Source organism: Odontesthes bonariensis, chromosome 21, assembly GCF_027942865.1.
Source record: "Odontesthes bonariensis isolate fOdoBon6 chromosome 21, fOdoBon6.hap1, whole genome shotgun sequence".
NCBI classification, from domain to species: Eukaryota; Metazoa; Chordata; class Actinopteri; order Atheriniformes; family Atherinopsidae; genus Odontesthes; species Odontesthes bonariensis.
In genome coordinates this window covers 9,736,345-9,853,755 of record NC_134526.1, presented here as the reverse complement: position 1 = coordinate 9,853,755, position 117,411 = coordinate 9,736,345, and the positions used below count along the sequence as shown (strand labels likewise).

General features: G+C 41.2%; 4 protein-coding genes across 7 annotated transcripts; 1 reads left to right on the top strand and 3 right to left on the bottom strand.

Moving 5' to 3' along the window:
• Positions 1-14,040: 14,040 nt before the first annotated feature.
• LOC142371318 (SH3 and cysteine-rich domain-containing protein 2-like) lies at positions 14,041-39,837 on the bottom strand. The gene is made up of 11 exons (XM_075453968.1): positions 39,321-39,837; positions 29,490-29,835; positions 28,208-28,302; positions 26,168-26,252; positions 24,125-24,240; positions 22,220-22,289; positions 21,922-22,010; positions 21,723-21,811; positions 18,478-18,529; positions 17,417-17,554; positions 14,041-15,912 (listed from the first exon to the last, which is right to left on the bottom strand). The coding sequence occupies exons 1-11, from the start codon at positions 39,405-39,407 to the stop codon at positions 15,814-15,816; spliced, it is 1,266 nt and encodes a 421-aa protein (XP_075310083.1). The 5' UTR covers positions 39,408-39,837; the 3' UTR covers positions 14,041-15,813.
• Positions 39,838-43,900: 4,063 nt separating this feature from the next.
• fbxl20 (F-box and leucine-rich repeat protein 20) lies at positions 43,901-61,163 on the bottom strand. Of its 2 annotated transcripts, none has more exons than XM_075453481.1 (16): positions 61,145-61,163; positions 60,282-60,447; positions 55,115-55,176; positions 54,266-54,320; positions 54,088-54,162; positions 53,880-53,974; positions 53,708-53,776; positions 53,532-53,627; positions 53,114-53,240; positions 52,565-52,639; positions 50,926-51,056; positions 50,655-50,715; positions 50,473-50,517; positions 50,333-50,389; positions 49,975-50,187; positions 43,901-47,065 (listed from the first exon to the last, which is right to left on the bottom strand). In XM_075453481.1, the coding sequence occupies exons 2-16, from the start codon at positions 60,321-60,323 to the stop codon at positions 46,958-46,960; spliced, it is 1,311 nt and encodes a 436-aa protein (XP_075309596.1). In that variant the 5' UTR covers positions 60,324-60,447; positions 61,145-61,163; the 3' UTR covers positions 43,901-46,957. The 2 variants fall into 2 exon arrangements, with proteins under 2 accessions (XP_075309596.1, XP_075309595.1); XM_075453480.1 differs by lacking the exon at positions 61,145-61,163 and adding an exon at positions 60,729-60,815.
• Positions 61,164-63,444: 2,281 nt separating this feature from the next.
• cdk12 (cyclin dependent kinase 12) lies at positions 63,445-87,126 on the top strand. 2 transcript variants are annotated; one of them, XM_075454850.1, is made up of 16 exons: positions 63,445-65,385; positions 65,986-66,669; positions 67,232-67,411; positions 67,505-67,644; positions 67,772-67,942; positions 70,109-70,298; positions 74,225-74,281; positions 74,566-74,667; positions 75,419-75,496; positions 76,726-76,842; positions 76,932-77,063; positions 77,294-77,517; positions 77,720-78,142; positions 79,657-80,202; positions 83,074-83,161; positions 86,787-87,126. In XM_075454850.1, exons 1-14 carry the CDS (start codon positions 64,220-64,222, stop codon positions 80,073-80,075), a joined length of 4,083 nt encoding a protein of 1,360 aa, XP_075310965.1. In that variant the 5' UTR covers positions 63,445-64,219; the 3' UTR covers positions 80,076-80,202; positions 83,074-83,161; positions 86,787-87,126. The 2 variants fall into 2 exon arrangements, with proteins under 2 accessions (XP_075310965.1, XP_075310964.1); XM_075454849.1 differs by having other exon boundaries at positions 86,590-87,126.
• Positions 87,127-105,137: 18,011 nt separating this feature from the next.
• Positions 105,138-109,678, bottom strand: LOC142371118 (neurogenic differentiation factor 2-like). 2 transcript variants are annotated; one of them, XM_075453724.1, is made up of 2 exons: positions 109,237-109,678; positions 105,138-106,946 (listed from the first exon to the last, which is right to left on the bottom strand). In XM_075453724.1, the coding sequence occupies exon 2, from the start codon at positions 106,937-106,939 to the stop codon at positions 105,869-105,871; it is 1,071 nt and encodes a 356-aa protein (XP_075309839.1). In that variant the 5' UTR covers positions 106,940-106,946; positions 109,237-109,678; the 3' UTR covers positions 105,138-105,868. The 2 variants fall into 2 exon arrangements, with proteins under 2 accessions (XP_075309839.1, XP_075309840.1); XM_075453725.1 differs by lacking the exon at positions 109,237-109,678 and adding an exon at positions 107,799-108,976.
• Positions 109,679-117,411: the final 7,733 nt, after the last annotated feature.

Here is a 117,411-nt window from a genome sequence, read left to right as displayed (position 1 = left end):
CTATTAATGTGGTTTTCATGGGTTTCAAATAGATTGATTTCAGTGATTAGATTCCAGCATTTAATCTCTGAAGCTTTTCTGAAGCGCAAATGAGACACCTGTGGTCCTGTTTTATTTGAACAGTGAAATAAATCAATACCAGCCTGCCAAAAGACCCACATGACCTTATACTTCTTACAATTAGGCTTTAACCCTCTGCTAAGTGCTTATCAGTGACCTTTCAGGACAAACTTAAAACCGCTGAGAGTACTTGAGCATCAATTTTTTTTGTAGTTTCTTACCTCGCTTAGCTTTTACTCTCCAGCAAGCGTTAACAGACTGTTTTGCCCCCCACTTTGTTTGTCTTTGGTAAAAGTTATTGATGCTGCAAATCCAGGATCCACAATAAAAAAAAAATACTCTGAAGCAAAAGCAGCGTGGAGACTTATAACAGGTTGTGTTGTATCATACATGGAAAAAACGTTTGCCTGGATAAATTTATTTGGTTCTGAAACAGGCTTTCCATGCAGGAGGTCTCCGTTCCTAGGGAACTGGATCAGACACAGCAGTGACCAGCATGCTGACAGTCATCCAAAAAAGCTTAGGATTGATAGTGTTTGTTCCAAGACTCCGTGACGTTGTGTTGGGAGCTTTACTCTCAACGGGACCACTGCATAATTGACTATTTTGTGCTGCACTTGAGGTCAGTTGGCATGACGAGACAGATTTTACATTTCCTCTCATCCTGTTGTTGTAAACCGCCCTTTAGTGACTTACCATCAGCGGTTGGCTATTAATCATAATTTCTCGAACATTAAGTCATGTCACTTCATGTATCAAAGCCCTCATTCGCTGCTCTGCTCGTTCTCCCCACCGCATGTCTTTTGTTGAGGTGATTTTCATAGCAGAATATTCCCCTGCCAATTCTCCACTGTGTCTTTTGTTTGTTCTTGTATTTTTTTTAGTTCTTGTTGTTTCACTTCCTGTCCTAATGACAAATAGTCAATGAACAAGAAATTTATAAGAGGGTACAATAAGGTGATATCTGTCTGTCTCATACAGAAGTAATGACATAAGTTATCTTTTTAACTAATTGTTGTGTCTTAGTACTGAATAGTGTGCTGCTGGTTGCAGATATTGAGTGTCTGCATGGATGCTGGCCATGGATTTAAAGATAAGTTAAGAGAACCTCTGCTGTTCCTTCACTGCGACAAAGATCTGTATAAAACAGCCACAAATGCAAAAGGAGTATCTCAAAAAGAAAAACACTGACATGAGGTATCTCTGCAGACTATCACAGTCGATGATCCGATTAGCTGTGATTTCCTCAGCCAATGATCTGTGTTGCCTGAGATGAGACCTGATTACCAGAGATTTAGGTTTGATTACACTTCCTTTGATTACACAAGCTGAGGTAGCTTGTGGCTGTGGGATGAAAAAATAAATAAGATGGTGGTTGTGGTGTGAGGAGCAGTGATGGCTGGCATTAGGGGGGTGACTCTGGGACGCCAGTGGTCATTGTCTAGCCTCCTGGAGGTGTCGTGGGCCCAACTAGACGAAACACTGATGAAAGGAGGTTCCCACCTGATGACTCCAATGATTTGTTGGTCAGCACTGCTCACTGGTCTATATAGGGAGTATAGGGAATTACTCACTGAGTTTGGTCCTTTTTTCTTTTTTTCTTTTTTTCTTTAGCACAAGTTTCTTGTGTTTACCTTGAATCCTTTTGTTGACATGTACGTTACAACATCCAGTGATGTCCTCATTTCCTCATATTCACTGTGTTTGCTGCTTCATCAGTCAAAGCCTGACGTTCAATAAGTACCTCGTACTCTTGTCAAGCTTGATCAGTAATTAAAAGTGCTGCAAGATATCAAATCAGGAAATGTGACAGAAATGATATCTTGTTTTACAACATGCTCAGATGAAGAAGGCATTTATACAAGCTGCTGGATGGTGAGAACCTGATTTATTTGACCATGACATGGTTCAGATCGCATCTTGTTTTACTCGCTTTAGTTTGGATGTCTGTGTTTTGCATGTGTCTTGGATTGGTGTGAGACACACAAAGAGTTTCTGATTGATTCTAACCTGCTGTTTAATCACCATAAAGAAAAATTCACTTAGAGCAACAGGTGGGCCAGTTTTCAATTAACAGCCATGTCATTCTGAGTGATTAGTTTTCATGAACTCAGTGGTATCAGAGAAAGAAAAGGTCACACAAACCAGCAGTCTGAGAGAAACCTGTTTTATATGCAGTTTGCAGCTTTATTGATCCCTTTGGGGAAATTGTGTCATCGTGGTAGAAAATATATTCAACTGAAATCATTTGAAATGGAAGTTAAGCACCGCGCATGAATACAAAAATGGCAGTAAAACACAAGACTGGAGCTGACAGCAAACAGGAATATTATGCAGAAATGGCTTTAATCTTTCAAAGCAAATATATATTTGACCAAACAACAAAAAAAGTCAGGAATAATTTGCTCTGCTTAGAGAAGTAGTACAATATTTTCAAACCGTGAAATCGCCTATCTTGCTTCTATATCCGGTGTTATGAGATAAATATCACATAAAATCAAGAGCAAAGAGATGATTATCATAGCACAGACAGACTGGAAACAGAGAGCAGCTAACCGGGCACTGTCGAACGGTTTAATTGAAAAGTCTCCTCAACACTACTCTACTCAATAGGCTCACTAATATAATGCTATCCCAGTTGATGGAACTGTAACATCATGTGTTTTTGCAGGATGGCTTTTATATGTGTGATTTTGTTACTGGTGGACACAGTCCATTATTGTTTGGTTGACTGAATCAGGCCACTTGTTTCTCTGTTTCTCAGACTGTATGGTCCCTGAAATCCAAGTACCCTACATCCTGACAAAGAAATGCAAAATATATTCTTTTGATTAAACTAAATAATAACTAGATTTCATAAAAATTAGATGAAAAAAAATCAGCATACACAGTGGACCCAAGGCATAGTTATTGGCACAAATTGGTTGCAGAATTTTTAACAACAACGTCAACCTTCTTGCTCCTTTTGCATCTGTCTGCTTATAGTTTCTTCCAGTCTTGCTGTGCAATGTTATCAAGATCTATTAAGATGATGTGATCATTTTAGCTTTTACAGATTTTAGTTTCCTTTTGTCAGACAGAAAAACACTCGTCAGAAATTATCACCGAAAATCATCCCAGCAAGACAAACTATAAACTCGTAGCCACAGAAAGCATTTCCAGACTTTGCTTTGATAAAGTCCTGATTTAATAGGCGCTGCATCGTTAGACCAAATCCCAGTTTAAGTAACTTAAAGATAACATCTGTGAGTGAATTTAGCTGTACTTACACATACGATGATATCCCACAGAGAATACTAAAAAAGGCAGGATGTCTTGAACCTTTTCTCACACAGCCCACAATGTTGGGATATTGAACTTACCCGTCTGTAACTTAATTCCCCTCCCAAGAATATACACTGGGACAAATGAGAGCAGTCCAGTTAACTAGTCCATCAAGCTTATAGCCGGTTTAAAATGTTAATGTGAAAATTACAATGCAATGATAAACCTTTCATTTTATCAGTCCTTGGAGCATTCAATGCCTCATCTACAAGAGTTAAGAAATGGCCAGTTGTATGATAGTACCTCCACCATGGATAGACAATGTTATGTTTTATATGGCTTCATTGTTATAGCCTGCAATTTAAGTGATGCACTACACTCCCAGCTACAGCTTTATCCAGAAAGATGTTGTACCTTTGTGTTGATAGTGATACCTGTGGATGAAGGCAGTAAATGGAAGAAGGTGAAATCACCCTCTTCAGATGTCTTGTGTGTTATCTCTCCCACAATCCCCATCAACCTTTGCAGGCTTCTCTCATTGACTTTCCTCTGAACACCGCATCCCGGAAGCCTCTTCAAAGTTTTATGATTTGTTTTAAAAAATAAATTCAATCCGTAGGTTCAAGGATCTTGGCCTTGTAATTGTTGGAACTATCGTGTTTTTTTTATCAACAGTCAATTTTCTTGTCGTCAGCATGGTGAAAAGAACACATGAAACAATTCATTTGCTTATCAAGGTCATGCAAAAAAATGTGCTTCTGCATTTGTTTATGAAGAAAACTCTAAATCGTGTAGTTACTATTCGGCAGTCGTATAAGTTTGACCAGAACTGAATCTCAAGGCTCATTCTTCATTATAAATGTGGAAGGTATGGAGATAATTGGCATACAAATGTGGTGGAGTAAAAAGATGTTGCTGCCGGGCCTTTTAACTGTAGAGTAAATGGAACACAGGCTGTGAAAATGTTTTTGGGAATGAGAGTGACCACAGAAAATGCCAAGGAGGAGTGCTTCCGTCTTTCCTTTTAAGCACTCGCAGTTTCATTTCTTCTATCTGTTGACTTAAAGTAAAGGTCATCTGTGTAGAGAGAAGGATGACGTGAGTTCGGCTGTGTGTGTGTGTGTGTGTGTGTGTGTGTGTGTGTGTGTGTGTGTGTGTGTGTGTGTTGCGTTTGAGCTCATAGAGCAGCGCTCCACCACAAGCACTGCCTCTGGCTGCAAACTCTTGGAGAGGAAGAGAAAAACAACAAAAAATAGGGCTCAGCAGGGCAGCTGAAGCTCATGTTTTTTTTAACGAAGCATTTCATGCAACATGTGTGTGTGGTGGCGATACAAGGACACAGTTGGTTTTAATTAGTGAAAGAAAGTGTTGAACAAATGTAGGGCAATCACGACTCACAGGAGTGTCCGTCGTGGTCTACCTCTAATCAAGGCTGATCAGGAGCAGAGCAGAAGACGGAGGAGTCAGTGGCCTCCCTGAGGCATCAGTCATCATTACTGACTGAATGCTGAATCACAGTCAGAGCAACGTCCCCTGGTATTACTTTCCACAGTGGGACGGTGGAGCTAAACGTGCTCCTGTCTGTCTTCTTTTTCCAGTCATCATATCTGTAATAAACTCTGACTTCTGTCTGATCATGGAGAGACCAACTCCAGTTAATATATTATTGAAGGTGCTCCATGTAAACATTAAGAGCAAGCGTGTTTAAATTGAATGTTAGTTTTCCAAAAAAAGAAGGACTTTTAGTTACACTTCCATTGACACGTAATTTTGAGTCGTTAAATGAAAATGTTCATGCTGTATCACTTACATTTTCTGAATATCTCAGTGTCCTGTCATGCAGAAATACTCAGATGACTCTGCAGGTGTGGGATGTGTCAGAGGCTGAGTGCAGGGAATCAGCTGAATGCTTTCAAGGTGAACGTAAACTAGACAAAGGGGATGATTGTATTTTAAGAGGAGTATGAATAATCTGAACAGTAGTTCCATCCTGAGACTGGGAGAAGATAGGGAGGCATTAGAGGACTACCGAGCAACAGACTGAACTGAAAAGGCCACACAAAGGCTGTCTACAAGAATGGACACAGCAGACTCCGCTTCTTGAAGAAGAAGTTTGCAGCAAAATGTGGCATATCTAAAAGCCTGAGGTGGATATTGCTATTCTTTTTCAGCCATCTGCAGCATCAGAGCCAGTGACTCACAGAAGCTGAACAAAGTGATAAAGAAGGCTTGCTCTATGCAGGGGACCGCTCTGAAGCCCTTGAAGCTCATTTTGGAAAGAAGAAGGCTGCACAAGCTTCATAACATAGTGGATGACACTGCACATCATTTGCATAACAAAGTGATTAAACAACAGCGACGTCTTCAGCTCTGCTGCAATGAGGACCAGTACAGAAAGTAATTCCTGCACACAACAATAACGACTCTGTGTGGTACACGAGACTCCTGCAGGATGAAATGCATGATGCATCTGCCACTTTATTTGTTCATATTCTTTATTTTTGACTTTTGTCTTGAATTTTTTAATTTACTTTTAAATATTTTTATTTTCCCTTTAGGATTAATAAACTACAATTCAATTCAGTTCAATTTGATTCAGTGTTTCATTAATGCTGGACCTTCTGGTCTATTTATGGTGTAATCTACTACACAGTCCTCATTTAGAAACTGATAGGGAAAAATTGATTACCGGTTTGATTCAATCACTGTTCAAGAATCTATTACTAATCAAATGATTTGTTTCTCTCCTGTTAATGAACAAATTATGACTGATCACTACCTTTTTGATTGAGGATTTACTTATTAACTAAATAACTTGTTTCTCACGTGTCCTGGTAACTACTCAAAACTCTGTCCCATGTCATAAAGCTTTCAACGCAGTGGTCAGGACAGTAGAGCGCCACATTACTGTTTAAGGAAACCATCATTTTGTACATTATAAAGACTTTTAGATTATACATAGACTAAACTTTTTCAAGAATCCAGGGTCTCTCTGGTAAGTCCTGTTGCAGGAGTTTTAGTCTCTTTTATCTTTGTGTCTTTTCTATTGTCACACATACCACCATAATCATTTGGTTTGGGTTAGAAAACTGAGTACCTGGCTAAGGTTACATTTTCTTTGCCTGCACAGAGGATGCGTAATTTGAGTTTCCAGAAATGTTAAAATGACAACATAATTCTCATGAGACTGAACTAAAAGTATATATATCTCTTTGTCCATCTCTATGATGAATAATGATTTTTTGTTAATTTCCCTTCATCAATCTTTTGTAAGACTATATGCCTTTATTTGAAATGACCACACTTTGTTAATTCCTTTAACACTTACTAATCAATCATTCCTGGGTCCCCAGGAAACAAATGAAAGATCCAAGACACTGTTTCAGTGTGTAAGCATCTTGCCAAATCTTTGTGCAGAGTAAGATGACAGAACAGGAATGATATTTCAGATTTCAAATGGGATTTTTTTCAGTTCTGAGACAGTTGCCACCTCTTTAAGATATACTGTATACTCACTTGTAAGCACAATCAGCACCAAAGCATGTTAACGTTCTTCCATCTTTGACGCCAAAATGACCAGTGTACCAGTCTCCAATGCTTAGTTTTAAAGGACTCCCTGACCCCAGATTTATTCTTCCATATAGCTGAAAAATAAAAGGTATCATGTCTTTAGTGAGCTTTATTTTGATGCTTTGCATCAGATGAGAAGATGGTCACTTTGGCACTTAAGCATCTTTTGATTTCTCTCCTCTAACTTTCCTGTCCTTGGACTGCACATTCCATGTGCCTCATCCTCAAGCTTGTCATCTTGTATGACTTGAATGTTACTGAATGTTTTATTAAACAAGACTGTTCAGAGTTGGCCTTTTTCTTCCCTTAATGACATTCTTCTCTTTCTCACTGTATAGAATCGGGGTAGCAAATGGAAATGGAAATATAATGAAGGGGTTGTGAAACAACATTGGGATGATAAAATCGAACTCTGCCCCCCCCGTGCCATTTTTAAACTACATGCAGGCAGCAATATTATGCAGTCAATTGCTTTTGTCTCTGTATCTCTCTGCAAACTCATTTACATATCTGAGGCAGCTTGAAGTCAAAGACAGATTATTGCAGAGCATGTGTTCCAGTGTGGGTGAAGTAGAGAGGGTAATGGTATGTTGTATACACCGCTGAGGAAATAACTCTTTATGTTTCTGTTAGCCACTGATTACCTGCTATTCTTAGAATAAGCACTCATTGAATCGGCTCTATTTTTGCTGTTGGATTCTCCTGACAGTTGCTTTTTAAATGTTTTCTTTTCTTTGGTTGCTTCTGCTCTTGCAAATCACAAAGTGTGAAAGCTATGTTCTAATAAAAGAAAGCACAAGGCAGAGAGAGCTTGGGTATTTCTGTATAAACAGAATCTGTGTTTGAAAATTGTTGTGGTTGGAAGGTGGAGGATGAAAGGAGTGTACTAAAATATTCATTACTCATAATCTGCTGGAAGATATCTATTTTTTTTTTACTTCATTGGAGTTTGTAATTGTCTGTTCTGATTAATCAAAACAGATCTGGTCAAGTTGTGTTTTGGATTTTTAGCAATTTTGTGTATATTAGAAGAAACAAGATACTGTAAATTGCAGGCAAAAATAATAGATTTCAGTACATTAAGCCATTTGTCAAAGATCAGAAGGCATTTCTTGATTCTCAACATCAGGTAAGATAAATACCAACATAGTTTGAATTCAGGTTATTACTCCTAGAAGTGTGAGATATAGAAAAAACATGTTATATTAAGTATAAGATATTGTTTTTATGTGGCAATAACGTTGCCTGTACTGTTTCTGGCTGCTCATAGAGTGCCTCAGAGACAACAGCAAACCCGACATGTTCATCTTTGATGATCTGTCCAAGCAGTCTGTTGCCTCCAGTCAGATGTCCCTTCAACTGGCTCGTCCTTCTGGTCTTGATGCCTGGCCAGGTAGTGCCTCCTATCTGCTCTGAGATGAAGACCTGTGCACTTTACCTTTTGTGGTTCAGTGAGTTTAGTTATATCCAGTCCACATGTAGAAATGCCTTGAGACTGCAGACTGAACCTTTTTTCCACCCAATGTATTTCCCTTTGTTAATGTCAATGTCATAGATAGAAAAAAAACCACTGTGTATAGGACTTAATAATCAAACGACATTCAGTGAATATGACTCATGGTTCACAGCGCTTTGAGTGGGTGGTAAGACTTGAAAGAGGTTATTTATAATCTTACTTTTGAACACTATGACTTGTCTGAAAGTATGCTGAAGAATGTCTAACTCAAGTGGTGAAGGAGGTCACTTAAGGAGGTCATATTATTCTTTCTGTAGGCTTTTATTCAAAGAGTGTATCTCATGTGCAATCACATTTGATGCGATAGTTCTCAATAATTCTTTGACATAGATATTAACTGGCCTTTGGTAAATAAGAAAAAGTCATTTTCTCTGTATTTGGCAAACAATGATACATTTACAAGGGGTATTTATTCGAAGATTATTAGTTTGATATAAAAGTCTGGCACTGATGTTGCTGGGATACATTCTTGTTGGTATCTTGTATGAAAGCTGTAATGTATGAGAAGTATTGTGTCACCAAAGTAGGTCACGCTCAACCAAACTTTAACTTTGTACCTTTTTAACAATGAATCAGACGGTAGATGCTGTCATTTCAATGACCTTGCTGAGCAAAATCCATATTTATCCTGTGTCTTTGTTGATGTTGCTTGTGCTCGCTATTTTAGCATCCACTTATTCGCCATGATGTCTCACCAGATGAGTGCTCAGACTTGTAGTGCCACCCCTGTACATAATCAATCCTCTGCAGACTTTTGGCCGATGTTCTGTCCTTCTTATAAAATCAAAATGATTTGCAGGTATTAGATATTGTGGTGCATTGTAAACTACAACAGCGTTGCTTGTGTGTATATTTACAGTCCAATCAGGTGTATTCATATGAATTTCACTACTATATCTTAATGGGGCATCTGGTTGGAGAACTGGCTGATATGCTGTTTAAATGGTTTGAAGACGTCAATTACTAGGCGCATGATCGCATACTAATGCTGCAGACACATGTTTCACTCTGATATGGACGAAGAAGTGTTGTTTTGACTCTTTATGAGATGTGCAGAAAAACCTTATTCAGTCAGACTTTAATGGTCAAATACAGCCATCAACTGGTTTATGACATGTAATATTAGATCATGTTGTCCGAAAGCAGATAAAACTGGATTCACATTTGTATCGCTGATCTTTGTAGCCCTTTATTTTATGCCTTTTTTTGCAAGTTAAAAGTCCACAAACAAAATCTTCATAAAAAACTGTTTTTCTCCCCCACAGAAGACGCTTCTCCGAAACTGCCCACACAAAGTCCAGGCTTTTCTTTACTTTACTTAATGGGATTAAAGTGATTTGCATTGGAATATTGCCTGCCTTGTAGCTAGGTTAGCACACTTCAAAGAAAGAAGGAGCACTTGTGTTGCTCTCAAACTATTTTTGAGCCAACAAATCAGAGGCATGGCCAAACAGAGAAAACTGGACCTTGTGGATGGGGTTCTTAAAAAGACTAAAACAGGATGTTTCGTACAGAAGACGAGAAGATGGGTTTGACTTTCAGTAGACTTCCAAAGTGAAATTATGAATTGTGAAAGAGCATAATGTGGAGTCTTTAACTTGCACAAGGGAGGACTTTACATTTGCACACTTGCACACTCAGCATTCTAAAGTTAAAGGAATAGATTACGTCTTGGCCTATAACAGGTTAACAAAGCCTTTTTTTAAAGGTTTGTTGGCTCTAGTGGCCCTTATATGAAAGTAGCTCAAGAGGAAACTTGACAGAGAGTGAGAGGTCAGGCTGACATGCAGCAAAGGGCCACAGGCCACAACTGAACTGGGGATGGCTGTGACGGGGCAAAGAGCCTCCATACCTGAACCACCCGCTCATCCCAGGGAGCTAAACGACGTCCCTTTTAACTAAAGAAACCTCAATATTATGCAAATCACTCGTCCACAGTAGCTTCTTATTAACATATGAGATTAGGATAAATATTTGCATCCAAATCTTAATAAAAAGTTGTTTGTTATTCAAAAATGCTGAACTTTACCACATCTGACATATCTGTGACACAGTTCTTTTGTGCCACAAAGTCCCCCTTTATGCCTGTAAAAGCTTGATATTTCCATGATTGTTTTTAACATTTTTAGGAGTTTAGCTGTAATCCTTTGTACATTATCACATAGATGAGAAAGAGAATATGAGGAACCCAATGTTCAGTGCAGCAGCTGTTGCTCTCTGTCCTGTCTGTCGTCCTCTTTCAGCACTTTTTCTCTCTCTCTCTCTCTCTCTCTCTCTCTCTCTCTCTCTCTCTCTCTCTCTGTCTGTTGATGTTACAGCTTTATATTCAACTGAGCCACGACACAAAGCACAGAAGCTGTTAGTGCTGACACTTGCTGGGAGGCACCCTCGAAAGGTCATGGGACGTAATAATAACAGTGGGGGGCATTAGGGATAATGGTAGTGGACATTTATTATACAGGAGCACAAGCAAGCCCCTGCAGGGTCCTGGCAGGGTCAGCCAGACATGATGCTGGCCAAATTTCATAAATAACCACAGTTACACTGTGCCTTAATTATCCCCCCCCTCCATCGATTTATTACCTTCGAAAGTAGATTTCATGACCAAATTAGGACTGAGCTACCAGGCTAAATAAGTCATTGTGATTAATAGGATTTTTCACTGTAAGAAATATCCTTACATCCTTGGATTTGATTTACAGTTAAACTGTCAATTGTGTGCAGACAGGGCTTCCAACAATAACTTGAATCTTGAAAAAGTAATATCAGAACAGGGGCTTGTCTCAGCTGTGACTGAAAGCCAAATTTAAGCAAGATAGAGACCGCCATGAATGCAGTGACATAAACTGTTAAAAGAGGAGCAGGAAGGGAGTCGAAAGCCTAGAGATTAGGTGAAAGACACTGAAGAGGGTAAGGGTCTGAGGCTGTGAAGTGAGAATGTGGAAGGAGGCACAGAGTGATTGAGAGGCAGATCAAGCCAGAATAAGATTAGATGAGACTCTTGGAAGAAGGAGAGAAAGACGGGACTGTTCAACACTCTCCCACACTGGCAAAATTTCATCAGCTCGAGAGGACTCGCTGTGCTCTGTGTCACAGCAGATGGGTGATGCCGTCAAGTGCAAATAGAGGTGTGTAGCAGCCACTCTTGGTGGTAAAATCAACCAAAGATCCCCTTCCTCAGTACACCATCTTTTGTTTTAGTATCTGGCTTAGAACAAAGAGCCACAAGAAAATGTATGCAAAAGTTGTTGTGATTATCTTTGCTATATCATGTGCAGTTCCAGCGTGAGGGCTGATTCTTCAGAGCTTCAGAACCATTTGATTATATAAGTTTTTAATTACAAAAGACAGTTAAAGACTTTACAATTGGGACATGCTATGCAAATTATTTAACATACATTAATATGGAGTGTAATATAGAACTAGCATAGTGTTAAAAATGAGGTAAAATCTCAACTGAGATGTTCATTTGAGCTTTCAGTGGCATGCACATCCTTTCATTTCTGATGTTAAGAAATTCTTTTCAACCAATAAATCTTTTCCTCAGGATACTTGGCTTACATCACATTTTTGTCACACAGGAGGAAACTATAGGAAGGATTTCCATCTTAATGTTTTGACATGTCAGTGATGAATGCCATCTGACAGTTCAGATTGGCAGCTGCCAGTACTGTGCTGCCGCGTCTCACTCATCATCAGGGACTGCAGCTGCTTTAATCAATAAACACTTGAGGAAACCCAACCAGAACAAAGACACCAGTGTCATTTTATAGTTTGACATGAAAGGATATGCTATACATTTTACACGTCTTAATTCATACCTCAATGATTAGAGCAAATTAAACTAACAGCAGATCCGCATTGAGGCTCTTCTTCAGACGGTATCACTGGCTCCTTTCATCATAAGGTTTGACAATGACCTGAGGTCAACAGACTCTGGAAAAAACCTCCTTAGAATTGTGTCTAATAAAACTGACAGATCCATCCTTCACTCACGGCATTTGCTATTATTTAATGACACTTCCATTCTGGGGCTAACCATAAATGATAGCTTTCTGTTGTCAGCTTGTCTTTCAGCAGCTGAAACAGATGATAGCTTGTTGTAGAAACCTCTTAATACACTGTCAGCCCCTTATCTTTCACAGATTGCATGACTGGAGTTAAACTTAAAGCTAGCATCTACTAAAAATGTAGTTTTAAACCATATTAATGTGTGATTCAGGTGTTTTTTTTTTAATGTGTTATAAGACAAATTATGAGCAAAATCTATTCATGTAACAAAACTGAGTAGATGAGTCTGTTATGTAATGTATAATCAAACGTTGTCAGTCATGGTCATACGTTTCCTAAGCGGATGGACTGGGTCAGTAAAACTGGATTTAAAGTACAACAGTGTTTCTTTTTCTTCCATTTTTAAAATTTTTCTTCTTTTTTTACTATACATTAAACGGTTCCACCATGTCGGAGATTAAAGGATGGAAGCATAGTTTAAAGAAAAAAAGAAAATGATGTACTAAGAATTAGAGTTATATCTAAGTTTTATATTCTTAGTACAAATGAAAAAGTAGCTGATAACAAAGAGAGAAAAACAAACAAAAAAAGTGTCAGGGGCAGAAAATGTTCAACTGAACTCAGTAATTTTGAGATTAAGTATTAACTGCCTAAGGCCAATGACTTGGAGGGTTAGGAAAAAACTAATTTTCCATCATTATTACAAGAAAGATACTGACACATTTAACATTTAATTGTGATAATCACACTTTTTGCTTTGTAATACACTCATGCAAAGCGACCTAATGCACACAAAATTTGCAATTTTCAGGTAATTAAATAAGACCAAATTGGTAAAACCTATCAGCATTGGTGTCCCTTTAACCGTCTGTTCACTGAATGTAAAACTTTAATTACTCTTCCTCTGATTTTGTGCCTGTGTGTGATAACGTAAACAGGTCTTAATTACATCCCCTCCAGCGGTGCCATTATGTGCTATTTATATTGCAACTGTCTTGAGCATCAGTTTCAAATTCCTCTGAGCACAGCGGTGCGTGTTTATGGCTGGAGGATGGTGCACTATGCATGGACGCTACTGGAATGTGCAATACAGGTGGCCTCATTTAGGAGCTCCCTGTTTTCTCGATTGTGTACGCGTACAGAAACAGAAAAACACCAGAAGCTGCACCTTCTGTTCTGACCATAATGATCAACATGCAGGAGTATGTGTTCTGTGCCAGGGTGCATTCATGAAATAGACTGAAGAAGTTTAGTAAAGATGTTTATTGAGGTAAATTGCCTATCAATGACTGGACACTGGATACACTGAAACATATACTGTACATTTTGAAATCTTAAAGGTGTGATGCACAAGAACAAGGTGTTTACATGGGTCCAGTTTAGCTCTGACAACACATTTCTCCAGGATGACATGTTTTATTGTTTATGCTGCTATCTGACAAACAGAAGTGAAGTTGCACCTAAAGTATTGTTTTATACGACAGCTGTTGCCATGGAGATACTTCAACACAAACCAACAACTTGCTCAAAAGACACAAAATAAAGTGCTACTCTGGTTTTTCCAAGAAGAGATGCTTATTTCTTACACCTTCTAAAGGCTTTCACTAAAAGCGCTGTTCTCTGAAAAACAGTAAACAATTATTTCACAACTTCTCATTCTAATGCTGCCTGCTCTGCTTCAAGTCATTTACTCGGTCTTCCACATGCAGAAGGCTTGCATCTCCTCTCCTGCACAAAGCGCTCTCTAAAAGAAATGCATCAAATTTATTAAATGCATCATAAATTAGTAGATGTCTAAGCTATTCAAAGTGTACTGGCATTCAAGAAAGAAAAAATGTGTTCACTTGATGTCAGAACCGATCAGTCACATCAATAACAAGAGGACAACAGAGGCCAAATGGGGAGTGGAAGATAGCAGGCTGACATTTGATCAATCGTGACTTGTGCACCCATGGGTGCAACACTACCTGAATGCATGCCGATTCCTAACGGTTCAACACTTGTGTCATTCCTCCCCCTGCTTTCTTCCGTCTTCCAAGCTGTCAGTGAAACTTAAGACTCCTTGTCAAGACTAAAAAGATCCCCAATGTATTGTTGTTTTTTAAGGCAGACTGGCTGCAGTTTATTTCCTACCATTTGAGCTCTAGTGAACATGTTAAAATGCCGAGCAGTGCTTGCAACACCGGCTCCTAAGCAGGTATCTGCAGACAGCAACCTTTCAGTGCACAGCGAGCTCCTTCATGTGCAAACAGGAGAAACAGCCTCTGCCACTTGCCCATTTGTTGACACTTTTTCCATGCTCGGTGCTCACAACAACTTCCAAAACAACAAGCTTTCCGTGAGAGGCTCCATCGTTTCACCATCCTCCTTCACTTTTACTTCTTCCACACCAGTTGTGCCTGAAACCGTAACATGATAAGATGCCAGATGCTGGACAATCACTTCTGTTGCTGAGTGGTCATAGAGAGGCATATCACACAGAAAATTGTTTAGTGCTATTATCTAAAAAGAACGGGAATTCAAGAAGTTCTTGTTTTGTAGATAGCTGAAAAAGCACAATTGCTTTTGAAAGAGTCTTTGTGTGAAGCCTGGCATCAACCAGGGCTTATTTAGGCTTTGATCCCAAAAATGACATGTTTCAAATGCATTTTGTAGAATATTTAAATTCCTATTTAACATTGAAAAAGTTAAGTTTAAGTTTGAAAGTCCTCTGGCAAAATCTTCAGAGCCCCAAATCTTTCTTTGCACCCTTAAATTGGTGAGTGCAGTTTGTAAGTTTGTGTGTGCTCCTTTAATCTGATTCTGCTGCCTCTCTGAGGGACAGTATAGCTTTCCAAGGATGGCAGTGGTTGTTCTTGGCAAGTCTTTTGTAGCGTGGCAGCACATGAAGCTTATATCTGTCCCCACGGTAAAAACCCTCAAAGGAGCAGAAAGGGCTGAGACAGGCCGAGTGGGTAGAAACAAGAAAAGGACACAAGCATGATGTTTCCATGACAGGATTTCACTCTCTCCCACGCTTGAAGAAGTGTTTTTGAGGAAGAAAAGCTAAATCTGATCCAAACATTTGAAAGCAGTTTTACTTGTGCATCCTTTGTTTAACTAAACATTGACTTACTGAGTTTGAAAAGATTAACCTCGAGCGACATTTGACTGCTGAGAAACAGTTCCTTTCTGAGCAGAAAGACTGCACAAGTCACAGGCTTACAGTCAACCAGTTCAACTGGACACCAAATGTTTATCCTTAATGGTGCTTCCGCATCTTTGCAGGAGTGCATGTTTTCTGTTTAGCTGTAGAGGCCGTGGGTGTTATTTTTCCAGAAGGGCGATGGGGTGTTGACAGTTTGAGGATGGGCAAGTCCCTACAGGGAGTAGAAGTGAAAGTGGAAGATGGTTCAAATCTCCTCGATGGAGTCAGCTGGGACCAGCCCCCTCTTCTTCCCACTGCTTAGTTTCAGAAACACCTCGTCATCCTCTCGCTTTCCGACACAAATCTAAAAGCAGGAGACAGAGTATGAGTCAGAATACAGGTTAAGAGATCACTGTATGTTAGACCAGTTTTACCTGTTAGAAATTATTCTAAGAAAATCTTTGCGATCATAGGCAACCTGGTGCTCTGATTTGTTATGAAGACCCATCTGTGTTCCTGGAAAGTGTTCAGAAAAGGGCGAACACTTTCAAAAAATATTTGGCAGCTGACTGGAAGAACCATCTGTCTTCACCATCTATTCATCAGATCAATCAAGTGGAGGGAGTTGGCAAAATCAAACTTGCTTTAGCATTTGCACAAAAAAGTATTCACTGTGATTCTGTGGCAGAATCAGCATTAACTCCTGCTGAAGCTGAATATCATCACAATTAAAACCCGCCCATGACTGCCAGTGTAAGACACTGATTGGTCCCAAAAATGTCGGGACTTAACCACAAAAACCAAGCTTGGAGCCTGGAGATTTTCTCATGATGATAATCTTGTGAGAATCTGGCTACCTTACAAGGTAAGAGGGTTTGTTAAAGAGTTTGTGTATCTATGTATTACACATAATGCCAAAAACGTATAAATATTTAGCTTGGTTTACACAAGGGTTAATTATTTGCATTAGCTACAGTTTATTTTCCATGCAAAAATTCTAAATTAATTGCTCAACGCTTACTTGTTATGCCGCTCTTTATCCCTACTGGAGTGGCAGTGCAAGAGTCTTTGGATCGTGCACGGGCTCAGTTATCAGCATGTTGAAGCAGTAATTCGTTGGTCTGTGCTGTGTGTTTGAATTGTCAGTTGTTGATACAGACGGGTCTTTGGTTTAAATCTTATTTGCTTTAGCATTTTTTTTTTTATCTTCTATTTTGTTTAATCTACAATAAATGTCCCTAATCTTTTATATTTTCTTCTACTTTTACACTTTTCTGTTTACTCTTTTCTCTTCAGCTTGTTGCTCTGTGAAGTAGTTTGAGTTGCACTAAAGCTTGAAAAGTGCTATATAAACAAAACTGAGTTAAGTGGGGGTAAGCTATTGTGTAGCATGAGCTTGGAGCTCTTTAGAGGCAACAAGTCAGGGCGCGTAATTCTTTGAGCTACGGTGTAGGTACATATTGTCTTCTTGCAGCTGGAAACACAAGCTTTTGAGTGGTGGCATACATTTTGGGCAGCTAACTGTTCTTTAAGAACATTATTGAGTTTCTAGTTCAAAGTCTGTCAAATCTTGATGTGATACACTGTATTTACCGCACTGATCTACAGACACAGATATACTTGTGGTGCCAGTCCTTTGATCTTTCCCTGAAAAGAATCTATCCCACTTCTTATGCACTTTGTTCTTGGTTTGTCTCCTGCTCTCTGCATCTCTACACATGACCAAAACCTTATTATCGCCAATCAAAAATAGTGATATGGCCTTTAAATGGTATAACCATAAATACACTGAAGCAAATCCAACAAAATTTAATACAAAATGAAGCTAATAAGTCTTAAAGCAATGTGCTAAAATCGGTGCCCTGTACCTGGGATTCCCTCACCGCCATGTGTCCTCTCTCCCGGTTGCCGGAAACACCCTGGACGACACGCCACACCCTCTCTCCTGGCCGGACCCTTTGCACAAAGTTGGCAGGGAAAAAGCCAACTTTGTCACCACTTTTACCCTAAAGAAAAAACACGAGAACAGCGCAGTCCGTCAGTATTAGAAGTTATCACTACAATCAAAACTGACCGACCTCACCGGTGTGGACACCGGTGTGCTGTCTCTTCATTTATATAGTTCAGAGAGGCTGAACATTTTATAACCGTCATCGTTTGTTCAGTTATTTAGTAGGAGAATCAAGAAGTGACTTTTCAATCAAAATTCTGTCTGATGCAGTGATGAATCATTAAAGCTGCAGAGACGCGTAGATTTGTTCTCCACGTATTCAAACATAAAATGTTTGAGCGTCCCATTTTAAGCAGCAATATTTTCATGTAGCTACCCATCTGCCTCAGGTGTTGGCATGGTTATTCACAAACTATACATCAGTAATCTCAAATCATGAATAATTTAAAGGTTCCTTAGCAAGAAAGTGTTGGTTGAGTTTGTTTAATAACTGCAGCTACACATGTTGTAGGAAATAGAAGGTCTGTGGATATGAGATACACACACATTATTAAGTCTGGATGGATCTTGCTTATTGTCTGTAACTGAAACACACACACAGGCACAATCAGGCATGGACATTTATTTCCATTGGGGGAAAGTGAAGCTCATTAAAGACTCAATAAACACCTTTTCTGAGGTTGAAACACTAGTCACGTTCGTTATGTTAAACTCTTTATAATTTTCTGAGTAAATTATGTTCTGTCTGTGGCTTGCCTGCATGTTTATGAAAAATGGAGCAGGTGTTATACACTAAAGGTTTGATTTAAAGACTTGAATTAGCACATTTGCACAATAAATGCACACACACACCTTTCTGGGCACTTGAAGGCACAAACAAACCCAGCAAAACACACACACACACACACACACACACACACACACACACACACACACACACACACACACAGAGATGTTTGCAAATGATCCATCACCCACCTTCCACCACTCTTCATTAGAGTCATCTGTGACCTGCACCCGATCGCCAGGACTGAAGGAGATAAGACAACAGTGGAGATTAAAAAAAAAGGATGCACCAATGGGAAGGTGATTTAAGCGGTGATGAAAAGCAGACAAGGAGAAAATGGAGGTATACATAATGGGCAGATGAGGCAGTGTGAGAACAGGAGAGAAAGCAAAAACAGAGAGCTGAGTGCAAGCTCAAAAGATATCATTATCTAACTGCCACAAAAAGCTGTAGTACCCATGGTTACAACGCTGTAGTGGTAAAAAATGAGTCTTTGTGCCCCTCTCCAGAGGTGACAGAGCAGCTGACACTGGGGTCATGAGGTCTACATGAACTCACCCTACCAGAGTGGTGAAGGCTGAATTTGAGCAAACCCAAACTGGTCTGCATTCTAACGTTGCTACTAGTTTTTGATTAAACTTCTCTTCACACACACATGCACACAGTCCCAACTGTCCTAGATACGCAGGAAGAAACGCTGTCCTAATTGCACGTCTTTACGTCAAGTCTCCTGGGTGTCAGCACTCACTTTTGCCCTAAATGAGCTCACAGCTCAAAAACACAAACAGTTTCAACAGTGGAGTGAAACCACCATTGCTCAGGTAACTGTGGTTAAAACTTTAATGTAGAGCTTGGTTATGCAATCCATTTTCCAGGTCTTACTTTAAGAAAGTCTTTCTCTTTTATAGGCATCTACATGCAACTTTTCAATATGTGTTGAACAGTGGGATTAACCTACTTTAAGTGATGTCTGTGGGAGCAGCTGCTTGGCTTGATGACAAAAAAATACATTTTTCTAATCCTCCAAAGTCGGATGGAGGATTTAACTTGTGCTTTACATATTTCTCTGTCACTGTTTGGGAAATTTGACGCATTGTCTTCTATTATACACGGTATTTCTTGTCTATAGTGTACAGTGTAATATTGTGTGTGATTTTTCTCTGTAGAAGGAATCCAGAAGTCCACAGTATCCCTAATTTTGAGAAGATACTTGAGCCAAAAGAACTCTAATACAACAACACTAAGCTGATCTTATTCCACCATCAAACTGCAAACTGAAAGAAAAGCACGGCCCCACATTCGTGTGAAAGGAGCAGTGTGCAGGATTTAGTGACATCTATTGGCAAAATTGCAGAGTGCGAAGAACTGAATTGTCCTGGCCACTATCTCCCCTTCCAAGCTTTTAGAATAAACTATGTATCATGAATAAAGTATTTTTCTATTCTGTTCTATTCTATTCTATTCTATTCTATTCTATTCTATGTTGGCTTTCGAGATGGAACATTTAGTTTGTCTGTTTTGTGGCTACATGGCAACATGACGAAGCCAATAAGGAAGAACCCACAACATCTGTAACAAAAACACAGTTCTCATCTGAGTGTGATTCTACACAAATTAAATCATATTTACAAATATATAATTGCATTTCTGCAAATAGAATACCATCAATGCTTAATCAATAGTTCTGTATGTATGAAAAGATATACAGTTCCACCAAACACCAACAGATTTTACAGCACATCCATTGTATCTATGCAAGCCTTGCAACCAGAATCTATATATACTATAATTGAAGGTATGGACACAGGCAGGAATATGCTTAAACCTTATTTCAAACTTATTTTACAAAGCCCAATGTGTGTCCTTTCCTTTTATCAAAATCTCAATATCGAAGTCCGCAGGCATGATTTCAATACAACTGTTAAATGAATCTTAAATTGAGACACTCACAAAAGTGACAGTTGCTATCATTTATGTTCAGAGAAAAAAGGACCCTGGTAAAATGAAAGAAAACATGTTGGTTTATGTTTATGTATTTGTCAGAGGCTTTTATCCTAGGCGACTTACAGATGAGGATATAGAGGTGTTGGTAAGGTGCTCCAACAACACCAGAGCAGTTATGCATGACCATTAAACTCAGCTGTTGCTAATTATAGCATCCACATTAAAAAAAAAAAAACTAATAGCAGGCCCAGCACAGTGAATTGCACCTGGCCATTTTCAGTGCTATTGTGAATTTTATTTTATGCCTATTAATATAAGAAAGCTCAGAGAATTTTCCTTTTGTGTCTCATCCTTATTCCACCTCCTCAAATCAGGCTTGTTCAGAAAATCTATTCCTGCTTCATGAATACACGTTTATATGCGTGTGGGGGAGGCCGTATACACACGGTCTATACATATAGATTATTTTCTGGCCCCAGGTGGTTCCACTTATTTGGTATGATAACACTGCAGGACTGTGGTGCTTGAGTGACATCTTTCTCATTCTGCTGCAGGATGAGTTGCTCCTGTTTAGGTTAGCATGCACCTTTATCTGCTGTGTTCATACACTGTGACTGACAGTGTATGAATTCATCGCTACACAAGACTATACAAGTCTATACAACTCACTCTTTAGAGAGGAATAAAATACATTTCTGGTCACTTGGGTCGTCATCTTTATAGTTTTTTCTAAAGAAACCCAATCTGATCTCAATTTGTGAATTTCATGTTTCTAAAGTTGTTCTTACAGGTGTTTTTGAACTATGTTTTAAATTGACATCTAGTCTATAGTCCTTTAATGTTGTATATTCTTCTTTTCCTTTCTCCCTTGGTTCAAACCTGAAAGAGGCACATTGTCCTCTCATCAGTTCATGTACAGTACATATTGTGCAGTCACACACAGAGTCACAGCACAGATGGCTGTTAACAATCCCACTGCTCTGCCTTTGTGAAAGCTGTCCTCTAACCATCCATACAATGAAAAAAAAACACCCACCGACACATGTCCTGCCCTCAATCTTCTTTTGGGGTCCTTCATCTTATGAGCTTCTACTGTGATATTTCTACACTTCACTTTCATATATGCTTCGATTCTATTTCATTTCCCTTTATGTTGGTCCCCCCTTTCATCTCTCAGTTGTCTTTTTCCTCTTCCCTACTGGGAACTACTCAGTCACTAGCACTAACGTGGGGACAGTGATGGGATACGTGTTTATAATTAGTCATCCTTAAGGGCTCCCTGTAACTGTCCTCTGCGGATGGCAGGGACATTTTCATCCTGCAGGAACAACTGCACAGGCAAATCACAGGAAGGGGCTAAACACAGACAAAAGCAAAATGCGCTTACACACACAGTGGTAAAAGCACATTATCACACAAACACTCCTGGACTTGCACACTTGTTTTCATAAAAAATGCCTCTATTTGGTCAACTGGTTTGGCTTTTACTCACTGAAGTTCCAGGTCATTCTGTTCCTGAGGCAGAAACCTGTAGAGTGCTACATAGGTGTGGATGGAGTGGACCTCGATGCGCTTGGGCACCTGGACAGAGGCAGATGCAGGGAGGGCGGCCAGTGAGACAGAAATGCACGGTCGAGGAGTGAAACAACAAAGGGTGACTTTCTGTACAGGTGGATTGAACAGAACGGTACCTTGACGCCACTGTCTTCTGCAGGAATCTGAGCTTGCTCAGTGCTTTCGTCTTCCTCCTTCTCCATCTCTATCTCAGGGACAGGAGCGTCTGGAAGCAGTTAAGACAATTTATTTAAGAGAGTGGCTGGAAGGTGAGCCCTGATGCACATGCAGTCAACCTTTTACAAGTGGACATATTAAATCTCTCACACAGACAGTCACACAACAGGTAAACACAGCACAGGTATAGACACACACAAAGGCGTGGGCATACAGCACATATCCACATACATGGAGGCACAGAAACACAGTGTTTACCCCCTGTCTCCTGAGTTATCTCCTCCTCCATGCTGCTCTGTCTCTGCTGCCTCTCCTCAGATCCCTCTCCCTCAAAGATGGAAAAAGAGAGGAAACAATACAATGTTAGCACCAGACTGTGGAAAAGTATGAAGTTTGTTTATTCATGTCTCTGTACTGTCGGGTCTTATGAGTTTGTTGTTATGGACTGAGGACACGTTTTTGTTAATATTTGATTTGTTTCACTCTTTTGTCACTGTTGTACAAAGCTGGCAGATTACATATGGGAGTTGGATGAAACCTGTTGCTTATGCTTACTTATTTTTGTGAAAGAACATTGATTTCGCCCTCATGCATGAATGAACTGACAATATATAATATCTGGTTATTTGTAATTTGCAACTTGTGTCCCTGCAGATTTACAGTGTCTGTAGCACAGAGTTTATGTTTCCTAATAATGGAGCATAAACTAAATGTATGGAAAATTCACTGCATGATGGGAGAAAGATTTATTCTTACATCCGTATCAGCTAATATTCAGCTTTTTGACTGCAATCAAACTAACAGTAAATAGGATATTAACCGATGTCAAGAGCCGATATTTTTCTGATGTGTCACATAGAAGTTTGACCTGAAACTTAACTTAATTTTGGTGTCCACAAAATTAAAAATGTTGAGCCATAAGAACAAGTACATAAGAATAAATACTTTTAGGCTTCTCAGTCATTTATCAATAATGCTTTTTTCACTGCTTCCTTGGAAAAATAAATGACAAAAGCAATCAGGATCAGTCAATTGCTATCACCAAATAAACATTTTAAAAATCGATTTTCACCCAGAATTTCAACTTCTGTGCATCCCTACTAATCTTATTTGCTTTATCCATACAGTTTTCTAGAAGTTATACGTGAGCATTCCTAAAACAAAACAAGGCCAGTATTGCAAGGTGAGAAATAAGTCATCCTGCCAGGCCTAAAGTCCTTCTTGGAAAATATTTTGTTAAAAAATATGAATCAACATGCATGCATTTGTTACACAGCTACCTATGTGCTACCTTCAAAAAAGTGCTAATGTAAGATAAATGTGCCTATAAACCTTACATGTACTCAAGGGCAATTCCAGAAAGAGCAAGAGGAAGACTTTCATTCAAATATCACTGAGATTCCCATAGGAATGAACAAACTGCCATTTGACTCCCATATGTACACAGAGCAAGTGCATGTGCACATGGAGGATTTTACAATTGTAATACAGAACCAGACAGGATGTTTTCTCCTATAGTTATAGCCAACTCTTTATCGTAATGTTTGCTGTGAACATATGAGTAAAGGCGCCCCTGAGGTCCTTGTTGATGACATTTCACGACTTGTGCACAGATCATTATTCTAACTATCTAACCGCACCAGAAAGATAGTTGCGTATTTACCAAAATGTCAAAGTATTGCTTTGAATCTTAATTCTTGTGATTTTTCATGTTTGACAAGTATTTGGATAACAGTGTTTTAGTTTGCACTGTCAACATTTATGCAGGGTTAACATGCAGTTTGTGTATTTTGGCCAGAATGTCCTGGAGCTGCTTTCCAAAGCAGCCAGGCAGTCCATTGGAGAAGTCTCTCTGACTACAAATACAAGAATAATGTAATGTTGAGCTAAGATTTTTCAACAACCAGGCAACTCAAAAGTTGTTCTCATTGATGGCTCATCAGTATTAGTAAGTTATCAACTATTAGTAAATCAATGAATATCATGCATCCTAAAGTGTAAAACTGCCCTTTAAGGTTTCTCTACAAATCTCCTCATTTGCTCATGGTTTCAGTACAGAGTAAGTAGGTTGGCCAGTGGATTTGTGTTTTCAGAACTTACTGCATGCCTGAAACACACATTCAACTGTCCTCTGCCTACATCCACAGGGTAATGATGTCATACCAAGCTCCGTGTTGGTGATTCTGACAAACTGCCAAAACTGGAGCGGCTCATCTGTGCCAAGGACGTCCCGTAGCGCAAGGCAGCATACACAGGGTCTACACGCATCCTCACCGCCTCTGAAACCACACACACACACACATCTGTTTGAGGAAAATCAAACACGTAAATTATTCACTGAAAGCCTCAGATCCAGACACATTACAGTTAGGACTAAATGCGTAGAATACGTGTTCATCATCATCAGCTACTGTGGAGGAACCAGTCTAAATATAACCGTAGTAAAGCAGCCAGTCCTGGACCAAAGTGACCCACTTAAGATCTGAGAGGGTACAGCAGCCACAAGTTAGGAAGACATCAAGACATTCAAATTAATCTTCACACTTGAGATGTCTCTCAGTTTAATGGCTGTGATATATCTGCAGCTACAATTGACTAAAAAGAGAATAAGTGATGAAATTTAAAAGTCTTCATTGCAACATTTCATGTAGATGGCAGTCGCTACATTTCTTAAAGTCAGGGATGAGATTTTCTACTCCCTTTTCCATCCACTTTAACACAAGCTAAACAGAAGGAAGAGGGATTTATCTGCTGTGTTCAGATGTGTGTCTGTGCAGGATGCAGGTGCAATGATTTGCAGCTTCATTTTGAAGGCAGAGCCTCTGTGCACTTATCAGAAAACTCAACAAGGAACCTTATGAACTGAAATTCTGCAGCGAGACTGCCTTCAGGGGGATTTAAGTAAAGTATTTAAAGGGCGATGATGCTGAACTTCACAGAAGGAGGTGCCTCTGCAAAGGGAAATTAATCACAGAAGAGTAAACAATAGGAAGTCAGGCTTAGGGACTACACTCCTCTTGTGAATGCACATAATTATCTTTAAGCAGGTGAAAGATCTTCAAATTTTTTTGGAGAGTTAAACAAATCTTCTTCATGTGATATAGCTTCAGCTTGATCGTTATCTATACATGTGTCACTACTCAGACCTCTTTTCTTTCAGTAACCTCAACCTAAACTGGTTTACTTTCTCCTGTAGCTATTAGACTTTTATCCTCATAAACGAGGTTTAACCGCTAAATTGCAGCCAAAAGGGAGTTGAAGGGATATTACAGGGTCTGCACGTAAATGAGTTATGAAATTACTATTTAATTGTAATGTGTGTTAATGTGAGCCCTGTTTTTTTTTCTGTAGTCTGTAATTATGAGTAATTATGAGGACACTCTGCAATGTGTGATTGTGCGTTTGGCAGGTTGCAGTCTCTGTCAGCCCTGGCAGAGTCCCAGGCGTCATGGTGCTAAGCTTGAGGTGATGATGGAGCTGTAGGTTAATTGTACACTGATGTATGAATAGAACAAGGAAGTAACAGCATGAGACGCTAACCCTCAGTCAATGAGGTGTATTTAACGTGAGATGAAGCACTGTATCCCCCATGCAGGTGTTCTTCCACAAGTAAAACAGGCCCCCATCCAGAGATGATGGTGGAGGGAAGAACAAATTCAGGTACTATTAGGCCAGATGGTGTAAGAAATGTTCTTTGTATTAAAAAATAATTTGGAGGATTTTCTATGCAAAAAACAGCAGGATGTTTGCATAGCTGGTTAGAGCTTATACGCATCAAAAAATAGGCAGTACTTGAGTGTTTATTAAGCTTTTAAACATGCAAACTGGAATGTCTGACGATAAGTTAATACCCTTCACCAGTCTGGGGGTGTGCAGGGCAAATTATAAACAAAGATAGAAAAACATAAACATTACAGCTTATAAATATTTATTCACATACTTTCAGGGTGCAGACCGTCCACCAGCCTCCAAGAGAAGCTGAATTTGCTCTTCCTCTTTATCTTTTCCCACTTCATGCTCCTCGGTTGTCAGGTGAGAGGGAGGCAGTTCTGGTTTTGTTACAGTACACACCAGTACACAAAAATCTAAAAATAAACCAAAACGCTTGACAAGAGCGACGTCACAAAACAAAAGCACGGGGACACAGACAAAGCGGTGCACTCAGTTGCACACACACACGCGCAGACGCTCTCAGAAAATGCTCACCTTGGCTTGGCTGAACCTCCTTGACGACGGCCAATTGGTCATTGACGAGCATCGGCGAGCTGAAGTTTCGCTTGAACGCTCCAGACTAATGGAGGAGAGCAGAAAGCAGAATGACTTTTTCAGCTTCTATTACTTCCTGTTTATAGACTCAGACCATAGGAAAATGGATCAGATTGTGTTGTGATTTTAGGACCTCATGTGAAATTACTGGATCAGAAACAAATCGACACAAACTGACATGATTGTGAGTCATTTCAGAGGTTTGCATATGCAGCTGGAAAAAAAATTGTTTATGCCATCAGACACAAGCTGAAGGAAATTATCTGCTATTGTCGCTGCTGTACAATGAATTCACTCAACCACTTACATGTGTGCACATGTGATTCTGTGTGTGTCTTCTCGATTGCAATTTCACACTGAATTAAGCAATGTGAGTGTTTCAGCTGAAATTGGTTTCTTTGCTTTGATTTGCAAATCAGCCAGTATCTTTTTTTTGGGTCGAAGGTAATTAATGACACCTTTAGTTCCTAAAACGAGTTTGGCCCGATTATATACTACCTTTCTCTGTCCCTCTTTATTCCCCTACTTCTCCCTCTTTGTGTCTGTGCACTGCTTTGAAACTGCACTGAGCTGTCTTCAACACTGTGCTCTTAAAAAGCTACTCTCAGCTCTAGCTGCATGCTAATGTTCTCTGCCCTACATCAGTAGAAAAAACGAAAAATCTCTCTCTGAATATTCAATTTGGTGTAAAAATGATAAAATAATATTTTTGCAAAGAAAATTCTCTGTCTCGCAAGCACCGCTAGTATTAAAGTGATTATAATTTGTTGGTTTTTCACTTCACATTGCTCTAAAAGAGTCCATATAAAGCACATTTCCAGGTTCAAATGATCATTTTGGGGGTTTATCACAAAAATAAGTTTATATACTTTTAAATGTACAAACTCCATTACTTTCTTCATACAACAGATTCTCTATTTAGTTTCCTTCTCCAAAAAGGCTTTGTCAGCTCCAATTGGTCAGCTGACTGTTAAAAAAATAACTGTATAGAAGACAGCTGTTTGTTCAATGCTTGAGATGTGGCAGGGTTTGGCCACTCGGCAGTCATTATGAATATCTATTTCATAATAATATTGTTAAGAAAAGAAAGAAAAGTCTGAACTCCAAACCAGACATTTTAGGCAGTTTAAAGGGAATTTTCTTTTGTGGGGAGAGAATAATTTTGTCACAGTGACACGCACAGAAAGCGTCCTTTGATGTCAGTGCGGTGACGCTACGCCACTGCTATGTTTGATGTCAGTAGCAAACGTCACCTTGTAAAAGGATATTCATACTTTAAAGTTAACCTCACATCTTAAAAAAAACCTCTTAAAGGCGGATTGCATGGGCCAGGAGCATTTTAGCTTTAGTTTAGCTTAGCACAAAGTGCTAGCCTAGTTACCATATTATTCTGAGAGGTCTTGTTATATTCATGTTGCATACTGTGTCTAACCCCTTCCCATTTATAACAGATTTATTACCTGCTCTTTCTCAAGCCGGCCCAATAGCAACGTTCTTCTTATATTACTAGGGTTCGATCAGATAAAGGCTCTACAGAGGATCACTACTGAAACATGTTGCTATGGACTATGTCAAACGTGTCATTGGTTCAATCATTGGTTGTAATGTAACAAATGAACCAAGAGCTTAAGAGACTAATTCATATTTGTGCATTTGTCTGGCAATGCCCAGCTTAAAGTTAACAAAAAACTCTCCTTAAGTTCTCTAACCAACACATGTTTTGTTTGTGGAATTAGTCGATACACAATTTTAAAGGAAATTAGGTGCAAGATTGACAATGGCAATTTAGACAGGACATCTTGTTTTTCTTTAATTATTTTTAAATTCTAAGTCTGGTCGATTCAGATCTGATGTGTGAAATGTCGCAATTAGTCTATAATATAATTGAGGAAACCAAGATATTCAATCAGTGAGTATGATTAGAGACATCGCCAGTGGCATAAATGAGAGCAACATCCGGTTCTTTGCATTTACTCGCACCTTCCCGTGACACAGCTGCTGTGACAGTTCTGAGGTGCACCACAGGTGAGCTGCCATCTTGCAAGTTTTACACCGCAGAGCTTGTTTGGAGTTTCCTGCAGAGAGAAACAGAGATGAGACAATAAGGACAGAGGACACAGACATGGAAGCAGCCATAAAAAGAGAGAAAAACACAGCAGGTTGCAGGGGGGGAAGTGCAAAGAAAACAAAGTGGCCTTCAGATCACAGAAGCAGGTTTCTGTCTGCTCGGTAATCAAACGCCGTCCTAGTTTTATCAAGCTGGCAGTGCTGACGTTAACAGCTTCATAATCAACAGCTCCTCTCCCACAAAAACCTGGAGAGATAGAAAACCAGCTGGAGATATTTCAATCATAATCGATTTGGCAGTGAGTCATCAGGCTTTCGTGTTTCTGATTTCAAGTATCGGAGAGATAAAAGTCTCTTGAGAAATCAAGATGTTTTCTCCTAATTTGTTTTGTAACAAGATAATCTCCATTTATTATGTTTCTAACAAAGTAGTGCCTGAGACACTTTTTACCCTCTACAACCAAAGATGACTGATTTCTGAAATTTGTTTTGGATGGAGATAACATCAACAGGCACAAATGCAGCCTGAAAAAAAAGGAAGAAACAAATTGGATGGCTTGATGAAAACACAATTTTTACTTTAAAGAAGAAAATGGTTTCTACTTAATCAGCCTAACAAGTAGAAAGAGCTAGACTTTGTTTAAGGACTGCTGATGAGTACAGCTCGAGCAAAGTGATGCGTTACATAAATAAATGCACACTGCATGCAAAAAACAGCACAAATGCAAACACAAGGGAGCACATTGGAGACTGTAATCAATCACAGTGACAGGAAGTAGATTTAGCAGAAATACTACATAGAGGCTGCAAATTAGAGATAAAGCAGTCACACGTCTGCACTGAAGCTACAATAAAGACAATCATTCTTATTTGAACCAAATGTGTCTTAAATAGAGTTTGGAACAAACCAGGCTGTGAGGTGAGATCAACACTTTATGTTTATGTTCCAAGTCATCTAGCTTTAAACAAATAGCTTAACATTTTGAATAGACCTTCAATTCATTTCCAGTGGAGAGTTCAATGAGAAGATGGATACCACTCTCTCTCATCCATATGATAAATATAAGGCCAAAGCCAGTGGCCAAAGATTTAAGGAGTTATGATCTCTCTACAAAACACTCCACAGACTCTTAAGAAAACCTTGAGACCAAACAATGCCCAGATTAATTCCTGAGGAAAAAAATCAGCACCTTACCCACTATCATGTGCTTGCAGTGTTGGCAGTTGGTGGGTTTCCGAAAAATATGGTCCTGGAAACAGTGGGTAATCTGAGGTCGGGCAGGCTTGGTGGGCAGTGATGGGGAGAGGCTAAGAGAAGGGGAATGGGAGCAGATGGAGGGATTGGGGCTTAGAGATGGTGAAATGGACGGCGAGCGCTCGCCAACGAGAGGAGAGCCAGGCGGCAGAGGGGGAGACGGTGGCGGCTCGGTGATGAAGTCGGGGGGCAGGCGTGCATCACTGTAGGACCGCTGGAAGAAGTTCTCCACGCTCTTACTGCGCATCATGGTCTTGAAGGATAGCGAGCGTTTTAGTCTCTGAAGCTGCACACACATATGCACACAAAAGGTACACAAACACAGTATAAACACAAGATAAGCAAGAGGCAATAACAAATGTTCAATACACCCTCAGGACAGCACAGGCAATTTCCCGGCATCCATAAACACAACATTCTGCTCAGACCTGTACAGCAAGGCGAAAGAGGGTGACCCATGTAATGCAATATCACCTCATAAGGAAACAACATATTAACAGCAAGGCTGCTATCATGCTCCCTACAGTGAAACAGCATATCCTTCTAATATTTAACATGGCTGCATGTGCTTTTGGCCTATGGTTAAACAAGATAAGCCTTTTCTCTATGAGACCATTTGCAGTTAAACACTGAGCCCCGCTGTGTGTAAATGGGGTTTCTTTAGTAGTAGTACCGGGGGGGTAAGGGTGGCTGAGATAAAATAAAACCAGACTATCATGTTCCAACAGCTAAGTATTATTCGGGCCTTTACACAGAAGACAGTTGGTTTCTTATATTGTCGCACTTTAAAAAATAAATCTGATGCCAATCATATTTACATACTCTCACCTGTTATTAAATTTTTTTGGTACAAATTTAGAGACTAACTGACACCCAATTAAATTGGTCTAGTTTGGAGGAGAGCAAGGCTTGAATTACTTGTTCTCTTTGCTTTCGACACCAGATCGGATGGACCCACTGTTTACTTTTTCTCTTTCTGCTGTAAAGAAATTAGAGGATGACAACGTCCTCCCCACTGCTTCACAGCTCTATTTTGCCTTGGTATTGCAAATGTTTGCAACGGATGGAGTAACTAACGCGTAAGCCTCAGTGTGCAAGTGTTCAATGAATAACAATTTATATTTTCAGATAACAGCGGTGGTCCTGAAGTGCAAACACAACCATTTAGAAAACACAACTGTACTATTTCACAAAACATCACAACATTTCACATAATGTAATCTATAAATTCATTTAGTACAGTGTTGAAGACTAAGAAATTTGATTATTTTTTCAACTGGACCTGGTCTAAGGATGTCTAGATCCCCCAAAAGAAGTGAAATGGCTCTTCTCTGCCTTTCCCCCAAAACTGCAGAGTTTGATTGTGTGTGAGGTGACAAAAACAGCTCAGGAAACAGGAAATGACATCGACCTGTTGCAGCAGTCTTGGGTTTTGTCCACTCACAAGAAGAACTGTTGCCCCAGCCTTTTTCAAACACATGACATGTTCTGTTTTGTAAAATGATGATGTGGCTTGTGAAATGATGGGGCTGTTTCTCTTTTATATTGTGTTTTGCACTTCAAGGCACCATAGATGACAGATTCATAAAATGCATACCATAAATACTGACTTGCCGTACAAAGGCCTGTCATCTGATGGAGCCTGCTCATTTACCCAGATGATAGTTTCACATATTTTTACCGAGTACAAATTTCACATACAAAAAATCATAATGCGTGGCATATATCCACATATATTCATATAACCAGGGGTTGCTGCAGTTCAAAAGCCAAAAAAATCCAAAGACAAAAGTGTGAACCACAGCTGCCTGGCACTAAATGGCTGGATAAATGCCCGCTTTCAATATTTGCCTGCAGCTCTAGGTACTGTCGAGGATGCAAGCTGGCCATTTGTCACCCAGACAGGCTGCGGCAGTGTGTTAGGGCGTGGCCGTGCTTCAGGTGAATGGCTAAACACGGACAGACAGGGAAACCACAGACACTCTGAGTGCACATGCTCTGTCTGACTCCCTGTCCGCGCTCGTTCTGCTCAGCACCAAACATAATCACTTTACAGGGACATGTTGTTTACAGCTCCATGTGTCTGGTAATAAGATATGAAGACAGTTTGTCTATTTGAGTGTATATGTGTGTCTGGGGGGGCATGGAGGCAGAGCCAGAGCAACTAAAGAGTGTGACTGCATTTGCAGGCTCCATATGCTTCCTGAAAAACTCCATTTGGGAAATTTGCCCTCATTAGATCGAAATGATGAATACAGGGTATGTTATTGACTGTTAGGGAGCTATATGCATAGAATGGCGTTCCCTGCAGATGGTGCCTGCTTATGATAGAAATGCACAGCTCTAACCAGTGACCTCATAAATATTACCCCCCAACTCTGGTAGAATATTCTGGATTCCTTAGGGAAAGCAAAACTTTTACAAGTACTCATTCACTTGTCAGCAAAGCTACTTAACATAAAAGTGTTGTTAGCTGCTGGGGACGTGCAGTTTCTCCTCGGAGGTGCCCTTGGATGTATAGCAGGAGAAGTGTGTGATTGTTCAGTGTTGTGAGGATGCGTGTATGTGTTTCATGCCTTTCCATTTTTATCCCCTTTGACTGAGCGCAATTCTGAACCTTCTAAGGGATGTATGTGAGTGTTTCTGGTACGGTTGGGGTTTACTTTGTGATGCTCGATTTGGTCCACTCAGATTAGCTGATTAAAGGGTTTCACATGGGGCTAATCAGAGCCCCAGCAAATGCCAATTAAGCTCTTTAAAGAAAGTGAAGTTAGTAAGTCCTTAATGAGGGGTTGGAGTTTTTTTTAACCTTCCAAAGAACCATTTACATTAGCTCAGCCTGGCAACCAAAATGTCCCCCGTGTCACTCATTCGTAAAGCATGTTAAATTGTTAACTTTTTATCAAGTCTCTTAAAGAAGTGGTCAGCAATTTTTATCTTGTTAATCGTAAAGACGTTTTCATTTCATGTTTTTTATTTTCAGGATCGCTTGAGCAGAGCTCTCTCAATCAGAGCAGTTGAGTGCTGGCATAACAGCTCCGGCAACACCACACGTCTCAATTACAGCTAATCTAATCATCTGTCAGTGTGTGGAACTAAAAAGCATTCCCGTTAGCCTCTATTTGAGCATTAGATGAGGGCATCATCCTATTGAGTCGAAGCCAGTGTGACCTCACGCTCGATGGGGAGATGTAAGATGGTGCTCATCTCATATCAATATCTGTGACAGATGAGATGCCGATATGGGAGATGAGCCAGGGTCAGAGACTGGAAAAGGTGGACTTTGTGACCGTCAATGCGACATTTAACATGATTGGATAAAAATATCTATCTTGAGGTCCTGTATCTAATAATAGAAATGTATACTCCAATTCCAAAATAGTTGTGATGATGTGTAAAATGTCAATTAAAAACAGAATGAAGTGATTTGCACATTTCACAACCCAATATTTATTCTCATTATAACATCAAAGAAATATTAAATGCAGAAAGTGAGACATTTTACTATTTCATGACAATATTAGCTCACCTTGAATTTGATGGCTCCACTTTGCCTCAAACCATTTTGGCCAGTTGACCTAATTAGTTGTAGCATGTTTGTTTTTAGTATCACTTAATTTTCCTGCGTTTTGTTGTTCCCGTCCCAACTTTTTGAGATTTATTTCCTTCATCAAATTCAGTATCTTATATTGTTCTGGTGTGTTCTCTATTTTCTATTGTCAATGAAAAACTGGTTTACGAGATTTGTAAACCACTGCATTCGGATTCTACTTACATTTCACACAGTGTCCCAACTTTTCTGGAGATGGGGTGGCATTTTTGAGGCGGCATCAAGCCGCTTTTTGCTTTAAGCCACTTCCATTCCGGCTTCAGTTTTGAAGTGAGACATCATTTAATTTACATAATTTAATGTGCAAAGAAATGACAGACTGATGTGTGATCTAATTCAATATGCATGCTTGTTTTCCTGCAATTTGACAATGCCTGTAGATTCCACCATTCCTACACCAAGTATACTTCTTAGAAGTATATCACAAACGTCCACATTTCACTTAAAAAAAACTTCTGAGCCAGGTCTTGGCACAAAAATAATTCTCTCCAATTTTTTCGTGGTTCATAAATGACTCATAATACCATGGAAAGTGCAAAAAAGCCTTGATTTTTTTTTCTTCTAACAGTACTGAGCTCACAGCTGCAGAGAAGAATTTGACAAGTTGTCTCAGCAGACCTGTAAAAGATGACAATTTTCACATCTTCGATCCACATATAATCTTCCCACTAAACTCACATGTAGCCATCGTGAATGTCCAAAATCAGAGCTCCACTGACAAACAGCAGGGACTGAGCAGCCATAAATCATTTCTAAGGCTTTTATTTAACTCATGTATGTGTCTCTCTGCCTCTGTTAAAATTTTATGAGGCCACACTGAGATATTTATGGGATCCCCGGGTGTGTCAAGAGGCCGAAACTGGACAACAAAGCCTTGGTCCCACTGGGAATGTGAGGATAAATACAGCCTGTGTCCACAATCTGTGAACATTTTCAATGATCCACCTCGTACAGAACACTAAAAGCTGAAGTCCAGTTGTGTCTTTCTTTTGTAGCTACAAAGTTTAGAATATACACCATTGAACATTTTTTGATAGCCTTGATGTTGAGATTGATGCTGACATCTCTCAATTTTTGTATTTTTCAGTACTAACAATGGTTGAATCATTTAAAGCTTAGATCAATGATCTAATATCAGCGATCAATATCACATATTTTGACCTTGTTCTAGGATATTTAATTCTTGAAGAGGATAACTGGTGTAATTGTTATGTCAAAGGCAAAAGCTCACTCCTGTTCTGGACCATCAACAGAGGACGTGAAGTATTTACATGTCACTGTGTTGCTTCAACTATAAGATTTTATTATCGAAGAAAAGACAATAGCAAAAATCACAGTTATTTCCATATATCATCTAATCTCTTCGCGGAAAAGCTGTCCTCACAATTAGAATATGTGAACCACTTTCAGGTCCCAAAATGTTTTGTTATGCTTGGCAGGATGTCAAATTCCTGCACTGAATATGAGATATGAGACGCATAATCACAGGCTGCCTCCAGTTTTCGGCTCCTATCACATGTGCTTGTATGCACATAATCAATCATCGCTTTATTCACACAGAAACACATACTATCTACCTCTGTCTCAAAGATTGTGTAATGGAGGAGAAACTCCTGTAAAATGTGAGCGTCTTTTCTGCTCTTGTAGCCAAATATTTCAGCAGCTCACACCTGTCCTCGAAGTGTCACATCAATAAACATCACAGCAGAGAAGGTGTTACATTAATTAATGAAGACCGTGGCTCACTTCAGTTGCAGTGTGGAATCCTGATTATAGTTTAAGTCCTTTTGAATGTTATCACAGTGCTTTTTTGGGGAATTTTTTCTTAAACTTAACATGCTCACTGTCTCTGTAATCGCCAAACCATTTGACCTTGACGTTTTTCCAGGGTTACTCATGCTACTCGTGTCATTAGAACAGATTCGATGACGCAGGTGAAAAAATTAAAATGCATTGACAACACATGAAAAATCCGCTCGAAGCTGGCATGCTTTACACACAACTCCAGGATATCACATTGCAGCTCCCGTTGACATAGTGTACACCCTTCCATCAAATCAGTGTCACAGCCCCTTTATCTGAGGAGAAAGTCAAGTGATGGTTAATGAGATGTGAAGTGAACTTAAAAGAGTATGTGTTCAAAGAGCTGTTTGATTCTGAGTTAAACTTTATAGATCTGAAACGGTGAGTCACCAGAAATATTCTGTGTGCTCAAGGTGGATCATTAGGAACACTTCAGCTTCCACTATGCTGAATGACTGCCAACTCTGTCCTGTGCGAACAGGTGTGCATGATAGATGTATTTCACTTTTTATCTGGCTATGAGGGAGACACATTCGTTCCCATTTAATGCTCATGGTGACTTTTCCTTCCCCTCAACTTTAAATGGATTAAGGGAGACTTTCACAAGGACTGTGGATTTTCTCAGAGCTATCAGGGCTATGCAGGCGTTCATGGCCCCCTGAGCATACATCAAATCCTACTGAATCCCTCTAGCAGCTCCATGAAGCTCAGCTATTGGATGGATTGTTATGAAGATTAGCATTACCTTTCATGTCCCTCTCAGGAGGAATATTGATGAATATGATGAAACTCTCACTTTTTGTTTAGTGCCAACGATGGGTGAAATTGCACTTTTGTGTTCAGTGCTACTCCGTAAATATTAGATGCTTAATGAAGAATGTTAACATCGTATCTGTTGCACCAAAACAGAAATTCAGGAAACTGTCAGGTTTTTATGTGTACGTGTGAAAAACAAAATTACATGCAGGACTGTTGCGCTTTAAGAGCCAGAAAAAGTCTGCACTAGGAGGACGAAGGCATGCGGGAGACCTTCATTTCTGTCCTATCTGGACCAGTTTTTTAAATAATTATTTTTCCCATTTAAACTCCAAATTCATTTTCACATTTTTTTTTAATTAGGTATAGTCATTAAATAAATTTAGTTAGGGTGAAGGAAAACATCATGACTTGCCATATATTAAACAATGTTGTCTCAGGGTAAAACCTGAAATAGGGAAGAAAGAGAAATCTTTGTAAACTTGTCTCCTAATTAACCAATAAAAGAGATTGGTGACGGCATAGGAGGGTCTATTTCAGGCTGAGCCATTTTTGGCTTTTAAAAAAAGCTCAGTGTTAGAAGATAATGTGTAATAGGTAAGTTTATCCAAACATAGTCGTGGCTTGTTTACAGTAATGTTTTAAATACCATGTTGTTTAGTGCAGTGCAGCATTCAGTTGATGTGATGCAAACCTGTAGCCATGTATTTCTTAGTATCTAAACCTAAACATTTTAATGCCTAACTGTAACTTATTACAGTTGGCAATGAAGTAGAAAATTCTCAACTCTTGAGCGTGCCAGACAAAATGGAACAAAATGGAAAATATAGGCTTGTAGAAATGTAATGTAATGCAGGACTTACTTTTATATTCTCACACAATGAAAACCAAACACACACAGAATACTTTTTATTTGCCTGGAGACTTTGATTCACAATGATGTATCCAATATATCATGACCGATGTGTCTTCACCAATAATATATTGTTGTTATCATTTTAACGATAAGGAGGTTAAGTTATGGATGAACATCACAAGACAACACCATATTAGATCGCTGTGTTTCTGTACTGATCTGTATTTCAAGGGCTTGGTAACACTGTCTGTTCTGGGATAACTGTGTAATACAAAATGCCAAACACAGTAGAGAGACTTTAAACCATTTTATGTGTTCAGAAGTTGAAATGAAACACTAAAGGAGATCGTTTATACAAAAGCTAGACCTGGTCACGAACTGTATTGCTTAAGAATAAATGTCATATGAATTTGTAGCTGCAACGCTGTCATTTTCACACGATAGACAATGCCAGTCATATTTCATTGCTGAGCAAGCTGTGTTCAGTATGAGTTGAGAGGAATGAAATGAGAATCATAAATGGACATATGGATTAATTTTTGTGTTGTTGTTCCCCAGTAGGCAAGTTGGCAAACGGGCAAATCAACCAAAAAGAAATGTGTTGATTGGCCTATTTTTATTATCTGAGCTCACAAACTGTAACTGTGCATTTATGTAGGAGATGGAGTGGTTTAGTTGTACGTGAAAAGCTCCTACAGCATCAACATCGCTGAGAGATCAAACAGCTCTCAATATAGATTGACACCACTGGCAGCACCACTCAAGTTCCTGCCAACCTTGACATTACACCACTGTACATCATCCGGAGCTACAGAGAAAGCCAACACTTCCTCTCCTCTTAATCCTCCCCATATCTGATATCCATCTATGTGTAAATCTGCTGCTGGTGAAACCTGAGCTTTCACTACCTTTCTTTGCCCGTCTTTCCTATCCTGTTATAGACACATGAATGCATCTGATTATATTCCTTCAAATTACAGCTTTAGGAATGGTCTCGATAAAACGTTTAAAGCTATAATGTGTAATATTTCACGGACAATGAATGTCTCCATGTCACTCCGCCATTTTAAAACTACGGGATTTGTAGAAAGACATGTCATCAGCTTCGCATTTTCCGTTTCCAATGTGGAAACGGAAAATGCGAAGCTGATGACATGTCCTTCTACAAATCCCGTAGTTTTAAAATGGCGGCGCGACATGGAGACATTCATTGGAGTGTAACACTCTTATGTACATTCGTATGCTGAATATAAAGAATATAAGAACACTGCACTTTTGTGATGGAGGTAATTAATAACGATTGAGGTAATACTTGTGAATGATAAGACTCAAATTTGTTAATAGACAACGTGAAATATTACACATTATGGCTTTAAATGGATGGGTGAAGTGATTCCATTAATTATTTTTTGTGTCTTTCCTATCCTAGCAAGATCCCTTAATAGAGTTAATTATGGTTGCAAATTTGAATCGATCTCTTAGTGGCAGTCTGCAACTGAAACCCATTCAAAGGAAGTTCCAGGAGCACGAAGGCTAGAGGTTAATGTCAAATATGTATCAAACACAGTCCTTGAATTCAACCTGGGAAGACTTATTGATTAAAATGCAGATGTAAATAACAAGATTGATACGTTTGTAACACAAGATGTGATGTGGTTAAGCCAAAGCAAGTCAGTGAATCATGTGAATACCATGATTGTTCGGTAGCAGCTGGAACAGAGTGAGGAGTTAGAGTGGATCACAAGAAGTAAGTGGTGATAAAATGGCTTGCAACAATGTTAACTTGACTTCTCACAGAGAACATTGGATATTTAGCTGAAACACACAGGCAGTCGGCCTGTGAAGCATCTGACTGCACTGAGCAGGACTGTCACTTTGCTTCAAACGTGTCAGCATGTGTTTGTGCATGGGTGGCAAGAAGAGGCAGGTGGTACAAATACTTCGCTCAAGGAAAGTTGTGTGTGCTGGACTAATGAATCAAGAGTGCCTCTATGAAAAGGAAGACATCAGGAAAGCTTTCACAGCTCTTGCTCTTGGAAGCCAGTGCCAGAAATCTTTGTTTATACAGTTGAGTCAACAAATCAAATGGAATCAGAAAGACACTTTGTAAGGACTTGAGGCTCAGAGGGACAGATTGTACAGTGAAAATGATTGGGGTCAAAATAGACATATAGGAATCTGTCCTTAATGCATGTTACAGTCTAAACTTGTTAGCAGCACAGATGAGAGACAGCAAATTGTGGCTCATCAAACAACAATTATTTACACACAAAATCATTGGTCATTACAATACTTTTACCTTTCTTTGTAAAGTTATTAGAGTAACTATCAAAATACACTACGTGAATTGTGTGTGTTTGTGTGCATGACATAGATTTGGTGAGAAAGACGCACCGGTGTGACTGTGTGTGACATCAGACCCTACGTGTGAGGTTACACCTAGTGACGCAGTCATTAGAATACAACACCATTTGCGAATTACTGTCATCACCGTTACATAAACCAGTGGAAAAATACAAAAAACCCACTAATTTACTGAGGCATCAAACAAATCAAGTAAACTCGCATTCAGTCAGTTTGCCCTCAGCTTGCGTATGACTCTGTAAAGTTTACTTGTTGATTAATATGTCATTATTAATGTGTCTCATTATGCAGCGATCCGTATCCGTATGTCATCTGAATAGCAGGTTCTTTAAGAAGGGGGCATTTAGTTTAGTGGAGAAAAGCAAAAACTGTGGGTACTTGCCTTGGATGTCATGGGTTGGATGGGCATGTTGCTCGGAGAGCGCTGGAGCTGCGAGTCGCTCTCCATCTCACAGTTCTCAGTCATCATTGGTACTTTGCTGCAAAGAGTCGTCAGCGACGGAAATTATTTAAAAAAAATACTTTTAACTCATCAAATTGGGTCCAGTCTGCAGAAGCCTACAGGTTTAAATGTGCAAAAAAACTGGCGGTGTGACAGGTCCACATCAGAGTGATTCGCGCGCGCTGCTGCAAGGTGACGGTTAAATTAGAGATTTAAGCAACTCATAAAATCAGCTCCATAAGAATATATCTTATTCACGCCACAATTGTTCAGAGCAAGGCTCAGCCTCGCTTGTGGACAGCCTGCTGTATCGTCCACTTACGCACACCGGGTAGCTCCACTGTGCCACAATTCTGTCTTCTGCGTCCAAAAATGATTCAAATCCGCATAATGCCGCTGCGTGAATATCAACTGAAGTGATATAGTCCTGCCCGTGATATGACTGATCTCGCAAGGTGCAAATTCAGAACTAACTGTGCGCTTCACTACTGCACAGACTTGAATTTAAACGCAATCTGAGGCACGCCTCTCCACGCGTCTGAGGCGCACGATTGGGTGAATTTTTTACAACTCATTCAGGATTAATGTGGACTAAATCGGTTTTTACGGTAATGGGCGGAGGGTTATCTTAAACCCAAATATAGAATAGCTGACGATCTGCGAACAGAGAGCTGGTTTTCTCCATCCAGCTTGTTTTGTGACAAAGGCAGCAACAGCAGCAGTTTATAACCACAGCGCCTTTTCTTATTTATGTCAAAGCTGCCCCATTTAATTCTGCTGTGTGTCGTCCTGGGTTGAACTAGAACAGTTTAAAACAGTTTCTGTGAATATGGAAGAGTTTGATCATAAGTACCAAAAAGATTAACATGAAAGGTATTAAGACAACGAAGTTTTTTTTTTCATCTTAAACAGGTAGAAAAAAATTGACTTTTTTTTTTATTTTCTCTCTGGGATTTGATGAGAAATTGAGCCTCACTTTTACTCTGACACTCTGTTATCAATCATCCAGCTTCATTTTCCACCTGTTCTCTGAAGGAGTAAATATAACAACAGTGACTGTGCTGCCCTGCAGCATTAAAGCTGGACTTCAATAAGCTTCAATAAGGTTAGAGTATTAGTTTGTCTGATTTCAAACACACTCTCATCTCCTAACTGCTTTAACCAAACTCCTGGAGAAGTCTCCTATTGATTGTCTCCACTTAAAAACTGTTGTGATTAAAGAATGAAGCAACAAGTTTGTGGACACATGGAATTTTATATAAAGCTGATGAATGTAAAAGGCAGTGAAAGCTGAAGGAACAATTAGATTTTCAAGTGAGTTCCATGCTAATTCAGAACAATTCACTCCTAAATTTGATTTATCTTTCTTTTTTTCATCTGCGCTGCCTTATTACCAAAAAGCCTGACATCAAAGTTTTCTCTAGGCTGTCAGAAAGTCTCTGAGCGTGGGCATGTTAGAAGAAAGATACAGAGGAAAGAAAGAGAGCTTCAGTTATCACATTAATTATAACTTCACTCAGAGACAGAGCACAGCACGTCGCAGGGTGACTGCTAAAAAGAACACTCCCAAGAAAAAAAAAGGCAAGATGAAAAATAAAAAAAAAAAAAGTTTTCTGTTGTGTCGTCTTTGCTCTTTAGAATGAGCAGGAGCACAATATCTTGGAGGTGCGCAGTGAGCTATGATCTGATCTGATGCATCTTTGTTCACACTCTGTACAGCTTAGAAACTAAAGGAGAGAAACATGGATCTACTTAAATTTCCCCCTCTACCCTCCTTTCATCCTCCATGTGATAACCCAGGGGCCAGAATGCCCCGGCTAAAAATGAACATTAAAACAGGAGCGAACACATGTTGATCTCTCAGTGATTAAGGACGAAGGGGAAAAATGGGAGGATGAGGGGAACAAAATGACTCTCATGCGGCGGAAGACAGATCCCAGCCGTGACAGCGGTCGTCATGGTGCAGCCACAGGTCCAGATCTGCTGCTCTCTCCGCTGGGACAAATTGATACTGATTGTTGATCTGTGCCTCTACCTCAGACATCTGAACGTCTGACTTAGCTCTGCATGCAGTTTGAGCACCAAGACACTCCCCAATCTCTGAACCCAGTCTATGCTCCTATGATTTTTGCCTTTGCACTATAGATGATGTCCAAGTCATTAGCGGAGTCATTTCTGTTCATCAAAATTCAGCTGGATTTAGAGGATAGTTTTTAGCCTATAATTCGGAATATTGAGAACTGATATTATCTTTAGATCAACTTTGGAAGCATGTTCAAGGAGATGGTTGGATGTCGTTTCTAGTTGCTTTTCACTTGAAGTACATCACAATATGTTCCTTTATGCAAGTGTGAACAAGATGATCTATGCAACACTGCAGTGTAAAATGTTAACATTTACAAATTGTTGTAAATTATAATTGGATTGCAATAAATTGGATGACGATTAACTTGGACTAAATTTTTGAAGTGCCTCGGGGCTATATAAATAACACTGAAATTAATTTTTATAGTACATTTCTATTGAATGTATGAAGAACGTGGGATTACATTATTAATTTGATTCCAATAATGTTTTTAAAAAAAACTGGGCTGCACCGGGCAACAAGAGATTGGAAAAGTAATTGAATGCTCAAAAGAAGAAGAAAAAAATAAATAAATAAATAGTGGAACATCTAACAAATAATTGGGTTACTTGGTAATAGGTCACCAACACAACTGGTTTCTAAAAAGAGCCAAACCGCAGATATGCAGGGGCACCAGTAATTCAGTTCTGTAATACATCAAAGATGCTATTATCAATCCATTTTCATGGACGAGCCTTGACCTGGGGGAGGGGTCATCAGGTGGTCCCCAACCTTCTCAGAGTGTTTCGACCCTTAACCACAACACTCTCCAGTTGGCGGGTCAGCAGTGCTTGGCCAAGTCACTGCCCCCCTCCTCCAGGCTTCCAGCTAGTGTCCTCTCTCTTATGCCAGAGCCAACAGGAGGCTCTCTCTGCCGCTTCTCCCAACCTACGAACGGCTGCTTTCCTCAAGTGTCCTCTCAATCCCACCTTTGTCATTAGATTCCACGCTGATTGAGCTGGGAATCCTCGACAACCCACTTCCACTGTTATCAGCCATGTTGTCCACCCCTTGTCCCGGCAGTCCTGGACAAGTTGTTGGTACTTTTCCTTCTTTCTCTCTGCCGCCTCCTCACAGTTCTCTTCCCACGGGACTGTTAACTCCACCAGGATGATCTTCTTATCCTCTAGAGACCACATGATGACATCTGGTCTCAGAGTTGTTGACAGTACCGCCTCTGGGAAGTGGAGTTTCCTCCCCAAGTCGACCTCCAATCCCCATCCCTGGGCTGTCTGCAGGAGATTCTGTTTGGCTTGGCCTTGGGCACCTGGTCTCTGTCCCTCCTTTACAAAGGTGATGGTACTCAACAGCAGTTTTGTTTTGGCTGGGCGTTTTTTCCCCCTCTCTTGCTCCAGGATATCTGCGAGCTGTGCCAACACCTTGTCATGGCGCCACCTATACCTCCCCTGGGTCAATGCTGTTCTGCACCCTGATAGGATGTGCGCCATGGTTCCTTTACCGCCACATAGCCTGCACAGTGGATCCTCCCTCATTCCCCACCTGTGCAAGTTGACTGGGGTGGGTAGGGTGTCGTACACTGCTCGGAGCATAAAGGAGATAAGGAAAGGCTCCAGCCGCCACATCTCGGTCCACGTGATGGTCCTTTTGGGAAGGTTCCACCTGGTTTCTAAAAAGAGCCAAACCGCAGATATGCAGGGGCACCAGTAATTCAGAATATTTACAGGTTTAGGAGCAACAGATCTTTTTCCCACCCAGGGAAGGTCTTACATATTTCAATAAGATCACATCTGCACATCTCCAGGTTTCTAAACTGGTCTGCCTGAGACCCAGACCTGTTACTCACTGAAAACATCTGGATTATGATATGAAAAATACGCTAAATTTTTTTTTTATTATTATTATTTTAAAAAGGCCCTAAGCTGTTGAGCAACTTAAATCATACATCAACCAAGCAATCAGTTCACTTCCAAACCACAACAGCTGACCTCAGTTCACAACAGAGTGCCGTTTTAAACAAGAGCCAATGCAAAATAGTGGTAAGTAAGCCACTGTTCCAACTTTTCTGAGACATTCATTCAAAAATGGATGCATGCCATATGCAACACCTACATTTTTGTTTAACGTGTTGTTGAAAAAACATTTCTGTGGACATATTTTCATGTGCGAACAAACTAGTCCCAAATTCATATTTCTTTTAAAAGCCACAGGAAGGGGCAGCTTAGCTTATTCTGCTCTTATTGAAAGCAAGTCATTTATTTTCCAGCTGAGTCAATCCAAAATATTTCAATCAGCTGAACAGACAATGGAGGAATAACTCCTTCTGACTCTCTGCTGCCATCTGCTGCACTAATAAAACACCATTTACCATAAAAACCACATTCCATTTAGCTGCATGTTCAACACCAGTGGAAAAAAAAACAAAAAAACAGACCAGTCTTAATAATATAGGTATATATTTATTCATACGTACATATTCATTTATATTGGTTAATTGTAAAAAAAAGAAAGAAAAAAAAAAAATGGAAAAAGATTTACAGTAATTATATGAACTACAGTCATTGTCAAAACTTTTTGAAATTTCTCAGGAGTTAATCTACCACCAGCACAAACTCACTGTAGATTCACCTCCTGCCCCCTTTCCTAAAATGATACCTTACTCCAGTGTTAGGGACCAAACGTGCCATAAAACAAGATGGTCCAGAGCACAACAGCCCGACTTCCATGTAAACTGCTGGGAGGTCTGACACAAAGATACACGGGTGTTTGATACTGTGAAGAAAAGTAAGTCCTGCGTTTTGCTGTGTGGAGCCTGTAGTGCATTTTGTACTGCGAGAAGACCGATGCCCACCATACGAAGCCTTCAGGAGCAGGTTTTAAGCACAGCGCCAGCTGCACTGGTTAATCATGACGAGGGCAATCAGGCATTACACCCAGGCTCATGGTCTCAATCCTGTGACTTTTCCTTTTGCCTTGGGTTAACCGTCAGAGCACAGTGGCAGAAAACATTACATTTCTGCTCCATGTTGACTCTCGGTTCTCCCCTAATCCCTCAAAAAGCCCCATTCAAACAAAACCGATCAGGGTGGATTACAATGGATTCATCTGAGCTCGTTGTTTGCTGTCAAATTGCACAACGAACAGAATCATCATTCAGTGTTTTGCCCGATACGTGCCTGTTGATGCACATGTTAAACCAGAAGGACAACATTTGTGGATGATCAATATCCTACTGAAGGTTTTCCTCTTCATGTCTCTTGTTGCATTAGGGCAGAGGGCATTAAGAGAGTGTTATTTGGAAATGCAAGGCATATAAAATCAAGGAGAGGAAAGCCCGCTTCTGGGAGCAAAATCTTTCAGGTAAAGCAGCACACATTGCCTAAAGAGCCTTCTCCTCGATGGAAACATTCAATAAGTAGACCCTACATCAACACATGTCATGAACTCCTCAACTCACATTAAAAATAAAATAAATCCAACTCGCATTTAACATTTACTACAATTGCACTGGTGCCAACACTTCCTGTGGATGAAGGCTACACTCTGGACATTTAGTAACAATAAACTCTTAATGAAAACAAACGCCATCAGATCGAAGACTGAAAAGAAGGCTCAAAACTCAACTTGGAGACATTGAACTCATGACTTCAAACACAAATCAGGCAGAACCCAAACCACAGCAAAACAGAAAAGCAGAGAGAGTGGGAGATTCAGAATAAATCATGGCAAGCAGAAAGAGGGGGGAAAAAAAAGGAGTAAAAGACATTTATATAATGAAAGAGACAGAACAAAGCAGGTGCAAGTGCAGGACAAGGTAAACCATAAGAAAAGGCTTCAATAATTCAAAGGTAGGGGAGCCGAAGTCCCTTATAGCCCTCTGTGACAAAAATCATTCCATCGAGTCTGACAGCAGGTGAGAATTGTGCGCTCAAGATTCATTCAACTTTCTCTTCAAGAGACTCCACAAGTCTGATCCGGTCTCAACCTCCAGAAACGTCACTGGTCCCGGACAGACAGAGGTGGTCACGGGTGGCAGGGTGTAAGGGGCCGTCACTCCGTCCCCTGCAAGGCCTCATAGGAGTTGAGGAGTCGCAGATGCCGCTCCTGACGTCAAGCACATGCTCCCACCAGTGCGCATGGTTCATCAGTTCCTCATCGTCAGAACCGTCAACGATGCACAAACGAGAGCAACTTAATGCGATCAAACTGAAAGTAGACGTACTTTGATTGTTTTCAGTTGGCTTTTTCGTTCCATTGTCCTTGTCTGACAGCATAAATTCATGTAGTGACTTTTAAGTTTTTTTTTTATTATTCTATCAAAAAAAGTGTCCTTTCTGTTGTTGAGCCAGCATGAGTTGGCCTGACCGTGAGTTGACTCATTTCGCATATCGGTAGGTAAACAAGCATGCTCAAGCTTGACCAGAGTTCTCTCAGAGCGACCAGCGACGGCAGCCTCTGCTCCATCTCATATCATCACGTTGTCGTTTAGCTGGTTTGACTTTCCAACTCCCACAGTCCTCACATATTTACAATTAGATTTAAAAAAAACTAGAGGAGTTGCATGCAACATTTGGCATCTTCGAGTCCCCACATCTGAGTCTTAATTGGTGTCCATTTTTAGAAAAATATTAAACTTTGTCTTTTTTTTTTTTTATTCCTCTCTCTTCATGACTTGAAGCTTCCGATTGTAACAGAGAGAGGCGAGAGCAGAGCGGCTGCCAATGCCGGTGTGTGGTGTTAGTAAAATACCAGTCTTCAATTCTGAGATGATCGTCTTTGTAAAGTGTCTCATCAATGTTTTACTGGAAGTGCAAATAGCTGCAAGTATTCATAGAATTTAAACAAAACAAAAAAATGAAGAAAAGGCTTTCAGCTGTTATCTGCTATGTGTGTGTTGGGGGTGTTGGCAGTTAACTGGCTACATTGCTGCCCCTTTTTTTTTTTTTTTCTCTTTTTTTTTTTTTAAATAAAACAGTCTGCAGAATCAAGCAAACACTGGATTTACTGATGTGCAGTTCTGGTCTAGAGGTAGCTGTTAAGTGACCTTCAACATCAAGGGAATCAGGAGGTTAAGTAGGATCTTTAAAAAGTCTTAAATTGTATTTGATGTGAAGAGCTCAGCTCAAACAATTCATTCATACTTCATTTGAAGGAAAGAGAAATCCCTTCGCAACTGATTTTTTACATAACCCTCCTTGTAATACTGATGTGTCCACTGAAGACAGCCAGCCCGGGGAAAAGCTGACGTTCTTCTAAGAGTTAGCGGTGTGTCTGCATTTCAGCCTGTTGTGTATCTGTGTGGTGGGGAGATTCAGGAATGCTTTCTGGGAAAGTTACCCTGTAGCGTTGTTTGGCTCTCTCCCTCTCTCTGCAGCTCCAAAAAGGGACACACACCAGCATGTAGTCTATAGATTTGGGGAAGGAGACAGCAGTTCAGGGGTGAAGCGAGGGGCCTCAAGGTACACGGGGAATAGGACGGGCTGTTGTCTTTACATCATAGCAGGACACAGCAGCGGCAAAACCTCTGACGGCTGCCCCCCACGGAGGGGGGTGGAGTGACAGGAGCGAAGTATGCATGCACTTTGATGTTAGGCAGATGAGTCTGAGGAGAAAAAGAAACGACATGTGGAAATGTGTTAATGGCTCATACAAATATATGGGAAGCTGCTCCAAGTAGCTCAATACATCTGAAAAACGTACAAGCACCAAACTCCTGTTTTCCAACCGAGTCATGCTCCGATTGATGTTAAAAATAAAAAGATAGACACGAGAACCGATAATGACAAACCCAGCTTGATGTGGACAGAGTGTTCGCTCACTGCTGTCGAGAAGACAATTTGTTTTAACAGCTTAATTTTGATTCATCCTTTCAAGTGGGTGGTGCAGTGACTCAGATATCCAAATTCATTTTGGACAAAATGTATGAATCCATGTCATCCGACTCCCGCCCATGCATTATGCTTAGTGCCGTCACTGGTGCTGAGAAGCTGCGGCGCACCAGTCAAAGCTCTTCTGAAACATTTTACAAAGATTAAAGGTAGCTACAAAGTGTGCCATTTTCAGTCGTCACGATGAGCATCTGATGGACTACGAGATCATGTTTGATGTGTGCGATGATGATGATACCTGCTGACTCGTGGTAGACCGCAACGGTGAACCGCAACACGGATTCTAAGCGCCATGATAATAGAAAGTAAGTTTTATATGCTGTAGAACTGGAAAAAAAAAAAAAAAAAAAAAAAAAGCACAGTTTACTGAGATGTGTATCATTACGTTCACTATTGTACAGCTCAGAAATCGTACGTTTCCCTCGAGGCTGGGTCTTTAACACAATATGGTCAGAGTAGAAGGAAACATCGTACAGAATAGACTTCTGCGGCTGCAACTCATCCAGAGTTGCTTCTGTTCATCAACGTTGTTTAAATTTGTTTTGGCATCGGCACCAGAATCGCTTCGACCACTGAATCATTCCATGCTACGTTCCTGTTGGTTGGTTTGGAGACCTCGGTAGTAGCAGCAGTCACTCCAATTTTAGCCACAACTCTTTTGCTTTAGTCATCTTTCAGCTGGGATGATCGAGACCCGCACAGTGTGAACAGAGCTTTAGAGGAGAAGCTGAGAACTACTTTAGGTAAGTCAGTAAATACCACATCTTTAATAGTCTGTTTAGGTTAGACTGCTCAGTGGCTTAAGACTTGAAATAGCACTTAAAGAAAACACACAACTCACAAAAAGGATATTTAGTTTTGACTCTTTTAGTTTAGTTGTCAGTTAGCATGGTTACATCTGCTGTTAACTACAGTTAAAGCTCAACTTGGCCATTTAAAGAGTGACTGGAAATGCTTCAAGAGGTTGCAAGTCGGCATGGACTCATAATAGACTGATGTTCAGCCACAATTTCTGAAACATTTAACCGTCTGACAAAAGAAACAGAAGAAAAGTAGGTAACTGAGAGCAACAATGTTGGAATTTGTATTATCTGGGTGTGGTAGACCGGAATTGAAAAACTTGATATCGTACAATTTTGGTCCCATTATGTTTTTATACAGACCACCATGACAATCCCCGAAACCCCCTAGAGTCATGTGAACATGCTTAATTGTCATACCTGTAGTAGACAAGACTCAGAGCGCTCTCAGTTTGGACAATAGGAAGCCTTCCTGACAAGCGAGCTTAAGCTAAAAGCTGCTCAGAAGCGGGCCACCAGAAAAGAACCAAGTCTCCAGTATACTTCTCTGCATCAATGTTACCCTCACATATGCAAGTAATCCAGGCCATAAAAGCTAATACAACCCCCCAACCATCTAAGACACCATCTCTGGCACCTTTCGCTGGTAACAGTCCGGGTGGTCTCTAATGGTTCTCCAAGACACTTCTGAGCTCATATGGTTTTATTGATCATGGTGGCGTGACAGTTTCTCATGCACTGTTGCCTGAGGGGATCAATTGTCGAATACATCTAATTGTGGTTTCAAGTCTTGGCCTTTACACACTGACATTTCTCCAGACTCACAAAATTGTATATTGTAGAATACGAAAGACCAAAGTTCTTTGCTAAAAGCCTGATCTGTCACAAATCTGCCGAATGTAGAATCTTCCAGAATGGTGTCTATATATCTATATTTCATACTTCTGTCTTCCTTAGCCTCCATCTCAACCTTTGAGTGTGCTGCTGGTTTCAAATGCTAGATTTGTTTACTTTTTCTGAATCCAGTTATAGACAAACAATAAGAGTCGAACAGTGAAAAACACGGAACAACATTAACAAACGACAGATTCAAGTTTATGTTTTGTTAAGCAAACTTTCCCAACTTTTCGAGAAATGGATTTGTCAGATGAGCATTGAGGATTGTTTTTATAATAATTTCTTTTAATCCAGGATTAATATGTCGTACCCCCTTTAAATGCCATGAATACCAAAAACACTTCGGCAAAGGATATATCGGTTAATCCTTGCTTATAGCTTCTCCAGTAAGCCTCCTCTGTCCTCCGGGTGCATTTTAGGAATTGAGATATCCCTCATAATCTCTGCTAAGATTGATTTCCATGTCACAAACAGGAGAAAAGATGAGGAAAGTAGTACAAAGTAGGCAAATTAGGTAAGCCTCGAGTGGATTTTATGCATTATACATTAAAAAGGACATTAGAAACATCTGATATGTGGTTCCCTCACATAGCAACTTAAGTGTTAACTATGTTTGTGCTGGGGTTTTAACAAATCTAAAGAGTTTGACTCTACTAATACTAAATGGCTGTTTAGTGGAAGACTCTTTCACTGTAAAAGGTCTACTTTACATAAATAAATGGTACTGCACAAGCCAAAAAAAGCCTGAAAACCTGAAACAAACACCAATCTATTTGGCAGTATTGAGGGTTGTGAGCATCCCAGAATAAAGCAAACATGCACATGCAGTTCTGATAGTGAAAACATTTCTCACCAACGAGCATATGTTGAGTTTACAAAGTGAGTGAATCAGCACTTACTTACGACTGTTAGCCAACACAACTCACCCTTAGTCTCTTGATGCCTGCGCGGGTGATCTGCTGGCAGTCGTAGAGCTCAATGCGATCCAGACTATGGCAGTTCTTTAGGTGCTCCAGCGAGGCATCTGTGATAAGGGGGCAGTTGTCCAGCTCGATCACTTCCAGACAGTCATGGGCGCAAGGGCCACTGCCAAGGTGTCTGATGCCATCGTCAGTGATCAGCTCACAGTGAGATAGACTCTTCAGGGAAATAGTGGTACCAGAACAGAAGCTCCATTACTCAATTGTTCGTTGAAAAAAAAACAACAAAAAAAACAAGCTGTGTCATGGTGCGTGCTAATGACACAGGAGCAAAACTAGATTTAAAGGAGGAAGCAGCACTCACCAGGACTTGCAAGCGAGGGCAGTGGATAGAAAGCTGAATGAGTGTTCCATCTGTGATCTGAGCAAAATGAAAACGAAACTTACAGTAGATAGTATATTGCCATTATAACAGCAGATCGCATATATGAGACACTTATTTACCTGCACACATTCTTCTAAATCCATCTTCTCGAGTTCGTGACAATTCTGCAGAGAAATTACAGAGAGCCACTGTTTGTTGAGGTTGTGCTTTTTTGGGAACGAATCATTCCAAAAGGGCAAAAATGAGTCTTCAACTTTGCTGTGCATAAGCATGCAATCAAAAGGTTTATATCACAATTTACCCTCGCTAATGTAGTAAAGCCCACATCTGTAAGCTGAGAGCAGCGAGCCACTTCCAATATTCTGAAAGCAGAAACAGGAATTACACAAAAGGTGCGACACCGAGTCTCTTTGTTTCAAGAGAGACTAAGACATCAGACCTCCAGTCACTCACAAACCAAGCCGCAGTCCATCATTTTCAAACTAAACGGGCTGATCATATTTTGCAGGGTCTAGGAAATTGTCCATAACTAAATTGACAATGAGGTTGGTTGTGTGGGTGTGCGGATTCACCTGAGGCGGGGGCAGTTTTGTCCCAAGGCATGCAAGATGGCGTCTGTGATGTTGGCACAACCCGACACACACAGAGACTGCAGGCGGTGACAACCCCGACAAATTGTGATGAGGCCCTCATCTGTGATCTGCTGCTCACAGAAAGAGAAAAGTATGCGTTTGTGTGCGATGATGGGTGGGGTGGGGTGGTGCACTCGAATCTGCATCCACTGTTAAAAGTGAAAACATGCCATGCAAAACATTTCCCCAGTGCTGTGCTCTCTGCTAGGTATGAATCAAAGGCAACTGAGGCAATGCTTACAACTTTATAGAATTTCTTATACCATCTCAGCTTATAAAAGCAATTTCCTTTCCCCTGCATTTTTCTGTTCCAAGTTAGGTTCAAGAAAACACTTAAGCATTTAAACAGAGGAGAAACAGGTTTCAAAGAACTAACACAAATAAAGAAGAGTGTCGCAGTGAGGAGGCAACACCTCCAAAGGAATGAGACCAAGAGAATAAATCTGTTGTTGGTTGTGCTGGTAAATTTAGTCCTGGTACCATGAGAAGGAGAAATATCTAAATGAGGCTAACTGCATTCGGGTACGTTTCCATTTTATCACAAAACTTCAGATTCAGGGTACTTGATTTAAACTCTTAAGGGCAGTTTAAATCTGTCTTTTTGAATGGATTTCTCAAAGAAACGTGGTCTGATCTTTGTCCAAGTCACAAATATAGACAAACACAAGCCCATGGAACTAACAACAATGTGTTTAATAAAGAGAGTAAAAGAAAAGTTTCGTCTTCATTCACAATTCAACAATGACTTCTTCAGACGCTTCTGAGTTAGATGTTCTGATCAGAAAGATGTGTTTGGAAGTGTATGTTGTAAAGAACGCTCCAAGTCAGAGTCCTGACCTAAACCCAACTGACATGTCGTGGTATAATCTGAGGAGAGCTGTCGAGACATTCGGGAGATATTGATGAATGGAAAGAGTTCTGTTGGAGGGAATGCTCCAGAATTTTTCATAGACATTTAGCAAGTCTCCTAAACAGCTCTGAGTTACTGCTGCGAAAATAGTAAATACAAGTTACTAAATACAAGCGTTTGCACACATTTTCCAGCCTGGATTTGATGATTCTTCGGTTTAATCTCTGTTCTTTCGTCAAAGTCCTTTTTTGCAAGTCCCGCCACGGCAATCAACACACAACTCTGGGCAGTTGTTTCAGGCAGCTAGCATCGGTCCCTAGCTAAATGAAAGGGGAGATTAACATAACTGTGATAACAATGTTCTCTGGGACATACAAACCACATTTATGGAATTGCCTGTCAAATCTGATAAAAGCAACTTGAGCAACGATAGAGGTGTTTAAACAAAAGTTATACGCTTTCTTGGTCATTCTGTGCATGATATCCTTCTCCTCCACATCTTCAAAGCTCATCTGAACTCTGCTACCGCAAATGTAGTTCAGCTGTCAGGAACCTCAACTGCACAGCATCACGATCGACTAGACGGGGTCTCCCGAGTCAGCAGAGATCCGACTTCATTTGGAGAGTGAGTGGCACGAGTGTTTATCTACATTTCTAATTTAGATGAACATCAGACAAAATTTGAGTAGTCATTCTAAAAAATGTTTCCATCTTGAAAAGCATACTTACTGAGCATGTTTGCAAGTTAAGTGTAACCAGCTCTGGACAGTGAGCCCCAATATGCTTCAGGGCCTCATCTTCTAGCTGTGGGAAGATAGTAACAGTGGAGATACCATATTGAAATCAAACTAATTTTGCCTCACAAGATAACATAAATTACCCTGCTTTAAAGAGCTGTTAAACATATCCAAACGAGTCTCAGTATGGCACAATATAGTTAAACAGAATCACAAACTAAAAAAAACAAAGTTCAGGCAACACCACTAACATTGGAGTTTGCATGTCCTTTCCTTTTCCACATTTAAATGAATGATTAAACGATGATACACTTGCTGTAAATAGTGTCTGGCAGGTCTTTCTTTAAAAAGCGTCCTCTTTAACATCAGACATTATGCATTTTACATTTGGAGTTGCAATAACAGCGTTCCTTTTTAAACTAATATAAAATAAACTAGAATGATATGAGAAAACACTGCCACCTCAACCTCCAGTCTTTTAATGATATATTTACACAGGATTTTTTTTGATATGCAGCAAATTCTGCGGAACAAACAGTACCTGTGTGCAGCCCTTAAGGAAAAGACCTTTGAGTCCAGGGCAGGAGCGCACCAGGGCCTGGATGCCATCCTTTGTGACTTGATCACACCAGGAGATGTTCAGCTGCTCCAGCAAGGGACATCCCTCACTGGGAGAAGGAAGAAAGAAAGGTAAGAAGCAGAAACTTGGGAAAGATGGCAGAAATGACAAAGAAAGAGAAAAATATAAAGATCACACAACTAAAGTAAGCAACACAAAGCTCGACACAGTTTTGTAAAATCTATAAATCAAACCTACAAATCAAATCTTATTTGTGGCTGGTGTAGGTAGAATGATGAAAAAGAAGGATGGATATTTCAGCTTGGAGAAAAAAAAAAAAAAAAGAAAACTATACACTATGTGTGTTGTAAGTATCCATCACACTGCTGATGCGACACACCTGAGAGCTTTAAGTGACAAGTTGGTGATGGAAGTACAGGAGGCGAGGTCCAGGTGCTTCAGCTTTGGACAGAACTTACTGAGGCTATTACACGTGCTGCAAAGAGGAAGAGTGAACATTTACAAGGACAAAGTCCATTACATATATTTGCAGCGCTGCATTAAGCACACACATACCTGTCAGTGATCTTGGTGCAGCCGTTCAGACTAAGCAGCTCAATATTCCTGCAGTTCTGTGAGAAAGTCCTACAGAAAAAAAATAAACTAAAAACATCAACTGGCTGTCCGTCTCATCCGAGTGTCTGAACTTAAGGGAGACTCTGTCGGGCTGAGTTCTCACCAAACTCACCTTAAGGCGCTGTCGCCCACACCCAGGCACCCCCTCAAGCTCAGCTTCCGAAGGAACCCCCCACATCGCTTTGAAATGTTCTCAACCACCCGGCCCTGCGACAAAAACAATCAACTTAATCTGCTGCGTTTGCTTCTTCGGCTCGTTTGAGATAATTTGAGGGTGAAGCAACATAAGAGTAAGTGGAAGGCATTTAGGATTTGCTCACTTCAATGTCCCTCTGAAAATCAAAGAGGTCGATTCGCTGCCAGTTGCTGCCATCCAGTGCCAGAACGTTCCAGGACTAAAGACGGAGAGGGAAGGAACAGACATTTAGAGTCAAGTTTAGTCTCAAAACATTAAAACACGCATGCATAAACACACGTACACAGTGAACACCGACTCACCCGTGAGACCTGGGCACAGCGACAGAGTGTCACCACATCCAGAAAGGAGAAGATTCTGGGAGACAGACAGGGATGGTTAAGACAATCTAATCACCGCTGCCAGAAGCTTCCTCTTAACACTAAGCTGCCCTCAACTCAACCCTGCATCTGTTTTCACTCACAGTAAAGATGTTTGTCTAAATCAGGTAATATCATCTTTGACTGTCAGCAGGATATAGGTTAGCCCTGTTTGCTGGAAAGATGCTTTCTTAATGTAAGAAGAAGACGCCGAGGAAGCAAAGATGTGAACTATAGGCTCCTACAATGCAGCAAAGAGGATTTGGGTTAAAACAGGATTGCAGCAAGTTGCAGCAGCCTCACAAATCACAGCAATGCACCTGGCCAAGCAGCCGCAGCACAGGCAGCTTGTCTGGCAAGACTGAAGCTTGAGTTATGGCCTCCATTTTCTGTTTGCTGAGTGGCTCTCACGTTTTTTGGTTTTTTTTCCCCCCCTCTCTCTCCTGAAATCGATGTAAATGTTTTATTGCCATGAGCAACTGCTTTTAATTACACTTTTGGTACTGGGGGAGCAGTGTAGGGTGGGGAATGAAGGGGAATTGCTGTCCTGTTGGGTGGGCAAGTGAATTTATGATATATCATCTTAAGATGCACAGTGTGTGTGTGTGTGTGTGTCGGTGTTTAAAGGTTACATAAAGGAGGGTGGTGCAAACCCAAAAGTGTTGTTGTGTATGATTAGCAGTGCTGGTCCATAGCGAGACTGGAGTACACGCAACACCTTTTATGAATGTTCAAAACATAAACAAATAAAAGCCCTCCTGAGAAGCTGGAGAGTATTAACATGTCACTCACCGTAGCAAAAGCTCTTTGGGAAGCTTCTTATTGATGACAGCCTCATCACTATTCGTGAACATCTGAAATGAAGCAGAAAAGAACATCAGCCCAGGCCACCCATCTTAATGTGGTTTGGGCCCCTTCCATCCACTCCCCTCACTCAAAGATGGCCCCAACACATAATCAAGGCTAAATGACTGTAGTCCCATTAGCTGAGATGGATTCAATGTCAATTCTTGGGAAACACCGAAGGTGACAGAAGATAAAACTGCACAGAGGACCGAATTTTGTGTCTTCTAAGCAAAAATCAGCATTTGAGGACATTGTCCTGTCGACCACTGAACTGCAACGACCTTCGCTTTCATGTTATCTTTCATGAACGAATATTTTTAGCTTCCTGTGTTGTTTACACTTGTGAGGTTGCAGTGACATCCACATCAGCAAGCATCACAAGTTTTAACTAGAGTCAGCTGCAATATATCTTAAGACTCTCAGAAGTGGTCCAGCTTCTGCGAACAGCTAATTTTCCCCACAAATAATTGGATGCTGTGCCAGCACAAATCAGAGTCCATAATGTACAAAAAAGGGCTTCAGTACACAAGAAGATAATAAATTAGCATTCATTAAAATGCAAACACACACACACACACTCACTGAAGATGAAGGGTACTCATAATTTGTGGAAACTCATACTTTGCTATATTGTGAAATGCCTGACAATGATGTTTAGGAGCATCCACGGATAAAGCAACATCTGGTCCAATCCATTTTCCCACCACAGCCTTGGAAAAATAAATCTGAACCAGGGGAGGAGTAATTAAGGGCTCTGGTGTGTAAATAAAAAACTGCACACAGTATCTACAAAAGGCAAACAGCTGTGACATGATCAACAACGTATTTGTAAATACAAACATCACCAGTCCCTAACCCAAAAATAAATCATGTGATTATGTATTGCCTGAAACAAAAGAAATAATTTAGCAGAGTGCCATTTTAATTATGGGTGTCCAACCCAAACCACACAATAGCTTAAGATTTTGAGGGACTTACAAAGCCATTCATCAACACAAAAGACAAACGGACATGTCTGCCATTTGAAATTAATGCTTAGACCTTTGAAAAGGCAGTCGGCTCTGGGTCAAAGCCTTTCTATGTCTCTCTGATTAACACACAAACTCTATAGACGTGCACAGCTGTTTACGTAGGGGCTGCCTGTCAGGATTTTGCAGGAGAAAAGAGGGTTGGATTTGGGGCAAACCGGCTGGAAGAGCTCGCCTTCCAGAGTGCTTCTTTCTGGCCAAATAATCCAGAGTCGTTTCTAAAGAGGCAGATGTGCATTTTCAACGGGCATATACACCGTCCTCTTCTGTAATCTAACATAAAACGAACATGATGCTCCATGAATGTGAGCATCATGTTTTCTCCACTGGTCAGCTATAATCAGTGATGGAAGGCTGGGAGGAGGTTTTAAAGAAAAAAAAAAGTGTGTTCTGGCTAAAGACAACAGTAGAGCAAACCAAAATGTGATTATATTTCAGAGGATGCACCAGACCCAAGACCAGACCCTATATTTCACAGTTTATCATTTGAAAGGGATAAATTGTCAAAACATTGGAAGCTGACAGAAAACAGAGTCGACCGGATAGATGCTGAGATCGAGTTACGATCATTCTTCATTTCAGTCAAAAGACAGCTCATCTCAGCAAGCAACTATTTACTCTGGGGGTGTGTGGACAAAAGTTACACAAAACATGTAGAGAAATATGGTTTACTATGAGGGAGTCCTGTTATCTTTTTTTATTGGAAAAAAAGATTGTGTAAAGTGGAAGCAGAGGCCTTCAAATGACAGACAACAGATCTGTGTACAGATGGTAAATCTATGTTCTAATTCAAGTTAATGTGTCATTTGATCTAAAATTAGACCTTCAAATTTAAAACTGCATCCTTTAGATTCAGTGGAGCCACACATTGTTAAATTGTTGGTGTGGTTCAACAATCTCTACCACCCCAATTTCATGTCTGTTAAAATAGCAACATATATATTTATATTGTGCTCAGGTTTTATGTTGTTATATTGACATCAAATATTGTAAAGACAAGCAGTCAGCTATAATTAACTGCTACAGTTGGATCTACTTTAAATACTTCAATAGCACATATTATAGGTTGCCAGGTAGCACAATATACAATCATAAATCTGTTAATATTTAAAAAAAAATTCATAAATTACAAAATATATGTATAAATTATTCTCAGTTTACTTTTCAGGTTGTCGTTATTAGGGGCTTTTGTTATAGGCTAGTACACAAAAGATTAGTAAATGCACATAAATTAATTTAACTTTCTCTGCCACCTTTCAAAGTAAAAGTCCCACGAAACTTCTGATGCCCTACCATAACTGTTGCACTTTTGGTCACAGTCTTTTTGTAATTACAGTACCGTAATTATTTAATTGAAATAAAAAAATGACTTATCAGCTTTTATTTGAAACTTTGAAAATAAAAGAATAGATGTCACACAGAATAGTTTACCAGACAGGGTTGCTGTAGACTGACAGCACAGAGCCAATCAAATAAAGAAATAGGCAAAAATATATCACAACCATGAAGTTGGTCATATTTTTCAGTAATGTAAACAAAGAGGTAGCTAACTGAGTATGTTGAACATGTCGTCAAGCAATAGGACTTTAAGCCCTCTGGTTTCCATTTGAAGTCAGAGTGGTATTGACCAATCACCTCTAGATGGGCTTTAGATATGTTAACAGTCTGTGTGGAGAGCAAACAAAGCAAAGAACATTTACCAAAATACAATCATCAGACCATAAACTATCTCCTAGCAACGGCATAGCTTTTTATTAGCATAAAATGTATGCCTGTCTATTAATGACCAGAGCAGTGAACAGGAAGTCTCAGCCTGAATATCAATAAAATGTACATCTGCTGCCTACACAACAGACATTGATATATTAGCTTCAGCTCCAACATACCTTCTTTTAGAAAAAAAAAAAAAAAAAAGGTTTGTTGGTTCCCACTCTGAATGTTTTGTATTTTAACCCTTTTAATCACTGCTCTTTGGTCATCCACCAAATGTGGAAGTATGAAAACTATGTACTCCCACAAACTGTTTTTCAACTACAAGGCAGTCCTGCCATAAAGTGCACCTGGTTTTCTTGTTTATATTCTGACACCATAACTGACCATCAGGGAGGTTTTTTTTAAGACAACTAAAAAATAGTGATGAAAACTTCTTGTTTTAATTGTATTTAATTGCATCACTTCATCCATTTGTATTATTTTATCCATATTGTTGTTCAGTTATTGGATTCATTTACTCTTTTATATGACTGGAACAATGATTATTATTTTTATGAGCTGCTGGATATTTTAATTTCCCCTTGGGGAGGGATAAAGTATCTATCTATCATCACCCATAAACTTCCTGCAAAAAATGTTTACCAAGGTAACAAAGCAAGCATAGGTTGAGGTAATTTTACCATAAACTTCTACACAACCTACTTCTTCCTGAAGCCTGGCTCTCTCTCTTTACTCTACATGTAAATCAGTCATTATTTTTGACAGTTTCTCTTTCATTGCCTGGTGTTATATTGCCTGGTGACCTCTCAACGGCCAAGAGGTAGATAGCCGCCCATCCTGGCTCTGGTTCTGCTGGAGGTTTCTTCCTGTTAAAAAGGCGTTTTCCTCTGCACTGTTACCTTGTGAATGCTCAAGATGGGGAAGCTTCGAGCCAATCTGTTGATTTTCTGAGCTAAACCTTAGTTTTATTTGCCATTATATGAATAGGACTCATTTAGATTTTGGATTTTCCTGGATTACAACTGGCTTGCAATTAACTGGATCATAATCGGCTTGAATTTACTTTATTTTTCAAGTGCATTGAGATGACATTTGTTGTGATTTGGCACTACATAAATGAAACTGAAATTAATTCAATCGTTTGTCAAAATGCAGGTGTAAGAATCTTCTTTGGCTTAATCCTGTGACAACCCTTTGTATGAAGTTGTATTCAAAACCCAAGTTTGCTTTCAGATACAGCAGGTTTATTCAGGACTCTTAAATTGTGACGCTTGGTGAAAAGGGCAGACTCCCACAATATCAGTTGTGCTTATTTTGAGGTGCATCTAGTTTAAAAGAAAATAAGTCAGAAAGAAAACTGTAGTAAATTAATCATATACTTTTATTTTGAAGGCCGAGCTAGACCATTTCCGCTTTCCTCCTGTCAGAAATCCAGTTAGCTTAGCAGCTCCACCGCAGCTGTCGGGCCAGAAGGTAACGGCCTGAGTCTTCTGAGTCGTCAGCTGTTGCATCGTTAAAAATAAATAAAACCACACACAAATCCCATGCTAGCTGGGGATTAAACAACATCAAGCGCTCAGGCTACAAGGGCCAATGTCACCGGCCGGATACATGACATTTGTACACGAGATTTCACCCGTTTATGAAGCTACGCGTGCGTGGCTACGAGACAAAAGTTTTCGGTTATACTTCCGATTAACAACATCGCAGCTTGTGTCTAATGGGGTGGTTAACCGACTATCAGCACAAGTTGGGTTGTGGGTTACGTTGTGGCGGTTTGGGACAATCTGTTGATATTTGTGTGCTATACCGGGTGCAGGTAGCAGTCACAACCAGAGGCCCCCACCGCCGCAGCGGCCACATATATTCAAATACCAGGTTCAGCATTAAAAAAAACCTGCCCAGAAATTACAATCTCATTAACGAGGATTTTAATCAAACAGCCAGAGCTCCACAGTGAAGTCGACAGATTCCCTTTTTTCTGACACCAGCTGTGTTTGCTTCGGCGTGCTCTGTGTGGCCTCATTGTCTTTGTTTTGACGGAGCAAAAAGAAAGACAGACATCATCTCAGCACCATTAAAACCCCTCAAATTAGCTAAGAACCGAACGTCGAGGCTGATGGAAAAACATCGACCCGTGTCCTCAACGAAAATGACATGCCAGGCCTCGGCTGTATGTTGTCTGAACAAAACAACAGTGTTTGACCTAATCCCAAACACTGACTGCGGAAGCTGTATCAACAGCCTCGCCGTGAGCGCAGTTTTACAATAATTACAGAGACATTCATGGTGCAGGACTACATGCTAACGTTATTAACAGCTATGCTGCATGAGTGCCAATGACTGTCAGTTACTATACATGGTTAACTCACCTCAAACCTGCTCCGCGAAACACCATTTACCTCCTTCCCCATGTCGGACGCTAGTTACCGACTCAATGGATTCGGTGTAGGCGCAGTGAAATGCAGATACGGGCCCTCTCTACGATTATCATGTCCTCTCGGTAGCTCTTGGGGTGCGATGTCGTTGTTTTACGGCCTGTAACAAAAACGACAAGACCTCTTGTTTCTGGTGAAATATGGGTTAATAGCAGCAGCCAGCCAATAAGCCACCACCTCTCTTCTAATCTGCTAGGCTCGTCTTCACCTCCTCCTCCCCCTGTATAGCTTTATACCCATCCACACAATAGCCCGACAGGAATGGGATCTGGAAGCTTAAAACTGAGCCGCTCCTACGCCTACATCACTTGGAAATTATAAATATAATGATGTTGCTCTGAGTCATGCATTCACCGGACGTTAAACGACTGCTTTACTTACTTGCTAGCAGGAGCTGTGGCCAGAGCTCGCAATGTGAGCCAAGTCCAAGCCGTGGAAAAGATATCAGTGTGGGGTGTCAACCTTTTAACACGCACACGTAGCACAAATACCTGGCCTGACACGGTTCAGGGGCACATATAGGCTAATATAAATATAATAAATATAAGTGTTTTTAATTGAGTTTGACCTTACCCAAAGGAGAGAGCATCTAAGAAACTGAGAACAGACATAGTTTATACTTTCTCTTAACTTAGCTAAGATAATAAACTGAATAGATGCATGTATTCCATCGTTTTTACAGTTTAATTGCCTGTCAATAAAGTGAAAGCAAAGTTAACAAGGACCACAGAAGCTTTGTGTTTGGTCTTTGTGACATACTAACAACTTCAAGACCTTATTTGACCTAATTTGCATACATTTAAACTTTGTTGTTGCAGAGGAAACGCCACTTCCGTATTTCTTCTTGATCACGCCCCCATTGAACAGCGGAACCAATCAGCATCCAGAACGGCTGTTCGTCCAGCTACGTGATCATCCTGAGGAACACAGGCTTGACAGCAGCTCAATGTCGTCTGGAAGAACACAACAAAATGTAGCTGTTTTCTGATTTCTAAGGCACTGTTAACATTGTCAGATAAAAAGGTATATTTGAATATGGGTAATATTACAATGCAAAATTGAATAGGTGAAAAAAAATCACATTTTCTATCATGACAACACTCAAGATACTTTTTAAATCACAGAATCATCGTACAAGAAAAATAATGATGTTGTGTTTGATGTCAAACACTTATTACCAAGGATGGATTAAGAAACAAAGTGGCCCAGAAGCACAGATGCCCAAGACACCATGACATGACAAAATTTCCTTTGGTATTGATAAAGTTCTATCTTATCTTATGACACAAGAAAAAGGAAAAATAAATCAAACACAAAACCATAGAGATTCAGTTTGTGGTTGTTTCCTGTCTCTAGCTGTTCAGCATACCTGAAAATGTATGATTTATTTGAAAGTTCATGTATTATGATTGATGACTTTTGGTGTCACGTGTTGCATGTCTGTGCTCATTTTGTGTCACAGTTTGGTCATTTCAGTTGTGTTGTCTTCATTTGGTCACTTTGCATCTCAAAGTGGTTATTATGTCTCTCTTTATGGTCATCTTATGTCCCATTTTGATCCTCTTGTACATCCTCTGTGATCACTTAGGTTACTATGTGTCTCATTTTGGCAATTTCATGTTCTTTTGTACCTTTTCTATGTATCTATAGTATTTCTCTGTCACCCCGGAAAGGTTTGTGACACTTTCCGGGATGTATATTTGTGGGACAATTGCAATTGTGCTCTGACTCCATGGGACCTCTAGGCCCAATCAATCATTTTCCAGTGATCATTACAACAACTCGATAAACAACTCAGTATATATTTTTAAGAAATCTCATCGATATAAATGCTCGACCACATAATAATTTGCATTCAGTTCAATATACCTCCAGATATTATATAATTTTATCACTGGTTATATTACTGATCTTAAAATAAATTTTCCCTCAATTGATGAAGGCCAGAGTAACTGACTGGTGCTGCCAAGGGAGGTCAAATTCCACATGTGTTAGCCTCTGTACAAATCTATTGTAGCATATAATTTGAACCCCTAAGCCATTAATGACCAAGCTCTGTGTTACTTTAAAGATGATATTATTCCCCTACCACCCCACAAGACCTATAAGCTCTCAGAGTGCAGGTTTACTTGCGGTTCCCAGAATTTTCATGGCTAGAATTGGAATCTGTGCAATTGCAGTCCCGCTTTTAGCAGGAGTCCTCAACTGTGCAAGCAGCTCCCATTCTAGGAACCAGATTCAGACGCCTTAAAGACCAAGCATAAAATTCATCTCTGACTGACTAAAAGTTTGTGCAATAATCCTTCTGATGTACCCATTTTTTAATTGAGCTTTTTGTCATTATTACTATTTCCATTGCTATTTGGAAAGCTGTTTTTTATTAACACCATCGACATTTCATGTAAAACAGAAAAATAAGTGTTCACAATTGATGTTTTATCAAACACAACATCACAAACTTCCCATATGTTTATGAGGAAAATAAAACAGCTCAAGTCTGTTGTCACATAGAAAGCAGCAAATAGTTTTCTTTCATAAGAGCTGTTCAGTCTCTTCCAACACAGGGATGATTATTAAACTTAGTTAAGATCATGAAGTTTTCAGGGTTTTTTTTAGAGAGCTTTGCAATGATATAGTACAGGAATAGAAATTAAACAAACAAACCTGTAACGACACAAGAAGGCTTTGGAAATTAATTATGATATAAGCCAAGAGCCTCAAGTTTGGACTGGATTTTAGGACTTACTGTGATTGTTAGCGCTACATATTTCTAATGGTTTGGACTCTCGGGGCTTTGGTGCATTTTGCTTATTGATGATCATGCTTTGCCTATTAGTTTCATTATGGCTTACTGCAATTTTCAAACAAAAAGCCACCATAAACTTATTAAAATATGTGCCTTTTTTCGTTTTGAAATCGTCATGTCGAAATCTTACCAAACCTGACAGTTAAAAAACAAAACTTGAGCAACTTGTAACAAATCTTTACATTTTTACGTCGCCTGGCGCCATCGTACGTACAGTGGGCGGGTTCTTTCTTATGATAGGAGGTTGCTAGGATACGCAGTAGATTGACAGTGCTCCGCCTTTCGGTACATTCGCTGTGCGCAGAAGTTGCTAGTCACAGGAGCCACAATGGCGTTGGTAGTCTCCTTAAGATAGGGCCGTGGATGATATTAAATCCACCAGCATCGCCCTAAATATAGGCCTGGGTGATTTCCAGAGCCATTGATAATAAACTGGAACATCTACTGCACACGAAAATACTATGATTTCTTATCAATATTGAGTTTCTAGTGGATAAAACTTACATTAAAGGGAACATGTAAACAGCACCAACCGGGTCAAGTTTTCATTTTGTTCGACAAACGAGCGTCTTTTATTGAGGGCATTTGCTTGTTTTAGAAAGCTAAGACCGTAATTCTGTGGAATAAAAACATCTTTACTTAACTTGGCACCGGACAAGGACAGCTTTCACAAAGGGACTTTTTTCTTTTTTACGAGTCTGCTCGCTAGCTGCCGAGCATTAGCTAGCCGAGCTAGCTACGTTGAGACGGAGACGACACCACAATGCTCCAATGTGTGGTTTGGACCTTTTTCACTCACTGACAGATTCAAAGTACAAACTTTGCAACACTGGAAAAGCACCTTGGCTTGTTTCCTGCTTCGACAAACTAAGCTGGCGAGCTAATGGAATGAATTGGCGCTGAGGAGGACTGGACGTGAGCGGCCTTAAGTGCTTATTTGGGGTATTTTCTTGTCTGTTTCTGCTTAGTAACACTTGTTTGACATTGGGAGTTTCTACTGTTTTTTCCGTGAATGAATTGCCTTGATCACCGAGGCCCAGTTGCAGTACAGGCACCGGTGTGAGGTATGCCTGGGTCGGACCGACACCATGGGACCAAGAGGAAGCTGGATTCTAGCAGCGGTGTTTTACACCAGACCCAAGGCCCGACTCATACCTCTGCGGGAGACATGACGAGCAAAGACGGTAAGGTGCAGTTAAAATCTTCAATGTCCTCAACCTCAAAACGCAAGCGGCATAAATCAACCAAACAAAATCGGGAATCCTCGGCGGCACCGGGACCCGACGATTATACCCTCGGCGATACGGCGCCTCCTGGTGTCAACACGGTGAAACCTCTGGTGGAGTACGACGATATCAGCTCCGACTCGGACACTTTCTCGGACCCTCCGTCCTCTAGGCCCTCTGAGAGGGACCGATTGGATCCCTCACCACAGTACGAACGGGACAATATTGACGGAGAAGCTGACAACAGAGAGAATAGGGGGCACAAACACTCCCGAAAAAAGTCGAAGGACCCTAATAAAGTTAGAGATTCTGGGAATGGCGAGCTTGGGTGCAAGAAAAAGAGCAGCAAAGACCGCGAGAAGGGGAGCTTTGTGAAGAGCAAGGAGAAGACTACTCCATCAGGCTCCACAGCCAAACGCCAGCTCCAGCCAGAGGGCGACAACAAACGTGGGGAGCTGATGCTCTCTCCCCAGGTGCAGCCTGCAGCCAGTGTAGGCAGCACGACTTCGTCCACATCGTCGTCTCGCAGCAAGGAGAGCAGTCGCTCAGGGAAGTCTCGCAAAGACAGGCAACAGCGTAGAGAAGGCCGTGGGGAGGGAAGCCGCAGCTCCTCCCAAAGAAGCAGGGCAGATAAGACACACCGTAAATCCTCCAAGAGCCATAAGTCAAGCCCCAAGGGCAAGTCTTCAAATAGGGGGAGCCCTCGCCGAAAGGGCACCAGTTCTGCTTTATCACCCAGTCCCAGAAGAGGGGCAGGCAGTGAAAGTCCACTGGGCAGTAGCTACGGACAGCAAGGGGATGACAGCTACTCCAGGCGGAGGATGACCCAGCAGAGCCCCAGTCCCTACAGGGATACGTCTCGCCGCAGCAGGCAAAGATCAGACAGCCCCTATGGCAGCAGACACAGGTCCTCCAGCTTCGAGAGGGACAGCAGCCCTTATTCCAGGAGGCGCTCCATCAGCCCATATGGGACACGAAGGTCCTCCAGCACCAGCCCCATGTCTAGGTGAGTATATCCTGTTGGTCACCCTTAAAATCCTGGAAACCCTGTTGGGCTTAGAATTTGGAAAAGCTTATACCTACATGAGTCACATGTTGAATATCAGAGATTATTTTGGTTGTTCTTTGCAGCAGGTGATCAATTAGTCCATTTTTTTTATTTTCTGCACTAAGTTTTAATTCAGGTGGACCTGTTGAACATCTATACTCGGCACATTGTTAAAAAATGAGATTTTTAATGATTTTTGAGTCAGTTTCATTAATTGGTGATTAAAAAGCAGTCAGCATTGTTTTATGGATGCATTTTTTTCAACATTGGTTACCATTTTTGTCTGATAGGATAGAACTTCACGTCATTCAGGCCATTAAGATATAATTTTGACATCAAGTTTCGGAGCTAATACCTATTCAACAGTTTTATGATCTAAATCTACTTGTATTGTGTTACAGATTTAAAGGCTCATTTTATGTCCATTCGTGATATAATCAAGAACCGTTATGTTGTCTCATCAAAGAATTACTTTTAGGATTTAACCTTGAAACGTGTTGCTTTTTTAATTTTTTAAAAAATTTTTTACATGTTCACAAATGTTTTTGCTTTATTTAGACGATCAGGCCGCTCCAGAAGTCGCACCCCACTGCACTACTCTTCATCTCGCCGATCTTCCTCTCGATCCCGCAGTAAGAGGCACACCTCCTCTAGTGGTGTGGGGGTAAGCTCCCACAGCAGCCGACCAGCTAGCCGCTCCCCTCCCTCCCGTCTGCCTCTCAACTCCAGCTTGGGAGCAGAGCTCAGCCGCAGGAAAAAGGAACGCCAGGCTGCTGAGGCGGCTGCCCGTGCCAATACCACTGGTAATGCATCGCCTCTTCCACCAGCTCGCAAAGTCGCAAGCGCCACATCCACTCGTCCTGCTAAAGCTGAGGCTCCGCAGCTCGAAAGAGACTCAACAACAGCAGTAGAAACTCAGCCTCCAACAACTGCACAGTTACTTCCTGATGCTCCAAATGCTGAAGATCAAGTTATAGCACCTCTGCCTTCATCCACTTCTCCTGCACCACCCCCTCCTCAGCCCTCCCCTCCTGGAGCACCCTGTCCAACCATGCAAATGCCACCACTGCCACCTCCTCAGGCAGAAACAACCATTCAGCCTCCGGCTCATCCCACTTCCCAGGCCAGATCACCAGCTTTGGTTCCGACACGCAGCCCCATCCGCCAGACACCACTCCACAAGACGTCGACTTTACCCCCCCTGCCTTTACCGCCTCTACTGCTGGGAAATGCTCAGGACAGGTAAGGAGCCCCCCAGCTCTCAAACTGACTGAATTTGCATCACACTTCAAGACACAGTTTTAGATATTTAAACCTGTAACAAGTAAATGCTATTTTATTTATTTGGTAGAAGTTAATTTTAACTTCACGTTTTTGTATGAAAGGAATTCACTTTAAGATTTTTAGTTAAAACACTTAGAAAAAGTCTTGAATTACAAGAATACGGCCAATACTAATGAATTAGTTGTATTTCCAGGTTACATACTGAGAAAAATAATCAAATATGATCTTTTTATGTTCTATGAATGGCATAATTGTTGTCCTTTTGGCCAAAAATATTGATCAGGGATTAGAAGACATCTGATACATGTTTACCTGAAAAGCAGCACATCATTTGAAAACACTGACACCGATCGTAGATACTTATGTAAGCTCCTTTTCATCTAAATCACTTGATCACATGATACTCTACACGACTATAAGAGTTATGCATCTTGGCCATACGTGGTTCATCTTTGTATTTATTTACATCATTTAACGCTCTGAAAACACTTGTCTGAAATAATTTGTTTTGCTCTGTCAGTCCAAAGAAGTCCACCCCTCCTCAGAGGTCATCAAGAAAGGAGAAAGAAGTTCGCAACCGGCCGTCTCTTATTGACCTCCCTCTACCGCCCACCCTGCCTGGAGCTGACTCTTCACCTCCGCAGTCGCCTGTTCGTCAGCCTCCTCCAATGCCCCAAGCAGCCCTTAAGAAGAGACCAAAGTCAGATTACTTTTTTACTCTCCCAGTTATAGTGTCCTTTTTTAAAAAACCCACATTTACTCTTAATTTTGTTTTCTCATTCATGCTTTCCAGGATTTGTTGCCCACGATATGGTGAGCGCAAACATAACCTGAGTGACTGGGGAAAACGCTGTGTAGATAAATTTGATATAATTGGCATCATCGGGGAAGGCACCTATGGCCAGGTATACAAGGCAAAGGACAAAGACACTGGTAAGCAGAAATGGTTCTGATGTCAGTCACTATGCTGTGAGAATCTGTGTTTTATATGAAAAATGTAGAGCACAGATCATTGATGCATTTTGCGCTCTAAATTCTATGTGTTCTCCGTCCTTTTTAGGTGAACTGGTTGCTTTGAAGAAAGTGCGTTTGGACAATGAAAAGGAGGGTTTCCCCATCACGGCCATCAGAGAGATCAAAATCTTGCGACAGTTAAAACACCGCAGTGTTGTCAACATGAAGGAAATAGTCACTGACAAGCAGGATGCACTTGACTTCAAAAAGGATAAAGGTAAGATCGAAGAAATAACTGTAAACTCATGTGGCACAAAAAGCTCCGCTGCTGTTGGTCTGAAACAGTCATTCAGTTGTTCTAGTTATCAATGGCACATTGAGAATGTTTTCCAACAGCTGCCAAGGTTTAAACAACCAACTTTGACAGCATCGATGGTTGGATTCAGCATGTCTGAGAGCAGGGACAACATGGCATGAAATTTCCTTTCATCATTGTTCTTTGGCATTTGGCTCAGGGCTACAAGGATGAGCACATGACAAATTATAAAATTAAACCAGTTAAAGATGGCTTTCTACACACACTCATGAAAGAGGTGCATGCGCAACTATGGGGCAGCATTTTTCATTCATTTATTTTTAGGCAGACCTTCTAAAAAGAGATGATTGGTAAACTTTATCAATTGGCTAAAAAGATGGATGGAAATTGTTAAAAAGATTTTAAACAGGCAGCAGCCCTCTTCGAGGAGCAGAAGATTGTGGATCTAGGCCAGTAAAAGAGCTGACTGAGGTCCTGCGAATACCAAAGGCAGCAAATTCTCACTTAGTTACTCAAAATGCAGAATTCCAACCTGTTTGATAAGAATCCTCCTTTAGAATTACATAGAAATCCTAAATATTACCCAATGAAATTCTTGGTGTCACAGATCAGTCACTTCAAAATGTCTGCTAGCTTGGCTTGGGACAGTGGTGGAAACTGATAACATTGTAAGCTTTGACTGTGCCATTTATTTCCATTTACATAAACAACCTGCTATCATGGCCTGCTTTGAAATTTCGCATTGTTACAATAAAAGAATCTGAAGTCAAGTATGTGGAGAAATTGAGATCCTGACACAGTTACTGACTTTGAGTGGTTTGAGGTAATTTCTGTTGAATATGGCAGGTTATAAAATAAAAGTGGTTGTGCACATTATTACTTATCGAGCTCATTGAGACTAACATTACTACTAAGCTGCTGCTAATGTCAAATAAGAAGAGCAGAAACACAATTAAAGTTGAAAAATCAGGTAAAAATCATTCGGAAACATTCTCAGCTTACTTTTCAAACTCCAAGCTTTTCCAAACTATCTTATTGAGTCTGCAACAATTTACAAGCAAAGAAATGTGCATGTGTCTGCTTACGTTTGTGAAATGTCCTGCTTTTGTTTTTTTTAAATAAGCTCAGTTTGTTTCATGGGGGAAAAAAGTCAATTATTCTGATGTTTACAACATCAGTCTGAACTAGAAGAATTTTAAAACATTACAGAATCTTCCACACAAAAACTTCAAAGAAACAATGAGACACAGCATTTCATATGCAGGTTACTGCAGCTGTTTCTCAACCTCGGTTTCTTAACTCATTTTCACTTGAATGAAACTGACTGAATAGACACTGTGTAAACTATGTATTTCACCACAGAACTTTGACTACCTACCTGCAGTAATGAAGCAATCCGTCCGTTTCTTTGCCCCACGATGTTCCTTTTGATTTATGTGTTTAGCCTTTGCACTGCACTTTACAACTGCTCTGGGGCCTCTTTTACACAGAAAAATGAACTGATATACAAGAACATGGACATTTGTAATGCTATTCATCACCATTGATACCCATGTATCCTTTCCAATTAGTTACTCGTGTTGCAGGTTTAAATTTGTGTGAGTGAAATTTATTCATTTATGGAAAATTCTAGTTTTACACACACAGTCCTACAAATATTCCTGTGAACAAATATAGGGCAGCATAAGAAAATGTTGATAACATGAAAGTTTAAAGAAACTGAATACCCTGAAATAAGAAAATCAAAACAAATAAGATGAGAAGGGATTTTCTTTCTCATTAAGCTCACTCAATTTAAATTCAGAAGAAAAAAGGAATTTCACCCCCAGATTAGGACTGATAAATATGCAACACTTGGTTTGATTAACTGACAGTGGATGAGGTTGCTGTGGTCCTAGTAACAGCTTAAAAAGTTGTATCATTTAGTATTGATTTACTCTGTAACATGATTGTACCATAGCTGGTAGTGCAGTTGTGACACAGTCTTCAGTTTTGAAGATATTTGAATCTAGGTTAAAGTTTCCTGCTGAAAAAGAAACGCATAGTAACCTTCTCATCTTACGCCCGACACGCAAACCTCCAGACCTGTGACGTATTCTTGTTTTTAAGTCTTCCTTCTGTTCGTAGGTGCCTTTTACTTGGTGTTTGAATACATGGACCATGACCTGATGGGCCTGCTAGAGTCGGGCCTGGTCCAGTTCTCCCATGAGCACGTCCGTAGCTTCATGCGCCAGCTGATGGAAGGTCTGGACTACTGTCATAAGAACAACTTCCTGCACAGGGACATCAAATGCTCCAACATACTGCTCAACAACAGGTAAGAAACCGAAAACCTCTTGAGTGAAATACACCACCTCGTCCAAAGAAAGGAAGAGACTACTGATATTTTTTTGGACTATTTTTAGCTTTGATTACAGCACACCTTTGCCACGATATAATTTCAGTAAGCTTATGCAATGTTGCACCTTTTATTTCCATCCTGAGTTCCTATCATCATATTGCAGACATCTTGTATTAATAATGTGAGAGTTGGACTGCTGCATCAATTCTTCTCCAGCACATACCACAGATTCTCTTTCAGGTTGAGGTTTGGACTCTGGTGACTAATCCATGTAAAAAATTAAAAAAAAAGGGGAACACATTTGTTGATGGAAAAACCTGGTTATTCACTGTATTTAGATGGTCTGCTCACCTTTTTTTTTTTTTTTTTTTTTAAACACAACATTGCTGAACCTCGACGAAGCCAACTGAAGCAACACCAAATAATAACGCTGCAGTCAGCAGTCATCAGGGGTGATTGGTGCAGCACTTCTTCTTCTGCTCTTTCTGCTCTGGAACAGAGTAAATCTGGACTAATCAAACCACACAAACCTTTTTCCAGAGTCCAATCTTTATGTCCCCTAGCAAATTGAAGCAAACCTCTCTTTAAAAAAGTGGTTTTCTTCAGGCTACACAGCTGTTTTGACCAAATACCCGGTGTTCTCTTTACATTGTGTGCCCTTACTTTCACTATTAAACACAACATGTCAGATCTGTCGATTTTGCTTCGATTGAGTTAATGATCTCCAATGGTGATCATTCAAGATTTTCTTTGGCTACGTTTCTTCCTTCACGATGAAGGTTCACCTCTATCCTTCATGGTTTCAATAATGCGTTGGACAGTTCTTAACCCAATTTTAGTTGTTTGAGCAACCTCTTTAGCATTTCTTTTGCTTGATGCAGACCAGTAATTTGATCCATCAGAAACTGACTAACAACTTTTACGTGACCACAGGACAAGGTTTTTAAGGAATCGAATGCTGTTGACTGCATCAGCTAGGATTGAGTAACTCGTAACCGGATGAAACAAGTCAATCACTGCAGCACTTAGAAAATGGAAGGCTTCTGCCTATAAGCGTAGTTGGATCAAAGCTTTCTTTTGACCAGGCTGTGTGTGTTGACACTTGTGGTTTATTTGCAGTAATAAAGATTGCAGGCGAATTTAGCTGCATCATAGCTACTTATTTGATCACCTTTGTCTTTGAGGGAGTGCAGCAAGTTCCCTGTACAGTTGGGCATTTAATCTGCAATCCATACGGGAGGCATGGAAAAATGTAGCTAAACTAGCTGCTAAGTGAGGGCATGACTCTCAAGGCACCTCCAGACAGAACTAGCAGCTAACAGTCTGCTAGCGCGAGCGGTGTTGATGACGTCACAATTTCGTGCCAGCTATATATAGTGGCGCAAGTCGATGCGCCAGTAGTTGCAATTTTCTCCGTCACAGAGGTGGCGCTGCTACGTGAAGGTTACCGCTACTCTACAACCATGAAAGTGGAGAAGAAAACAATGAAGAGCAGGAATACTGTTATTAATGATACTACTGCAGTATCTGGATAATTTAAATTGTTTTAATTCAGTTAAAAGAGGTGAAGGTCTGAAGCTCCCGGCATCACCACTTCGAGTCTCTGCCCTCTTCTTTGCCTTCACGTATCTGTCCCATAGCTTCTTCCACAGACTCTTACAGAACTCTCCCTCTTTCCCCAAAGTTCTGCCAATCTCTGTCCACCAGTTTTGGGAGTTTGCGTGGTTCCTGTGCTGTTTCACTGCAGTTTCGTACAGGGGCCTGTACAAACACACCTCCTGACTGAGCCTGGTCTCAAATTGGCCCATCCGGTTTGTCGTTCTCGGCGCAGCCAAGTTACAAAAATCGACTGGTGCACGACAACGCGCTGTACCGTCTTTTCAAGGCAAGCGCCAGGCCTGAAACGTCATTTTGACGTCACGGGCCGCCACCGCTGTGAGCGACGCGTCAACTGTAAATCCGCATTAACTACTCGGTACGTTTAAAGCAAAGGATTTGTAACAATCTAACAGAATTCTAACATGTCCTCCGGTTTGTGCAGTTGGCATTATAATCACATTCACTGCTCATATTTGGAACAGATAAGAAAAAATATCGGCCAATCATCTGTAATAAAGTGTGCTGTTCCATTGACATTCTGGCCGTTAGATCTCACCTGCTTTCTTAATTTATTCCATGAAAAATATCTCCAAGATAAGACATGGGGACCTTACACAACATATCGCAAAAGCTCTCCTTCTCAGACTGAATACAGACCCAAATCTTTCGCAGTATAAGTTTCGATGGTTTGTTATTCTCTTCACCCTTTTTGAGTTGGGATGAAATTTTGAGAATTACCTATTCGATGTTCCTCGATACAGCCGGGTGTTTTTCTTCCTTCCCCGGCTGGAAACGGCTATTGTGGTTTCTCATGATTGTCCTGTGTCCAAAATGCCTCCACATGCTCGTTCTTAAGGGGTGCCGGTTGGATTTCTCACTCCACCATCTGTATAAAAAAGAGACTTTGTTTTTACATTTGTGATTCGATTCAGAATGATCCATGTCTGCATTTCAATGCGTCTTAGATCAAATTATTCTCACCACCCTTACTGCTAACACTAAGGTGCTAATAAAACGCATACAACATACATATGTTTGCTTTGTGAGGCGAATTTAGAGCCACACTGCAAAAGTTAATACTAGGTTTATCTGATGGAACAAATCAATCTTTTACCAGCTCCCGCTAGCAACGTCACTAGCAATATTGTGCCGCACATCAAGACGTTGACCACCAGTTGAACCAAATGACTGTATTCTTTACTTTGCTTTTCATAAAGGGCTTGGCAACAAGAAGGTCATGTCCAAGTCCATTTTTGATAATGTTTGCATACATGGTGGCTCCCAGCTGTCAGACAACTCTTAAAAGGTGCAAAAAATGCAGAAAATCCAACTTTTCCCAACAGCTTTTATGACGGACAAAAACTTTGGAGTTGGTGTGTACGCATAATTATTGTCAGCGACCTGTACCATACATCTGTTTTTAATAGCTATTAGAACTGCACCGATCCGCTTTTTTCACCTCTGATACCGATGAGGTTTAGTATAGGCTGATTCCGATACAGAAAAACAGCGCAGAATTATGGTAACAAACGGTAAGTTTCATTGCGTGGAAAAGACTGGGATCATTCTTTTGTGCAAGGCAACATCAGACTTGACTTAAACATTTTTTTCCTATTTACTAAAAAACAAATATAAATGTACTGAATTACTTATTTATTTAGTAATTGTGCACCAGTAAAACAATCTTAACCATAAAAAATATAACGAGTCTAACTGATTCAGTCAGTGCAATTAGGGATTCAAAATCCAATGTAAAACAAAATATTAAAAAAATAAGGGAGCAAAAATTGAGAAAAAAAACAATAGCCTTGGTTGGTCGACTTTCAAAATGAATATCAATCAGCTCTTTATATAGTTTAGTACAAATGGGAGTTAAACATCCATTACAAAAGCATCTGAACAAAACAATAGCTTCTCGAGCTTGGTAAAAACTAAAAAAAAAAAAAAAAGTCCCAATAGTCCCAATTTAACAAGTTTTTTCACCACTAGAGGGGGCAGAAGGCCCTTGGATGAATGCCAATGCTGGACAGGACAAGGGGAAAAAAAATGAATTAAAGAAATCACCCGATACGGTTCGGTCCATTGTCACCGATACACAATCTTGAATTTTCTTCGATATCGGTACCAATATCCAATCCAAATATCGGATCGGTGCATCCCTAATTTGCACCAAATAACTGACTAACTAACTAGTGATAAGAATGAGACCAAACAGATATATTTTGAAATGGAAGCTAGAGTTTGAAATAGTGCTTGCTGGTGTCGTTCCTGATTTAGATGTTTGTGTCTGTGATTCTTTGCAGAGGTCAGATCAAACTGGCCGACTTTGGTTTGGCTCGACTTTACAATTCAGAAGAAAGGTAAGAAAAGTGTTTTTGTAACGATATGAGAAATATCCGAACGTTTTATCTCTTTGAGTCTGTTTTTAGTTATTAGAACGGATTGTATCTTATGAGTAAACACCTGTGATAATTGAATGTTTGTTTGAACATAATAATTGGCTCATTATTTTTTAAATATAGGGCGTCTCCATTAGATGGACCTCTGTCTTAGTAGCTGAAATGTTTCCGTTTGGACACACGAGGGCACAGCTAGTGTATGAAGGTGTATTAACTCTGTGTTCTTGTTCTTTCCTTGCCACCAGTCGTCCGTACACTAACAAAGTAATCACACTATGGTACCGCCCTCCTGAACTTCTTCTGGGGGAGGAGAGGTATTCCCCAGCCATCGACGTTTGGAGTTGTGGGTGAGTCTAAAACTGCCACGGTGTCACATGTGTCCGTTCATTCACACCTCAGTTCTTCTTTCACATAAGGTCACATAAGCTTTTTTTTTTTTCCCCTGACCAAAGCAACCTGTTAGTCAGCTTATTATAAGCTGAGGAAAAAGTCAAACTGATAAATCATGTGAATGTTTTCCTTTTAAGGAGTTGGCTTTTCACCTATTATGATAAACTATACCAAAATATATACATGTATATATATATATATGTAGTTCATGTTTAGTGATGGTTTTATTCAATTGATTTTTTATGAAACAGTCACTAGATAAGTAACAGATGTTTTTAAAGTCTTTTCAGGTTTTTCTGAAGTTTTTAAAGTAGAAGTATTTGCAATACACAAAATCTACAACTTCAAATCGGGGTGTACTTTGGGGACCAAATTCAGACGAGAGTTTTTCTGCTTTACTTTTATTTAATAAGCGGTGTTGCCAAATTTTTCCATCGTGTCACATAGATCTTTTTTCCTAACAGTGTGTACGAAAACATTGATTCTGAACCTGTACACATAGCTGTGCAATTTCATGAAACGTGCAGATCATCATTTATTTGCTTTTAAACTCTTTGAAAAATGTTGGAAGTTTACATCTTTTAGAAAGTGTCGGATTTATTCAATACATTTAAGATGTTCTTTAAAATAGCCTTTAATGTTTTTTTTAAACATAGTTGCTATTCATCTGGAGAGAGTGCATTTATCCATTGGGTTTTCATGATTCAGGTGTATTCTTGGAGAGCTCTTCACCAAGAAGCCCATCTTCCAGGCTAACCAGGAACTGTTACAACTGGAGCTTATCAGGTAGGCTGCTCTTTCCAAACAAACCAGTCATTTACTGAGATGCACAGATCATAAAGAGCTAAAGGTTAATGCGCAGAGATTTTCTTAAACAGAGAAAATCCAATTGCACTTTGTCCATGTATTCTTCTGTCTCAGGATATAGTGACCACTGTTCTTTGCTCAGCCAGCTGGATGGCTTATTTTGAGTTTAGTTTTATAGTTCACTACAGTTGTGGGGAGTTACTGTGTTGTGTTTTATTATTTTGCATATGAGTTTTTGAATCTGTAAAGCAGTTACAGGGTAAATCCTGGTTTATCTTTTACATTAAATAACCAAAGCACCGGAACAGAGTGCAAGCTTTCTGTCTGCTTAATTCAAAGCCCACAACACATTAGTTTGTTTATCACTGGGAGTTACAGCTTGTGTGTTTGTGACGGGGGCGATTAAATGTTAGTCTGACGGAAACCAGACTTTTAGAATGTTTGTGAACATGTTTGTCCAACCAAAATCAAACTATAATGCCATTTGGGTTCGAATCGCTCCTGTATCCGTACACTCAACATAACTCAAATGGGCCTAGGCGTTCTGTTCATATGCTTTACAGTTCCCTCTGTGTGCATCTTTTTGTAAAATCTCTGATGTCTAAGTGTATATTTTTGTGTTTCTTTTGTCCGATAACTTAAATGCATCAGAAATTGAGATTGAAAATCAGCCCATAGCTTGTGTTTGTCAACTTAAAGCATTTCCTGACAGCCACTCTGCTCAAACAAAAGCTTGAGTTTATAACCTTTTACCTGATTTAAAAAAAAAAAAATAAATAAAAAAGCATCTGACAACATCTGTGTTGTGACTTTGGCTATACTTACATTTACAATGATCTCCCACAGAGAAATTAAGAAGCAGCAGAATATATCAGAATACATCTGGACATGCTTCAGTCAGCAACTTAGGTCTGCTCGCATGAATACAGCGACAGGGACGATGGACCAGTTAAATAGCCCAGGCAAGCTCTACCATAGCCTGACTCAGCTGTACATGTGTTGGTGTACATGAACCATCATGTAACTCGTTTGAATCTACAGAATGTGACACGTCAGCTGCTGATTCGCCGAGTTTAAAAAAAAAAAAAAAATCCTTTGAATCCTTTCACTGGTCTTCCATTGCAACTCTAACGTTTTCTATTTCAACCTTCACTTCCCTATTACATCACCAATGATCCCAGGTGCTTAACCTTGTCCTTTTCTTTTAGCCGTCTGTGTGGGAGTCCCTGTCCTGCAGCCTGGCCCGATGTCATTAAACTTCCCCTCTTCAACACCATGAAACCCAAGAAGCAGTACAGGCGGCGACTGCGAGAGGAGTTTGCCTTGTATGTAGTCATGCAGCCCTTTCCCGAAGTAGTTGTGATCCAACGTTTATCTGGTGCCACAGGTACAATATCTGTCCCTTTGTTCACAGTTTGCCTTCTCCTGCCTTGGACCTGCTGGACCGAATGCTGACCCTGGACCCTGCGCGCCGCTGCACATCGGAGCAGGCTCTCTTCAGTGACTTCCTATGTGACATAGAGCCCAGCAAGATGCCACCACCAGAGTCAGTAGCTAAAAGGCCTCATATTTTATAACTGCAGCATCAAAGTATTGAGTACAAGAAGAAAGCGTTCACATATTCATTGAAATCGTTATCAGAAGGACAGCTGTGTTACAAGTAGATCTGATCTCAGTCTTATGAATTTTGCTGTTCTGTTTAATTGATTAAGGATCATCCCTTCATTTTTTAAATTTTTTAAATTTTTTTTACCTGCCTCCCCATTCTGTTTCCAGTCTTCCTCACCATCAGGACTGCCACGAGCTGTGGAGTAAAAAGAGAAGGCGCGCACGTCAGAGTGGGCTGCCTGAGGATGTGCCTGTGTCCAAAGTGCCCCGTAAAGATGCAACTGGGACATCTAGCGGAGAGAATAGTCGACCTCAAAATAGCCCAGCCGGAGCCCCACCTCCCCCCCCTGGAAAACCGCCCTCCACGGCCAACTTGGAGAGTGAGTTGCCAGGTAATGGATACTTCTCACAAGTATTTAGGAGCTCACTTATTGTTACATTCAAAGCAAGAAATATGTTACACTGGTTAACAGTGATAAACCACATAAAGAATGTTGATTCCATTTTCTTTTCAGTACTTTCCTATTTTTTAGTTTTTATTGAGAAATGTTTTCATTCGTGTCACTTTCGGTTGCATGAATTGTGTGTGTTTAGGTCTGGGAACAGCTGCAGAGCAACTGAATCAAAACGAGTTGGCTGTGCTGCTGAACCTCCTCCAGGGACAGACTGACCTCAGCCTCCCACAGGTGGCCCAGGTCCTCAATCTCTCCAATCCAGAGACTCTCAGTCAGTTGTTGTCTGCCCTTAATGAGGCGTCTGACCACCAGGGGGCTGCAGAGGACCATGCTCAGCCTGCTGCCGTTTCCCAGCCTCCAGAGCCGCCTCCTGAACCTCAGGAGCCCTCTCCCACACCCGGAGACCCACCGCTCAGCCAAGAAGACCAGGCCAATCTGCTGGCTCTCATTTTGGGGCAAATCATTAAACCGCAAACCGGGGAGCAAGGCGATGAAAGCAATGGCGTTCAGTCAGAGGATGCACTTACGCGCAGTTCATCCGCTTCTGCTACTGATTGCAAGGGCAAGTCTGGGTTTAGTATTTAGAGGGTGAAGAAAAAGGATGCCAGGGTCAGCTGGAAATCATAAGAATGTGGAGAGCAGTTAAAAGCTGATTGAGTTTTAGTTCCTAAGATTCTTATAAACTTTATCAAATTAATTAGATTTAGACTACCTGATGAAATCTACAATAAAAATAACTAATATTCCAAATGAATGAGGCTATAAGATCTGTCACACATTAGCCCGTCTTTTATCCCTGACACATATTCACCATCTGCCCCTCTCGGTACCTGTTGTATTAAAAAATGTAAAACAAAAACCTGGAAAAATGTCTGAGCATTGGCTGTCATGTGACCCTGGTAGACAGGTAAACGTTTGGTGCACATGGGCGTCACTGGTGAATCACTGGTGTACTTAATAAACCAGATGATAGTACAGTGTTCTTCATTTGAGTAAAAAGAGGTTCACGCTGTCCCCTTCACGTTTCCCCACACTTGTTTCTTTCTCAGTCTTTGTTTCCGACCCATTTCCACATGTTTTTCTTCCCCGCTTCATTTTCATTCTAAAGGAGGTGTCATGGATTTTTCAGCGAAAGAGATGTTGCTTTAAACGGTCTGTAATGTCAGCCTTTTTATGAAGAAAGTCTAATAAATTATCAAGTGAAAATAAATGTTTTGAATCTGTAGATCTCACCATGCATGTGTTTCCTTTAACTTTGGTTTTCTCACTTTAAATTTTTTTTTTCATTTTACTGTTCACTCTGAGGCAGGTAATGGTATAAATGTTAATTAGCTGAACGACTCTTCTGCTGACGCTGTCGTGGTTACAGTCCTGGTTTATTCACCTTTCAGCACTGAAAGTCACAGCCTCGGTCCACCTTGCAAGGCAACAGTATTTTGGGGGGAAAGATTTTGTGGGCACACAAAGAAAGCCACTGTGGGTGAAATCTTTCCCTGCCCTTTATCAGTTTTTAATAGTCTACCTTCTCTCCATCCACATTTACATGCTCTGATATTTCTCACTTCCTCTATTTCTCCCTTAAGTTAAGTTGGTTGTTTGGGGTGTGTGCATTACATGTGTTGTACATACATTAATACTTGAAGTGTTTCTTTATGTTTAATAAACATAAATGAATGGCCAGTCACTTGTTGAAAAAACATGGTTTTATTATTTAATCCTCAAGATTTATTTTTCTTAAATAGTTGCATGTTCGTTTTTTTTTTCAGGACAGAATTAAAACTGCTTTAGGGTTTGAATATTTTGCTGATTTAGTGCGGGGTACCTACACTGAGTCCCTAACAAATTAAAATGGTTGCAAAGATCCGAACCCGAGAGATCTCGATATGACTGTGCACTTAGAGTGCTGTGCTCTCCCTCTTGTGGTGAAGGCAAGAAGTCAACATTGTGTAACTCCGTGTCAGGCTTGTTTGCTTTCTTTGAGTGCAGGTTAGCTGTGAGTTAGACATTTTGGACATTTTGAAGTTCATTTTTCTTTTGTACCTAATTCTCTGCTCTTCTCTCTGGCACCTTTTTTAGATGGTTTAGTGTCAAAACGGAAACAACTTGTGGCCAACCAGGTGCCTCCATCCGGTGAACAGCGTCCACCCTCTCCACCCGGGCCGCCTCCGTCTGCTGCTCCTCTTGGGAACTCCCAGCAGGCTGGGTCAGACGCCCAGCCCAGCCAGGACATCAGCCCTGCTGTGGCGGCCGCCTTGCTGCAGCTCATCTCTCAGCAGGACCCCGAAGCTGGGGCCTCTAAGCAAAGCAAAGACTCTTCCCCAGCTGTTGATGCTCCAGCTCCAGCGCAGCCTCCTCCACCCTGGGTTGCAGACTCTCCACCTAAACCTTCGGCTGCAGCTGAAGCTCCAGCGGGACTGGTGACTGCTGCTGCTACCACTGCGGCACAGTTCCCGAAGGACCAGGACCTCCGGTTTTCCCACGGAGCTGCCCGCTGACCCTCAGTCCACTGATGAGGTAAACTTTGGTATCGTGGAACAGCTCCAGTAATCCTGGCCTGAAGGAAAGGCAGCTGGAGAATGCAGAGAGACACACACAGAAAGTGACTTACTGGACCAGCAGCAGGTAGATGAAACACAGATTTTGAAAATGAATGTCTAAAAGGAAGAGATATAGTTTTTGTTCTTGAGGTAATGTCATGAACATTTGAGCCATCTGAATAAGGTGTCGTGTTGTTTTGGTCGGAGTATTTTGACCCGGGGGTCGGTCTGTCCTGAGCAGTGAAATGAGGGACACTTGCCGCCTGTAAATCTTTGCTCTTTCCTCGACACCGAAGAGTCTGGAATTGAATGAAATGTAGCTTTTAAATCGAGTGCTATGCAGCCAACACTCGGTTTTGAAAGCAGCTGTGATCTCTCCTTTCCCCCCTAGATGAATGAATGATCATGTCCACTGCAGTGCCCACTTCTAACAACATTATCAGTGTTTTGGAAAATAAAGTTTCATGTTAAACCTTACTCGCTAGCTCCACTGTTTTCAGCCTTATGTGATCAATGTGAAGCCAGTGACCCCTGAGTGATCGCGGCATTGTGGGGAAGTGTGGGTCAAGTTTCTGCTTTGGATGGCTCTTGTATACATTTACAGACCCTCCTTTTTTTTTTTTTTTCTTTTTTTTTTTTATTTAACACAAAGGCTTTTGGTACTGATACTGTAACTCTGCCTAAATGCAACATACCTTTGTGTTGTAACAGCCCTGTAGTTCTCATGTTCCCGTCTCAAAAATGGCCGACACCACCCACATTATGAAGGACTGCTCCATAACACACATGCTGTTCTGCTCGTAGAAGATTAAAGCTATAAACGTACACGCACAGAATTGTCTGGCTTTTCCTGGTGGGCCCTCAAAGCTTCATCTAATTTCTGGCCCTCCCCTCCCTGACAACTTTTGCAACAAAAGTTCTTTTTTTCCTTTTTTTTTTTTTTTTTTGGCGCAGTTATTTTCTACATAAATAAAATTATAACACACTTTAAAAAAGAGAAAAAAAGTAATGGTCAATGATTCTGTTTCCTTTGGGGTTTTTTTTGTTGTTTTTTTTGGTTTGGAGAAGAAAAAAAGGGAAGAAAATAGTTTCATGTGTCTGTAAAAAAAACAAAAAAAAAAACATTTTGTAATGTGTTTTCTTGGTTGAGTTTATTAAAGGAAGTTATGCGACCAGCCGAATTGTTTCTCCTGCTGTTTCTGGATGTTTCAATGCAAAGCAGCCACTAGATGGTAGGCATTGATTCAAGCTGCAGCAGCGCCGTCTACAGTAAGTCCATCCTGTCAGGTCTTCACAAAGAAGCTGAGAACTGCAGTGTGGATCGGTCCTTCTTTGGACCACCAGTGTCCTTATTTTATTTTTTATTGCCAGTATGATCTGTTGGTTAACTGTTATTTAACTAGCTGTTTGTTATCGAGGAAAGAGAGGCATTGATCATGTAAAGACTCAAGTTAAAAGAACTGAAAATGCACATAAGATAATAAAAATAAATGAAACAGGAACTGCATCTGAAAAATGGGAAGAAAAAAGAAAAATCTGAAATATTTCAGGGAGTGATTTGCTAGCTGTTTATTCAGTCTTTTTTGGAATCCAGAGTTCTTCATTATTCATCAAGGCAATTTATGTTTTATGAATTTGGCCAACAATTGTAGTAATCTGTAATAGTAACAGATGCAGTCATGTTCCCACTATCAAGGCTGAAGACTGTCTGTGTGTCGATGCACAAACAGAACCTAAAGGTTTTAGGTTTTAAATGATTAGACAATGATTTGCAAGCAACTGCAGACATAATTCATATTTTCCTATTCATTTCCAAAAATAGGGTATAGTTTTATCCCAGTCGGAGAGTAACATCTGCATCGATTGATGCTTCCTGTTCATAAATCCCGTTTTTATGATGATTCTTTCACCACTTGGGTTGATCTCTTTATGAAGAACCTGACAGGCAGACAAGGATCATAAACTGTAGATTGGCAAAGAAAGAAGCTTGCTAGATTCTGGCTTTGTGTGTGTGCGCAGCCTCGCACGTGTGTGTGCTGGATCGGGTTCATACATACCCTGACCAGTTCCTCACTTGGCAGGCTTACAGAGCCGCTTACCCCTCTGGCCCAGCGAGCAGCTGAGCCCTCTGGGTGAGGGATCCTTTCAGAGTGGAGGCAATGGGAGGCTCACCTGCCCTCTAGCACAAGCCCAGTGTAAATGAGATGAGACGGTGCTGCGTGCGTGCGTTCTGTCTGATGCCTCAGCCCATCGGGACTTCAAATAATAGTGAATGTGCCCGCGGGGAGTTTCCACTGGAGAAGTAGTGGGCATTGCCAGTGCCAAGTCACAGAGACCAGATGAATAAATCAGGGCTGAGGAGTGATGAGAGGGAGGCGCATGAGGCTGTGCCATCAATCAGAACAGCACCTTATGGGGGATGCCCATAAAAGTGCCATGCTGCCAGTCTGAAGCGCATACTCGCCATGGCAGAGACGGGCGATGGCGGCATTCAAAATGGAGCCTCCATTTTGGATGCCGCCGCTTCACTGTCAGCTGCAGTGATTTTTGGCGGACTTCCAGACAAATAGTGAATTGACTGACAGTCACTTTAAGCCAAACTGTATTAATGATTCATTTATTTTTTTTTTGGTTGAGTTTTCTTTGTCCCTACGCAAGCTGATTGTCAGGGAATGAATTCTGAATTTTATCTCAGTCATCGGCCCTCTGTCAGAGCTGGTGACCTTGAATGTCCCGTCTTGTTGGGGCCCACATGACACTTCAGGATTTGTATCCTTCTGCTTATTAGCACAGCAGTGAGACACAATGCAAATATGACACTTTTTACAGCTTTTTTTCTAAAATCCCTCTTTAAACGATATCTTCATAATTGTTCTCGCCACAGAGAGCAGTGTTGTCTTTTAAAAAGCCTGATATATCAGTTAGTGTTAACCTGTGCTACACTTTAATTTGTCAGCAAAATCAGGATGAAGAGTGAACCGAGAAAGGAGGAGACGAGATTGATGGACAAGCAAAGGGGGAGCAACCACTGCACCACTTTTGAGGTACGACGCAAGAAATTTGATTCCGTGTTTCAGTTTTACGATTTAAAAAAAAAAATAAAAAATTTAAATCAATCCAACATAGAAGGATGCTTCGCACATTTGCTTGAATGAGTCCTCTGGCTGCCATGTTGGGGAGCTTTTGGAGTGGAGATGCTACTGAGGAGAACTATTTATTCTCAAGCACTTCATGAATTGAGACACTTGCTTTATTAAGTCTTACTTGCGTACGTGATACTTGTTCTTAAATAGGATCTGTGAAGGTGTCTCAACTGACTGCCAGAGTGATAAATCCCTTGCACTTAATATTGTGTGCAGTGATGAGAACAACTATGAAGTGTAACATCTCTGTGTGTGTGTGTGATTATTTCTTTGTGCGATGTAAATTCGAGCTGTTGTTGCCTCCCTGAACAACAATTCACTGGTTTGATGACTGAAGCTGTTTGATCAGTGTGTAAACTCAATGAGGGGAAGCAGAGGCTCCCACAGTCTAACACACACATTAACCAAAAGAGTCTTTTCTTGCTTGATATTCACACTTTTTCCACCCTTACAATTGAAGCACTTGCGAAGACAAATCATTTAGTGGAACTTAGACAAAAAGTGCTGTCTTCATCAGGTTTTTTTTTTGTCTTCTTCCAAACAAAATTTAGTGTCAGCAATTTCCTTTATGACTAGCCTACATCTTTATTTATGCGATTTTTCAAAAATTGATTGACTTTCCCAGCAGTGATCTATGCTTTACTGCTGCAACAGCATGCTTTATAGATGCCATAACACCATCCCCATTTCCTCTCAGTTTATAGTTTCCCGGGAAACTGCTGTCACACACTCTCGCTATTTCTTGACTGCTCAACAGCAGTGAAACCCACTGAAAAGATCTGGAGGACTTTGGATTGGACAGAGTTAAGTCACTGCTGCCAGGTCATGAAAATGTAATAATCTGGAATCACCTTCTCCTCTTTGGTGTCGAGTCCACATCCGCTTAAGTATTTGCTTCTATCTGCTCAATTAGTATTCAATAATTCAAAAAAGAAACTGACACAAGGATGACTTTTTAAAAATCTTTCTCTGACCTCTTATCAGTTATCTCCACCTTAGCCAAAGACACGTCATCCTCTGCATGATGCTGCACTTCTGCAAACCAAAGTATTTTCTCAAGGTCTCACCATCTCATTAACAATTCATTTCAAATAGCTCGATCAGCACGGCAACATCATTGTCTCCCTCTGTTTGTATGTGCCGATGCTGCCGCTTTAAGGGCAGAGGGGCTGCTGGGAAAGCAGTAAGAGAGGGTGGAAGAGAAGGAAGAGGGGGAGGAGGGGGGTAGGGTGTGTGTGTGTCGGGGGGGGGGGGTTGTGAAGCGTGGGGACGGGCCCTGCAGGACCATTTGTGCTGAAGCTCATTTGCGCAGCGACACTTAATTGGCTACAACAATTAATTAATGTGTTGGAAAGTTGGCACAAAAAGTTCATTTAAGAGGGTTTTAATAAGCAATTAGAGGAAAAGCAGCAAAGAGGGGGAATTACTGGAGAGGAAAGAGAAAAGCAGAGATGGAGTGAACGTCTGGCCACTGAGAGTGAACGCCCCGCTGTAGCCGGCTGCAGCACTCTCTCTTTCTCTTAACTGACCCTTTGCTTTTCAAATGCAGAGGAATGATGAGGCCTGAACCTAACGCCAGCTTATCTCTTTCTGATGCTTTTACTCCCATTCTTAAGTGGACTTGAAACCCACGATGCCCTTATATTTTATATGTACCGACCTGGTGGCCCCTGCAGCCCCTCCCTTTCCTGCCTCTTGTCCCAGCGCCCAGTGTAAAATATCGCATGACTAATGAGTGGAGCAGGTTGGAATCCTGGGGAAGATGTCCTTGGAAGACGAATGCATTTTCAGCAGAATAATTAACTTAATTAACAAATTCACATGCATATTCATCAGCCTATTAATGTCTGCTCCTCGCTGCTTGACGAGCAATGCAATAATAACCGTTTCATTTGCATATTTGCGTTCACACTCACCGTTCTCCAAATAATTAAGAGAAGACACGGAGTGTTGAAAACTCAAAAGAGAAGCAAGTCACTCTGCCTGGTGCGGGGTCTTGCAGGTCGTTTCCACCTGCAGCACACTTGGCTCATGGATCCATTTTTGCTGCTTACTTGCTGAATGCCAGCACAACTCAAGTCAGACTGGAAATGTGTGTGACACACGCTCTGTCTCGCTACCTGCACCTCCAGCCTCTTCTTTAAAAATCACGGCATCTCCCTCTCTGCTTCCTCTCTTAACTGCTGCAAACTCCATCGCTCCTTCCTGTTTGGCGTCTCCCTCTCTGCTCCTGTTATTAATTAATCCCTATCAGACTTGTCTTTAATTTATTTATTTCTTGCTTTTGAAGTTTGCCTCTGTCGTGTCTGTCAGTGAGAAACTGAAAGAATGCGGAAGGCTGTGTGAGGATTAAGAGGTGGTTTGAAACTAAAGCAGTAGCTAGAAGGGACTGAAATAAACAAATAATTGTGGAATGTTCATGTACTTTTACTTCCTTGATATCTGTATATGTTTTAGGGGCTCGTCATATATATGTGTGTGTGTGTGTGTGTGTGTGTGTTTTCTTCCCACCTGGATTTGTATTCTGAGGAGCAGGGAGGCTGCCTCTGTGTCTCAGCGACTGTCAGTGATAATGTGTGTGTATGTTTTTCAGGGAGTGATTGTGTATGTCCTCAGAGGCTGTAAGCATCTCAGTCTTTCATCACAGTGTGTGTATTTGTGTTAATCTCTTTGGATTCGGCTTGTACTGTGTCATCGCTGCAGCTCGTCTCTGTTTTGGAGCCCCTCTGTAATATTTGAGATGACACTGATGTGAAAAAAAAGTGTTTTGTGGGGTGACAAGTGACAATATGTCATGCCATTTTTATTTATTTTTTTCATAATTTTTCTAGATATAGTGCGAGGGTCGGAGTATATCTATATCGGTTGATTTGTGAAACTAAGAAAGTGTGTGTGCATGGCCAGCTTGTACTCAGACAGCAGCAGTTTGTGGAGCAAGAATAAAAAGTCGGGAGAGATGCCAAGTGAGTCCCTGGAGACAGATATAGGAGACAGAGAGAGAAGAAAGAGGAAATAAAAAGGATTTCTCACACACACACACACACACACACACACACACACACACACACACACACACACACACACACACACACACAGGGTTCACATACACAAAGAAAACTAGCCCAGTTGTAGTCTATTACAAAGCAGAACACACACTTACAAAAAAAAAAACGGGGTTTACGGTGTGGCTTGATGTTTTTTCGTTTTTTGTTCAAAGATGCCTTACCTCTGACATCATCTGTTTTCTCAGTTTCATCTTCATCACAATAATTACATGTATGCTATAAACCTAATCTCAAACTAAATCCAATTTTACCCTTTTGTTTTAGGCAAAGTCTGAAATCTGGAGCAGTATGGTGAGGTGGGACGGATCCAAATGTCCTCACTCTCGGATCTACAACTGAAGTCTTCTTATAGATGGATAGATGCACAAAAACAGGCACAGCTTGAGATAGATCTCTCACCTTTTTGTCTCCCTGTCCACTCGCCCTCCCTCCCTCTCTTTCTCCCTCTTCTTCTCTCCCAGCCTGGTGAGGTGACACCCCGTGTGCAGTGTGACACTGAGCTGTCACCTCCTACTCCCTGCATCACACCTCTGCCCCCTGCTGGGCCAAAGCCGTCACGGCACCCAGACGCTCAGCCGGGCGGTCCTCCTCCACTGGCAGCACGGAACATCACTTCACATTCTGTCACGCACTCAGTCAAAGTCCTCTCTGTGTTGTGAGGTTATTGTGTCTTTCTCACTTTGTGTCTCACTTTCGCTCAACTGATATATCTTTTTTTTGTCCTCTGAGCCCTTGGTTCAGCCTAAACTTTAGGTGGAAAGTATTTTTTCGGCTTCATAATAAAAATGACCATCCCCCAAAGTACCATCATCCCAAATTTCTGACCTGCTGTGGTGCTGTAGGATTTTTTTTTTTTTTAAATGTACATATATTCCCTAATTCACAACTTAATAAACTGGAGACTAGCCACGCATTTTGACTCGCACAGATGCGCCGACATAAATTTGATAACCTTTACACACTCCTTTTTGGCTTCTGCTGTGCAGGTTTGATGAATATTTAAACAGTTGTTGTAATTAAAAACAAGAAGTCAAGCTAAGTTGCCAGGAAGCAAAACCAAGAATAATTTGTCATCCTCAAGCTTTTAAATATTGACTATAAAAGTATCAGAGTAAGGGGGGGAAAAAAACAGTCCATGTCATGTGAGACCTTTGAACATGTGCTCAAGAGTTTTATCTTAAAGAGGTTAAAGGGGAAATCTCATTTTTCATCAAAATCAAGGAGCTAAATAAGTCATTTTTGCACCTGGTGTTTGCTGCTTTACAGTCAGGAATTTGGCAGCACGTCATGAAACAACACACTTGACTCCTCAGACCTGTTAGGTGTCGCGGTGATTGAAGAGAAGAACCATCCAGTCTCGCATCTGAACTGCAGCCTCAGACGTTCAGGTAGCACCACATGAGGACTCCATTGTTTGTTTGTTTTGTGTACCTGTGTGTGCCTCTGAAGCTGCTCATCTCTTAACCTTCTGAGTTGCAAGGTGTGTGTGTGTCCAGTCATGCAGGCCAGCGGCGACCGGGGATGGAGCGATTGAGATATAGAGCATTAGTTGGTGTCAGGAGTAAATTAGAGGCCAGATCTGTTTTCTAATCAGAGCACAAGCACCGTGTTAGAGGAATTAGGGCGACAGCTGCTGGGAGCTTTTTATTCCTCTCTCTCTCAGCCAGAGACAGGCAGACCCCAGCTCAGGGACCACCTCTTTACCGCAGCCACCTGTCAACACCGGTGTGTACGTGCGTGTGCACATCCGTGTATCCAGCCCCCATCTGACACGCACGCTCGCATACATGTGAGCACACATCTACCACCACGCAAGCCTGCACACATGCTTGCACACAAACGCGCCGTCTGGTACACTGACCTCCCTCCATCTCTGAAATTAATGACAGTGCAGGTTCCGTGCACACACACAGCCGCTCGTGGTGTGTTTATGTTTTTCCGACAAGTGTGAAAGGCCCTTATGAGATATCAAATTTAGATAAGGTGGAGCGGTGGGCGGCCTTGCATATGTCTGTTTACTATGAATCCCAGCAAAGGCCTTAATGCAACAACATTTATTCACATCAGCGTTGCACACAAAGAGATGTAAGAATCTGACAGTGACACCGCTGGCAAACAAAGGTAGTATTGTTCATTACACGTACGAGAAAAGAACAGAAGTTAAACGTGTGAAGGTATGAATTAATGTGAGCAGGGACGTGGGGGACGGGAACAGAGAACAACTCTCATTGTTTAAAAAAAGTCGGGAGCAAATACCCCTCCAAATGTTGTTCATTACAGCACATGATAAGTAATGTTTGTATGACGGCTGATTCTAAGGATGATTGATGATACCAGGGATGACTAAATGAATGTTGTGTGCTGCTTGCACTGATTCTACCCAGCAGAGATCTCTTGTGGGCAGGATTGTAGGAGGGTGAGAGGTGTAGGAGGTGGCATTGAGATTCACACCATGTCACACACTAGCTTCGGAAATGTCACCTTTTTTTTTTTCCCAGATCAGCTGAATTTGTAGAGTGTTTTCAGGTGATGGGAACAGATTTGAGAAATGTGTTGCAAGAACTGGTTGAATTAACCAACAAACTGTCGTTAAAATGGACTCTGATTATTATTTCTGAGCAGGAAAGTTTTAAAGCCAATGTCAAGATTTTATTCTTGACTATCACATTTGTCTTTGGTAGTCCGCAAACATCTTCTTTGTCTGCGTTTTCTTAATTCAGGGGATTCCACTCCCCCCCCAGGAGGCATGATGAAAACCTTTCTCCACCCTTTATTGCCTTGACATGTCTCTCGAGTGTGGATTTTTGGATCTTTGGAATCCTAGAGCTAAAAATTGCACCATGAGACTGCGCCATTTGCATGCTTCCATACTCCACTCCAACTGAGGAGAGGAAAAATAACGGCAAAATGTCCCTTTTTCATTTTTTTTAGTCAATCCTAACTTTGTGCTTGAGCTGTATTTTATCTTTATTTTCTTTTAAATTAATTTACAAAAAAATGACCCATTTTATTCAAATGACCTATAACATTTAATTTTATAACACTTAAACATTTAGATTGTATAAATATTGCAATTATGTCAACCTTATTTTCCACGGGCAAATAATTTGCAGCATGCTTACTAGAGTGTCTGTTACCATAAATAACATTACACCCACCACTGTTATGTCACACTGAATACAACCTGTCCAGTGGACATTCAGTTATAATAACATTGAATCTAATTGTCCTTCAGCTCACCGTGCTAATACAAAATGCCTTGTGTGAACAGAAAGTAAAATAATCCAGTCTTACAGTCAGAAATCAGGAGGAAGATTCTGATTTTGAGTAACACTCGTATCACTCTTATCTCCAGTTAAGGTGACAGTCTTGTGTCTTTGGAGGCTAATTTGCTATTGGCTCAAGACAAACAGGAAAACACAAGCATGTCTCCACCCGTACGTACACTTGCACTCACAGTCCTCTTCTCACTCTTGCACATCCCACACATGTGCGCTGCCACACAGTGTCATAAATAGACAGACAGTGCCAATCGGAGGCCTGGACGGGAGCCAGCTCTGCAGCAGCTCAGTAGTTAAATTATTAACACCAACTGGGAGAGAGACAAAGAGAGGAGCGGATCAGGCTGCTCAGTAGAGAGGAGAACAGAGGAGGTGAATCGAGACGAGCTAAACATCAGAGGTGCTGAGAAGGTTGAGAGGGAGAAGAGGAAAGTTAAACTGCCACCCAAAATACAGAAAGACTCTTTATCTCTCCCTCTTGTTTACTTTTAGTAAAGTGAGAGCTTTTGGAGCTAATGCAGAAAACGACAGAATCTTGGTGACAAAAAGGTGGCTGTTGAGGTTTTTTCAAAGATGGCAGCAGAATACTAATTCTCGACATCAGTTTGTGTATTTATCAGAGTAAAGGGAGGGGAGATGGAGAGAGATCTGGGGATGTTGGTTCTGATCCAGAGAGTTAATGTTGCGCTCATTGATGGATAGAGTGCCAGGAATGAGGCTCCATCCTCACACAAGATGGATGGAGCACTGCTCCTTTTCGCTCCCTCCTATAGTTTGATGTCTCTCGTCTTATTTAGCTTGCTTTTCCGAAGCTAAACAGTGATGAGAGAGCTTTTCCACAAAGACAGCGTCAGATCCCAACCTCCAAAGAGAGGTTTTACGAATCTCGCTCATGTCAGCTGCCCTTTCTTCCAGCTGACTTATATCCTATTCTGTAAAAATGTATGATGTGTCCATTGATCTTATAGATTTAAAGTCTCAAAGGCGCAGCATTCCCATAAAAAGTCAGTGGAGATGGCAGGAACCCTCTGTCATTTTCAGATTTAATGAAACATCTTTTCACAATCGGTAAAATTAACGTTTTCTTTACTTCTGATGCTGACAAATATTTGTTAACGATGATTTATTTTTGTGAGATCATCTGCAAATGATCTAATTTAAAAAAAAAAAAAACAAAGTGACACAGTAGGAGGCCTCGTAGTGATACCTGATGTGAGTTTTTCTGTATGTGTGTGTGTGTAACCCGACACACCAAAAGAACAAACTTCTAAACGGTAATACGTGTTTGAGTGTAAGCACATGCATGTTGAGAAAATAACCAAATTTGAGGGAATGTGCGTTTCTATAGTGTGTATGTGCGCGCACATGCATGTGCAAAATCTATGTTGTTTCTATTCACACGCAGAACCAAAAGCTTGTGTACTTTGTCTGCGCGGCCCCCACCAACATCTCCTTCACACACACACAAAAACACACTTTCCCCAGCTTCCTTCTTTATGGCGGGGGCATCGGGGGGTGAAGTGATCTGTGCGAAAGCCTCCTGTTCCATGTGCCGCGCGGCTGAGGCAGAGGGGGATTGTGGGTAGCTGCTGTCTGCAGGGGTGGGTGGGTGGAGTTAGTGAGGAGAGGAGGGGTGGATGGGTTGCCGGGGCGGGCGGCAGCAGATGGCGTGCCACACTGTGAGGGCCGTCGGCTGGCATCCAGAGGAAGAGGGAGGGAGGGGAGGGTGGAGGGGGTACAGTTGGAGTGAGGGGGGGGGGGGGGGTACAGGGATTGGAGGGGCACCGCTCCCAAAGTGCCAGCAGGCATCAGGAGAGAGAGAGACAGAGGTGAGGGGCTTTGGTGGGAGACAGGCTGGTAGATGGGCAGACTGGAGGGAACCCACAGACTCTGAGATTAGAGCTTAAGCGGGGCTTGGGAGCAGGATTTCATTGCTAATTGCATCTACTGAAGAAGAACCAGGTCGACAGATTTGTCTTTGAACCCTAATTTACTAACGACTTTTGACCTTTCCCATTTTCATACACTCATTGCGCCACCACTGAGGGATTTCCACTTTGGGCCAAACAGAGTTCCTCCATTGGCATATTGTTGTCTGAGGATTGCCACCATTGTAGCATGAGGTTGGCATGTGGAGGGCATTGGGTTGGCATATGTATTGTGAAGAGTTGACACAGGGTCTTTTCTGATGTGACATAAGTTTGGCAGGCTTGGCATCAAGGTGGCATAAGACTGGCAGCGGGTTAGTGAGGGGTGCCGAATGGATAGTGTCTGTCAAAGAGGTTACGGATGAGTGTGTACAATTTGCTTCATGTAGCTAACTCCGACAGAGGCGGGCATTGGTGAAAGAAGTCTACACTTTGTGTTTTAATGAACTTGCCTCAAGTAAAAATCACAATACCATATGTGTATGTAAAATTTAAAAAGTATGAGAAAATATACTAACAAACAAAATTCTTAACCATAGCTTGTTTAAACTGAGCTAATTTGATTTTCTTTATGTAAAATGTGATCATTAATGCATAGCAGGGCATCACATTCTTAAAATAATTTTACCTTTTCATATGAAAAATCCTTATCTGTGAGGCAATTAATCATCGCTGCAGTGTCAAATACAGTTAAGTTTAACATGCAATTTTCTCTCTCAAATCATTCAAATAGTAAAGAATCATAAAATCATGAAATATTCATCCTAAAGGATAAAAATGCTCACAGTCTTTGAAAAAAAAAAACAAAAAAAAACACACTTTCTGCCACTGCCTGCTGGCCTTAGAGCTGTTTATGTTGACGCTTTGAAATTCTTGCTCAGGAGATGGCACACAGGATTTAAATATTTCATTCCAAAAATCTTCTGTCATTTCGCATTCATACGTGCACATGGCATGCTAACGCTAACCCACATCTCTCACAGACTTTTCAAATCTGTGCTAGAAAACTGTGCTAAATCTCAGGCTTGCACTTACCATCCAGGACACACTCGGGCCCCTCAGGTTGACCTACTTGGTTTGTATGTTTTCCTGCTGCTGTGGCAGCCCTCATTCTTTATCCTGTGTTTCATGAGGGAAACTCTTTATTGTTGTTTGAACAGGACGACATGTATTATGTTTTATTTTTTTTTAATCAAAGGCATTGAACTTGAGCTGTAATTTAGGTCACAATCCTGGGAGTTAAGGCGGCGTCGCAGCTTTTAGAGGTGAATGGGTCTGATTCTGTATTCACTGTGAACGCTTCACATTACCTGCAAGTATTGTTGAAAACGAGTCTCTGTCTCCTTCTAATTAAGGTGTGGGTAACAACCAGCACCTTCAGCAGAGCATGCACATATGCAGACACGCAGACACAACAACAACAACAACAACAACAAGCTCGCACATGCATCTGCACACACACACACACACACACACACACACACACACACACACGAAATGCATGAACACGTACACACAGAAATCACAAACCCGCTGCTGCTACAACAGAGAAGGGTTGAACAGATGTTGAGGAATTTAAGATGCAAAAGGGAACTGGGACCCCCCCCCCCCCCCCCCCCCTCCCACCCTGTGCCCCACCTTACTGTGCCCCCCTTCACATGCACACCGCATTCACACAACCAGTTTTACACTCTAGCCCGCACAATTCTACATTTATCACCTAAACCTTGAAGATAGATCTCCCTTGTCTCTTTTGATACAGTATGTATGGATGGGTGGTCACACATACACATTTACATGCAATTGCTTGCACAAAAGCAGACACAAACACATGTGTGCATGCATTATGGCCCACACACCCCAGGCTGGTCTTGCTCAAAAGGGGCACCATGTGGCACTCTATTCCCTCTGGCACGAGACACTGACTCTGCCAGCTCTGCATTGTCCTCTGCCCGCTGGAGAGCACGTGCCCAAACCACGGACCCTCTCACTGCCTTTCCTCTTGTTTACCGTACATGAACTAAGATGGATATCGTTTGCTTGCTTTAGGTCTCCACAGTGTACCGAAACTTAGGATGAATGAGTGTGTGTTTGTGATGAAACACTGTTGGGAAATCTTGCTCCCGTGCCTCATTGTCTGCTTTTGTGTTCCGCCAACTTTCCAACCTTCATCCAGCCGGAGTTGTGAATATTGTTGTAAGGTGTAGTGTAAGAGTTTGGATCTCACTTAAGTGAAAGACAACATTTACACCCAAACTCAACTAGCAGCCAGTAATTCTCTCTAAATGGTGTACCCTGACAGTTGATATATTGGCCCCTTCATTTTTGGTTACCTTCAAGTCAGTTTATTCATTTTGGGATGGTCCATGGCTCTCACAGCAGTAAGGATCTTGGACAACCAACGAATGAAAAATTTTCAGGATAATGTATGAATGAATTTGTTTAGACATTAATTATCCAAAAATGGAATCATTCTAGATTTGATGAAGTAGACAGGGGAGTTTATGCTCAGCATTTCAGCTTCAAATACAACATTCTGGTTTTCAAGCTAATGTGAATTTGATGTCCTGCCCTCAGTCCTTTTCTACTAGACATCACTAAGTGTTACACAAATCTGCCCACTGTGAGTAAATCCACATTTTTTGTTTTATTTTATAAGCACTAAGATTCTGTGTTTGTTTATTTTTTATTATTAATGATGATATGATAATATAAATCTGTTTTTAAACATCTTGAAATGTGGAACTTTTAAACCGACACATAAACTAACCACTCTATATAAAAATGTCCAATGTGCTGAAAGTTATTAGTCAAGATCTTTCAACTGCTCCAGTGTATATAATTTCATTTGTTTAGTTTGTTCAATTTCAGTTCAGTGGCATCGAGTTTTTTCATGGTGAGGCCCCCTATTCTCTGTCTTTTCCATCTAACTCTCTTAAACATCTATGTCAGTATTTACACATACTGCTGCAGAGATATCATCATGTTAAACTAATGTGAGATTATGGTGTGCAGAATAGTACAACATTGATCATTTTATGAGATTAACAGTGATAATCCGGGAGTGATACATTTATTTTTTAGACAGTTTGTAGTTTTCAGAGCATTTAGAAGTTTTGTCAGTGGTCTGCACTAACTGACAAAAAGTCACCAGTGCCTCAGTGATAAAACCGAATGAGTGATGCTGTGATTTTCTTTCACTTTTTCCTCAGTTCCTCAGAGGGAAGCAGCTCTGTCCCTCCCACCACTGCACAGCTGCTCTGAGCAGAGAGTGGCTCCACAGGGCTCTGGGTAGCCTTAGCTCTCTGTGCTTGGGTGAGAATTAGCCAGCTTTAGTGCTCGCCTTGCCTGCTAATCCCTTAATCTGGCGATGCTGAGGAGGAAGGCTTTAGAGGAGAGATGGTGTGTCAATCCATGTCTTCACTTCTCTCCTGGCACATGCTGGCAGACAAACAGGAAAAGTTTGCAGTTGAGAGTTGTGAAGCGCCCTGATTAATTAGAGCCTATCACTATTTGATGACGTCAGTTCTAAGTTTATTGTTGAATATCAGTCTGATTATATGGAGGTGGAGAGGGCCTATAATACATTTTCAATATGTGTTGTTGCTTCCCACTACAGTTATGGTGTCAGCCCTTAATCATGAAGGAATTATCATTTTAATGACTTTTCAGGAAGAAATGTTACTTCTGGTACATTGGTGAAAACATGTATGGGAGCTCTGAAATGTTCTGCCTTCCAGAGGGGATTCATGCAAGAACATGAATATCTGCAATATTTTCCAGATTTGTTTAAAGAACGTAGCCAGTCAGGTACCAAGTAAGAAGTTTTGGCAAATCAGTGCGACCATGTGTGAATACAACATCCTCAGCGTTTCACTTCACACTCCTTTCTGATGTCCTGTATGTTGCTTTCCACTTGCTCATCAGTGTTGTAGATATGTCCCCATGCATGTGCATGGTATCAACACTACAACAGCTATTGTCACAGATTAAGAGCTCCCATTGGAGTGTCCACAACTGACTCTTTGCTTCATTTCCTGCTTCCTGTAAACTTAACCGAGGTGCCACTGCAGATTTTTCCCTGCTGTGAAATGCATTTCCTAAAAAGCAACTAGAAATTCCAGACCTAATTGTCGGCCCCCTTCTCTAGAAATTCTTTGGTGTTTAAATATAAGAAAAACTATATTTAGTAATCACTTTTATCTCATGTTTGGTCTCCTTCATCTCTTCAGAGAAATAATAGTCTCTTTTACTGCTTGATACCATACTATCTTCACCAGGTATTTCTTAAGTGCCGTCTACAGTTTGGACGAAGGCAGAGAGTAATTTCACTGACAGCAGCTGTGGCCGGAAGTGATGCTATGAGAGAGAAACAAAACACTAATGTTGCAGCCGTGTGGTGAGAAAATGAGCAGACACTGACTTTAAAGCCCTGCAAAGCCAAGGAAAGCTTACTTAAGTTTAGAATTACAGTATTTTAGTAGAAATGAATGTATAGTTAATTTCTGTATTCTCCTAAATTTACAGAATGGTATTGGTAAAAGTTTTACGACTATTCACTGTATATCTGTAATATCCAAACACTATTAGAATTTAGTATCCTGTATTTAATAATTAAAAGAGAATGCTGTTATTACTGCCATCACAGCTGACCTTAAAGATGATGTACACCCTGGGCAGGTCCCCAGTCCACCACAGGCCTAACACACACACAGAAAAGACAACCAAGCTGCTCACATTCTCATCTGTGGTGAATTTCAATGAACACCGAACCGAGAATATATGTCTACAGACTGTGAGCGGAAGCCAGAGCATGGAAATAAATGGCCAGATGTAAAAACAAAAGTTTCACCAGAAGATGAAAATCAACTCTTGGCATTACAAAAGAATAGTATAAATCTACGTCAAAGTTTTATAGTGTTTGAGCTGCCTGTCACTTAATTCAGGGAAAGTATTCTTGTTTGCTCTTAAAACATCTTTCATGCAGAATAGTCGACAAGGATCAGAAAGGGGATGAAATGCTCAGACTGAATAAGACCTCCTCAGTAGATGGTATTGTAAACCGAATGCTGGTAAACATACACGTTGACACATCCAGAATCTCTCAGGCCCACTCGGTCTTCCACTCTGGTTCACATGTTACTGTTAAATACATTTTCTTCCTCAAGATGTCCCAACTCTGGAAGATCTCTAACCTCCAGACCTAAGCGGACCCTGACTCACTTGCTTTTGGATACATGGACATGCTTAATGTCATAGAGCAGTCCTGCATTTTTTACATGTTGGCACTTGGACTTCACTGCATTATATAAGTCAGCTGGTGTTCGTAAGCTTTTTCATTTGATTTCAGTCATTGAAAACACTTGAAAACTGACTTGACACAAAAGAAATGTAGTGTGTTGCATGAAGCAGAACCCTTATCATAGTATAAGGAGGAATAAATCAAAATATAGAAAATAGAGCACCAGCTTTTTGCATTTTTTTGAGGTTCAAGAAAATTTTGATTCGTGATAATTAGATTATATCTCTGATAATGGCCTATTATTAACAAAGCACCCCGACATGTTAACATTGTCATGAACGCGATAACACAGAGGGAGATGATGAGAGGCAGCCTGGTACTGATTGTGCAACCACATGGTAATGAATGGCTAATGTGCTGGTGCAGAGGAGACATTAATGCCATCCTAATTCCCTTTCGCAAAGCGAGGCACTTTGTCCTGAGCCTGTGAATCTGAGCCCTTTGAGCCTTTGATCTGGGACTCTTTTACATGCGTACAAACGCACGAGCATGGACACAGACAACCTGCCACTGCCTTGTAAAAGAGCAGCGTACCTGTCACACCTCTGTCTGCCTCTCTGTCTCTCTCTCAGAGACACATGTGACATATTGAGTGCCTGCAGCAAGATTCTTCCCCATGAGCGGCATTCCAGAGCAGGCCGTCCCAGGGGAGCGTGAGAGTGGGGCCGGACAGAAGTGGGTATGGGGGTGGTTAGGGAGAGGCGGGGTGCAGTGCACAGGGCTTGTTGGTGCTAAGGTCTGCATGGATGATTGGGTGCATGTTAGTCTGCTGCTCTTCAGGCTCTTGGTCAAGTGTTGTGGCTGCACGTACAGCAGGACTGAGAGACATTAGATGTGCAGTGAGCACATCTGCGAGACCTCCAGTCATTTCCGGATACTCTGGATACAGATAATCCCCACAGATTTCAAATATAGACAACAATACGCATCTGAATATGTATTCCAATGGCACTGTGCTCAAGAGCACTTAACCAACAAGTAAGTTGAAAGACAATTCATCCCAACTGTCCCCAACACTCCTATTAAAGGGCTGGGGGGGATTGGGATTGGCTGTTTGTTCACTAGTTCAAGTAAAAAAAACATTGCAGTGGACACAGTACACTGTCTTATGCATTTACACAAGACTGTCATTAATAACACGGAATTTTCTGGCTTTTAACTAAGTTTTGAACTTTCCTCCTGTTCTTTTTTTTTCCTTTGCAGTGTCAAACATACTTTTATTTTTCCCCACTGCATGTTTTCAGCACGATGTCAGTTTGAGAGAGATAAACTCAGAGGCATCTTCACATTATAGCTCCTTTGAAACACTTTCATGTTCTCTTTCTCTGCTGCAGCGCATACAAAGTGCAGTTTTCTCAGCCTTCCATTAAGACTTGCTCGTTGTGTGTCTCACTTTAATTAGATCAGAACGGGGACCTTGAGTGGCGACACTGTGTTTGTGTGAGAGCATTTTTGTCACATTTTATCGGATCATTTCCCTGTTTTTCCTCCTTTGTCCCCTCTCCTGTCCTCATCTTTTCTGTCTGTCGGTTAATATTTCATTTGCTTTGCCGTCTTAGCAGGCTGGTACATTAACCAGCGGTGCCAGTCGAGCTCTCTGCTTGTGGCTGGCTGTATAAAAATAAACACACTCTAGTTGTAATGAACAGATGTCACTGAATTTAAGCGTGCTCCTCCTCCTCCTCCTCATTCTCCTCACACACAAACACACTTCACCCTCCTCTCCCACTTCTCCTCCTCCTTCCCATTCTTGCTCACGCATAAAGGCGCACGTGCATGCATTACACTCCTGCATCCACATGTATTAAGAAATAGCAAATGAGCTGATAACACTTGTCCAAATGAGTGTGAAGTACAGGAACCTTTAAACGTGTATTCCCATGTGAGCTCTTCCTTGCAGAGGCGCGGCAGACTCTTGTGTTGCTCTGCCTGTCTCTTCGTCGCTTTCTGTCTCTATTTTCCTCTCTCTTCTCCCTCCCGCCCTCTCTGTCGGTCTGTCTGTCTGTTAGTCTGACAGCAGGCTGACACTGTGGTCATTTTACAGACTATTTCCGCGAGGTCCTCCCATCCACTTCACAGAACCAGCCTGTCATCCTGCAATCCCCGACGGGATCATCAGAACCCATGAGGAAGGCACAATACAAGTGTGTGTGTGTGTGTGTGTGTGTCCATCTCCCTTGTCACTCCCGCTCTTTTTCCCACTGAGCGTGTGCCAGCTCTCTGTGTTTTCTGGCTGACAGGAGCGAAGGAGAGACGATTGTTCTCTACCTACCCAGAGACCCTCCCCTGCCAAGCCTGGGATGAAATCTTTTCTATAGCGCTAACTCCTCACAGTCGGGCATCTCACAACAAAACACACAATCACTGCTCCGGGTGGGAAGGTGGTGGCATGCTAAAAGTCAGCCAGACACCCAGAGGTCTTTTTTTCACACAGCTGCAAAAAAAAAAATAATTATAATTCGTCCTTGTTTAAACTTGTTTCCCCCCTTTTAAAGAGGCCAAAGCACAACAGCTGGGTAATACATTAAAGCAAATGCTTTCCTTTAGATTTTCCTGAAATTAAATTACATTTTGCTGGTGCTTTGGAGGGAGCTGTAATTATTTCAAGATGGCCAGCATGGATCAAAATTATTGAATTATATCGAATGTTCTTAATTTCTTCGTCCGACTGAAGTTTTACAGATTTAAGATGGTTCTGCCAGTTTTATTTACCACGTTTCGGGATCCTATTTTTAGTCCAACTGTTTTCCCTGCCAAATCTGTCAGAGCTTTATTTTTTATAACTAATTTTCACATTTTAGAACAAGGAAGAGAAAAAAAAATGAAAACAAGCAAGAAAGAAACGTTTTAATGTGACACTGGATGTCAAATAGCAAGAGTATGAGAAAATTCTTGACAACAGGTTTGAGCCGAAAGAGAGAAAATCGATATCAGATTACTGTGAATACAAAGTCAAGGTTAAAGGTCATCTAATTATCAAATAAAAAGTGACAATTACGGCAATCCATTTCAGCCGACTACAGGTCGTTATGGAAACATCTGCTTCAGGTGATGTTGTTTTTTATTTCAGAGGAAAAAAAACGACCTGCAGGTGACTCTTGAAAAGTTATTTTGCAAAGTTTGGAGGAGCTGAGGAAATTGTGACTGTGATAGACAGCGGGTCATCCCTGCCCTGGCACTGAAGGCGGGCAACGCGGGATTAAAGGTGACGGCGAGAGGCGGGGATGAAGGGATGAAGGAGAAGAGAGAGAGATGAAAGGAAAAGGGGAGAGGTGCGGAGGTCGTCCGGGGGGTGATCAGTGAGGTGGATGCGATGCCATCTGACAGGTCCAGCTGGGAGACTGCCCGCCCCCCAGCGCTGCAAACTGGTCAATATGGAGGCCAATTACTGCTGCCCATGTGACCAGGGCATCATCCAACCCTATCATAACACACGTGCGCGCCCACACTCGCGGACACATGCCATCTGTGCAGACCAGCAACGACCCCCAACTCCCTCTGATCCAGTTGCGTCCCGGACGCTCTTCTACTTAACCTCCTAAACAGGGGCCAGCCACGCCCCCTCCCCGGACCCGGACCCTGCGCTGCATACCGCAACTGGGCCTCAAGTGTGGAGGACGGAGAACTGTCGGGCAGGCCGAGAAGAGTTCCGTTTCACAAATAAGTTTCTTTCTGTTCATAAACAGTACCTGGCACCACCCATACCCCGGAAAAACCAATCTGGCCACCCGCCAAAAGCCTGAAACCTACCTGGCGCTCACCCGGATCTCCACCTCTGTCTTTTCACCCCCAGCAGTTTCCCCATGTCTCCTTTACACCCAACCTCCTGCTCCCCTTTCTCCTCACTTCCTCCTCCTCCCCAGAAGCCCTTGTTTTTCCCTTTGGCAGAACCTCCAGCAGTAATAGTGCACTCTCAGTTTAGCTTCTGCCTCCTCTCCTGCCCCACTGCCCACATTCCACGGAGCCCCATTGTTTGATGACAAACAGATGTTGTGGAATTTCCTGTGAATGGACTGTCAGTGACAGGCCCGCTCCCTTGTCTGGCAGTGTGGGGGGCACTGGCAGAGAGTCTGGCAAAAAAAAAAAAAAGAAGCTGAGCGGAGTGTGCACGATTTTTTTTTTGCCTCTGTGCAGATGTGTGGCGTGCAGTTGCAGATAAGTTATTCATGCTCTCAAGGCTGGGTGTTTACATGGATTTTAGAAAACATATAAATAATTCAAATGCGTGTGTGGTCAGTGTGTGTTGCATTTCTAAGCTCTGTCCATTTCGACTGCCTCTTGTTTTGTTTTTAATCACTGACAGATTGGAAATGCTCACAACCTCCCGACCAGATTATCATCCGCTCTCTGCACCGAATTTGCTTTGATTCCCCTCACAGTCTTCATCTGATATCTGCATTTTGCAGAAACATTTGGTTATTTTACCTCGACGTTAATTAGAATTCGCACCAGAGTACTTGTGACATTTTGATAATCGCACTATTGACTGTTATGTCGGACAAACACTCCTGATTTTCTTCCCCCTACCAAGTTGAGTGAGAAAATGAGTGGGCATGAACATGATAATTTAAACAGCGAGATTCATCCACTCACTTTTCAGTGTAGCACAGAGTGTCTTGAAGTTTTTTTTCTCTTTAATTTCTCTTTTTCTTTCTAAACTCAGACTTAAATTACAATTAACAGAGAATTACACACAAAAAAATAAAACAATTAGATCATATAACTTGTGTGGAAATGTGTGAAGTCAGAGATCAACTTAAATGTTTCAGCTGTTGGTTGAATTTACAAAACTCCTGTGAATCCCTCCGCAGATGACATAACCTCCCATCTCATTTTCTCTGCTTAAGAGCTCCACGACGTTTATAATATTTTCTTTTCTTATTTGACAGTTTTGCACCTTTTCTACGAGGTGATATAAAAGTCTCTCACTCTTGCAGCTTTGAGATATTTTTTTTTTCAACGTTAAAAAAGATTCTGCCAACTGATTTTAAATTTCGATCTAAATTCTGGAATTTGTTTACTTTACAATTTGGCTCCAGTGTGTGTTTGCCATCAGGCTAATTTGTTTCAAGGTTACCACATGCAAGGACTGTTACCGACAACAGTTAAATTCCAAGGATGCAGCACAGCCTTCTTGCCGTGCATTAGCTCATGTACAACACAACGTTAGAGAGAAATATGCATATTCATACGCTAAATCTTCACAAAAATGTCTTGTTTCTGTGTGTCTGTGTGTGCAGGGCTACTCAGGATGAGCTCCCTCGTTTTTTAAACGTCCTGGATAATGAACAGATGCTGCAAAAATTAGGAAAGAAACATCTACTCCTCCCAGCAGTGCCACTTTGGCCCGGTGAACTGCAGCGCACTGGCGCACTCACTCGGATTGTCCTCCCCGGAGCTCCCGGTGCTGCTGCTGGGGAACATTAAGAGACTTGGCACGGCTCTCCTCTGCCAGCCTGCCAACCTCTCAATGCCTCACTCTCACCGGACTGTGGAGGAAGAGGAGGTGGTGGTGTTGGTGGTGCAGGGGAGTATTTTGATAGATGCCCTCTCCCATTGCTGGCTGGTTTCACTTTTGGATCAATTCCTCCAGAAAATTCATACTTCTTTTTTTGCATTTTCGCTGATGAGGCCAAACGAATACAAGGGCCTAAAACTAACACAAAAGTTCAGCAGAAAACGCAGAGAACAGCTCGGGGCTGAAACTCATAACCTGAACCATCAATGGAGGATTGGATAGTGGTTTGATTCCCAGCAGGGAGTCTCATGGGTGTAAATGTCCGCCAAATGGAACACGTGTAATATAAGACAGTGTTTAACCTACAGGTCTGAGACTTGTTAAGATATTTAAAAAGAACATTTCACACACCGCACAGTCAGCTCCCTTAATACAAAATATTGTTTACAGTTTGTTCCCCCCTGCACAATATTGTAGCCTATAAGGAACATTTGCTGCAGCATGCAAGTGTTGTTGTTGTTTTTTAAATAATAATTTCAAAGGAATATGATTTTTATTAATTAAAAAATGACGATGTGCTTCTTTTTTTTTTTAAAAAAAAGAACCCGCTATTAAGTTGTTTTTCTGTTGCAAAAAAACGCAAAATGTGGGAATTTTTATGCAATTCGCTATTTAAAAAACCCGCATAGTCACCTCCTGGTTAAACATTCGTCTGTTACTTAATTTAACCTTCATTCTTTATATGTGAAGATCCTAACTGACTTCATTTGAAAATGAATTATTTTCTCTTGGTGTAAGCAGCGGCCTGTGTTCTGTCCTCCAAAGACACACTCCGTCCTCTCCAACTTTCACCTGCACGTATTAAGAAACGATATATGGAGACGCTGAAAGTACAGGTAACAGCAGACAGAAAAATAATAGTAAATAAATCCTTTTCTACTTTTCCCCTTTAAAGTGTATATATTCAAAGTATCAACCTTTCCCTTAACCTAACACGCCTGTTTTATTATAAAGAAAGAAAGACTGTAAAAAAGAAAAACAGACAGAAAGATAGATAGATTCTGAGTTCAGCCTCCGCGGATACTGATATTAGTACTGATATTGTCAACTACCACCACCCACAACCAAAGGTCTGTGTGTGTCCTTGCAGAAAGCACCCAGGACATTTTGGGGACCATATGGGTCCTGGGGCAGCGCTCCAAACCTAGCCGGCAACGACTCTCCCTGCACTGTATATGCGCGCGTGTGTGGACACCGGCATCATAAAAAAAAATCTTGATATATATATTCAGATATCTTATATATGCAGATAACCTCCTTTCTTTGCCTTATAGTTTGATGTGTGAATGTGATTTAGAGAAACATTTTAATTTACCTGTAAACACGACAGATGAGCATATGTGCTCCCATATCCTTTTAGGATTGCGATATAGTAAATCTGTGTGTTTGTGTTAACTGAAGTTCAGCTTTAAATGCTGAAGGTCACAGTTTATTAAATGTGAGGAGAATTTGTATTTTTTTGCGTTGCTTTCAACGCATTGTTCCCCTTCTGATGTGTACAGCAAAATCCATCATTTCGATTAGAGAATGAAAAACAGAATTAGGTCTACAGTCCATTGAACACAGAAGGCGTTGAAGGACTGTCTTAATAAAACACGGGATATTTGATTTGGTAAACAGACTCCTCGGTGCATCACACCTGGGAGATATGACATGAAGTTCATAAACCTGCAGAATGTGTTTGCTCTTTTGAGATAAGATGCGTTAACCATCTAAAAATTGGTTGAAAAGCCCATTAACCCACCACCTCGATCACTCGGCAGGTAAACGAGCTCTCCATGGTTCTGAAACAGATTTCTTTCCTCTGTCCTAACTCGGTGCTAAATTTAGTGTATAAAGCACTCCAGTGCAATATATATGCAATAAATATATATTCAAGACCTTGAATAGTGCTTGGCATAAAATTAGTCTGCATTATTTGTATACTTGTTCATCATAATGCTCAAGCTCGGTGATTTTTTTTTTCATCACATCACATCTGTTAAAGTCCTACGCTCAGATCAATTTTGAAGACAGATTTGAAATTTTGAGCCGCCAATCCAAAATGTACGCATTGGCACCATTTTACCTCATCGGGAATGACTGCAACACTGTTTTGTCCGCCCCACCCCCCCACCATTGTCCTATTTCTATAATATTAAAGGCCCTGAGGCTCCGAGGAGCTCCTGCAGGTTGTGGCATCAGGCCTGGTCGCCTCACAGTCCAGTGCTGCGGGCTGTGCTGCTCTGAGGGGACTAACCTACACTTCTAAGGAAGTACAGCCGTTTCATTTCGATAGAAAAGCATTGTTGCGTGTGCAACAAGCGTTCAAAAAACCAAGTAAGACAGTCTCATTTGTTGTTGTTTTATTTGACCACACAGTTGGTTGAATACAAAGGTTAAAGACTTGAATTTCATTTTTTAGAAAAAGAAAAAACAATGCTCAGCAACAAATGGTTCCCTTCATTTCCAAAGACTATCAACAGTAATTACAAAAACAACACAATAAATACGTGCAATAATAATAATAATAATAATAATAATAATAATAATAATAATAATGATGATGATGAACTGATTCAGACTGGCAGATTACAAGGAGAAATTATTCAATCAAAATGTACCTAAAATCAAAATACAGTCAATGGCTCAGTTTGAATAACAGAAGAATATAAATTAATAGAAATGAAAATTTTAATAAGATCGTGTCTGATTCTGGTGCATCTCCACGTTTGTTTTTCTTTTAACAAACTGAAGATCTTGGCCAGAACATTTTTGTCAGATTTGTTGGATGTTAAGTTCAGTGTGTGTGTGTGTGTGTGTGTGTGTGTGTGTGTGTGTGTGTGTGTGTGTGCAGCAACAGTGCTGATGAAGCATACAGTGTCACTCTGGGCCTTGCTCCCTCCTTCTGTGGTCTCATTGGGTTTTGCATAGATGCGAAACGACTGATTTCCCTGTCAAATAAATGATTCGAAAACAGCCCAACAAGCACATTTTTCTGAGTTCAGCATTTCCCTCTGAATTCCTTTAGCTTCCTTTACAAGCAAGTAAATACGATTTGCCTTTTTTTTTCTTTTGTTGTATTTCGAATTTCACTGGAAAATCCCCACCAATGTCAGGGTGTAGCTGTAGCCAATGGTGTATGGGATATAAAGAAGTGGGTAAACTTCCAAATGCAAACAACCACCGATACAAACACAAATCACACAGGAAAGATATTCACAATTTCAGATCCTATTGTCCTCATGGGTCATGATTTGTTTATCAAATCCCCCTAGAGACTTCTATCACCCTCGAAAGATGATTAGCTTTTATTGCGCAAAACAAGGTTGTGGGTAAGTATGTTTACCCTTCAGTACATCCCTGACTAGCAAAACAGTTTTAGACTGAACAAATTAAAAGGAAAGACACTAATGACAACGAGTGAGAGATTTTTTTCCCCTCCAGAATGCCTAAATCCTGGTGGGTAAGCTTGTCCAAAAGTGTGCCGTAGATAGATTGTGGATAGCAAGGGGACGCACGATGGGCTTCTCTTTTAATTGTGAAAAAACGCGTTGAGTTCATCATACACGGGGGCCCGGTCGTGGTGTAAGTGCATGTCGTGGTAAGGCAGGACGTTTTCAGAGTGAATGCCGCTCCGAGCCCCTGAAGAGCCAAACACCAGGTTGGGGGCACCGCTGGGTCTAGAGCCAGGCAGGCCGGAGTAATGCATAGAGTAGTGGTACCCTTTCTCGTTGTCGGGGGAAGCGGAGCCTTGGTGTTTCAGGGAAAAGTTGCCATTGATGCACAGGGGTGGACTGAGTGGCGCTTCATACTCAGGGCTGTTATACTCCGGGGATCCGCTCCCTCCATACAGTGAGTCGTAAGCCGAGCAATAACCGTGCGTCCTCAGTGGGTGCGAGTTTGAGCCCGGTTGGCAGTGGGGGCTTGACAGACGCGCGCACTGGTATGGGTAAGAATGCATGGAGAATGAGCCAGACCCATACCTGCCCCCCTCCTGACACTGCTGCTCAGTGAGGAAGTTGCGGGAGTTCAGCTGTAGACATCCCGCCACCAGATTGGTCGTGGGCTGGGAGAGTCCCTTACAGAGCGTCTGGACATAGGCCACAAGGTCAGGCCTTTTTCCCGAGCGCAGTATCTCCGACAGGGCCCAGATATAGTTTTTGGCCAACCGCAGCGTCTCTATTTTAGACAGTTTTTGCGTTTTAGAGTAACAGGGCACCACTTTACGCAGATTGTCCAGCGCAGAATTCAGGTCGTGCATGCGGGTCCGCTCTCTAGCGTTGGCCTTTGTCCGCCTCACCTTGGAACGCTCGATCCGGGCCCGGGTCATTTTACGTTTCTTGGGGCCCCTTTTCTTGGGCCTGTCACCCTCTGTATCCTCCCCGTCGTCCTCTTCCTCCAACTCGTCGTCATCGTCGTCTTCCCCGGCATGCTCGGACTGAGTCCGACTATCTCCCCTCATGTCGGAGGCCTCCGTGTCGTCCTGGGTGTCCTGATCTTCATCTTTGATCTTGTTATCCTCGTCGTCGCTGTCTTCCGCCCAGGCAGCGTATTTTTGTACTTCGGGAAGCAGCGATGGGTCACTGAAAAGCCTCGTCAACATTTTGGCTCTACAAGGAGATGAGAAACAAGTAAAAAATCAGAGCTTTCAAAGACATGACAGACACAATATGATTATAACTGCGTAAAAGTGGTAAAATTTCCGGCTCCTCCATCACAAATTACGCAGCCGCAAAAGCTTGAGTTATTACGCACTTCACCGTCTAAAAACAATTTTAGGCCCACAGGATTTTCCAATTAAGATGGGTTCATTTCAGTGTATAAAGGGAATCAATATTTTTGATGGAACGGACAAAAAATGGAAATGTGGATAAAAAAAGAATACAGAAAGAAATCAGTTCCTACAACTTTCCAGGGTTGGAGACACACGTATACTCATTTAATTCCCTGCTGTCATCTGTGTGCCCTGTCGCGTCCTCTCACAGTGGGTCCCAACGGCAGGGGCCACATTACAGGTCCCACGGGGGTCCCCACTTTCACTCCTCCTGACGCCCACTTCTGGCTGCATTCCAGCACTATCCATCCACACAACGCACCTCTCCTCAGAGCAGGCAGACGGGATTTTATTGAAATGATAGACTGGAGCTCCGTTACTTCGTTACCATTAAACCAACTCAAGTTGAAAATGGGTTTTGGGTTTTATACCTTTAAGAAATATTTATGAGAATAGTTCAGGTCTAAGAAAAAGAAAAAAACAAGCAACAACAAAGAAAAGCCAAAGAAAAAAAATGTTTAAATGGAAATTGTACAATTTGTTGGTTAATTGGTGAAGAATTCATAAGTAAGTGCAAAAAATATGAAAAGCTAATTACACTGAACCACCACTGCATATTAACAATGAACCATTAAGTAAGCATGCTGATCACAAAAGCTGAAAAACTAAGATAAATTGATCATCCTACCACTTAATTAGCAGATATGGGTCCCATCACAGAAAAAGGAATGCGAAGAGTCGAAGGTATCTTTGACAGGTTCAATAAGCTTCCACTGGCTTTCTTCCTAACGTGTTCCACTTCCCAGCTATTATTATAGTGCAGCAGCAGCAAGACTGGCAGCCCGTGGTAAGGTAGGCTGTGATGGTTGGTTAATTATCTCGGGGGGTGTGCCAGGGGCAAAATCTAGTTTTTAAATCTCAGGCTCAGGAGGTTTGCGCAATTAGAGGAAAAAAACACAACAACGTTTAATTAACAGACCGTGCAGCTTACACGAAATAGATTTCACACATAATTCAGTATGCACGAGTGCATGATTTCAAAGCACTTTTTTTTAGTCGGCGGATAACCCTTTAACAAATGGAAATCGCTTGTATCCCTTTAGCTCTCGTTAAAAATAAAAACTCGTGAGATGCATCTCGCAAAACCCTCAATCCACTCCTGCGTGTTTTGAATAATGTTATGGCGTCTGAGACTGCTGAAGATAAAACTGGACAAACAGAGATAAATCACACTGCAGACTGCCTGTCACAGTCAATGGCGTTGTCCCACCCTTTCATTTGCTCCGAGACTGAACGTGTCGACAAAATCATCAATAAATCTCCCATTAAGCACCAGGACGTCCTTAGTTGAGATAGGAGCTGATCTAAAAAAAAGAAATCCAGGGAAATTCATATTTGTCACACGCGTTGTCTTTTGTTTCTCATATTTATGGTCCAAACGCAGAAATCTCTGAATCAAGTCAATGTCCGATAAGATCTATTTACAGCGCGCTGCTATCAGAGGCTACTCCATTCCTCAGGACTTCTTCCCTGTATATGATCGAGGAAGAAGGAAATTGGGACGGGGACCATGCTTATCTCTCGATTCGATTTTTTTTCTAAATTTGATCTTTTATAATCTAGGTAGATTTGGATGTCAGAAGTTGAAGGGCAAGCGGGGCGAGAGAGGGTAATGAGCTGCTTGTGCAGCCTAATGAAACCCAGCAAAGTGGCAAACATGGAAATGCCACATTAATGCGGAGCTACATGACAGATTTGTGAAAACGGGTCTCAGAGTGTACCACAAACATGCTTTAAGCCTACAATTTTAAAGAGTCTGTATGTCGTGGATATATAGACTATTAAAACAAAGTCAAACACTGACACATTAGATGTCCATATGGAATCATGCCAATAAATTCCCCTTTTATACTACAAATTGTAAGCATCTGTGTGTTTTAAATCACTACAACAAGCCATTAAAGCTATATTGGGACAATAGGAATCTCTGGTTTTAAAAAAGCATACTTTGATCTGTTAATTAGATTAGATTAGATTTTTTCTCCTCCATTTTGAACGGCCACCTTTAGCATTCTTGATTTTTTTAATAAAAAAAAAAAAATTTGCTTTAAGGTGTTCCAACTTACCTCGGCTCGCGCTTGGCACAGTGGTTCGGAGGCGAAAAAACACTCGCTTTACTTTCAGACCATCTTCAGGGACACAAGAGCGAGCGAACCACCGCTCTCTGTCAGCGTACAGGTGCAGGAAGCGCGCGGCTGTCTTTCACTGAAACCGGTGGCTCGTTCAGTGGTCCTTCTCTCCCGGCGCGCGCACTCGAATAAACCGGAGCTCAGGCGTCTTGGCGTGTCTCTGTGTATATGTGTGAGGGAGTAAGTGAGCATGTATGCACGTGTGTATATATGTATGTATGTGTCAATGTGTGTGTGTGAGTGCGCGTATGGCAATCGTGAGCTACCGGGGACGGGGTTACATACCAGCTAAGGCTGTGATGCCAGCGCCCATATGGCTGGCACGTCACCGGCAAGAGCCATCACATGAGAGCCCGGTGATTGACATGCGCCCGCATTCGGAGAGATTTGCCCTCCCGGGGGAAGAGAGACACACAGAGAGAAAGAGGGAAAGAGAGAGAGAGAGAGAGAGGAGGAGGAGGAGGAGGAGGAGGAGGAGGAGGTGGAGGTGGCGGTGGAGGAGAAGGAGGAGGAGGGCTCCGCCATCTGTCACCGCGGTAGCGCTCACACAGCCAGAAAAAAAGGAGGAAAAACAGAAGAGAAAGAAAGAAAATGAAATGGAGGAACAACAAAAGTCATCATTGTTGACCTGGGCTGCTGCTTCGAGACATGAAGGGCACTTTTTAAAAATCCCAATTTCTTATTCACCTGCCAAACTCAGGAGTTAATGGCCGACAAATGAGAGGGAAGCTGCACAAACGAGGAAGATGCTATTAAAAGACATAAATGCAGACATATATGGTAAGGTCAATGCATATTATCAGCCACGCTGACTCCCAGCAGAGGCAGTGATCAACCTCAGAGTCTCCCATGAGGTATCGAAAATATGTTTAAGTGATATTGCTGTAAATATGCTATGACCTCAAGCCTACAGAGTGCTGCTATAAAATCATCCAAACAAGCAATCGATCATCTTTATGCACAAGTTCTCAGTGTGGAAAGATAATCCACCGATACTGTGTTAAACCTCTTATAGAATTACACCAATCAACTCTTCACCAAATTAACAGGGGGTGAATTGGGTTTAGTTGTGGTTTATCCTCCGTCATATCTCTGGTTCATGCCTGAGTGGGAGTAGGGGGATGGGGATGCATTATAAGTGCATTAAGGCCGAGGAACAGAAGGCATATTGTTTATTTATTTACTTAATTGGATCAAATTATGCTTCCATGTATTCAAATGAACGAAAACCAAAACCAATTGTGATTTGTTCTGACTCTTGTGGGCCCAACACTGGGTGCAGATGACCCACTTGCCAAATCCTTAAATGAATCTGATTAAAACCTATAATATTACATAGGCTAACGCTGCACACGTTGGGTTGTGTGTGTGTGTGTGTGTGTGTGTGAAGATCAAATGTTTACCAGAAGATGGATCCGAGAGATGCTGCTTGTATTTTCTGCATGCAATGCTGAGTGAGGGGCGCCTGCAGGGGAGAGCATCAGAGAGGCATACACAGGGAGAGTGTGAGACCCAGGTGTGCGTGCCCACTAGGGATGTATGAAAAATGAGGAGGAAGGGGGGGTGTAGCATTGGATGACAGGGAATTGATGCTGGTTGGAGTTGGCAGAGGTGCCAAGGATTTAGGAGGAGGCATGCTGGCACATGAGAGATGGAGATGCAAGAATTACTCGTCACTAGCATCCAGGTCCTTCCAGTATCCCTGATTTACCACATTGTGTCCACCCCAGCTCAGAGATCTCTCTATTTAGAAAGCATTAGTGAAGTTAATGTGGGAGAAATGAGCTTGATGACCACCAAGTCCAAGTTGGCACAAAGAGACCCACCAGGCTGAAGGAACGGGGACGTGGAGAATGAAAAATAGCTGATAGAGTCTCATCATGTCCTTGGGCCTGGATCACCCTTACATCTCCTCCACAGATGCAACTTAGGGACTGTTTGGGAGGTTGCAGGGTCAACCCCGGGCTCACCAGTAGTGTGGCAGCTGTGACAAGGGAACCGTTGGGCTGCACATTCACTAATGTGTCTCATCCCTTATGAGATTAGGGGATGATAACCTGGCACTACCCCAAACCACGGTGGCATGATCATGTCAGCATGTCTGTGTGTGCAGAACGGAATCCAGCTTCACCGGCAGCCAAATTGGTGCCCTATTCTACCTCAGCTGCACTGTGGAGGGAAAGTATCTGTGAGAGCTGTGGTCAAGGGGGGTGGGTGTTTGTCTCTCAACAAGTCGCAAACAACCTTCAGCTCACCTTGCCAAAATAAATGGTAAATGTCAACAGCGCGGCTTTAGCCACCACTGGGAACAAGGCGACTCCAATCAAGGAGACTTTGATCTGATAATAAAACACACCGGTTTGGAATTATGGCATTTTAGAGTGACTTTGCATCCAGTTTGTGTGCGGATTAGTTTAAGCAAAGACCACCTGCTGTGCTTCTTTCGCTTACTGCGCATTTAATCAAAATGCAAAACTGAAGCTCTTTCCCTTTAAGATATCAAATTTTCCATCACTCCTCATCCTCAGTGGTCAAAGGACACCCAGTCTCCTTTCAAAGTCATCGAGCCACACCCCCCATCTTTGTCATCTCCCTCCTCCCTTCCTCCTTTTCTCCCTGTCAGAGTCCGAGGTGATGACCTGCACTTCACTTGTCTTTCTGGAAGAAGTGCAAACTTCTGCTGGCTCAAATAAGAGAAACGGCACACACACGCACACACACACACACACACACACACACACACACACACACACAGGGCCGCTTCCACCCCCCACCAGACTCCCGGACCCCATCTGCACTCTCCTCTCTCCAGCCCCCTAATTGCATATGCACAAATGCAAATGCCTATTAATTAATTACTTGACTAATTAGTGCAGTGGTATTTTAGGGCGATAAATCAAGTGGAGATGGGGCAGAGGACGGCGGGGCAGGAGGAGGGCAGGAGGAGGGCTGTGCGGAGCATCCACAATGAACCCACACCAGAGGGAGTGCTCCTACTGTACAAGATCTGCAATGTGTGCTGTGAGGAGGACCTGCACAGCAGAGCTTCTGGAGTGAGGCGCTGCTTAAAATTGCTGAAGAGGTGACTGAGCGAGGTGAGTGCTTCATGTTGTGGAAGAGGAGGCAGGCGGGGTAGAGACACAGGAGAAGAAATTAAGGCTGAGAGGTGACCTCTGCTCCCCCAACTGTGCTGTTTTCTGGCACGTGGCCAAGCTTAGATGCTCATTGCACCTATTTTCACAAAGGAAAAAGCCTCAGCTACACACTAAGATTACCTCGACTGATGCATATTGATACTCGTATTGTAAACCTTGTACAATAGTTCAACGAGCATAACAGTTGGCATCGTTTACTCAATGATACTGATGTGATAATTGTGGCATCTGTGATCGGGAGGGGAATAATTCTGGTAGCTTCTGTAAACCGTCTATCTGTCTATGTGCGTGTGGAGGTCTGTATGTGTGCCTGTAGGTGTGCCAGGCCCCCACCATAGGTACCCATGGAGATATCCGGACTGATATATTCATTCTTGTTTGCTCGCCCAGACAGTGTGGTCCTAATTGCAGCATCAGAAAGCTCCACCTCTCCCTCTCGTCTGGCTTGGCTGCAACAGAGACAAACCTCATCTGGGAGCAGGATGCTTCTGTAAGTATGTGTGTGCATGTGTGTGCATATTGCTTGTGCATCCATACTCTGTTCTTGGGCTGGTAGAAGTGTTATTTGCCTGGCTCTTCCCTCACTTTCTCACCCATCCACAGCATTTCAAGGAGCAGTTCAGTCTCTTAAATTAATTTACCTTGTGTTTCAACTCGCCTTCATGCCTCATTCTCCACGTCTGTGATAGAATTTGGTCTGCTCTTGATCTCTCTGTCATCACGTCTATCTGTCGATCTGTCCGTCTACAGGGTGAGTGTGATGCTCTAGAGTTTTTCATCAGTTCCCGTGCCAACCCTACCCCTTGCCTGGCCAAGCTGAACCATCTTGTGGGATTTTTGGCTTTTAATTATAGTAAGAGAGGATTAATTATGGCAGTGGAAACAAGGGGCCATGCATTATTGATGCTATGAGTGAAGGGCTGGAGGGGGTAGAGGGTGCTAATTAAATCACTGCCCTACTGCCATGTCCTCCTCTGTCTCTGCCTTCACCATGTCTTCCACCTGCTAAATCTCCAGCACCCCATTCTACACTTGGCTCCTCAATCACCCAAATACGCACAAACACAGCATACTATCATTCATGGATACTTGTCTTTTTCTGAGCTATGCCTCTCGGATATCTCCGTGTAAAAGTTTAGAAATTATCCATGTGCTTACCTTTTCAGAAATCTCCCGTCACTTCATTTTTTTCTTTCATCCTCTCATTCATCTTTAAACAATTTTCTTTCTCTGAGCTTGTGGGCTTCCTTTTGAGAGTGACTTATCCAACTAGTCAGTCTTTTCCTGTTAAATTTGACTTCATCATTTATAACCACCTTAGTCTCATTTTCAGCCCCCAATAGGGAAGCTTTTATCTTCATCCAACATGGGATGAGCCTCTCTCACAGGTCCAAATGTAACAAAAGGCTGCCATCTACTGGAATGAATCAATAAATGTCACCTTTATTTTTATTTCCACTGCTTTGCTGTCAGTATAGTATCCATTTATTTAAATACACTTGGTCTATGTGAGAAATAGAGCATATACAGCAAATTAAATTTCACTTCTTCACTCCCCAAGAAAGACAAACTGTTATACTATGCTAGCAAATGCGATATTTATTTTTATTAGATGATTTTACAATACGCCCCTGTCATTGTACTGTGGTTACTTTATGTACAAGGATGAACTGGAGGTTTATGGACTCACATAACATTCTTCCTTTTTCTTGTTAAAAATGTCACTAAATACCCCACAGACCTCTATTTTATATCCTGGATTTGATCAGTCTTTATGTATTTTTCTTCTTTTTTTCTCCTGACTGCACGCATACGACTCAGGAGGAGATAAAATTGAGTTATATTCCCCACTAAACGTCTAATTTTTGTAAGACACAAAATATCCATCAGTAACATGAAATGAGTAATTGAAATACAATTAAATGACAAAAATCCACGATACAATACAACAGCATTTTTCGAGCTGAGAGGTTTTTGAAAACAAATCAAGACTCAAACATATCAAAGAACTTTATTTAGTTTAAAAATGTTTGTGTGCAATAAGGACATTACCAAATTTAAAGAGAGAAAGCTTTGCATTTATTTTCTAAAGACTCTTGTTAACATGACTACATGTAATGCTTGTGAAAAAAAAGTATTATATTTATTTCCATCAGAAAACCTTGCTTAAAGTAAAATTTATATCCGGCTTAAACAGTGAATACATTTGTAGAATTAATTTGTGTCTATCCACATCAAAGGCAGTAAAATAAAGTTAAAAAAAAAAACAAAAAAAACCCAGCAACAATAAAATAAAAGAACAGTTTTAAAATCAAAAGGTCCTCAAGACAAATAAGAGCTTCTAAAGTTGTAATTACACCAGCAGACCAGTAGATGGTGCGCATGCGTCTTTAATCAGCCACGCAGTTGGTGCTGACTGCTGGGAGGTGCAACTCTCCCAGGTGTACCTGACTCTGGTGGTTCATGCAAACACAACCTGTTCATTGTGTGATGGTATGTTATATAATTGGATGAAGGGTGATGAGTGAGGAGTCAAGTCAGACGTTGACTGAGAGGCCGTGTCTCTCTGTTCCCCTCGGCAGAATTACCACCTGCTACGCTGGCACAAAGCCTCCCTGTGATCCCGATTAATGGAATAATTCACCTTTTGCAGAGATGTTTGTCCATAGATTCCTCTGAGAGTGTATTGGCTTATTACTGCAAGTGGTTCCAGCAGGTTAACAGAATTAGGTTGCGGAAGACTGGACATTGATAATATTTGTATATTAATTTCTATGGTGTAAAACTAAAGTTTTTAAAAAAAAAATGATACAGTTGCTTTTATTGAGAATACATACCCAGAATGCATTTGGGCTTTACAGCAGCTCAGGTATCATCTGAGTCTGTGAATTACTTTCATAACAGGGAGGGTTTTTGTCAGCTCTCTTTCCACTGACTGTCACATGGTATAAAACTCCCTGTTTAGGACGAGATAGAATGACACACTTTTTTCCAATCTGAGTTTGGAGCTGGCTTGGAGTGTCTCCAGTGTGTGTGTGTGTGTGTGTGTGTGTGTGTGTGTGTGTTTGTGATGATACAGTACACATGTCACAAATTTTGTACATCTTGTTCCTACTTGCTACAGGACTGATTATCAAGCTTGCTGTTCTAAGGCTGCAACTGTGATCTGTCTTCAGCAGGTTATTCCTTTGCTTCTGCCAAAACAGTGATTTAATGACGTGCCTGAAACAAAATGTATAAACACGGTAAGGCACAGTAAAAATAGAGGTAAACACATGTGGGTCTGCATATAGATGGGTTTAGCCTCTGTCTGTGAATAGCAAGCGTCACAAGAGCAACTGACACATCCAACTTAATTAGAGGCAGAAACAAACAAACTCATCCCCAGGGGTATTCAGAACAACAAACATATTGCAGGTAGACTTGAAGTTTTTGCAGTGCAGCATAGCTTAAAAACAGCAAGCTAAACATGAACAAATCAACCAAAATGGCCCCAAACACGGCATTTCAAGTATCAGGATAAGGTGTTTGTCTGTTAAATCTTTTATGCACACACAAAGCATTCATGTACCGAGGAGAGGATTATCCATTTGATTTCTAATTAGAGCAATTTGTACTTGTCAGTGTGTCAGCAGCGTGGAGTAATTTTGTTAATATGACAGACGGCCCTGGGATTGTACTATGCCTGGCTGCTCTGACATGTTCGTGTTGTAGCTTTGAAAGCTTACCTGACAATTTGTCTCTCTTGTAATCCATGCAGCCAAAGGGGGTGGATGGTTTTGTTTGCAACATTTGATACATTTTCACTGCTTGTTGCTTTGACGTAGTGTTGCCTGTCAGAGTTTCAGAGCAGATGATGGTGAGCTGACAGGACAGAGCTGCTCATGGGAGTAAATATTGTTAGATTTGCCTAAAAGCAGAAAGTGTTGTCTGAAATTTTTAAAATCTGATTTACTGATGGCTTAAATCTGATTTTCTGGTGCTTTAATCCAGCCGGTATGTATTATGCAGCACAATGTCTGTGTTCTCAGTCAACCTTTAGTACAAAGGAGATTTTTCTACTGTAAAGATAGTCCACTTTTAATTGACCTTATACCCAAAATGAAAACTTTTTTGTGATTATCTCAAAGTTAAAAAGCTTTTCCTTATTTTGCAGCTTCAGCTGATAATCCTGTTTATGTTTGCTGTGCCAGCTCTGCATTATGTTTTTCAGTCTGTGGTTGGTCACTGATCGTTTTCTTTTATCTTGGCTTGTCACATCCGTGTTTGCTCACAGCGGTTGCACAGCTAACTGTACAGCACTAATTACTTACCTGAAGAGACTTTATTCAACAGTGAAAACTGAACTGTTCATAACTGATAATAAACAATAGATTGAAGAAGAACAGGAAAAACACCAAAAAGACTCCAGCCATTTTTCTACATTTTTCAAAAGGAACACACCTATGACGATATTCAGCATTGAGATATTAAAAAAGCTGTTACATTCAAAGTCAGCTGGGACATTGAACTTTTACACACAAGCATAAAACAGATCCCACACTTCAAATATTTTCTTGAGGCACCTTTTAATGTTTTGTTTTTTTTGCTTCCGTTGCCTACTGAATATGAGAGGGTGAGTTTACAGACTTCCACCCAACTAAGGTTTCCACGACAACACAGGTTTTCAAATGCTACAAAATAACTCCTTGAAATGTTTAAAAATGTTTAGACCAAAAGGAACTCAGAGGAAGACAGCACCAAAATATGCCAATGTGGTCACCGTATCTGTAGACAGAACACCTTGGTCATTGTTTCTTTGTTGGCTGCCCAAATGAAAAACTGAAATTGAGCAGGGAGCTACTCCCAAGACTTTTAGGTATTGGACGAACACATTTGAGTAGTGAGATGACTTTATTAAAATAAAACCAGTCAAGTTTTGGGAAAAAGAAAAGACTTCCAGTAAAATAGATTTCCA

Coding starts and splice junctions, on each gene's coding strand:
- LOC142371118 (XM_075453724.1), bottom strand. CDS start 106,939: ATGTTGACGAGGCTTTTCAGTGACCCATCGCTGCTTCCCGAAGTACAA.
- fbxl20 (XM_075453481.1), bottom strand. CDS start 60,323: ATGGGGAAGGAGGTAAATGGTGTTTCGCGGAGCAGGTTTGAG. Junction 51,057..52,564: donor TTAACTTGCAAACATGCTCA/GTAAGTATGCTT, acceptor TTCTGTGAGCAG/CAGATCACAGATGAGGGCCT. Junction 50,188..50,332: donor GCCCTCGCTTGCAAGTCCTG/GTGAGTGCTGCT, acceptor ATTTCCCTGAAG/AGTCTATCTCACTGTGAGCT.
- LOC142371318 (XM_075453968.1), bottom strand. CDS start 39,407: ATGATGACTGAGAACTGTGAGATGGAGAGCGACTCGCAGCTCCAGCGC. Junction 28,303..29,489: donor CTGCAAGCACATGATAGTGG/GTAAGGTGCTGA, acceptor TTCTCTCTGCAG/GAAACTCCAAACAAGCTCTG. Junction 22,290..24,124: donor AATCACCAACACGGAGCTTG/GTATGACATCAT, acceptor TCCATCTTTGAG/GGAGAGGGATCTGAGGAGAG.
- cdk12 (XM_075454850.1), top strand. CDS start 64,220: ATGCCTGGGTCGGACCGACACCATGGGACCAAGAGGAAGCTGGATTCT. Junction 76,843..76,931: donor CTGCGAGAGGAGTTTGCCTT/GTATGTAGTCAT, acceptor CTTTGTTCACAG/TTTGCCTTCTCCTGCCTTGG. Junction 77,518..77,719: donor CTTGGAGAGTGAGTTGCCAG/GTAATGGATACT, acceptor GTGTGTGTTTAG/GTCTGGGAACAGCTGCAGAG.